The sequence below is a fragment of the Bubalus bubalis genome, chromosome 1 (genome assembly GCF_019923935.1).
Source record: "Bubalus bubalis isolate 160015118507 breed Murrah chromosome 1, NDDB_SH_1, whole genome shotgun sequence".
Taxonomy (NCBI): Eukaryota; Metazoa; Chordata; class Mammalia; order Artiodactyla; family Bovidae; genus Bubalus; species Bubalus bubalis.
The window spans coordinates 131,446,412-131,590,590 of record NC_059157.1 but is presented as its reverse complement, the minus strand read 5'-3'; the positions used below and the strand labels follow the sequence as shown (position 1 = coordinate 131,590,590).

At 38.1% G+C, this 144,179-nt stretch overlaps 2 protein-coding genes and 1 non-coding gene across 7 annotated transcripts; 2 read left to right on the top strand and 1 right to left on the bottom strand.

Annotated features, from left to right (window-relative positions):
* Positions 1-29,346: 29,346 nt before the first annotated feature.
* Positions 29,347-29,418, top strand: TRNAC-ACA. The gene has a single exon. It is a non-coding gene; the product is annotated as a tRNA-Cys (tRNA).
* Positions 29,419-43,325: 13,907 nt separating this feature from the next.
* On the top strand, positions 43,326-112,256 carry FXR1 (FMR1 autosomal homolog 1). 5 transcript variants are annotated; one of them, XM_006050992.4, is made up of 18 exons: positions 43,329-43,465; positions 65,790-65,842; positions 67,358-67,451; positions 83,538-83,609; positions 84,023-84,171; positions 84,404-84,497; positions 85,171-85,287; positions 86,591-86,761; positions 88,245-88,323; positions 91,952-92,061; positions 98,328-98,414; positions 99,673-99,730; positions 99,818-99,880; positions 104,626-104,829; positions 106,540-106,740; positions 107,429-107,509; positions 111,003-111,094; positions 111,835-112,256. In XM_006050992.4, the coding sequence occupies exons 1-18, from the start codon at positions 43,415-43,417 to the stop codon at positions 112,003-112,005; spliced, it is 1,947 nt and encodes a 648-aa protein (XP_006051054.1). In that variant the 5' UTR covers positions 43,329-43,414; the 3' UTR covers positions 112,006-112,256. The 5 variants fall into 5 exon arrangements, with proteins under 5 accessions (XP_006051052.1, XP_006051054.1, XP_006051053.1 ...); XM_006050990.4 differs by having other exon boundaries at positions 43,326-43,465; positions 99,673-99,880; XM_006050993.4 differs by lacking the exon at positions 107,429-107,509 and having other exon boundaries at positions 43,333-43,465.
* Positions 112,257-119,343: 7,087 nt separating this feature from the next.
* Positions 119,344-124,711, bottom strand: DNAJC19 (DnaJ heat shock protein family (Hsp40) member C19). Its single transcript, XM_006050995.4, has 6 exons — positions 124,549-124,711; positions 123,738-123,789; positions 123,585-123,658; positions 121,543-121,622; positions 120,820-120,890; positions 119,344-119,488 (listed from the first exon to the last, which is right to left on the bottom strand). The coding sequence occupies exons 1-6, from the start codon at positions 124,549-124,551 to the stop codon at positions 119,418-119,420; spliced, it is 351 nt and encodes a 116-aa protein (XP_006051057.1). The 5' UTR covers positions 124,552-124,711; the 3' UTR covers positions 119,344-119,417.
* Between the last annotated feature and the right edge of the window lie 19,468 nt (positions 124,712-144,179).

The window sequence follows — 144,179 nt, the reverse complement described above, 5'->3', positions numbered from 1 at the left end:
CCAAAAATAAACTAAGGGCAGAGTTCCCAGATTTTTATTCTAAAACCTTCCTAAGTGAGTTTTTTCTGAGATTGACAGATTTTATTTTCACTGTATTTTGAAAATTAGATGTAATGCCCATGTGTTTTAAGCAGTAACTGTAATATATTTCCCTTAAAAACTGACAAGAAACGAAAAGAACTAGAACAAAGAGCACTAATTTTGTACCCAGCTGCATGCTAAACACACAATGAGCCAATTTGAACCCAAATATAACTGCTATTTTCAGATGTCTGTTTAATTTCATAAGTAACACATGAATGTATTCTATTATGAAAGATTCAAACAATCTCCAAGTTCCTTTCCTTTTTATAACTATTTGCATACATACACACATATAACTTTAAATATTTTATATAAATGTAGTCATCATGAATATACTATTCTGCGGTTTGCATTTTTACTTAATAATTTATTTTGAAAAAATTTCCAAGTCAGTATACAGGGCTTGGGCTTCCCAGGTGGCTCAGTGGTAAAGCATCCATCTGCAGTGAAGGAGACGCAGGTTCGAACCCTGGATTAGGAAGATTCCCTGGAGAAGGAAATGGTAACCCACTACAGTATTCTTGCAGAAAATCCCATAGACAGAGTAGCCTGGCAGGCTGCAGCCCATGGAATCGCAAAAGAGTTGGACACAACTTGACTAAACAATACAGAGCTCATGTTAACAACAACATAATATTCAATAATGGAGTACATATAATTTCCATATCTAGTAACTGATATGGAGAAGGCAATGGCACCCGACTCCAGTACTCTTGCCTAGAAAATCCCATGGATGGAGGAGCCTGGTAGGCTGCAGTCCATGGGGTCACTAAGAGTCAGACATGACTGAGCGACTTCACTTTTACTTTTCACTTTCATTCATTGGAGAAGGAAATGGCAACCCGCTCCAGTGTTCTTGCCTGAAGAATCCCAAGGACGGGGAGCCATCTATGGGGTCTGTGGAGTTGCTGTCTATGGGATCTCACAGAGTTGGACACGACTGAAGCGACTTAGCAGCAGCAGCAGCAGTAACTGATATTTAGATTCCTTCCAATTTTCAATTGTTACTATATTTCAGTGAACCATAAACATTTCTGTATTCATATTTTTCTGTAGCATATTTAAAAAATGGAGACAGTATATACCAGGAACAATAAAATATCCTTTAACTCACTCCCATATGCCTGCATAAAGTTCTTGCTTCAACTGCATGTAAAGAATTATCTAAAACAGGATGTAATGGTATATCATTTGAACAAATAGGTTACTGCCTGTAAGGACATTACCTAAAACAGTATACTTAATAAATGCCTCATGTCTCAAAATGGAACTGCAACAGACAAGTTCATGAGCTGACTAACCTAATTGAGAATGCAAGCTGACTTTTGGCATGGCCTAATAGACCAAATTTCTTTTTTCCTTCTTTTCTTGCCTCCCTCCCTCTCCTTCTCATACTTGTCAATATCACTAGCCATTTATTAAATGTTAGAATACATCTTCCATGTCTTGGTATTTCCATTACCCACTGAGGTATATTTGTGTAATAATTATTACATACAGACAACTATTAATACTAAGAGGTGTTTCTAATTTTCACCATCAGAAGACTAAAAGATCAGTTTTTAAAAAGCGGTCCTCTTTTAAGCAGCTACAGAATTACACTTGTCAAGCTATTTGTTTTTCATTATAAGGAAAGAATTGCATTATATTTTTATTGCCTGAAAGAAACCTGTGCCATGCTTTTCATGTTATCATGTAGTCTATAAATAGATTTTTCTCATTCAGCAGAAAGGAAGCAGAAATTTGATAAGTTTTACATAAGGTATCAAATATTCCTGAGGTTCATGGGTCAACAAACCAACACCAAATGTCCCTCACATATTGCTGTCTGCATTAGCAGTAATTCTTAGTTTAGCAACCTAAGAAGAATATTGTAACAGAATCAAGGTCTGAAGGCATCAGAGGGTATTTTTAGACTTCTGTGGGGTCATGATCTGCTCTTTTTAGGTGTGGATTTCAGGTATTAAAATTCAATAACTAGTTTTCCCAACTTCGTAAAGCCCTTAAGACAAAATGCATGATGAAAAATTCCCTGGGGTCCTAACAGTTACAAAAGACACATTTTAATTTTAATTCCAATATTCTTTTCAGCAGTTCTTCAGCTTGTTTACTGCTGTGTCCTAGGTCTTACCAGGCAGCTGGTTGTAAAAACCTTCTGTGATTTGGTAGTGCAAGAGCCCCACACGAAGTTATTCCAATTAGCACAAAGGCCAGGTAAGATGTCAGTCAAGTGCAGTTAGGACTTCCCAGTTGGCACTAGTGGTAAAGAACCCGCCTGCCAACACAGGAGGCGAGACTCAGGTTCCATCCTTAGGTGGAGGATGCCCTAGAGCAGGGCATGGCAACCCATTCCAGTATTCTTGCTTGGAGAATCCCATGGACAGAAGAGCTTGGTAGGCTGCAATCCATAGGGTTGCAAAGAGTCCAATACTACTGAAGTGACTTTGAACACACAAGTGCAGATTTAGATAATATTCCTTGTATAAGTAAGGAACTTTGCTAAACAAAACATCCAGTCGTGTTGAATTTAATTTAACCGTACTAAAGGACGAAACATTTGGAGACTTTGTAAATAGATTTCTTAGAAAGCTATAAATTTGGATTAAGTCTCTCTTGTTGAGTCTTTTTAGAAATCTTAATTATACTCTCTTAGCACTTTTGTACTAATATCCAGAGCAATCTCTTCAAACTCTGACCAAAGATTTTTTGAAATGTAATGAATTAGATTAAGGTTTGAATTTGTTTCTGCAAAGATGCTTTAAATTAGGAAGAATTTTCAATCCAAAAAAGAATTCATTTTAATTCTGATTCCACTCTAAATAATCTTAGGTAGTTGTCACAAGCATTTCATATCATTTATAAATCATAAATGCTTTCTCAAATTTTGATTGTATGATGACAGGGTTATCGAGATTTTTGTTATCAGTGTTATCAAATTTTTGAAGTATGAGTTTAACATGACTTTATTAATGACAAAGGAAAAAAATAAGTGAGTGCTATTATTGGCTCTTAATTTTGCAGCATATGCAATTTATTGATTCCTGCTCATTCTTGGCATGAAATTGGGACTGTGAGAGATGGAGGTTCCATTCATTATTCATTTTCTTTGACCACAGTTTGCCAAATTTCACCATGAACCTCTTGGCTGCTTCCATTTTGTAGACAAAAGTAAAAGGCAGAGAGATGTTGAATAACTTTCCTAAGCTCGCACAACATTTTAGTAACAAATCAGAATTAGCTTTCCGAAAATTTCTGGGATGTGACTTAATCCACCAAATGATCTTAAAATACCAATGCAGTGACTGAAAATAGAAATACACTGTAGCTGATGCCGTACAGCAATAGTGCAGAGTCTTGTTATTTTTATCATTTTTCCTAATAGGAAAAGAAAGAGCAAAGTATATAAACAGAATAAGAAATATAAATAGCCAATTAACATATAAAAATAGACACCATCACTAAGCTCTGAAAAAAGTAGATAAACATGGAAAAAGTCTACCAGAACACACACCACTTAATAGTAGTTACCTTTGGGAATCAGGATTATGGAAGGAAAGACTTATTTTTTAATTTAAACATTTTTGTATTGTTTGTATGTGTTCTATCCAAAACATATGATAGTCAACAAACATTTATTGAAGTTCTACGGCAAGGTATTTGGAATATACTAGTAAACAAAATAAAAATTCCTGTTGCCATGAAACTTATATTCAGCTTCTGTTACATTATAGTTCAAAAAACAGCTGAGGAATCTTTAAGTTTCATTCAAATAACTGCAGCATAAAAAACTAGAGGGAACTGCTTTCTCAAGCAACGTTAAGTTACATTGAGGTGGATTTGCTTGTTTGTTTTTAATGACTGTGAAAACAAAAGACTTATGTGAAGGTGGAAAAAGGGACAAAACAAAAAATAAAAACAGACCTTGGGGACAGATGATATTACAATATGTAAACTATATTTATCTCCAATACCAGCCATGTATTATGATTTCAAAAAGTATTTAAAGCATGAATCACAAAACAAAGTAAACCAAGAATAAGGGTTAGTGTTTATATTTGTATTTGGATATGGTTTTTGTAGTACTTTTGAGAGACTTTTTATTTTTTATAACGTGAGTATACAGATGACAGAAAGAGGAGGAAGCCTTTAAAGGAAATTAGAGTGTAACAAAAAACAGTCTGAATCAGGGCTTTGAATCTTACGCCTAATAGTCAACTAGTGTTGAAAGGTATTATAAATATTCCAGAGCAGGGGAATTTACTGCACTGCAGCTAAATAAACCAGGGGGTCACATGACTGCTTGAGACTCTCCCTTTAATTAAAAACTGATTCGCTTCTTTCAAGGGTGACTCATATTTCTGACTTAATATCATCCATTATCAAAAAGATAACTTATATTGTTCCATATTTAAAAGGTACTAATCTTTATAAATGTTTCAAATATCTTCCAGACATATATGTGAACAATACACTATTCATGATGTGGTTTAATTCAGGTTTAATTTTTAAATGTTCTTAAGTTTATACTTGAAGATTTTCTTTGCTACATGATACAGTATTTTAAAATTTGATCTTGGATGTTACAACAAAGTTTTCAAAATGCTATATATACATCATACTGAAAAAAACACTAGTTTCCAAGTACTCACCTGAAGCAATCATAGCTATATCCATACTGAATACAGTAAATTATGTTATAAAGAGCTACTGTACTTATGAAGGTAAATTCTATATCATATAGTCATTCAACTTTCATTCTGTTAATTTTAGATTCTGAAATATATACATGTATATATTACATTCATATATACTATATTGCATATACTATATATCACATATGTTCTTTATATATTGTATTACATACTTTTTCTTGATTTATTTAACTAGTGAATAAGGAAACAAACAAAATAACACCAGTGGAGAATGATTTCTTATTAATTTCTTAATGTATTTCATATTGTTATTTTCAAATGTTTTCCTGGGAATGAGATGAATTATATATTATTAAATGAATCAAAATATTCTTGATTCTTTTACACATGATTCTTCTAAAAATTTCTTGGTGAAATCAAATAATCATCCAAGAAATGGTAGATATTTTTTTAAATCTCTATGATCTTTTATTGTTAAGTTGCATTTTTGTTTTCACCTCCTCAATACAGAAGTTCAGTTTTATGAAATATGAACTAAATTGATATTGAATATCATGAACTCCTGCCTAGAATTCTAAATTTATGAAGCACAAATTAATTGGACAGTTTGGAAAGATTATTTATGCTGAGTGTTAGGAATCAGGAAGAGTAGGTGTTAATTCTATTTCAGTATTAAATTAATTCCATGTCAGTGAAAATATACCCAAAGTAGTTGCCTGTTGTTTAGTAGCCTTCAATAAAGGCTAAGGGAAAGTAAACAAGAAATAAGTAAGAATTCAGTTCAGTTCAGTTCAGTCGCTCAGTTGTGTCCGAATCTGCGACCCCATGAATTGCAGCACGCCAGGCCTCCCTGTCCATCACCGACTCCCGGAGTTCACTCAGACTCACGTCCATTGAGTCAGTGATGCCATCCAGCCATCTCATCCTCTGTAGTCCCCTTCTCTTCCTGCCCCCAATCCCTCCCAGCATCAGAGTCTTTTCCAATGAGTCAACTCTTCCCATGAGGTGGCCAAAGTACTGGAGTTTCAGCTTTAGCATCAGTCCCTCCAAAGAAATCCCAGGGCTGATCGCCTTCAGAATGAACTGGTTGGATCTCCTTGCAGTCCAAGGGACTCTCAAGAGTCTTCTCCAACACCACAGTTCAAAAGCATCAATTCTTCAGTGCTCAGCCTTCTTCACAGTCCAACTCTCACATCTATACATGACCACAGGAAAAACCATAGCCTTGACTACACGGACCTTTGTTGGCAAAGTAATGTCTCTGCTTTTCAATATGCTATCTACGTTGGTCATAACTTTCCTTCCAATGGGGTAAGCGTCTTTTAATTTCATGGCTGCAGTCACCATCTGCAGTGATTTTGGAGCCCCCAAAAATAAAGTCTGACACTGTTTCCACTGTTTCCCCATCTATTTCCCATGAAGTGATGGGACCGGATGCCATGATCTTCGTTTTCTGAATGTTGAGCTTTAAGCCAACTTTTTCACTCTCCTCTTTCACTTTCATCAAGAGGCTTTTTAGTTCCTCTTCACTTTCTGCCATAAGGGTGGTGTCATCTGCATATCTGAGGTTATTGATATTTCTCCTGGCAATCTTGATTCCAGCTTGTATTTCTTCCAGCCCAGCGTTTCTCATGATGTACTCTGCATAGAAGTTAAAGAAGCGGGGTGACAATATACAGCCTTAACGAACTCCTTTTCCTATTTGGAACCAGTCTGTTGTTCCATGTCCAGTTCTAACTGTTGCTTCCTGACCTGCATATAGGTTTCTCAAGAGGCAGGTCAGGTGGTCTAGTATTCCCATCTCTTTCAGAATTTTCCACAGTTTATTGTGATCCACACAATCAAAGGCTTTGACATAGTCAATAAAGCAGAAATAGATGTTTTTATGGAAATCTCTTGCTTTTTCCATGATCCAGCGAATGTTGGCAATTTGATCCCTGGTTCCTCTGCCTTTTCTAAAACCAGCTTGAACATCAGGAAGTTCACAGTTCACATATTGCTGAAGCCTGGCTTGGAGAATTTTGAGCATTACTTTACTAGTGTGTGAGATGAGAGCAATTGTGCAATAGTTTGAACATTCTTTGACATTGCCTTTCTTTGGGATTGGAATGAAAACTGACCTTTTCCAGTCCTGTGGCCACTGCTGAGTTTTCCAAATTCGCTGGCATATTGAGTGCAGCACTTTCACAGCATCATCTTTCAGGATTTGAAATAGCTCAACTGGAATTCCATCACCTCCACTAGCTTTGTTCGTAGTGATGCTTTCTTTCTTTTTTTTTTTTTAATTTGCATAGCTATCTCTTTTTTTTTCTTAATTTATTTTATTTTTAAACTTTACATAATTGTATTAGTTTTGCCAAATATCCAAATGAATCTGCCACAGGTATACAAGTAGTGATGCTTTCTAAGGCCCACTTGACTTCACATTCCAAGATGTCTGGCTCTAGGTGAGTGATCACACCATCGTGATTATCTGGGTCGTGAAGATCTTTCTTGGACAGTTCTGTGTATTCTTGCCACCTCTTCTTAATATCTTCTGCTTCTGTTAGGTCCATACCATTTCTGTCCTTTATCGAGCCCATCTTTTCATGAAATGTTCCCTTGGTATCTCTAATTTTCTTGAAGAGATCTCTAGTCTTTCCCATTCTGTTGTTTTCCTCTATTTCTTTGCATTGATCCCTGAGGAAGGCTTTCTTATCTCTTCTTGCTGTTCTTTGGAACTCTGCATTCAGATGCTTATATCTGTCCTTTTCTCCTTTGCTTTTTGCTTCTCTTTGTTTCGCAGCTATTTGTAAGGCCTCCTCAGACAGCCATTTTGCTTTTTTGCATTTCTTTTCCATGGGGATGGTCTTGATCCCTGTCTCCTGTACACCACGAACCTCATTCCATAGTTCATCAGGCACTCTGTCTATCAGATCTAGGCCCTTAAATCTATTTTTCACTTCCACTGTATAATCATAAGGGATTTGATTTAGGTCATACCTGAGTGGTCTAGTGGTTTTCCCTACTTTCTTCAATTTAAGTCTGAAATATTGAAGATGTAAATTTTCCAAGAATTAATACAAATGTTTTCCCTCAATCCTCAAAGCAGTAATTCAATCCTCAGAGCAGTAATATCACGTAGGAAACGTTATTCAATTGCTTAGAGATAAGAGAAATTAACTTTCTCAGTGTCACACAGTTGGTGAGTAGCTGTGTGGTCCAGTCAGTATTGGCGGTTTTAGAACTCAGTGCTTACTGTACTCTGCTACCCATCTGATTGGGCTTAATTTGCTTTTGTTTCTACTGTTAATTTCCAATTTTCATGCTTTTGTTTTTTTTTGCCCCATCTCCCTTCTTCCTTTCGTTTTTCAATATGAATGGAGAAAGACAAGTAAACAATAAATACTGCTTCATTGTATTGGGAAAAATATATCAAGGACATTCTAGATATTTTGCCTTATTTATTTTCAATTCCTTATAGTGACGGTGAATAACAGCTATCCTAAAAGGTTTTATCATTTAGGTACTGGAAGGAAATAGATGGCATTCTCTAATTGGATACCTTGAGGAGACTTTTAAAAAGAGACTATTTCAGAAGTATCATCAGGATATAGGGAAACTATGTGAGATAGTACAATAGGAGTTGAGCTGCTAAGGGTGGAAGGTTTGGGCTGGGGGTGGATTTGTGGCTTCCTTTACCTAGAGATGCAGAAAGCTCTGTGAAGAGGACCATCTGACGGGTACTCTGATCTTTAGTCAATGGATGCAAACAGAAGAGGTAGGATGGTGGAACCAGGTCACATAGCTCTGTGCCCTCTTACCATCTCCTACTGTGTGCTGTGCTTAGTTGCTATATCCGACTCTTTGTGACCCAGTGGAATGTACCCTGCCAGGCTCCACTGTCTGCGGGATTCTCCAGGCATGAATACTGGAGTGGGTTGCCATTTCCTCCTTCAGGGGATCTTCCCAGTCCAGGGATCAAACCGGCATCTGTCACTTCTCCTGGCGTTGGCAGGCAGGTTCTTTTAACACTATGCCACCTGGGAAGCCCAGCCCCCACCCAAAGCTGAAAGGCAAAAAAGCCTGTGATGCGGTCAGTGTAAGCCAGCCTCCTAAGGCACAGAGCTAGCTAAAGAGTGGAGAGAGCCTAGAGAGGCAAACAAAAGACAACCAGCACAAGGTCCAAACTGTGAAAAGAAGCAGGGCATCTACTGGAGCTAAGCGGCACTTCTTTGTCTTCCAAACCCTTTCATTTTTGCTAATATAAGAAATAGCTTTCCATGTATTATCCTGTCAGTATTCATGTAATTCCAATGCACAAATTGCAATTACATTAAATATTTTATCTGTGTGTGATTAATTTATCATTTATTTCATGCATATCATTTCTAAGTTTATGCAGTGTGTATATGTTATATATGCTACTACTGAGTCAAAAAGGGGCAGCCTGGAGCCTCTTAGGTCCGATGGCTAGGCCCTGGTACTATAAAACACAATTTTGAGAGTAGCTATGGTCCCCAGACTACACTAGCGTCAGGCAGACTGTATCACACAAAGCTTAAGAATAAGGGCACTGAGCTCCCTACGTTATGTATAAACTTCATATTGTTGTACAAAGGAAACAGCACAACACTGTAAGGCAATTTCCTTCCAATTAAAAAATATATTAAAAAAAATAAAGGTGCTGAATCCCTGGGATGATTCCACTTGATCAAATGAAAGAGACTTACAGACTTAGAGAATGAACTTATGGTTGCTGGGGGAAGGGGTAGTCAGGGAGTTTGGAATGGATTTCTACACACTGCTCTATATAAACTGGATAACCAACAAGGACTTCCTGTATGGCACATGGAACTCTACTCAATATTATGTGGCAGCCTGGATGGGAGGGGAGTTTGAGGGAGAATGGATACATATATATGTATGTCTGAGTCCCTTCTGTTTACCTGAAATTACCACAACATTGTTAATCAGCTCTCAGTTCAGTTCAGTCCAGCTCAGTCACTCAGTCATGTCCCATTCTTTGCGACCCCACGACGCCAGACCTCCCTTTCCATCACTACCTCCTGGAGTTTACCCAAACTCATGTCCATTGAGTCAGTGATGCCAACCAACCATCTCATCCTCTGTCGTCTCCTTCTCCTCCTGCCTTCAATCTTCACCAGCATCACAGTCTTTTCAAATGAGTCAGTTCTTCACATCAGGTGGCCAAAGTATTGGAGTTTCAGCTTCAACATCAGGCCTTCCAATGAATATTCAGGACTAATATCCTTTAGGATGGACTGGTTGGATCTCCTTGCAGTCCAAGGGAGTCTCAAGAATATTCTCCAATAAGACAGTTCAAAAGCATCAATTCTTTGGCACTCAGCTTTCTTCACAGTCCAACTCTCACATCCATACATGACCACTGGAGAAACCATAGCTTTGACTAGATGGACCTTTGTCGTCAGTGTAATATCTCTGCTTTCTAATGAGCTGTCTAGGTTGGTCAGAACTTTTCTTCCAAGGGGTAAGCGTCTTATAATTTCTTAGCTGCCATCACTATCTTTGGATATTTTAGAGCCCCCCAGATTAAAGTCTGTCACTGTTACCACTGTTTCCCCATCTATTTGCCATGAAGTGATGGGACCAGATGCCATGATCTTCGTTTTCTGAATGTTGAGATTTAAGGCAACTTTTTCACTCTCCTCTTTCACTTTCATCAAGAAGCTTTTTAGTTCTTCTTCACTTTCTGCCATAAGGGTGGTGTCATCTGCATATCTGAGGTTATTGGTATTTCTCCCGGCAATCTTGATTTCAGCCTGTGTTTCTTCTAGCCCAGTGAAGAAGGCTGAGTGCTGAAGAATTGATGCTTTTGAACTGTGGTGTTGGAGAAGAGTCTTGAGAGTCCCTTGGATTGCAAGGAGATCCAACCAGTCCATTCTAAATAAGATCAGCCCTGGGATTTCTTTGGAAGGAATGATGCTAAAGCTAAAGGCCACCTCATGCGAAGAGTTGACTCATTGGAAAAGACTCTGATGCTGGGAGGGATTGGGGGCAGGAGGAGAAGGGACAACAGAGGATGAGATGGCTGGATGGCATCACTGACTCAATGGATGTGAGTTTGAGTGAACTCCGGGAGTTGGTGATTGACAGGGAGGCCTGGCGTGCTGAGATTCATGGGGTCGCAAAGAGTTGGACACGACTGAGTGACTGAACTGAACTGAACTCTGCATACAAGTTAAATAAGCATGGTGACAACATATAGCTTTGACGTACTCCTTTTCCTATTTGGAACCAGTGTGTTGTTCCATGTCCAGTTCTAACTGTTGCTTCCTGACCTGCATACAGATTTCTCAAGAGGCAGGTCAGATGGTCTGGTATTCCCATCTCTTTCAGAATTTTTCACAGTTTATTGTGATCCACACAGTCAAAGGCTTTGACATAGTCAACAAAGCAGAAATAGATGTTTTTCTGGAATTCTCTTGGTTTTTCAATGATCCAGAGAATGTTGGCAATTTGATCTCTGGTTCCTCTGCTTTTCTAAAACCAGCTTGAACATCTGGAAGTTCATGGTTCACATACTGTTGAAGCCTGGCTTGGAGAATATTGAGCATTACTTTGCTAGCGTGTGAGATGAGTGCAATTATGCAGTAGTTTGAGCATTCTTTGGCATTGCCTTTCTTTGGGATTGGAATGAAAACTGACCTTTTCCAGTCCTGTGGCCACTGCTGAGTTTCCCAAACTTGCTGGCATATTGAGTGCAGCACTTTCACAGCATCATCTTTTAGGATTTGAAAGAGCTCAACTGGAATTCCATCACCTCCACCAGCTTTGTTCGTAGTGATACTTCCTAAGGCCCACTTGACTTCACATTCCAGGATATCTGGCTCTAGGTGAGTGATCATACCATCATGATTATCTGGGTCATGAAGATCTTTTTCATATAGTTCTTCTGTGTATTCTTGCCACCTATTCTTAATATCTTCTACTTCTGTTAACTCCATACCATTTCTTTTCTTTATTGAGCCCATCTTTGCATGAAATGGTCCCTTGGTATCTCTACTTATCTTGAAGAGATTTTGTCTTCCTCATTCTATTGTTTGCCTCTATTTCTTTGCCCTGATCACTGAGGAAGGCTTTCTTGTTTTTCCTTGTCATTCTTTGAAACTCTGCATTCAAATGGATGTATTTTTCCTTTTCTCCATTGCTTTTTACTTCTCTTCTTTTCACAGCTATTTGTAAGTCCTCCTCAGTCAGCCATTTTGCTTTTTTGCATTTCTTTTTCTTGGGGATGGTCTTGATTCCTGTCTCCTGTACAATGTCACAAACTTCTGTCCATATTTCTTCAGGCACTCTATCAGATCTAATCCTTTAAATCTATTTCTCACTTCCACTGTATAGACGTAAGGGATTTGATTTAGGTCATACTTGAATGGCCCAGTGGTTTTCCCTACTTTCTTCAATTTAAGCCTGAACTGGCAATAATAATCAGCTATACCCCAATCCCATCACTTCATGGGAAATAGATGGGGAAACAGTGGAAACTGTGTCAGACTTTATTTTCTGGGGCTCCAAAATCACTGTAGATGGTGACTGCAGCCATGAAATTACAAGACGCTTACTCCTTGGAAGGAAAGTTGCGACCAACCTAGATAGCATATTGAAAAGCAGAGACGTTACTTTGCCAACAAAGGTCCGTGTAGTCAACGCTATGGTTTTTCCGGTGGTCATGTATGGATGTGAGAGTTGGACTGTGAAGAAGGCTGAGCACCAAAGAATTGATGCTTTTGAACTGTGGTGTTGGAGAAGGCTCTTGAGAGTCCCTTGGACTGCAAGGAGATCCAACCAGTCCATTCTGAAGTAGATCAGCCCTGGGATTTCTTTGGAAGGAATGATGCTAAAGCTGAAACTCCAGTACATTGGAAAAGATTCTGATGCTGGGAGGGATTGGGGGCAGGAGGAGAAGGGGACAACAGAGGATGAGATGGCTGGATGGCATCACCGACCCAATGGACGTGAGTCTGAGTGAACTCTGGGAGTTGGTGATGGACAGGGAGGCCTGGCGTACTGCGATTCATGAGGTTGCAAAGAGTTGGACACGACTGAGGGACTGAACTGAACTTAACTGAATAAAGAAAAGAAGAAGGGAGCTAAGGCCAAATTCTGCTACTGGCTAACTGTATGAGATTGGGCAGATTATTTCTGTTTATGTTAACCTATTTATAAAATAAGGAGTAATAATACCTTCTATTTCAAAATGGTGCTCCAAGGTTTGGACAAGTGAACATGTGCAAAGTGATTATAGCAATGCCTGACATATAGTAAGCACTGAACAAATGTTTACTTTTATATTATATCAAAAATTAATGTTTTTGGTGTGACACAAACTGGTTGACTACAAGAATATTATGTGTATTAGTAAGGATAGTTTAAAATAAATTAAAATGTAAAAAAGCAACTCACAGTGACTTTGAGATCACACAAGGAAACATCAGAGCAAAAAACACATCTAAATGACTACTTTGCAGTCAAACAACATAATCTCAGAAACCATATTTGTAGTATGGGGTCTTGTATTTAATATGCTTAATGTTTAGGTTGACTATTATATGTCCTTCATTCTAAAATATTTTAGCAAGTATTAGTTTTGAGGTCATTCCAAGTGACCACAAGCAAGTCAAATTGTATTTCTCTTGGCTTATTTTAGCTGATCTCATGTTTCAAATATCTTGAATCAGCCATGTTCCCACTCTGTCTCCAGCTCTGCTCTTGTTTCATTTAATGCCCTTTTATTCAGTATCTTCCCTGCTCCTAGGGACAATGCTTTTGTCACCATTCTTGTTCCCACAGTTATCTAGTTAACTTTGCCTGGTTCACACTTATTGCCCTGGATTATTCTCTCTAGAAACCTGTAGCTTTATCAACTATGTTCTTGTCAAACAATTTTTGCCTCATACAAAATGATTGCCGTTGTGTCATCATTTTATATCTTCTCCATAACTTTTGTGGATTGAAACACTGAAAGCATAGAAGGCATGCTATCATAGATAAATGAAAAATACTCTTGCCTGGCAAATCCCATGGATGGAGGAGCCTGGTAGGCTGCAGTCCATGGGGTCGCTAAGAGTCATACACGACTGAGCGACTTCACTTTCACTTTTCACTTTCATGCATTGGAGAAGGAAATGGCAACCCACTCCAGTGTTCTTGCCTGGAGAATCCCAGGTATGGGGGAGCCTGGTGGGCTGCCATCTATGGGGTCGCACAGAGTTGGACACGACTGAAGTGACTTAGCAGCAGTAGCAGTAATCTAACAAGTTCAATGTTTTCCGAAAGTAGGCCATGACTTAATTTTGGGTCATAAACTAAGCTAAAGTTTAGTTGGCAGATTGCAGAATTTTAAAAATTAAACAGTTCAGTTCAGTTGCTCAGTCGTGTCCGACTCTTTGTGACCCCATGAATCACAGCACGTCAGGCCTCCCTGTCCATCACCAACTCCCAGAGTTCACTCAAACTCACGTCCATCGAGTCAGTGATGCCATCCAGCCATCTCATCCTCTGTCGTCCCCTTCTCCTCCTGCCCCCAATCCCTCCCAACATCAGCGTCTTTTCCAATGAGTCAACTCTTCGCATGAGGTGGCCAAAGTACTGGAGTTTCAGCTTTAGCAAATTAAACAAAGTACAATGAAATATGATAAAATAAAAAACCAGAATGCAACTATAAAAGTACTTATTGTTTTATGAAGCTTTTTTTTTAGTTATTTATATGTATACATGCTTGACCATCTAAAATGTATATCTTACATTTTAATCAAGATATAAAAGATTTGGAAGCCCTCTAATACATCACATTTATTCGTTGTTTTCAAAATTCTCTTAGTCCTTTTTGTAAAGGCATTTGTACATTTTCAATTAGATTGTAATTTCTTGAAGAGAGGTACTCATTTACCTTTTGTGTAACAGCTTCACAATTCAATTGAACCAACATAATTGAAAGCCTCAAAACATACTGTACACTAATATCCAATATATACTGACCATCTTGACATCTATGCAACTAAAGAAAAATGAAAGTAATGATAACTAAAAAGAAGCATTTAAATGAAATATCCAATTATAATAGGTCTCCAACTTGTCTTGTTATTTATGAGACCCGTTACCATTGTTAGTACCATTCAATCAAATGAAAAAAATTGGCTATATACTATATGCCAGGCCAGGCATTTTGCTAGGTGTTTAAATTAGACATTTGATTAATATAAAATTCTTCTCCCAAAGAGTTCATGATGTACAAAGAATATGTATCTTCATGAGATAGGATTGAATTATAATTATTAAGTATTAAGGTGTTTTTGTCTCACAACATTCTCATGAAGTAGTTAGGAGTCTGCACTTCCATTGCACAGGGCATAGATTCCATCCCTTGTGGGGGAACTTAAGAACCTGTAAGCTGTGTGATATGTAAAATAAAATTTTTGCATGGAAGATGCAATAATAATAATAATAACAAAACAGTATCATTAAAATGCCTTTACAGTATTTTTACCTGGAAAACCGGTGTCTTTGAATGAGGGATTATCAAGAAGATGAAAGTCAGAGTTAGTACACTTGTTGAGTTGCTATCAGTTAATTATGTATTATTCCCCCAAAATGTCACCTTACCAAGGACAACCTTTTCCCCAAGAAGATAATTCTTAGTAGAGAAGAAAAAAATGTTTCTATTTTCCTGTCATGGTAGAAGAAAAATTTGCAAAGCAAGATCAGAAGAAGAAATAAAATATATCTGTAAGTGACTTTCAGGAAACAAAATTATAATAAAATATCAAGACTGCTTGGGTATATTAATAATAAGTTCTCAAGCCATTTCCTAAGTGAAGTTATATATTATTTGTTCTTTCTCATTATGAATGCTGAGCCACTCAGCAACAATATGATCTATGAATAACAGTATCACGGTTACTATTTTCATATTAAAGCTATGTACAATGTAGTTAGTAAATACATAGAGAATTCAATGGAAATTGAAGATTCAAGAATTATATCCCTTTTTCACTTTTCTCCCCAGAGGATGGAGAATCCACAGAATTTTAAAGTTTTACTCAACATATGCCCATATGTGTAATTATGGCTGATTTGCATTGTTGTATGGCAGAAACAACACAACATTGTAAACATTTTAAAATGTTTATTGAAATAAAAGTGAGAAAAAAAAGAATATGACATTGAAAGAAATTGACCATATATTTTCTTGCTCTTTACATAGCTAGCACTTAGCAAATAGTTAACATGTTGTATATATTCTAGAAACGTTTAATTGATGAGTGAACAAAAAATTATAAGTATCAGTTACTCTTAATGTCACACTAGAATTTTCAAAAATCCTATATTTTACTCTATACAAATTTATATTTGGTTAGATTATATTAACCAGTATGTCTGATAATGCCTGGCAGTGGGGGGGGGGAACCTACTTATGAATAAAAATCAAGCTTTATTCAGTGGACAGAATCCGTTACACCCTGTACATCCCCTGATTTTAAGACTTCTTAATATCAAGGTACCATTAGTATTACTGCAACTCCTTTTTAAAAGTTGTTAACTTATTCACAGGGAGCAGAATGAATAAGTGAGTTCATAAGAAAAGCAAAAAACGAGAACAGTTAAACCAGACGAAAAATTCATTGAACCTAAGAAAACGAAAAATCTTCTTATCTACCCTCAGTTAAAGTGGATATCTTATTTCCCATTTTGATTCAACTGCATCTACATGTTTATTTAGGAGTATCTTCCTCTTAACATCACCAAGGAAAGATTTGAAGCAAAACAATTTTAATCAAATTCACATGCAGATTATATGGGTTCTAACCAATTCCTCTTATCTTAATTGACCAGAACTCTGATACTGTCATGCTTTATAGAGTTTTAGAATAATTTTCTTTGATGCACATTTCATATCATTAGAAATGATATGGCCTGTTTCAAAAATATTTTATAAAACCAATTCTCTCTCCTGTCTTACTAACTCTTGAGAGTATTGGACAGTAAAATGTTTAAAAGATATGTATTTCCATCTTTTGGACTTCAAAATTTCCTTTATATGGGAAATTGTAAAAAAAAAATTATTAAATTTCACATGTGTTACAAAGTAGTTATATCCCAAACCTTTTCAAAACTAATTCAAAGTATACATCATCTGCAGTTATCTTTCAAAATGCCTTATTATAAATAGTATAGTCAAAATTAACAAAAGTGGTTAAATTCAAAATACAAGGAATTTTACAGTAAAACTGCAAATGCCTATCATGTTTTAAGTTTGCACATCATCTTTAAAAATTTCAGATGTATCATACATTCATAAAGCATGTAAAAATAAGTCAATCTAGAGAATAAAAGTAACAATAGAATGAACACTGAGAAGGCCATTAACCTAAAACATAAAACATCATTAGTGTTTTAGAAGCTCTTTTCTTATCCCTCCCAGGTTGAAAGTTATTCATATGAGAACTGTGAATATCAGCTCCTCTGGGTCCTGCTTACCGCTGACTTTTTTTTGGTCTGGTCAAATCAGTGGTTTGTGTATAGATTTTTTTTTTTTTTTTTTTTAGGGTTAAAAATTTTAAACTGGAAATAATTATAATTTTGAAAACTTTTTTGGAGATTATCACACTTAGTTTATTACATATGCAAGAAAGCTTTTGTCTTGTCTCTTTCTGACAGCTCTGGTAGTTTTCATATTTTGGTCATAGTTTGAGCATTTTAACATGTGAACTATAGGGTTTCATGCTGGTTTCCAGATTTTATTGTTTGACTATGTACAATGGAACTTTAAGTCATATATACATATATATATTATTCTAAGGAGGAAATGTTATATTTTTCTGTTTCTATAAGAGATGAATACAGTGGATACTTTTTCTATTGGTAATGATTGAGTTCACCTCTTTCAGAAGACATTTTCTTTCTCTTCTGAGTAATTCAGATAAAATCTGGCCCCTGTGAAACCCTGGAAATCTTATTACGTCTGTTGAAATACCAGGTTAAACACATTCCAAGAGATCTGTTCAAACTAAATTCTTTTGTATACTTCTGAGGTGCCTGAGAAAAAGACTTCATTATTTATGAGAAAATGTGCTTTATCTTGGAAATTGTGTTCAAACATTTAGCTTACTATTTTGTAGAATGAATGCTTGTAAAGCTGACATGAGACCATCTCAGAAGAACCAGGCTGGTTCCTTTACTTTTTGTTTGCTTTTCTGAACCTTGTGAATATTACACATTTCTTTCTAAATTATTCTAGAGTATACAAATGTCAATGGTATGAAACACCACTGTACTGGAAAAATTAATATATTACTTTAGTAATGTACCGGAGCTAAATGACTGAAGCTTTAGGGGTGCATAGAAGCCACCGTAATTTGTATGACATTTTGAAGTGAATTAAATATTTTTGAACATGCTTCTTTGACAGCCAGTGTTATATTTTTCAGATCAACACAAAGCACAATGGTTACTCTAAACTCAATATTTTCAAATTCACATATTTAAAAGTCATGCGCTAGCTGCAACTTCCCTGTCTAAATTACTGGCTGCCAAATTTATACCTGTTTCTTCAGCTGTACCTTTTGATATTTAGAATTTTTAAATTTCTGTAAAGTAGATTTTGTAGAATGTAATGTGTTCACTGCCTTTGTGAAGCGGTATATAATTGTATAATTTCTGTGTGTAAACTGAATGCTTGGGCTTTCAATACAGTATTCATATAAAGCAATAAATATTAATGTTATAAAAAAAAAAAGAAAATCTTTCTTTCACCCATCCCAAGAACTGCTATCCTGACATCTCTGCTAAATATTTCCTTGCTTTTCCTTACAGTTTATATCACCCATCCCTAAGCAATTTCCTGTTTCTTGTTTAGTTCTGAAAACCCTGAACCTAGATGTATACAGAAAAGGCTGTATTGCCTCTGTTACATATACCTTCCAAGGAAAATAGAAACTGTACAGGGATTGTATGATATGATCTTGCTTCAGCTTCACTGAGAGTGTAAATGAGCCCTTTTTAAAGAAGTCAGTGACCAAGGCCATAAGCAAATAGGTAAAACATCTGTTGGAACAGTAAGGTAGGTTAACTTGAAAGATACAGAGACAATGCAACGTGAACAAACTTACAAAAGATCATTACTTAATAATATATTAATATGGCCAAACATAACAGAAATGTTTATGTTTGCATATATATGTATATTTATCTGAAGAATGTAAAAACATATATATACTATATTACATACATTGCATACATGCCTTGGGGAATGACTAGATCCTGAGAACTAAGCCCTCATGAATGGGATTAATGCTGTTGTAAAAGAGGTCCCAGAATGATTCCATGCCCTTCCCCCCACAAGAGCTTACAGTGAAAAAACAGTTGTCTATGAGAAAGTGGGCCCTCACCAGACACCAAATTCATCAGCACCATGGTCTTGGACACCCTAGCTTCCAGAACAGTGAGAAATAAATTTGTTTCTTATAAGCCACTCAGTCTGTAATATTTTATTATACCACAAATGGGCTAAGGCAATTATATAATTTATTTATTTTAGAAAATTAGAAAGAGCCTCTGAAATTGAAAAGTATGATAGTAAAAATGAAAAACACAATAGAGAAGTTGGAGAAATCTTCCAGAAAATAGAGCAAAAATATTAAGGAATGTGCACTAGGAGACAAAAGATAAGAGAATTAGAATATCAGTTTAGGAGATACCACATCCAAATAGTAAGCATTCTATTAATTCTAAGAGCAAGAACAGAGAAAAGGGAGAGAAAGTGTCATGAATTAATTCAGGAACATGACCTAAAAAGAAAGACACACAATACCTTCTGTGCATCCATAGATATAAATAGAGTCACATCAAAATACATCATCATGAAATTCCAGAATATTTGAGACAAAAATAGTTAAAAGAATTAGTTAAGTTCAGTCGCTCAGTCGTGTCTGACTCTTTGCGACCCCATGAACCACAGCAGACCAGGCCTCGCTGTCCATCACCAACTCCCGGAGTTTACCCAAACTCATGTCCATTGAGTCAGCGATGCATCTAACCATCTCATCCTCTGTTGTCCCCTTCTCCTCCTGCCCTCAATATTTCCCAATATCAGGGTCTTTTCAAATAAGTCAGCTCTTCGCATCAGGTGGCCAAGGTATTGGAGTTTCAGCTTCAACATCAGTCCTTCCAATGAACACTCAGGACTGATCTCCTTTAGGATGCACTGGTTGGATGTCCTTGCAGTCCAAGGGACTCTCAAGAGTCTTCTCCAACACCACAGTTCAAAAGCATCAATTCTTAGGTGCTCAGCTTTCTTTATAGTTCAATCCTCACATCCATACATAACTACTAGAAAAACCAGAGCATTGACTAGATGGACCTTTGTTGACAAAGTAATGTCTCTGTTTTTTAATATGCTGTCTAGGTTGGTCATCGGAGAAGGCAATGGCACCCCACTCCAGTACTCTTGCCTGGAAAATCCCATGGACAGAGGAGCCTGGTAGGCTGCAGTCCATGGGGTCGCTGGGAGTCAGACACGACTGAGTGACTTCACTTTCACTTTTCACTCTCATGCATTGGAGAAGGAAATGGCAACCCACTCCAGTGTTCTTGCCTGGAGAATCCCAGGGATGAGGGAGTCTGGTGGGCTGCCATCTATGGGGTCACACAGAGTCGGACACAAATGAAACAACTTAGCAGCAGCAGCAGCAGCAGCAGGTTGGTCATAAGTTTCCTTCCAAGGAGTAAGCGTCTTTTAATTTCATGGCTGCAGTCACCATCTGCAGTGATTTTGGAGCCCAAAAAAATAAAGTCTGACACTGTTTTCACTGTTTTCCCATCTATCTTCCATGAAGTAATGGGACCAGATGCCATGTTCCTCGTTTTCTGAATGTTGAGCTTTAAGCCAACTTTTTCACTCTCCTTTTTAACTTTCATCAAGAGGCTCTTTAGTTCTTCACTTTCTGCCATAAGTGTGGTGTCATCTGCATATCTGAGGTTATTGATATTTCTCCTGGCAATCTTGATTCCAGCTTGTGCTTCCTCCAGCCCAGTGTTTCTCATGATGTACTCTGCATATAAGTTAAAGAAGCAGGGTGACAATATACAGCCTTGACGTACTCCTTTTCCTATTTGGAACCAGTCTGTTGTTCCATGTCCAGTTCTAACTGTTGCTTCCTGACCTGCATATAGGTTTCTCAAGAGGCAGGTCAGGGGGTTTGGTATTCCCATCTCTCTCAGAATTTTCCAGTTTATTGTGATCCATACAGTCAAGGCTTTGGCATAGTCAATAAGGCAGAAATAGATGTTTTTCTGGAACTCTCTTTCTTTTTCCATGATCCAGCAGATGTTGGCAATTTGATCTCTGGTTCCTCTGCCTGTTCTAAAACCAGCTTGACCGTCTAGAAGTTCATGGTTCACGTGTTGCTGAAGCCTGGTTTGGAGAGTTTTGAGCATTACTTTGCTAGCATGTGAGATGAGTACAATTGTGTGGTAGTTTGAACATTCTTTGGCATTGCCTTTCTTTGGGATTGGACTTTTCCAGTCCTGTGACCACTGCTGTATTTTCCAAATTTGCTGGCATATTGAGTTCAGCACTTTCACAGCATTATCTTTTAGGATTTCAAATAGCTCAACTGGAATTCCATCAACTCCACTTAGCTTTGTTTGTAGTGATACTTCCTAAAGCCCACTTGACTTCACATTCCAGGATGTCTGGCTCTAGGTGAGTGATCACACCACCATGATTACATGGGTCATGAAGATCTTTTTTGTATAGTTCTGTGTATTCTTGCCATCTCTTCTTAATATCTTCTGCTTCTATTAGGTCTATATCATTTCTTTTCTTTATTGAGCCCGTCTTTGCATGAAATGGTCCCTTGGTAGCTCTAATTTTCTTGAAGAGTTCTCTAGTCTTTCCTATTGAATTCTTTTCCTCTATTTCTTTGCATTGATCACTGAGGAAGGCTTTCTTATCTCTCCTTGCTCTTCTTTGGAACTCTGCATTCAAACGGGTATATCTTTCCTTTTTTCCTTTGCGTTCGCTTCTCTTCTTTTCACAGCTATTTGTAAGGCCTCCTCAGACAGGTATTTTGCTTTTTTGCATTTCTTTTTCTTGGGGATGGTCTTTATCCTTGTCTCCTGTACTGTAACACGAACCTCGGTCCATAGTTCATCAGGCAATCTGTCTATCACATCCAGTCCCTTAAATCTATTTCTCACTTCCACTGTATAATCATAAGGAATTTGATTTAGGTCATACCTGAAGGGTCTAGTGATTTTCCCCACTTTCTTCAATTTAAGTCTGAATTGGGCAATAAGGAGTTCATGATCTGAGTCACAGTCAGCTCCTGGTCTTGTTTTTGCTGATTGTATAGAGCTTCTCCATTTTTGCCTGCAAAGAATATAATCAATCTGATTTCGGTGTTGACCATCTCGTGATGTCCATGTATAGAGTCTTCTCTTGTGTTGTTGGATAAGGGTGTTTGCTATGACCAGTGCGTTCTCTTGGCAAACTCTATTAGCCTTTGCCCTGCTTCATTCTGTATCCAAGGTCAAATTTGCCTGTTACTCCAGGTATTTCTTGACTTCCTACTTTTGCATTCCAGTCCTCTATAATGAAAAGGACATCTTTTTTGGGTGTTAGTTCTAAAAGGTCTTGTAAGTCTTCATAGAACCATTCAACTTCAGCTTCTTTGGTGTTACTGGTAGGGGCATAGACTTGGATTACCGTGATATTGAATGGTTTGCCTTGGAAACGAACAGAGATCATTCTGTCGTTTTTGAGATTGCACCCAAGTACTGCATTTTGGACTCTTTTGTTGACCATGATGGCTACTCCATTTCGTCTAAGGGACTCCTGCCCACAGTAGTAGATATAATGGTAATCTGAGTTAAATTCACCTATTCCAGCCCATCTTAGTTCACTGATTCCTAGAATGTCAACATTCACTCTTGCCGTCTCCTGTTTGATCACATCCAATTTGCCCTGATTCACGGACCTAACATTTCGGGTTCCTATGCAATATTGCTCTTACAGCATCAGACCTTGCTTCTGTCACCAGTCATATCCACAACTGGGTATTGTTTTTGCTTTGGCTCCATACCTTCATTCTTTCTGGAGTTATTTCTCCACCAATCTCCAGTAGCATATTGGGACCTACTGACCTGGGGAGTTCATCTTTCAGTGTCCTTCTTTTTGCCTTTTCGTACTCTTCATGGGATTCTCAAGGTAAGAATACTGAAGTGGTTTTCCATTCCCTTCTCCAGTTAAAAGAATGACCCCACACAAAAGATAGGGGGTTAGGGTTTCTTTAGACTTTTCAGTAGCAGCATTGGAAACAGATACTTGAGCAATGCACTTCAAATGTCTGAAAGCAAATGATTTCCAATTTAGAATTTTATAGCCAGCCAAACTGTCATCAGCTATGATGCAGAATAAAAATACTTTAAGTCATAGAAATATTTACTTCCTTGCATCCTTTCTGAGGAAGCAATTGAGGTAAACAAGGAACACTAATACAGAAGAGAGGTGAAATGAATCCCCAGGATGTTGATGAAGGGAGATCTCAGAATGATAGCTGTGTATCTGGCGAAGAGTATAATCAGTCTAGTTTAGAGAAGGTAAAAGCATCTCTGGGAGAGACTTTGGAATTGAATTGCTGATAAGTAGTCAGAATATTAAATTTAAAAAATTGAACTCTAGGAAAAGTATAAAGTCATCCTTAAATCTTCGTTATCTTGTGTCTCAGCTCTGAATATATGAGTAGATAAATAGATAATTGATATAAGCTAAATTTCAACAAGATTAAACTGAAGGAAAAACAACAGAAAGGATGCATGTTATAGGTGAGGCAGGAAAAAGATGAGACCCAAGGCCTCCTCTTCAACAGAGAGAAGTCAAAAGATAATGCCTGCATATGATTTAGAAATATAAAAGATGGCAAAATAATAAGCTAAAAAATTAAAAGCAGTTGTCCACAGGAAAGGGGAAATGATTATAGGTGGAAGTGGAGCACAGCAATTTTCTAAAATTCCTTGAGAACTAATTGATTCTTCAAATTAGATAAAATCTTGGCAAAAAGAAAAGTTTAAGAGGAGATAACTGGGCTTCCTTGGCGGTCCAGTGGTTAAGAATCTGCCTGCCAATGCAAGGCACATGGTTTTGATCCCTGGTCCGGGAAGATTTAACATGCTGCAGGGCAACTAAGCCCATGTGCCACAACTGCTGAAGCCCGTGCACCCTAGAGCCCATGCTCCTCAACAAAAGAAGCCACAGCAATGAGAAGCCTGTGCACCACATTAAAGGGTAACCCCCACTAACCACAACTAGAGAAAGCCTGAGAGCAGCAACAAAGACCAGCACAGCCAAAAATAAAATTAATCAATTTTTTTTAAAAGAGAGGCTATATAATTTTTAAAAAGAAAGAGAAGGTATCCTATGTGTTAAGAGGAGAGTCCAGGACTGAAAGTCTGAGGTCTGGTAGCACCAGTGGTGATTAAGAAAAGTGGAAGAATGTTCAGAAGGTCAATAGACAAGATAGGGTTCTCAAGTTTAGATTCCTATTTTAACCTCAAGTTATCACATCATTTTTCTGCTCATAAGCTGACTTCCATCACCATCTTCTTTAGGCAACTCTTATCATCTAACTCTTATGCACATTCCACCTTAATTGGCTTGCTAATACTACTAAGATGTTGTAATACAGCAGTTAAGGGCATAAACTTTAGAATCAGAAAGACTGATTTTAAAGTCTAACTTGATCCTTCATTTTGTTAGATGGTTTTAATTAACATCTCTGAGCTGTAGTTTTCTGTTTTTTAAAATGAAAAATAATAATTGCCACCTCTAAGGGCTAATGAGAGAATTGAATGAAGCAATATACATAAAGGTGCTGAGTATAGTGTCTGGCATGTAATGAGTGCTCAGCCATTATTAATAAACTCAAGAAGAGTATTACTGTTAGAATCAATATTTTAAATATGAAACTCAATTATTTGAAATCATCATGGGCACTTTGTACTTCTAAAAAATTGCTCAGTATCTGATTCATTGTCAGATCATAGAATCAATTCACCAGATCATTATTAACATTTTTAAAACGATAAAACAAAGTAATAAGGGATAGACTAAAGTACTTTGTACTAAGAAGGATTTATTTAAATGTTAAGAAACTTTAGCCTGTGTTGATGGGAGGGAAGCACACTGTTAGAAGGTAGTTGTGTTTTTCTTCTTTAATAGTTATGGGAAAATAGGTTAAAGTTGATACAAATAATTGCATGTGTTTCTCAAAGTCTTTGCTACAATACTAAGCTACAATGAAAGTCTAAGTTCAAGTCCGTGTTTACAACAAGCTAACTTTTAGTTTTCAGAACTACCAAAGCCGAAAAAGAAACTTTTTGGAGTCCATAGCATCCTAGCTCATCGTTTATACCTAAGAATAAAATCCTGCAGTATTAAAAACAAGTTTAGTCTCTAAAACTATCTTTGATGAAATTTCGTATTTTAAAAGAATTTGGAAATCCTGTGGCAGCCTAGTGTTAAAGACTCTGTGCTTTCACTGCAAGAGGTATGAGTTCAACCACTGGTTGTGGAAATAAGATCCCACAGCCCATGCAAAGCCTCCAAACATACTTATTTTTTTTTTAATAAGAAAGAAAGAAAGCTATGTGCCAAAGAATTGATGTTTTTGAACTCTGGTATTGGAGAAGACTCTTGAGAGTCCCTTGGACTGCAAGGAGATCAAACCAGTCAATCCTAAAGGAAATAATCCTGAATATTCTCTGGAAGGACTGATGCTGAAGCTGAAACTCCAATACTTTGGCCACCTGATGCGAAGAACTGACTCATGAAAAAGACCCTGACTCTGGGGAAGACTGAAGGCAGGAGGATAAGTGGACGACAGAGGATGAGATGGTTGGATGGCATCACCTACACAATGGACATGAGTTTGAGCAAGCTCTGGGAGTTGGCAATGGACAGGGAAGCCTGGCGTGCTGCAGCCCATGGGATCGGAAAGAGTTGGATACGACTGAGCAGCTGAACTGAACTGAAATAAATAAAATGATAAGATATATTTTTACCACCCAGACCTCAGTTTTTAAATGCAATTCCCTAATAAAAGGAGCCAGGGTTCCTTGGAGAAATAGCTGACTCTACCACCACTGGAAAGCATAAAGTGAACCTAGAACAACTTGTGCAAGAAAGTACATTTTGCTCAAACATTGATGAGCCATACTAAAAGAACTCACAAGCCCACTTGAAGAGGTTGTCATTGGCTAAATCTGGGGACAAACAATGAATCAAAAAACATTTTGGAAAATTATTGTTACTCTTAGACAGGGCTATAGGAAAATATAAAATGAACGTGGAACATCATATAGTAATACATTTTGATGAAACTGTGTGCTCTCTAGCCTGAGCTTCTAGTCTTGTGTGAGCCACATCTTTGTTTATTCTACCTTTAATAGGTTCCCATTTTCCTTCATATAAAATTTAAAACCCTTGGTTGTTTGCTTGGGATCTCTAGCAAAGTTCATGTCTTGCCACATCTTCCCTGTAACTCTATGCTCCAGTCATTCTGCCCTTGGGGCCTTCTCACAATCTTTTTTTCTCTGACTAGTATATTGTCCCCTTTACTACTGTCTTCTTTCTACCTGATTAAATCTGGAATCAACTTTTTTGGGTTTCAGCATAGCAGCACTCCCTCAGAGAGGTGAATTGACATCACAATAGAATTGGGCCTGCATGGAGAGTTCTCTTGCCTTCTTTTCCTATATGCTTTCAGTTTACTTATAGAAAGTAAAGTGAAAGTTAAAGCACTCATTGTGTCCGACTCCTTGCGACCACATGAACTGTAGCCTGCCAGGCTCCTCTGTCCATGGAATCCTCCAGGCCAGAATACTGGAGTGGGTAGCCAGTTCCCTTCTCCAGAGGATCTTCCCAACCCAGGAATCGAACCCAAGTCTCCCACACTGCAGGTGAATTCTTTACCATGTGAGCCACCAGGGAATGAATCTAACTCCAATTAAATGCAGAGAAAAAAGCAACATTCCAATCACCCTAACAAACTTTTTTCATTTGTTTAAGCTCATTTTATTCTTATCTATTTGTGCATGTTTTACATAGTTGTAATCACTGTGCAGATCAACTTTTACATCCTACTTTAGTTTTTATTCATATCTTGTTAAGCATTTTCCATGTTGTTACATAGATTAGGTATTTATTGTTATTATTTCTGTTGCATGGCCTACGTGTGAGCATGCTCAGTCTTGTCCCACTCTGCAACCTTATGGACTGTAGCCCGCCAGGCTCTGGTGTCCACGGGATTTCCCGATTAAGAATACTGGAGTGGGTTGCCATTTCCTTCTCCAAGGGATCTTCCCAGAACCAGGAATCAAACCTGTGTGTCCTGCATTGCAGGTGGATTCTTTACTGCTTCAGCCACCGGGGAAGCCCTGTCCTATCGAATGTATTCATTCATATTTAGAGCCCACCCATAATATTTTGAATACTAAGCCTGCTAATGTGCAGAAGCAGAAATAAATCATTGCTGTAGGGGAATCTATGTCTAGTTTATATTAGTCAGACACTTCGTTTCCTATTTCATTGATATTATTAAATACTTGCTGCTGCTTAGTCGCTCAGTTGTGTCTGATTCTTTGTGACCCCATGGACTGTAACCCACCAGGGTCCTCTGTCCATGGGATATTTTTGGCAAGAATACCAGAAAGGGTTGCCATTTTCCTTCTCCAGGGGATCTTCCTGACCCAGGGGTTGAACCCTCATCTCCTGTGTCTCCTGCCTTGCATTGTTTATTCTATATTAATAGGATAATATATTCTCCTGTGGTCTATAGCCTCTTTTCCCAAATAGTCCCATTGATAAATTGCATTTATTCTTATTAAAATTTGTCTTAAAAACCTTACCTAGGAAATCTCATCAGCTTTCCTTAAATGCTAAATATTCACTGGAGTCTCCTGAAACTTAATCTCTACTGTAGACTTCTACTAAAATCTTCACTGAATATTTGAAGACCCCTCCAAAGCAATTATTTCTCCAACAGAACTTCTTATCTCCCTCAGGGATCTTCCCTTATGTTTTAAATTAATGGCATAATTATGTATCCAAATATCTAAGTAAGTTTATCCTGAGTTTCTGCTTATTGCTCATCATCTCTAGCCATTAGTTTCCATTTCTTCAACATTTTAAATATCTCAGTTCTATCTCTTTTTCTCCACTTTCATTGACTTAGTTCAGGCTCTACTTATCTCTCCTCTATGCTTGCAATAGACTTAACTGGTTTCTGCCTTCTGTACTATGATTTTTAAATCTTCCTCTTTACTGATAAAAATTCTCTTTCTAAAACCCAAAGGTAAGTGATGTCCCTACTTCTAAACTTGCAATGGTTTGTTGATTATCTGACACCATCACAATCATTTGTTGAGTACGTGGTATATATTAGACCTAGCACTGGGCATATACTATCAATAATTGTTTAAACCATAAAAAATAAAAATGACAGCAGTCAATACTGTTTACTATGTGCTTGGTTTTCTTGCACATGAATGAATGGATAAATGAATGAATGAATAAATGAGAGAAATAGTCTGGAGAGAGGTTGGCTTGTAAAAACTGCTTCACAGATTCTGAGAGTCACCACTAGGTTCTGCTCTCTTTACTTCGTAGTAGGCAGCATTTGGAGAAGGCAATGGCACCCCACTCCAGTACTCTTGCCTGGAAAATCCATGGACAGAGGAGCCTGGTAGGCTGCAGTCCATGGGGTCGCTAAGAGTCGGGAACGACTGAGCGACTTCACTTTCACTTTTCACTTTCATACATTGGAGAAGGAAATGGCAACCCACTCCAGTGTTCTTGCCTGGAGAATCCCAGGGACGGGGAAGCCTGGTGGGCTGCTGTCTCTGGGGTCGCACAGAGTCGGACACGACTGAAAAGACTTAGCAGCAGCAGCAGCAGCAGGCAGAATTAGGAGCTTCCCGGGTGGTGCTAGTAGTAAAGAATCTGCCTGCCAATGCAGGAGATGCAACAGACATGGGTTCAATCTCTGGATTGGGAAGATCTCCTGGAGAAGGAAATGACAACCCACTTCAGTATTCTTGCCTGGGAAATCCCAAGGATAGAGGAGCCTGGCAGGCCACAGTCCATAGGGTCAAAAAAGAGTCAGACACGACTGAGCATACATACACACACACACACACACACACACACAGGCAGAATTCTAAGATGGCCTTCATAATTCTTGTTCCCTGGTTGTCCATGCTTTTGTGTGGGTTGAACCAATAACTTGCTGCTAACCAATAGAATATGGCAAAGGTAAAGTTTTGAAGATGCAGTTAAGGTTTTGAAGAAATTGACGTCAAAATTAATAAAAAAAAGATTATCCTGGGTGGGCCTAACCTAATCAGGTGAGCCCTTTAAAAGGGAGTCTAAAGGTCAGAGATTATAATGGTTAATTTTATCTGTCAAGTTGGCTAAGCTATTGTGCCCAGTATAAACACAAGTATAGATGTGACTGTGAAAGTATTTTAAAGATGCATTGCTATTGTTCAGTCTCTAAATTTTGTCCAAGTCTTTGCAACCCCAGGGACTTCCCTGGTGGCTCAGATGGTAAAGCGTCTGCCTACAATGCAGGAGACCCAGGTTCAATCCCTGGGTCGGGAAGATTTCCTGGAGAAGGAAACAGCAACCCACTCCAGTATTCTTGCCTGGAAAATCCCACGGGTGGAGGAGCCTGGTAGGCTATAGTCCATGGGGTCAATAGGAGTTGGACATGAGTGAGCAACTTCACTTTCACTTTTGCAACCCAATGGACCTGATTTATTCATTTAAAGATATGATTGACATTTAAATGCTGATAGATTTTTTCGTAAAACATGTTACTCTCTCAGATGTTTTTTCCAATACCAACAATTCTCCAATTCTAAGTGAATAAGGACTGCACGTCCTGCAAATTTAACTCAATTCTGACACTACCTGGAGATAGCATCAGATCCCATAGGTTAAAGACTCAGTGCCACAAGTCTGCCCTCACTTCAGATGCCAGTCCCCAAGTCTAGGTTGTCAGCTGTGCTTCAGATCAGCCTGTAAATTGGAGATTCCAACAGCCTCTTCCTCAAGTTTTATTAATTTACTAGAGCAGCTCACAGAAACATTTACTTATGTTTACCAGTTTGCGAAACCTGTATTCAGGTCAAGAAGCAACAGTTAGAACCAGACATGGAACAACGAACTGGTTCAAAATTGGGAAAGGTGTACATCAAGGCTATATATTGTCACCCTGCTTATTTAACTTATGTGCAGAGTAAATCATGTGAGATGCCATACTGTATGAAGCACAGCTGAAATCAAGATTGTCTGGAGAAATATTAATAACCTCAGATATGCAGATGATACCACCCTAATGGCAGAAAGTGAAGAGGAACTAAAGAGCCTCTTGATGAAGGTCAAAGAAAAGAGTGAAAAGGCTGACTTAAAACTCAACCTTCAAAAAACAAAGATCATGGCATCTGGTCCCATTACTTCATGGCAAATAGCTGGGGAAACGACGGAAATAGTGAGAGACTTTATTTTCTTGGGCTCCAAAATCACTGCAGATGGTGACTGCAGCCATAAAATTAAAAGACACTTGCTCCTTGGAAGAAAAGCTATGACCAATCTAGACAGTATATTAGAAAGCAGAGACATTACTGTGTCAACAAAGGTCTGTCTAGTCAAGGCTATGGTTTTTCCAGTGGTCATGTATGGATGTGAGAGTTGGACCATAAAGAAGGCTGAGCACTGAAGAATGGATGCTTTTGAACTGTGGTGTTGGAGAAGACTCTTGAGAGTCCCTTGGACTGCAAGGAGATCAAACCAGTCAATCCTAAAGGAACTCAATCCTTAATATTCATTGGAAGGACTGATGCTAAAGCCAAAGCCCCGATACTTTGGCCACCTGATGCAAAAAGCTGGATCATCAGAAAAGACCCCGATTCTGGGAAAGACTGAAGGCAGGAAGAAAAGGGGATGACAAAGGAGGAGATGGTTGGATGGCATCACCAACTCACCGGGAGATGGTGAAGGACAGGGAGGGAAGCCTGGCGTGCTGCATTCCATGATGTTACAAAGAGTCAGACATGACTGAGTGACTGAACTACAACCAGTTTCTTATAAAGTATATTACAGATGAATAGCCACATGAAGAGGTAAAAAGTTCTTAGGGAACTAAGACGCTCCCCTCTTCCAGCAGGTGGGATGTGTTCACCAACCAGGATAATCATCAAATGCCCTTGTTCAAGAGTCTTTAAACAGCTTTAATTTCCAGCCTCCCTGTCTGTCCTTTTTCCTTCCCAGAGTTTGAGCTGGGGCTGAAAACCCTAACCCTCTGTTATTGTTCCTTGGTCTTTCTGGAAACCAGCCCTATCCTAAGGCTATCTAGGAGCACCAACTTAAATCACCTCATTAGCATATCAGCTCAGTTCACTTCAGTCCCTCAGTCCCGTCCAACTCTTTTCGACCCATGAATCGCAGCACGCCAGGCCTCCCTGTCCATCACCAACTCCTGGAGTTCACTCAAACTCACGTCCATTGAGTCGGTGATGCCATCCAGTCATCTCATCCTCTGTCATCCCCTCTTCCTCCTGCACCCAATCCCTCCCAGCATCAGAGTCTTTTCCAATGAGTCAACCCTTCTCATGAGGTGGCCAAAGTACTGGAGTTTCAGCTTTAGCATCATTCCTTCCAAAGAACACCCAGGGCTGATCTCCTTTAGAATGGACTGGTTGGATCTCCTTGCAGTCCAAGGGACTCTCAAGAGTCTTCTCCAACACCACAGTTCAAAAGCATCAATTCTTCAGTGCTCAGCTTTCTTCACAGTCCAACTTTCACATCCATACACGACCACTGGAAAAACCATAGCCTTGACTAGACGGACCTTTGTTGGCAAAGTAATGTCTCTGCTTTTTAATATGCTATCTAGGTTGGTGTTGGTGATGGACAGGGAGGTATGGCGTGCTGTGATTCATGGGGTCACAGGAGTCAGACACGACAGAGCAACTGAACTGAACTGATGTTGGTCATAACTTTCCTTGCAAGGAGTAAGCGTCTTTTAATTTCATGGCTGCAGTCACCATCTGCAGCGATTTTGGAGCCCCAAAAAATAAAGCCTGACACTGTTTCCACTGTTTCCCCATCTATTTCCCATGAACTGATGGGACCGGATGCCATGATCTTCCTTTTCTGAATGTTGAGCTTTAGGCCAACTTTTTCACTCTCCTCTTTCACTTTCATCAAGAGGCTTTGGAGTTCCCCTTCACTTTCTGCCATAAGGGTGGTGTCATCTGCATATATGAGGTTATTGATATTTCTCCTGGCAATCTTGATTCCAGCTTGTGCTTCATTCAGCCCAGTGTTTCTCATGATGTACTCTGCATATAAGTTAAATAAGCAGGGTGACAACATACAGTCTTGACGTACTCTTTTTCCTATTTGGAATCAGTCTGCTGTTCCAGGTCCAGTTCTAACTGTTGCTTCCTGACCTGCATATAGGTTTCTCAAGAGGCAGGTCAGGTGGTCTGGTATTCCCATCTCTTTCAGAATTTTCCACAGTTTATTGTGATCCACACAGTCAAAGGCTTTGACATAGTCAATAAAGCAGAAATAGATGTTTTTCTGGAACTCTCTTGCTTTTTCCATGATCCAGCGGATGTTGGCAATTTGATCTCTGGTTCCTCTGCCTTTTCTAAAACCAGCTTGACCATCTGGAAGTTCACAGTTCACATATTGCTGAAGCCTGGCTTGTAGAATTTTGAGCATTTCTTTACTAGCGTGTGAGATGAGTGCAATTGTGGGGTAGTTTGAGCATTCTTTGCCATTGTTTTTCTTTGGGATTTAAATGAAAACTGACCACAGTCCTGTGGCCACTGCTGTGTTTTCCAAATTTGCTGGCATATTGAATGCAGCACTTTCACAGCATCATCTTTCAAGATTTGAAATAACTCAACTGGAATTCCATCATCTCCACTAGCTTTGTTCGTAGTGATGCTTTCTAAGGCCCACTTAACTTCACATTCCAGGATGTTTGACTCTAGGTGAGAGATCACACCATTGTGATTATCTTTGTCATGAAGATCTTTTTTGGACAGTTCTTCTGTGTATTTTTGCCACCTCTTCTTAATATCTTCTGCTTCTGTTAGGTCCATACCATTTCTGCCCTTTTTTGAGCCCATCTTTGCATGAAATGTTCCCTTGGTATCTCTAATTTTCTTGAAGAGACCTCTAGTTTTCCCATTCTGTTGTTTTCCTCTGTTTCTTACATTGATTGCTGAGGAAGGCTTTCTTATCTCTTCTTGCTATTCTTTGGAACTCTGCATTCATATGCTTATATCTGTCCTTTTCTCCTTTGCTTTTCGCTTCTCTTCTTTTCATTTGTAAGGCCTCCTCAGACAGCCATTTTGCTTTTTTGCATTTTTTTTTCCATGGGGATGGTCTTGACCCCTGTCTCCTGTACAATGTCACAAACCTCATTCCATAGTTCATCAGGCACTCTGTCTATCAGATCTAGTCCCTTAATCTATTTCTCACTTCCACTGTATAATCATAAGGGATTTGATTTAGGTCATACTTGAATGGTCTAGTGGTTTTCCCTACATTCTTCAATTTAAGTCTGAATTAAATTGGAATTAAGTCTCCTCACCACCGCCCCCCTGAACTAAATCTCACCACCGCCCCTCCCGACCTTGAACGTGGAGTAGCTCCAAAGGAGCTACTCCACGTTCAAGGTCGGGAGGGGCAGCGGTGAGGAGATATCCCTCATCCAAGGTGAGCAGCGGCTGCACTTTGCTGGAGCAGCCGTGAAGAGATACCCCATGTCCAAGTTAAGAGAAACCCAAGTAAGACAGTAGGTGTTGCAAGAGGGCATCAGAGGGCAGACACACTGAAACCATAATCACAGAAAACTAGTCAATCTAACCACACTAGGACCACAGCCTTGTATAACTCAATGAAACTAAGCCATGCCCGTGGGGCCACCCAAGACTGGTGGGTCATGGCAGAGAGTCTGACAGAATGTGGTCCACTGGAGAAGGGAATGGCAAACCACTTCAGTATTCTTGCCTTGAGAACCTCATGAACAGTATGAAAAGGCAAAATGATAGGATACTGAAAGAGGAACTCCCCAGGTCAGTAGGTGCCCAATATGCTACTGGAGATCAGTGGAGAAATAACTCCAGAAAGAATGAAGGGATGGAGCCAAAGCAAAAAACAATACCCAGTTGTGGATGTGACTTGAGACAGAAGCAAGATCCGATGCTGTAAAAAGCAATATTGCATAGAAACCTGGAATGTCAGGTCCATGAATTAGGGCAAATTGGAAGTGGTCGAACAAGAGATGGCAAGAGTGAACGTCGACATTCTAGGAATCAGCGAACTGAAATGGACTGGAATGTGTGAATTTAACTCCGATGACCATTATATCTACTACTGCGGGCAGGAATCCCTTAGAAGAAATGAGGTAGCCATCATGGTCAACAAAAGAGTCCAAAATGCAGTACTTGGGTGCAATCTCAAACACGACAGAATGATTTCTGTTCGTTTCCAAGGCAAACCATTCAATATCACAGTAATCCAAGTCTATGCCCCAACCAGTAATGCTGAAGAAGCTGAAGTTGAATGGTTCTATGAAGACCTACAAGACCTTTTAGAACTAACACCCAAAAAAGATGTCCTTTTCATTATAGGGGACTGGAATGCAAAAGTAGGAAGTCAAGAAATACCTGGAGTAACAGGCAAATTTGGCCTTGGAATACGGAATGAAGCAGGGCAAAGGCTAATAGGGTTTTGCCAAGAGAATACAGTGGTCATAGCAAACACCCTCTTCCAACAACACAAGAGAAGACTCTACACATGGATATCACCAGATGGTCAACACTGAAATCGGATTGATTATATTCTTTGCAGCCAAACATGGAGAAGCTCTATACAGTCAGCAAAAACAAGATCAGGAGCTGACTGTGGTTCAGATCATGAGCTCCTTATTGCCAAATTCATTAGCATATACTCTGGTGTTAAGTCTTCTTTTGGATAACCAAAGACATTTTCCCACCCCTCAAGCTGGAAGTCTTGACAGTAGTTGATGTGGTAGTCTTGAGTCAGAGGGCAGTCTGGATACAAATTCCTTCCTTTTGGGGAACCCTCAGTCTTTTAAGGCTTCAGTGATGGAGAAGATCTATGCACAGGAGGGAAGGTGTGGTAGAATACATAATCTGACGGGAGAAATAGTGCTGCTTTAAAACTCTAAATCTGTGGTAATTTGTTTTTTATGAAGCAAGAGAAAAATAATACAAATTTGAAATACCTTACCATACCTAAGTAAGGATCTTGGTGATTGATATTTTGATCATTTTTTTGTGGGGGAGGATGTTACTTTATTTTAAAAATAACAATTTAAAAAAATTACAAAAGGTAGTATATGCACATAAAAGTAAAACACAAGAAACCAATTCTCCCCTCTCCCACAAACACACTATTCTGCAGCTTATTTCTCTTAACAATATATGTAAAAGAGCTTTTCATCTTTGCAAACACAGATGTACTCTTTTCTTTTTTTTTTAATTTTATTTTATTTTTAAACTTTACATAATTGTATTAGTTTTGACAAATATCAAAATGAATCCGCCACAGGTATACATGTGTTCCTCATCCTGAACCCTCCTCCCTCCTCCCTCCCCATTCCATCCCTCTGGGTCGTCCCAGTGCACCAGCCCCAAGCATCCAGTATCATGCATCGAACCTGGACTGGCAACTCGTTTCATACATGATATTTTACATGTTTCAATGCCATTCTCCCAAATCTTCCCACCCTCTCCCTCTCTCACAGAGTCCATAAGACTGTTCTATACATCAGTGTATCTTTTGCTGTCTCGTACACAGGGTTACTGTTACCATCTTTCTAAATTCCATATATATGCGTTAGTATACTGTATTGGTGTTTTTCTTTCTGGCTACTGTTTTCCTCAAAACTTTCCAAGCATTCTTGGTTCATAGCATTCTCAGTAACTCAGTGCTCACTACACTGCCTAAATAAATACCTAATGATTCTGTTATTAAGTAGTAAGATGTCAAAACTTAGGAAGCATTTACATCATAACAATTCAATACATAGGTGGAAAATAAAGTGTAAACTAATAGAAAAAATACTTTAACCTCACTCTTGAAAAATCCAATTTCTTGCTAATGGGATATGCATCCACAGTGGTCACTACACACCTCTCCTGGAATCACAGTGGACATTGCCACCCTCATTTCCTGTTCTATATTTATTTTTGCTTTATTGTTACAAGAATTGCTAAAAGCTCATGTTTGAAAGATATAGAATCACCAAATGGAATGTAGCATAACTTAATATTGAAATTGAACTACCTTGGGATAGCAGTGTGCACAAAGTCCAACAGGTGTTAAACATTACTGTGCTTACCCAAAAATGTAATGTATCTTCAGGCACTTCTGTGAATTCACTGTCATGTCCTGGTGTCTGTTGGTGGCACAATTTGGGAACTGTAACTCTATCCTATTCTTTTAATGGGCACATATTAATCAATTTTATGGATAAAGTTGTTTTAATTACTACTCTTTAATTCCAAAGAAAGGCAATGCCAAACAATGCTCAAACTACCACACAATTGCACTCATCTCAGAGGCTAGTAAAGTAATGCTCAAAATTCTACAAGCCAGGCTTCAGCAATACATGAACCGTGAACTTCCTGATGTTCAAGCTGGTTTTAGAAAAGGCAGAGGAACCAGAGATCAAATTGCCAACATCCACTGAGTCATGGAGAAAGCAAGAGAGTTCCAGAAAAACATCTATTTCTGCTTTATTGACTATGCCAAAGCCTTTGACTGTGCGGATCACAATAAACTGTGGAAAATTCTGAAAGAGATGGAAATTCCAGACCACCTGACCTGCTTCTTAAGAAACCTATATGCAGGTCAGGAAACAACAGTTAGAACTGGACATGGAACAACACACTGGTTCCAAATAGGAAAAGGAGTATGTCAAGCCTGTATATTGTCACCCTGCTTATTTAACTTATATGCAGAGTACATCATGAGAAACACTGGGCTGGATGAGCCGGGAAAAATATCAATAACCTCATATATGCAGGTGACACCACCCTTATGGCAGAAAGTGAAGGGGAACTAAAAAGCCTCTTGATGAAAGTGAAAGAGGAGAGTGAAAAAGTTGGCTTAAAGCTCAACATTCAGAAAACGAAGATCATGGCAACTGGTCCCATCACTTCATGGGAAATAGATGGGGAAACAGTGGAAACTGTGTCAGACTTTATTTTTCTGGGCTCCAAAATCACTGCAGATGGTGACTGCAGCCATGAAATTAAAAGACGCTTACTCCCTGGAAGGAAAGTTATAACCAACCTAGACAGCATATTGAAAAGCAGAGACATTACTTTGTCAACAAAGGTCTATCTAGTCAAGGCTATGGTTTTTCCTGTGGTCATGTATGGATGAGAGAGTTGGACTATAAAGAAAGCTGAGAGCCAAAGAATTGATGCTTTTGAACTGTGGTGTTGGAGAAGACTCTTGAGAGTCCCTTGGACTGCAAGGAGATCCAACCAGTCCATCCTAAAGGAAATCAGTCCTGAATATTCATTGGAAGGACTGATGCTGAAGCTGAAACTCCAATCTTTTGGCCACCTGATGCGAAGAGCTTACTCATTTGAAAAGACCCTGATGCTGGGACAGAATGAGGGCAGGAGGAGAAGGGGATGACAGAGGGTGAGATGGTTGGATGGCATCACGGGCTCAGTGGACATGGGTTTGGGTGGACTCTGGTAGTTGGTGATGGGCAGGGAGGCCTGGTGTGCTGTGATTGATGGGGTTGCAAAAAGTTGGACACGACTGAGCGACTGAACTGAACTGATATATGTTTGTATATGTTCTGTGCTATGCTCACTCAGTTGTGTCTGACTCTGTAACACCATGGACCTGAGCCTGCCAGGCTCCTCTGTCCATAGGGAGTCTCCAGGCAAGAATACTGGAGTGGGTTGCCATGTTCTCCTCCAGGGGATCTTCCCAACCCAGGGATTGAACCCAAGTCATATATATATATATATATATATATATATATATATATAGTAGTAAAGAACCCATCTGCCAATGCAGGAGACATGATTTTGGACAGAGGAGCCTCCTGGGGTACAGTACATGGGGTCGCAAAAGAGTTGAACATGACTTATGGACTAAACAGAGCCACTGGGGAAGACCAAAGGATGCCATGCAGGGACAAAAGTGGTAATTAACCAAGTTTTATGAGTAACCTGAGGTCCATTAAAAATGATGGAGAATTTTTATTCATTTTCAGTGTTTTTAACATTATATTTATTTTTACCATGGTTAATTTAAACCTTTCATCAGTGATAAAGAGCTAGGTCATAACTCCTTGAAAGGGGAGTAAATAGGATGAGAGAATATAGTATCAATGTCCTCATTGTGAGATATGACACTTGGTAGTTGATCATTGTATTGTATCAGTTTTTTTATTATGTAACAAATTACCCTACAACTGAGCAACTGAAAACAGCAGTAAATATTTGTTATGCATCACATTTTCTATGGGGCTGGAATCTAGAGAGGATTAATGGGCAGTTTTGGTTTAGGGTCTTTTGTGAGGTTGCAGTCAAGATGTCAGGTAGGACTACAGATATGTGAAAGCTTGGGCTAGAGGATCTGCCTCCATGAGTTACTCAGAGGACTAGAAAGTTCATTCTGGTCGTTGGCAGGGAGACCACGGTTTCTTTATACATGGCCCTCTCCTCAGAACTGTGAGTCCTTATTGTCATGCTCTGAGTGTCCTTACAGCAGGACAGCTGAGTTCCCCAAGAGCAATCAATACAAGAGAAAGGGAGGCAGAAAGCTCAATGTACGTATAATTAAGATTCAGAGGTCATACACTGTCAGCCTGTCAAGTATTTTATTGGGTACAGAGGCCAGGCGTGATTTAATATGGGAGGAGACTGCCAGGCTACAAGTACTAGGAACCAGGAATCCTTGGGTGCCATCTTGGAGGCTGGCTACCATATGTACCATCTTTAAAACATGGAAAAATTAAGTGAATGAAGGACAGGCATAGTATATAAAGTATAAATATGGGAAGGACATGAAGCAAGTAAGCTGATAATCTTTGTGTATAATGTTGTGATCTGCTGCAAAAAAGACGTAGCATCTTAGTTTTATGAAAAATAAGCCTATAGATAGACCTTAGTAATATTCTAGGATATTGTTTTTAGGGTTTTTTTGAATTTTACACATTGACTTTATTATTATTAGTGACTTAATTAGGGGATCAGTAAACAAAGGTACGCATGAATGGAAAGATGCAAAGTTTGAACCAATGCATATCTGAGGTGTGTGTGAATAAATGATTTGGTTAAATCCTGTACCTCTGAGGTCAGAGACCTAGTTAATGCCTATACAACAGAAGTTAATGCTCAGGATTTTGTTCTCAGGCTATTAATATTCATATGTCTGGATGGTATTACTATAAGTGAATTAATGAATGAGTAAGTATATCTATATAGAAGACAAGGAAAGACATATGTGGTCCAATTATGAGTATTTAATATATTTTTGCTATTAATATATTTCTAAAGTGCTCAGTTCCAATGTAAATCTATTTGGATAAATAGCATACAGAGATAAGTACCTGGAAATCAATGTTCTGCATTATTTGAGGAGTGCTGACTACTTATTGAAAAAAAGAAGATATGATCTAATTGGTTATGTCTGGGAGTAATGACAGAGAAGGCAATGGCACCCCACTCCAGTACTCTTGCCTTGAAAATCCCATGGACGGAGGAGCCTGGTAGGCTGCTGTGCAGGGGGTTGCGAAGAGTTGGACATGACTGAGCGACTTCACTTCACTATGGACTAAACAACACAACAGTGCATTTGTTGTTGTTCAGTCACTAAGTTGTGTCTAACTTTTTGCAACCTCATGGACTGCAGCACGCCAGGCTTCCCTGTTCCGCACTAGCTCTTGGAGTTTGCTCAAATTCACGTCTATTGAGCCAATGATGCTATCCAACTATATCATCCTGTATCTCTCCCTTTTCCTCCTGCCCTCAATCTTTTCCAGCATCGAGGTCCTTTCCCAATGAGTTAGCTCTTTGCATCAGGTGGCCATATAGTGGAACTTCACCATCAGTCCTTCCAAAGAATATTCAGAGTTGATTTCCTTTAGGATTGCCTGGTTGATCTCCTTGCAGTCCAAGGGATTTTCAAGGGTCTTCTCCAGCACCATCACTATATATATACACATACACACATGAGCACATTCATTAGGAGAAGGCAATGGCACCCCACTCCAGTACTCTTGCCTGGAAAGTCCCATGGACGGAAGAGCCTGGTAGGCTGCAGTCCATGGGGTCACTAGGAGTCAGACATGACTGAGCGACTTCACTTTCACTTTTCACTTCCATGCATTGGAGAAGGAAATGGCAACCCACTCCAGTGTTCTTGCCTGGAGAATCCCAGGGACGGGGGAGCCTGGTGGGCTGCCCTCTATGGGGTCACACAGAGTCAGACATGACTGAAGTGACTTAGCAGCAGCAGCATGCTTGCTGTTTTCAGAGAAGGCAATGGCAACCCATTCCAGTACTCTTGCCTGGAAAGTCCCGTGGATGGAGGAGCCCAGTGGGCTTCAATCCATGGGGTCGCTGAGTCGGGCAGGACTGAGTGACTTCACTTTCACTTTTCACTTTCATGCATTGGAGAGGGAAATGGCAACCTACTTCAGTGTTCTTGCCTGGAGAATCCCAGGGACGGCGGGCCCTGGTGGGCTGCCGTCTATGGGGTCGCACAGAGTCGGACACAACTGATGTGACTCAGCAGCAGCAACATGCTTGCTGTTTTATGACTTTTCCTTTGTAACAAATTTTTAAAAATTTTACTTATTTCCCAGTTTTATTTAGATGTAATTCTTTTCCTTTTAATAATGATTGTCTTTTCAAAATGATGAATATAGATCTATATCAAAATTTTAAAGCTTGTGTACTATTCCACTATGAACATAACATGCCGACAACAAACAAGAGTCATGATATGAGTTTTGGAAATGGAAAGAGGTGTGACTTAAATTCCAGTTCTGCTAATTTAGATCTTATGTGATCTTAGATATATGACTGGTTGCTATAAATCTCTGTTGTTTAATGAAAGTCATAGTTCTATCTATTAATAGCAGGAGTTAGTGGAGATGGGTTGGGGGTGTCCAAACTCAAAATGTTTTTAGCATACAAGGCCTGAAGAGGAACAATCTTTATTCTTCAAAATTAAAATAACTTGACTTTAGTCCAAATGGAACTTTCATAGCCTTACCCAAAGTGACTGACATTCAGGAACAAATGTGAAGGCCAAGGAAAGAAGAAGGAAGAAAAAAAGGAAGAAAGTAGATTAGTGGTTGCTTAGGGTTTTGGGGATTGGGGTTGAAGGAGGAAACAGAACAGGCTCTCTCTGAAAGCAGGACTCCATCTTGGGCCAGACTGTGGACTTTGAGCTGTATGCCCAGTACCTATGGAAGTGACATACCAACTGGAAAACCAGGCCCCACAAGAAAGAGCCCCAGGGCTCTCCATGCCTAAAAGAATACCCTAATTATCTGTGTAACCAAACAGAATCATACATTCTATTATGCTTACTGGGGTAAGACCACAAGCCTATTGATAATTGTCCACTCTTAACTAACTACCTAGGTTTAAGGCATATGAATCATGGGTTAACTTTGATTGTATCTTTCTTTTTCCTTTGTTCAGACTAGTTTCAGGGAACCTCATACACTTAGGGTATATAAGGCTTTCACAAAGACTGGTTGGGGTCCTTGGCTAAGAGGAGACTCTGGTTTGGGCCTGCAGGTGTAATAAACCGCACTCCACTATCTGCATTGTCCGAGTGAGTTTGTTTACTGGAACGCGTGGCTACAACAGGGTGCAATGGGGAATGTCAACAGATAAGAGGGTTTTGAGGGGGAGGATAGTGAAAATGTTCTAAAATTGATTGTGGTTGATGATTACACAATTATGTAAATGTACTAAAAACTGAATTGTACATTTAATTGTACACCTTAAATGGATGAATTGTACGGTATGTGAATTATACTTCAATAAAGCTGTGGGGGGAAAAAGGAAACTAGGGTATTTTAATTCTGAAGGATCATAGCAAAATGATGATAAAAAGTGTCATACACACATGAAACCCTTAATAAATGGTGGCTGTTACTCATTGATGTATTAGTGTGCTTGTGTTTTCCTCACAATGATGAACATTTTAAAAAGAACATTCCATCCATAGCAATATGGAGCACTTAGAAATGTCCATAAATTTGGAATTTTACGTGCATTTTAAAGGACCCCCTTGCTCACAAAGGCCAGGGCTAGGCCCGTGGGCGTTTCCTTAAGAGCGTAGTGTGCCAGCAAAGCATCCTTTTCTAGGGTTTTCCTGTCAAAACGGTAATACAACACATAGAAAAGAATACTTCCAGTACTATTTCCAAAGGCCTTGCTTTCGGAAAAAGTTTCAGTATTGTTAAATATTCAAAGTATCTCCATTATAACACTTAATGGTATTGCTGTAGGTTCTGGTAGCAAGTAAAGTGAAGTTGCTCAGTCGTGTCCAACTCTTTGCGACCCCATGGACTGTAGCCTACCAGGCTTCTCTGTCCATGGGATTTTCTGGTAGAAAAGCCATACGAATTGGTTCTGCTTTGATCCTGTGTGTGGAAGTTCCCACGCACTGCAGTAGGGGAAAAACGTGCTCTACAGCTCTATTGTTTTCATGATTACTTCTAACAATGGTATTACCTCCCGGGTTATGAATACATCTAAGTTGAACTGGAAATACTTAGTTTAACTTTTTAAACAGCAGAATTGGTGATGGACAAGAGAAGCCTGGCGTGCTGCAGTCCACGGGGTCGTAAAGAGTCGGACTGAATGAACTGAAAGTGGTTAACAGGTGGGGAGAGGGCTGGACTGAATGAACTGTGTGAGGAGGTATGCAACTGAGGAATTGGGAGTCAGGAGGAAGCCACCAATATAAATTTTTTTTTTTTTTAAAGAAAGCGAGGCTACAGAATTTACAGCACATAGTATGTACACTTTTAGGTTCCCTCTTTCCCCTAAAGTTTGTGCTAGTGTGCAACTGAAGCCACAAGAGTTGCTTTTCACCAGATAAGGAAGCTACTCCAGGGCTTCCAGCACCTCAAGAAGTTTCAGGGCAATGCGCCCAGCCTGGCGGAACGCAGAAGCGTGGGGCAAGCTGTGCCGGGGCAGTTCACTCCCTGGCAGCAGGAGGCCCCGACTGGCTGGGGCGGGCAAGCACCCGGCACTTAGGGGCGGAGACGTAGGGCGGGTCACCAAAGGTCGGGCGATTGTGTCGGGAGGCGAACGGGGCGTTGGCGACGGCGGGCGGAGCTGGGGGCTAGTGATGTAAGGAACGGAGGGATCCCACTGGGAGAGCCGGGGCGGCACGGTGAGACCCTAGGGGTGTGGGGCGGGGGATCCCAGTCCCGCCCTGTTTTCCCCGCCCCTCCCCCCGCCTCCTTCACGCCCCTCCCCCCTCCTCCCCTCTGGTTGGAAAGTTTCTAGAATCTCTTCCCAGCGGCCTTTGCGGTTCCAACATGGCGGAGCTGACGGTGGAGGTTCGCGGCTCCAACGGGGCTTTCTACAAGGTACTGACCCTTTTGCTGCTTTGTTGGCTCTTCTGGGGGCTCGGGTCGGTTTGCGGGAGGGTTGGTGGTTCAACATAATGGCGTTTGGGGTCGAAAAAGGCGGCCAGGACAAAGCGTGAGGCCACTGGGTTCATCGCTTCTCCCCCCTCCACCCGCGGTTTAACGGTCTCGGGGGCCCGGGCTCCGTTATGTTTTGAAACAACACGTCGGACATCTCTTGCATATTCCTACTTATGAACCTTTTTCTTGGATGCTAGTGTGGCCGTTCGCGGGCCGGTGAGGAGAAGCCGAGTGGCCGCAGGGAGCTTCCTGGGAGCAGGCCCGAGCGCCGAGAGGTGGGGGGAGTCGTGAAAAGGAGGTGGTGGGATTGTGTGGTCACAGTCACTGCCCCGCCCCTCGGACTGGGCCGAGCGAGAGCGCCTCGGCCCGCGGCGACGACCCCTCCCCACCCCCTTGGGGGGTGCCTTGCGGAATCTTAGGAATTCACCTTTGTACTAGGGTTTTGGGCTAATAAACTTAAGTGTCTGAAGAGAGAGCGAGTGCAGGATTGAAGACGAGGATCGAAGAGAAAACTAGAAAACCTTGAAATGTGGCGGGTAGAAATATTTTATTTTTTTTGCCTGGGAAATTGGGCGGCGCCTTAGCCCCTCTATTACGGAAGAAAAGGCGAGAGTTCTAGGCTTTAAGATTTAAAATGTGAGAGGGATTAAGAAGACACAGGTGGGGAGGTAACTAGTTTGTCTTTCAGTTATCCAGTGTTTTTAGAGGGTGTTGATTCACTCCCTCCCTCCCCCTCACCCCAACACACACACACACGTTTTTTGTTTTTCTTCGGGAAGAAGGAGGTGCATTATTGTGGGATCCAGTCTGGAAAACGGAAGAGGAATTCGAGAGTAGAGGAATTTATTAGGGGCTTCCAGTGTAGGGGTCACATAGTTGAAAATGAAATCCTTACAAGTTTAGTCTTGCCATTATAACAGTCCCTTCTCCCGATTCTCCCTTTCTCCCAAAGTAATGCCGCGATGTTACAAGATCAATACAAAATTCTTCCCAGCTGTTGTCTGTCAGTCAATCTCACTAAGCCAGCATCTCAAATGTTTGAGAGTCCTGGCTATTTTTATGAAGGGCCTTCTCCTAATACAGGAGTAGTATTGTGAGTACGCAGAATGTATTCTGAGTTTAGTTTCAGCGTACCTCGTATCTTCCACGGAATTTTCTCTTACTTGGTGGTCGTAATTCCTATTTTTAGCGTTTTCCTTTTCTAGTTTACTAATTAGCTGTGTGAAATTGGTTTAGCTGTCACGTGGTTATAGCATAGTGGAGAATCACTCACTGTTGGCGTCTAAAGGATCTTTTTAAGCTTTTTACAAGTTTAAATCTCCTTAGGTGGTTAACATAAAGTGAAAACAGTGACTAGTGGAAAGGAGTCATAATTAGTGAGTAGTTCCATTATCAGTCTAGGTTTACAACTTTTTGTCATACAAAAGCCCTGAGTAAAATTTGAGTAGGTACTTCATTAGCCTGTTCTAATGGTTGCCTTCTTTGAAAGACTGCAGATAACAGTTGTGGCATACTGCAGAAAGGGTGGGCTTATCATACTTCACCGTCAAGGGTAGATAAGGTTCATCATTTTTGCATTATTCTCACCATTTGGGTGTTGAATTCTTGTGTAGTGGAGGTACGCATTTTTTCCTGGCATAGCGAAACACAGGAAAGATTGCTTTGCTCTAACAAATTATTTTCAGCATGTCGATAATAGATGATACAACACCATTTCTTTTTATGCAAGTATATTTTATGTTCATCTGCTAAACGTTTACGTTTTTAAAAAAATTTAAAAGGTTCAATAATATCGACAGTTTGCAAGTTTTAGTAAAGATTGTTTACCATCTTACGTTGGTTTTGCATAGTTTTAGTTTAGTTTTTTTTTTTTTTTTTTTTTTGCTTTGGTCCTTGTTTTGGAACTCTAGTTTATCGATGATACCTATCCATACTCTACAAAATCTGCTTGATTCTTAGACTTTTTGAGTCCATTGCACCTATTTTGCTAACAAAGTGTAGTAAGGTGGTTCTTTGGCAGAGGTTGGGAAGGACCCTAGCCACATTTGAATCTACTGAGGTAGCAGTTGAATGTTTTGAATTTTATGTCCTGCAGTAATCCACTTGTACTTTGTGGAAGCTATGGTCCTCAGAACTCTGGAAGAGTAAGGATGATTAAGTGGAAGGAGCCCTACATTTGAAGTTAAACAAATAGGAATTTTAGGTCTCTACATACTTCAGCTTATTTAAGGTTATCTAGCAATGCACTGTTGACCAAATATCCCTGGTCCTATATTGTTTTGTGTAAAATAAGACGTTTGAAGTAGTTCAGTAGTTTGTAATATTTTTATCCCATGAAACTGTCCACTTGGAAAAAACTGGCTCACCGCATAAGCACTTTATTAATTGTAGCTTCATGAATTTTTTTAGATTAATTTGCTTATAGTAAAATGCATGTTTTTAAAAACATCATCTTTGACGATATGTAAGCTTTGATAAATGCTAACAGTTGTGTGAAGTGAAGTGAAGTCGCTCAGTCGTGTCCGACTCTTTGCGACCCCGTGGACTGTAGCCTGCCAGGCTCCTTTGTCCATGGGATTCTCCAGGCAAGAATATTGGAGTGGGTTACCATTTCCTTCTCCAGGGGATCTTCCCGACCCAGGGATTGAACCCGGGTCTCCCGCATTGGAGGCAGATGCTTTAACCTCTGAGCCACAAGGGAAGCCCAGTGTAATCACTGCTGCTAAGTCACTTCAGTCGTGTCCGACTCTGTGCGACCCCATAGACAGGAGCCCACCAGGCTTCCCCGTCCCTGAGATTCTCCAGGCAAGAACACTGTGTAACGTGTAACACTGTGTAGTGTGTAATCACTACCAATAGGTTAAAGGGATAGAATAATTCCATCATCCCCTAAATTTTTATCTTGTCCCTTTGTAGTCATCCTCTCTCCTCACCCCTGGAACCTAGGGTGGTTTCTGTCCCCATAGTTTTCCCTTTTCCATAATGTCCTAAACATAGAATCATACAGAATGCTGTTTTGAGTTTGGGTTCTTTAGTTTAACGTGAAAGTAATTTTTTCAAATTTAGAAAGTAATACATGGTCAGTGAGGGATTTTAGAAACTATCAGAAAAAGCTAGAATAATAGTTAACATTTTGGTGTATTTTTTTTCTTTCAGCGGTGGTTTTCAATATACTGGTGGTTCTGATTTTCCTGTCATTTTCCCCCCTTTGCCCTGCCCTCCCACCACACACTTGACTGTGAATGTGAATTACCACTGAAGAGTTTCAGAGTCATGGGGTTAGTGGCCAGTATCATCATGGTTGAGGCAGTGCTCTGTAGACATTGATTAAAGGTTTTTACTGGAACTGAGACTTCATTTCAGAAATTAGTTGGAACCAGTGAAAAGCTGAAGATGGAATGTAAAATAGGATAGTATTTTTTCCTCCCCTAAATATTTACACAAATACTTTCTTTTGCATCCAGCTCTTTTTACTTAAAAACAGTAGATCTATGGTTGTCAAAGAGATAACTTAACTCTTGTTTGAAGCTAGGTAACTATAGGGATTGAAAAAATAGGAAATATGGTAATTAATCACTTGATAGGGGTTGTAATTTTATATACAAAACTTGTGTTTATAGCCTTTTTTTATCTGGAGCGCAGCATCATAGGGTTTATACTACTGTGCCATTTAAGATGCTTTTATTATTATTTATTTTTTTAAAGCTTTCAGATAGAATTTACATTCTCTGATAGTATTGATAGTATATTTATGGAATTGTGTAACCATTACCACAGTTTTATTTTAGAACATTTTCGTTACCCCCTCAAAAAACCTTGTACCCATTTGGAGTCATTAAAATGCTTTTTAACTGATGTATATGATTTTAAGCTTTGTAATAGCACTGCAACTTGCATAGCCATGGGCAGAATATAATTTTAAATAGAAGTTGAAAGTCAGTCACTCAATTTCTTGCACTTGGAGAGGAAAGTTTCCATGGTATTCCATGGAAATGTGTGGTCTCTAAGATGGCTGAAGGAATTTTCAGTTCATCTCTTTAGAAGATAGAATTATTTTTAAAGCTCTGTAATTTCTGCTTTTGACTATGTAACTGATCAACTACAAAACATTTTAAAGTACCATGATATTTCCAGAGTTCGCTTTTTGCTTTAGCTTAATATTGAAATTTGAGAGTAATTAAATTATACACCGGATTTATCATTGCTAACGATGATGGCCAATAGACTTATAGTAAAAGAGTTGTATTTTGAAAATGTGCTTACTTTTCAAAGTTGGTATAGAAGATTGTTGATTTCTTTGTGGAGATTAGTAATTGAGAAGAAGATGGTTGCTGTACTATATTATGGACACTATTAGGTTAAAAACATAGTTTAAGATATTTTGAAGCTATTTTTAGTTGTACATGTTTTAAAATGAAGTTTTTAAAAAAGAACTAGGATTTAATTAAGTGAAAAGACCACTTAATTTTTAAAAATTAATTTTCCCATGAAGTTTTGTTTTTGTATTACAAGAACAATGTGTAATTAATGAAAAATCTGAAAACACAAAAGCAAAAAAAGTAAGCCTTGATCTTCCCTATCTAAAGACGGTGTCAAGACCTTGGCTTTACTTACAGAAAACATATTTTTCCATATTTTTTTCTATACATCATCAGATATTTGTGGGTATTGTGTAAGTAAAATAATAATTTACTATTGTTTATTACTATTGTCCATTAACCCTTGGACTGCAAGGAGATCCAACCAGTCCATTCCAAAGGAGATCAGTCCTGGGTGTTCTTTGGAGGGAATGATGCTAAAGCTGAAACTCCAATACTTTGGCCACCTCATGCGAAGAGTTGACTCATTGGGAAAGACTCTGATGCTGGGAGGGATTGGGGGCAGGAGGAGAAGGGGACGACAGAGGATGAGATGGCTGGATGGCATCACTGACTCGATGGACATGAGTTTGGGTGCACTCCGGGAGTTAGTGAAGGATAGGGAGGCCTGGCGTGCTGTGATTCATGGGGTCGCAAAGAGTTGGACATGACTGAGCGACTGAACTGAGTAGTAGTAGTAGTGTTAGTTGCTCAGTCGTGTCCAACTCTGTGACCCCATGAACTAGTCCACCAGTTTCCCAGGCAGGAATACTGTAATGGGTAGCCATTCCCTTCTCCAAGGATCTTCCCTACCCAGGGATTGAACGCTGGTCTCCTGCATTGCAGAGTCTTTACAGTCTGAGCCATTAGGGAAGCACTGTTGTTTTTTGTTGTTGTTGTTCAGTCTGCTTAATCGTGTCCAATCTTGGTGACCCCATGGACTGCAGCCTTCCCCGTCCTTCATTATTTCAAGGAGTTTGCTCAAACTCGCATCCATTGAGTCTGCACTGCCATCCAACCATCTCGTCCTCTGTCATCCTTTTTTCCTGCCTTCTATCTTTTCCCATCAGGGTCTTTTTACAGTGAGTTGGCTCTTCGAATCAGGTGGCCAGAGTATTGGAGCTTTAGCTTCAGCATCAGTCCTTCCCATGAATATTCAGTGTTGATTTCTTTTAGGATTGACTGGTTTGATCTCTTTGCTGTCCAAGGGACTCTCTCAAGAGTCTTCTGCACTCGGCCTTTTTTATTTCCCAGCTCTCACATCTGTACACGACTACAGGAAAAACCATAGCTTTGACTATACAAACAAAGTAATGTTCGTTACTTACTGTGTATTCTTTGAGGCTTATACATTTTTACTGGATAATAATTCAGGAACTGAGTTCTCTACCACAATGTTAAGGATGTAGCAAACTTGCTTTTTTGTAGTTGAACTGCAGTATACTTTCTATGATTGACCCCTAAATCTTGTACTGGCTAGTTGTGAAGCCTTAGATTTTTCATCTGCAGTATGAGGCACTTGGATTTTTTTTTTGACAGTTCATCAAGTGGTGGAATCTACTAGGTCTTTAGTTCACTGAGGTTCTATCTAGCTCTAACAATAGCAGCAATTTATTGAGCACTTGTGGCTCAGACAGTAAAGAATTTGCCTGCAATGCTGGAGACCAGGTTCAATCCCTGGGTTGGGAAAAGCCCCTGGAGGAGGGCATGGCGACACTCTTCAGTATTCTTGCCTAGAGAATTTAATGGATAGAAGAGCCTGGCAGGCTACAGTTCATGGGGTTGTAAAGAGTCTGACAAGACTGAGCTTTTTTCAGACTGTTATACTGTGCAGGTACTTTACCTGAATTTATCTTATTTACTCCTCTCAATCACAGTGAAAGAGATGGTGTTACCCCAGTTAAGGAAACTGAGGCTAAGTGAATATATCCATAAAATGAATAGGCTGATTCAAGATTCAGATTGATGTTTCTGACTCCCAGAGAGCCTCATTTCTTTAGCCATTATATGATTTTTAAGTATGAATATATGGCTTACCAAATTATTGTTAAGTTATAAATTATTCTGGTGAATACAGTGGGAGTCAAGAGGACTGCATTGGGAGGATTCTTGGAGAAATGATTTGAACTATGTCTTATTACAAAAATCTGCCCTTCCAATCTGGTACCCACTATCCATGGGGCTGAAATGTAGTCTGAATTGAGATGTGCTTTAATTGGAAAAGTCATACTAATATGAAAAAAAGGAATGCAAGACTCCCATGTGCGTGCGTGCTGAGTTGTTTCAGTCTTGTCTGACGTTGCGACCCCATGGACTGCAGCCTGCCAGGCTCTTCTGTCCATGGGATTCTCCAGGCAAGAGTGCTGGAGTGGGTTGTCATGTCCTTCTCCAGGGGATTATCCTGACCCAAGGATCGAACCTGCATCTCTTTTCTCTCCTGCATTGGCAGGCAGATTCTTTACCGCTTGCACCACCTGGAACTCCATTGTTTTAAAATACTGATTACATTTGAAATAAACATTTTATTTAAATATACTTAGAAGTTTAAAAACTAGATGATGGCTCAGATTATAATTTGTGCTGGATAGTTATGATTTATACATCCTCAGTTGTTAGCTTTATATTATTGGTTATGTTAGGTATTTGGGGAAATGTTTGAAATGCATATATATATATATATATATATAATGAAACTTCCTGTTCAAATTTTGTTAAGATGTGGCACCTCTTGGTAATATTTGCATGGTAGTTATCAAAGGCTTGAAAAAAATTCTTTGGCAAATGTTTAGCTAATAGTAGTAAGTTCTGTTGTGATGTTTGTACGAAGTTTTCTTGAACCAAATCTTCATAAAGAAGAGCTTGAACAAAACAAAATTAAGCAATGCAAAGCATTACTTTTGTTAATCTGAACATATATATTTATATGTACAATAGTCTCTTCAGTTTATTTTTCCTGACATTAAAGAGGCTGAGAAGCCATGAAAAATGGGACCAAAGTTAAATCTAAGTTAAATATCAGTTGTTATAACTTGTCTTCCATATTCTGGCCTCAGCATTTTTTGCTTAGGTTTTTTGGGAGCGTGACTAGAGGTCTCCCCCACTGATAACTAATATTTATAGTTATTGTTGACAAAGCTACATGGCATTTCCCCTGTCAGTATTTCTTCAGAATCAGGAATTTCATCTTTCAGGTTCTTGTCTTTGTGCCTTTCTTATTCTGTTAATTAATAGTAGTAAAACTTCTTGACTTCTTGGCAGTCCAGTGGTTAAGACTACGCTCTCCCAGTGCAAGGGGCAGGGGTTTGATCCCTGGACCAGAAACTAAGATTCCCATAGGCTGCACAGTGCTGCCCGCCACCTCCCCCAGAATAAAACTTCTTTCTTGATTCATTGCTTTTTACTTTAATAGTTTTTCAGGTTATTTTCAAGCCATGTTTTCTAGTGACTTGATATATATATAAATAGTATGTTAGTAGACTGTCAGTAAATATTTGTTGAATGAACAAATGAATCAGTTGTTCTTGGTTTCTGGACACTCTGGCTTTTTAATCTTTATATAAACACAATGAAAAGAAAGTGAAAGTGAAGTCGTGTCCGACTCTTTGCGACCCCATGGACTGTAGCCTACCAGACTTCTCTGTCCATGGGATTTTTCAGGCAAGAATACTGGAGTGGGTTGCCATTTTCTTCTCCAGGAGATCTTCCCGACCCAGGGATTGAACCTGGGTCTCCTGCATTGTAGGCAAACGCTTTACTGTCTGAGCCACCAAGAAAGTCCGTAAACAACATATATACAAAACTAACTTTCTTTATTTCTGAGTTTTGTTTCAAACTGAACTTAAAAAAATTTTTTTTAATGCACTGATTCAAGTTAAGATACTGTCTCAGAACTATGAAGTGTTAGTTGCTCAGTTGTGTCAAAGTCTTTGCAACCCCGTGGACTGGGGCTCACCAGGCTCTTCTGTCTGTGGGACTCTCCAGGCAAGAATGCTGGAGTGGATTGCCATTTCCTTCTCCAGGAGATCTTCCCAACCAAGGGATCGAACCCTGGTCTCCTGCATTGCAGGCAGACTTTACTGTGTGAGCCAACAGGGAAAATATAGGACTAAAATGAACTTCAACTCTTGGCAAAAACAAAGTCATTATAGTTTAGTGTGGCCATTTGAAACCTGCAAGTCTTTCCATTTCAGAAACTGTTGGATATTATAAACTTGTGAAATTAATAAGCTTAGAACCTTACTAGTATGTGAGTATTAGTAGATATTTATGTATTTTTATGAAATCCTCACATTTTCATTGCCATTTTTCATTCAGAACAGTTAAATTAACAGTTAAACAGTTCTAATGGATGCTGAAGGCTTGCTTTGAGTAACTTTTTTCCTTAATAGAACCTGATGCATAATGATGCAATAATTTCTGTAATGCATCATGTAATTAGTAAATCTGTGGACTTTATTTATATAGCATGTGTCCATTGATTTGTAATAATTTTCAGATGTAGAGGTTGTTCATGTTCAGTGGCAAAGTTGTGTCTAACTCTTTGCAAACCCATGTACTATATATAGTATGCCAGGCTTTGTCCTCCACTGTCTCCTGGAGTTTGCTCAGATTTATGTCCATTTAATTGGCAGTGCTGTCTACCATCTCATCATCTGCTGCCCCCTTCTCATGTTACCTTCAGTCTTTCCCAGCATCAGGGTCTTTTCCAGTGAGCTGACTGTTGCGACAGGTGGCCAAAGTACTGGAGGTTCAGCTTCAACATCAGTCCTTGCAGTGAATATTCAGGGTTGGTTTCTTCTAGGATTGACTGATTTGATCTCCTTGAAGTCCAGAGGACTCTCAAGAGTCTTCTCCAGCACCAATTTGAAAGCATCAGTTGAAAGCATCAATTCTTGTGCATTCAGCCTTCTTTGTGGTCCAAGTCACACATCTGTGCATGACTACTGGAAAAACCATAGTTTTAACAGTACTGACCGTTATTGGCAAAGTGATGTCTCTGCTTTTTAATACATTGTTTCTCAAAACTTGTAGATCCTTTAAATAAAAGTATATTGTTTGAAGATAAGAAAATTTTTGATTGCAATTGCACTCTTGAATGTGCTTGTTACTGGGATCAAATTACAACTCAGATCTTTTAGGTGTTGTATGTAAAAATTAAACAAACAAGTTTATTACCTAGAATGTGGATTTGAGGTCTCTTGAGATGGAAAAATTAAAAAGATGTGGGGAGTGGTTATGTATATATATGTGCTGTCTGGAAAAAGTGCTGACTGACAGTATTAAAGCTATATCTCAACTCCTTAAAAAGATTTATTCATGCATATACAAATTTTCATTGAGCATATACAGACTTGTTTTATTATAATTAAATCCCCGCCACTCCCCCCCCCACCCCCACCGCCCCACTCCCACCCCTGCCCTGCATATTTGGATTCCCTTCACTCTGTCCATCCAAAATCCATCATTTAGGTAGCCTGTTCATAGCCGAGTAGACATCATGCCAGATTTGCCTGGAGAATCCCAGGGACAGGGGAGCCTGGTCGGCTTCCGTCTATGGGGTCCCACTGAGTCAGACAGGACTGAAGCGACTTAGCAGCAGCAGCAGAATGTAATAGATACAAATTCAGATACAATTGTAGCTGTTTCTCAGTACTGCTCTATAAAAATAAGATAATCTAACATCTTGGCCATTTTCTCTGGGAATGTAATTTATTTTTTAATGGTTACATGTTTCACATAATGACCATGAAATCCAGCCATCCCTAGTTAATAAACACTTTGTTTCAAACATATATGCCATTCCATGTATGTTTTCTTGGATAGGTTTCAAAGAGTAATAAGATAGCTTGATGGAAGGGAAATTTATCAGTTAACTCTTGTTAACAGATACATTCCAAAAGGCTTTTTTTTTTTTTTTTTTTTTAGTATTTTCTCAGTCAGTGAATCCCAGCCTCTCTACATTCTTGCCAGAAATAGACTTTATTACAGTCTTTCATTTTTGCCAGTTTATTGGGTGTAAAGGGTTATTTGATTGCAACTTTGATTTGCAAATCCATACTTGTGAATTTTAATGTTTGCTGGCCATTTGGATTTGCTTTTCCATGTATTGCTTGTTTTTCTCCCTTTTACTTCTGGGATATCCTTTTTCACTTTTTGAGATTTCCTAGGACTCATTGTCCCCAAGAAAAAGAAATGCAAAAAAGTAAAATGACTGTCTGAGAAGGCCTTACAAATAGCTGTGAAAGAAAAGAGAAGTGAAAAGCAAGGGAGAAAAGGAAAGAAATACCCATTTGAATGCAGAGTTCCAAAGAATAGCAAGGAGAGAGAAAGCCTTCCTCAGGGATGAGTGCAAAGAAATAGAGGAAAAAAATACAATGGGAAAGACTAGAGAGCTCTTCAAGAAAATTAGAGATACCAAGGGAACATTTCATGCAAAGATGGGCTTAGTAAAGGACAGAAATGGTATGGACCTAACAGAAGCAGAAGATATTAAGAAGAGGTGGCAAGAATACGTAGACGAACTGTACAAAAAAGATCTTCACGACCAGATAATCTAGATGGTGTGATCACTCACCTATAGCCAGACATCTTGGAATGTGAAGTCAAATGGGCCTTAGGAAGCATCACTACGAACAAAGCTAGTGGAGATGATGGAATTCCAGTTGAGCTATTTCAAATTCTGAAAGATGATGCTGTGAAAGTGCTGCAGTCAATATGCCAGCAAATTTGAAAAACTCAGCAGTGGCCACAGGACTAGAAAAGGTCAGTTTTCATTCCAATCTCAAAGAAAGGCAATGCCAAAGAATGCTCAAACTACCACACAATTGCACTCATCTCACACGCTAGCAAAGTAATGCTCAAAATTCTCCAAGCCAGGCTTCAGCAGTACATGAACCGTGAACTTCCATATGTTCAAGCTGGTTTTAGAAAAGGCAGAGGAACCAGAGATCAAATTGCCAACATCCGCTGGATCATGGAGAAAGCAAGAGAGTTCCAGAAAAACATCAATTTCTGCTTTATTGACTATGCCAAAGCCTTTGACTGTGTGGCTCACAATCAACTGTGGAAAATTCTGAAAGAGATGGGAATACCAGACCACCTTACCTGCCTCTTGAGAAATCTGTATGCAGGTCAGGAAGCAACAGTTAGAACTGGACATGGAACAACAGACTGGTTCCAAGTTGGGAAAGAAGTACGTCAAGGCTGTATATTGTCACCCTGCTTATTTAACTTCTATGCAGAGTACATCATGAGAAATGCTGGGCTGGAAGAAGCACAAGCTGGAATCAAGAATGCCAGGAGAAATGTCAATAACCTCAGATATGCAGATGACACTACCCTTATGGCAGAAAGTGAAGGGGAACTAAAGAGCCTCTTGATGAAAGTGAAAGAGGAGAGGGACAAAGCTGGCTTAAAGCTCAACATTCAGAAAACGAAGATCATGGCATCTGGTCCCATCACTTCATGGCAAATAGATGGGGAAACAGTGGCAGACTGTATTTTTTGGGGCTCCAGAATCACTGCAGATGGTGACTGCAGCCATGAAATTAAAAGACGCTTACTCCTTGGAAGGAAAGTTATGACCAACCTAGACAGCATATTGAAAAGCAGAGACATTACTTTGCCAGCAAAGGTCTGTCTAGTCAAGGCTATGGTTTTTCCAGTAGTCATGTGTGGATGTGAGAGAGTTGGACTGGGAAGAAAGCTGAGAGCCAAAGAATTGATGCTTTTGAACTGTGGTGTTGGAGAAGACTCTTGCCAGTCCCTTGGACTGCAAGGAGATCCAACTAGTCCATCCTAAAGGAAATCAGTCCTAAATATTCATTGAAAGGACTGATGTTGAAGCTGAAACTCCAATACTTTGGACACCTGATGCGAAGAGCTGACTCATTCCAGACCCTGATGCTGGGAAAGTTGAAGGCAGAAGGAGAAGGGGACAACAGAGGATGAGATGGTTGGATGGCATCACCGACTCAATGGACATGAGTTTGAGTAACTCTGGGAGTTGGTGATGCACAGGGAGGCCTGATGTGCTGCAGTTCATGGGGTCTCAAACAGTCAGATATGACTGAGCGACTGAACTGAACTGAGGACTCATTGTAAGAGTAACCCTTCTTCGTCTGTAATCTGTTAACTTTATGGTATCCCTGTCCATAGAGAAGTTCTATTTTTTATGTACCGAACTATTATTTCCCTGTTAAGGCTTCGATGTGTCCAGCCTGATTAAGACAGCCAGTGTCCAGGTTATACATATAATTCCTTAGGTTTGCTTGTAGTGTTTTATTCATTTATTTCATGTTTACTACATTAAAACTTATTTTGACTATTCATAGGCAGTTGTGCTAGCACCATGTGTTACATAATCTCTGTTTTAAGAAGATTTTTTTCTATTTCTGCACATACGGAAATTAAGTACTATCTGGGATTGGGAGGAGAGGAAGATGTCCAGCATTTCGGAGAGATGGGTCCCATTCAGTGTTGATAGAACCTTCTGAAAACTGTTCCCAAAAGTCTCTAGGGTGCTCTGGGAATACCATAAAAAGTCCATAAAGGAGGATATTGTGACTTGCGTCTGGGCAGATAAAGCCAGTTAGGAGTCTTATTTTCCTTACCTTACTGCTTTGGTCCCTCTCTAGTTTTACCTACCACATAATAATTAATGGATCTGAGACCAATCTTAACAGTAAAACCAGTAATACTGCACACTTAAGTTTTTTTTTCCTTTCTCTAATAAGGAGTTCTCTCTGTATCTGTTACCAGTATACACAGTCCAGAAACATAAAGGTGTTTATTGTAAATTCTTTATAAATTACTTGAATTAAGAATTGTAGAAAGAATATCTGGTATTTTGTTGGGGAGGAGTAGTTTTAAGTACTTCTGGCATGTCTTTGAGTGCTTGGAAATGTCCTTAATTGAAGAAGTTTCGGCTCCTTCAGTTTGCAGATTGAATGAGACCCTTATGTGTAAAATTGTTTAGGTAAATATCACCACCTTGGTTTGGGAGTCCCTAAGTCAATTTTCTCAACCTAATAGAGTTTCTCATCTGAATTATAAAACAGAGAAACGCTGTTTTTTTTCAGTTTTTCCAAGGATTGTGCATAGCTAGTATTTTTCTATATGCCTGGCTGAGGAGTTAGTTCATTACACACAATGAATGCCTTAGTGATTGAACTATATTATATTCTTTTAGAACCCTGATTAAGAAATAGTTTGCTGTATTCACTTTTTTTTTCTTTTAATTCTGTAAAATGGATCATACAAGTGTAAAGTGCAAAAACAGGACAGCAGATGATTCTAACTATTGATATATTTTTAGGTACAAAAGTAAGCCATGGGTGAAGATGTGTGTATAGTTGAAATTTGGGTCTTAGAGTCCAGAGAATGGGTTATTTTTCTGTAAGTAGATTCGGGAAATCAGTGGAAGAGTTATACGATTTCTTTAGAATGGCATCAGTTGTAAGAGGCACTAAGAACAAATGTTGCCAATTGATCTATGAGTAGTCATAGTTTTATCTTTTAGAACTCTTGTATACTTACTGAAAGATTATCTTTGAACACTTGGATTCATAAAAAGGAAAGTACAAGCAAAATAAATTGGCTGTGACATCTTTATGTTCAGATGATCGTGTTTCTTCTTACAATATTTTCCTCAGAGCCACGGAGAGCATTGATGTTGCAAGCATACGTTAAAAGAGCTCTCCTCTATTATCTCCAGGATTTTCTTCCAAGAATTTTCACTCACTCTGCAAGTTTTGATGCTGGTGCTTTCTTGATTTTATCAGAAGGTGTCAACATAACAACCTTCTGGTAAGAAACCTAAATCCTTCCTAAAATGGTACTTCATTGGTTTGCAGATTGAATTATCAAGGGGTTGCAGTCAAGTGCCACAGAAAATTGCAAGCAAACCAAGTTTGAGCATGCTTAACAGTGACATTTATATCCTGGCAGCCATTCAGCTGTTTGCTATTTTAAGATGCCATCAATTCTAGGAAGCATCCTGATTTTAGGGACTCAGAATGTTAGAATTGATGAGCTGGGAAGGTAGACTGGGGCCAGAGAATCACTAAACTGATAATTGATCAAAGACTAACAAGTGATCATCCATTTTGTCAGTTTTTTAAAAACAAAAACCTGAGGTCAAATTTTGCATAAATTATGCTATTAACCTTTTCCTTTCTCAGGGGTTATATTTTTATAATTACATTTATCTGCAGCAGTGAACTTTAACTGTGGAGGTTGGGAAAATGGAGAGTTTACCCAGTCAGAGGAAAGGCCGTATAGGATCTAACAAACTGAAGCCTGTCCACCTTAATATATTGATGATTTATTTTAGTTTATTTTTAAAATATTTTATTGAAGTATAGGTGATTTACAATGTGTTGTGTTTCTGTTGTACAGCTAAGTGTAAGTGATTTGGTTTGCATATATGTTTTTTTCATAGTCTTTCCCTTTATGATTTATTACAGGATATAGAATATAGTTCCCTCTGTTATACTATAAGACCTTGTTGTTTTTCTGTCCTGTATATAATAGTGTGCATAGCTAATGTCAAATTCCTGATCCATCCCTCCTCTACTCTACTCCCCCTTGGCAACCACAGGTCTGTTCTTTGTCAATTTATGTTCAGAAATACATTTATTTATTTAGAAATGGAATATTTTATCACAAATTTGCTTCAGTAATTGAGCCATCAGTTGTAATGTCCTAGTTCAGTTCAGTCCCTCAGTCGTGTCCAACTTTTTGTGACCCCATGAACTGCAGCACTCCAGGCCTCCCTGTCCATCACCAACTCCTGGAGTCCGTGGAAACCCATATCCATTGAGTCGATGATGCCATCCAACCATCTCATCCTCTGTCGTCCCCTTCTCCTCCTGCCCCCAGTCCCTCCCAACATCAGAGTCTTTTCCAATGAGTCAACTCTTCGCATGAGGTGGCCAAAGTACTGGAGTTTCAGCTTTAGCATCACTCCTTCCAAAGAATACCCAGGACTGATCTCCTTCAGAATGGACTGGTTGGATCTCCTTGTAGTCCAAGGGACTCTCAAGAGTCTTCTCCAACACCACAGTTCAAGAGCATCAATTCTTCGGCGCTCAGCTTTCTTCACAGTCCAACTCTAACATCCATACATGACCACTGGAAAAACCATAGCCTTGACTAGACGGACCTTTGTTGGCAAAGTAATGTTTCTGCTTTTGAATATGCTATCTAGGTTGGTCATAACTTTCCTTCCAAGGAGTAAAGGTCTTTTAATTTCATGGCTGCAGTCACCATCTGCAGTGATTTTGGAGCCCCCAAATATAAAGTCTGACACTGTTTCCACTGTTTCCCCATCTATTTCCCATGAAGTGATGGGACAAGATGCCATAATCTTAGTTTTCTGAATGTTGAGCTTTAAGCCAACTTTGTCACTCTCTTTCACTTTATTCAAGAGGCTTTTTAGTTCCTCTTCACTTTCTGCCATAAGGGTGATGTCGTCGGCATATCTGAGGTTATTGACATTTCTCCTGGCATTCTTGATTCCAGCTTGTGCTTCTTCCAGCCCAGCATTTCTCATGATGTACTCTGCATAGAAGTTAAATAAGCAGGGTGACAATATACAGCCTTGATGTACTCCTTTTCCTATTTGGAACCAGTCTGTTGTTCCATGTCCAGTTCTAACTGTTGCTTCCTGACCTGCATACAGATTTCTCAAGAGGCAGGTCAGATGGTCTGGTATTCCCATCTCTTTCAGAATTTTCCACAGTTTATTGTGATCCACACATTCAAAGGGTTTGACATAGTCAATAAAGCAGAAATAGATGTTTTTCTGGAACTCTCTTGCTTTTTCCATGATCCAGCGGATGTTGGCAATTTGATCTCTGGTTCCTCTGCCTTTTCTAAAACCAGCTTGAACATCTGGAAGTTCACGGTTCATGTACTGCTGAAGCCTGGCTTGGAGAATTTTGAGCATTACTTTACTAGCATGTGAGATGAGTGCAATTGTGCGGTAGTTTGAGCATTCTTTGGCATTGCCTTTCTTTGGGATAGGAATGAAAACGGACCTTTTCCAGTCCTGTGGCCACTGCTGAGTTTTTCAAATTTGCTGGCATATTGAGTGCAGCACTTTCACAGCATCATCTTTTAGGATTTGAAATAGCTCAGCTGGAATTCCATCACCTCCACTAACTTTGTCATAGTGATGCTTTCTAAGGCCCATTTGACTTCACATTCCAGGATGTCTGGCTCTAGGTGAGTGATCACACCATCGTGTGTGATTATCTTGGTTGTGAAGATCTTTTTTGTACAGTTCTGTGTATTCTTGCCGTCTCTTCTTAATATCTTCTGCTTCTGTTAGCTCCATACCATTTCTTTCCTTTATCGAGCCCATCTTTGCATGAAATGTTCCCTTGGTATCTCTAATTTTCTTGAAGAGATCTCTTGTCTTTCCCATTCTGTTGTTTTCCTCTATTTCTTTGCATTGATCGCTGAGGAAGGCTTTCTTATCTCTTCTTGCTATTCTTGGGAATTCTGCATTCAGATGCTTATATCTTTCCTTTTCTCCTTTGCTTTTCGCTTCTCTTCTTTTCACAGCTATTTGTAAGGCCTCCTCAGACACTTGGGATTAGAGTCATTAAAAACATAGACTTCTATGGTGGTCTTCTCTGATGGTCCAGTGGCTTAAGACTCTGCACTTGGGGTTCTGTCCCTGGTCAGGGAACCAGATTCCACATGCCACAGCTAACGATTCCAAATGCTATAGTGAAGATCTTGTGTGCTGCCTCAAAGAACTGACCCTGCCAAATAAATATTAAGGAAAAAATATAGTTTCCATTTATGAAGATTATTCTGTTTCTTGATGGCCTTTTTTGCTCAGTAATTGATCATCAATAAATGCTTCTAACAAGAATTTTGAAGTTTAAGAGTTAACAGCTTTAGGGTGTAAGTCTCGGATTTTGGGGTATGGGCTTCCACTTACATCTTGTTTTAAGGATTCAAGCTGTAAGACTTCTGTTAGTAGTTTGCTGAGTATTAAGATTTTTTAAATTTATTGATTGATTGACTTATTTTAGGGGGAGGCTATGCTGAGTCTTCATTGCAGCACATGCTTTCTCTAGTTGTGGCAAGTGGGGGCTACTCTGTATTTGGGCTTCTGATTGTGTTGGTGACTTCTCTTGTGGACTCTGGGACACTTGGGCTTCACTAGTTTCAGCTCCCTGGCTTTAGAGCACAATCTCAGTAGTTGTGGCACACGGGCTTAGTTGCTCCATGGCATGTGGGATCTTCCTGGACCAGGGATCGAACCGGTGTCTCCTGTATTGGCAGGTGGATTCTTTACCACAGAGCCACCAGGGAAGACCCTGAATGCTTTTTTAAGTTTCTGTTTCCCTCCTTATAAGATAAGTGAATTTTGTGTTGTAAAGAATTGCAGTGATAGGAGGTCATTACAGCATTTTTGAGAAACCTAAGTAGCATGTGAATTTGAAATGACACTTTGCAGGCCAAGAAATTTTTTTAGACTAGTATGATGTGTTCCTAATGAATTTAGTGGGAATGTTTTCAAAGGGATTTATGGATCTCTGTAGATTTCTAAGCCATCACTCAAGCGGAGCCTCTGATAAATTAATCATATTTTAAACAAGGTAGCTAAATTAGATTTTGATGTTTTGTTCTGGGACTTTAAATAGGTTTTTTAGGAAAGGTGCCTTATTTCTTCAAAATGGTATTGTTATTAGACTTGACTTTTTGGAGTTTAAAAATATGAATTAGCAAAAGCATTCTGTCATTTAATTTATAAGGATTTAATGGAAAGTGTTCCAGACAGAAGATGAGATTTTTTTTAATACTTATTTTTAAAAATAAATATTTTGTGGAGTCTTTAGTTTCAGCATATGGGATCTAGTTTCCTGACCAGGGATTGAATTCAGGCCCCCTCCACTGGGAGAGCAGAGTCTTAGCCACTGGACCACCAGGAAGTCCAAAGATGAAATTTTAGGTTCAGCATTTATAATCTCCTAGGGAGTAAAACTTGGAGGCTGTATATAGTTTCAGCTTCCCTTTCTCTACAGTGAGAATGAGGCATCTGGAAGGTCTTTAAAAGAAATTGTGGGATGTGGAAGGTCTGCATATTTTCTTGGTGGCTTTCCCATAGCCAGGGTCCGTAATGCCTCTGTTCTGATTTTTGACTATATAACCTCAACCTTTGAATTCCTGAAATTCATTCATACCGTGTTCATTGTTGCTTAAACTATAGGATTTTCCCCCCTATGATTCAGTTCAGTTGCTCAATTGTGTCTGACTGTTTGCGACCCCATGGTCCATAGCACACCAGGCTTCCCTGTCCATCACCAACTCCTGGAGCTTGCTCAAACTCATGTCTATTGAGTCAGTGATGCCATCCAACCATCTCATCCTCTGTTGTCCCCTTCTCCCGCCTTCAGTCTTTTCCAGCATCAGGGTCTTTTCCAATGAGTCAGTTCTTCGCATCAGGTGGCCAAAGTATTGGAGTTTCAGCTTCAGCATCAGTCCTTCCAGTGAATATTCAGGACTGATTTCCTTTAGGATGGACTGGTTGGATCTCCTTGCAGTCCAAGGGACTGGCAAGAGTCTTCTCCAACACCACAGTTTAAAAGCATCTATTCCTCGGCACTCAGCTTTCTTTATGGTTCAACTCTCACATCCATACGTGACTACTGGAAAAACCATAGCTTTGACTAGATGGACCTTTGTTGGCAAGCTCTTCCTTTTAAGATACTGTCTAGGTTGGTCATAGCTTTTCTTCCAAGGAGCAAGTGTCTTTTAATTTCATGGCTATAGTCACCATATGTAGTTATTTTGGAGCCCAAGAAAATAGAAGTCTCTCATGGTTTCCATTGTTTCCCCATCTATTTGCCATGAAGTGATGAGACTGGATGCCATGATCTTTGTTTTCTAAATGTTGCATTTTAAGCCAGCTTTTTCACTCCCCTCTTCAACTTTCATCAAGAGGCTCTTTATTTCCTCTTCGCTTTCTGCTGTAAGGGTGGTGTCACCCTTATGATTACCCTCATTGAATTGAAAAACCTGTTTTTCAGCTGTAGTGTTCTGTAACTTGAAAAATGTGTGTTTCAGTTAGGCAGATATTTGGAGCCCGCACCTTGTTCTTTCTACCGGCTATTTAAGCTCCCACCTAAAAATTACCAAATACCTTGTCTTTTTTTGGTCTTTATTACTGTAGCTTTAAAATAAATTTTAGTATTTGGTATGGATAGTGTTTTCTTGTTTTTCCCTACTGTCATTTAAAAGTTGTCCTTTTGAATGCTTTCTTGTTTGTTATTAAAGTTCAACTTCTTTTTCCCTCAACAGAATTACTGTCCTTAGTGTTTCAGTGGAATTCCATTTAAGTGTACATTGACAAGTTTAAAATATCAAGATGTAAAAATGAGATGTGGTTAACATTTTCCTAAATATTCTAATTCATTAATAATTAAGTTTTACACATGTCAGCACATAGGTTGTGTGCAGTTTTTGTGTTGTTGAGGGTATTTCTAGGACTTTGCTATTGTTAGAAGAGTATTTTTTTTTTGTCTGTTTTATTTTTCAGCTGTTTATTTTTAGCTAGAAAGGAAAATTAATTTTGGTTAACTTGGGACCTTACTGAATCTTTGAGTTGTCTTTTAAATTTTTATTTTAGGTTATTTTATTTTGAATTGCCTTTGAAAAAAACAGTTCTTCAATTAGTTCAAGTGCTCAGATATTCCTCCTATTCCCTCCATCCCTCCCTTACTCCTGGTTTACATAAAATTTTTGGCATTCCTGAGTTTTTACTGTATAATGCTTTTTTCATCAAGTATCAAGTTGATACTTGATCAGGTATCAAGTTTTTATTTTACTGTATAATGCTTTTTTAGGGATGGCTTTCTAAAACGTTTTGATTATACTTTAAATATGTTAAAGTGCCTTGTCACATCCATGATTATTTTAAATTGTAGTTAAGAGATTGAACTGTAAATATATACCCGGCTGTATGAATGAACAAGTTAAGGGATCATTTTATGATGGCTTGGAATCTTCTGCGTTTGTATATACATGAAGAGAAGAAAAGGAAACGTCAGAGTATTCTGAGAAATAGGGTTCTGGGCCAGATGAGTATGAATAGGAAGAGAGACCAAGTTCCCCAAAGGTTGGACTAACAAGGAAGAGAGAAGTTATGGATACTTAGTCATAAAGTCGTGTGCAGGAAAATGTTGCCATTGTTATTTGGCATCTCCTGACTCTCATTTTGGCAGAGACCTAACCTGCCATCTCTTTGAGTATCTAGGGAACACGTTATTCTCGTGAATTGAGAAGTGTTTACTGTGTTCTGTATCAGTGTGTCAATTTTATAGAGATCTGGCCATTAGAAGTTCTTTATCCCAAGAATCTAGGGTATAGGGATTAGAACATGTCCTTTAATTGTTCATTACAGTCCACATACACCTTACTTGGGTATCACGTTTTTAATTTATTTAATCTCATACCCGAAAGATAACTAGCAATAAGAGTAGGTTCCAGAGTTACCCTTTTTCCTGTAAGTGTTAAAAACGTGTGCACTCAAAACTGATGCTGATGTTTGTGGTGTATGTAAAGTAGGAGTGGGGAGAGGTATAAGCACTGATTTTTAGATAGGAAAAGATTTTTATTATAATAGAATTTTCCAATGATTTGGAGCTCTGGTTGAACTTACCCAATATACAAATTATATAGAAATGATAAAGATTAATGGAACATTTCAAACTCTTTTATTTTTGTTCGTTAAGTACTAGAAGGCATTAGTGAAAGTTTGGCTAATCTCCTATGGAGAGATACGTCTTACTCTAATATTCATGAATTTGGTAATTCTCAGTTTTTGAAAATATTCCTTACCTTACAAATTCTGTATCTTACAAATGGCAAGAGTATAATAAAGAGAGATTTGCTGGTGACCAAAATGATTGCTGAAGGTAGACGTGCAGATAAACTAGTAGAAGTAGAGACTGGCCGAGAAGTCATTGTTGTAGTGTGATTACAAAAATCACAGCTTGAACTGAATGGCATCTCTAGCTTTGAGAGGAGAACAGTCTTTAGAATTGCATGTCAGAAGCTACTACTGCACTCTGTAAAGTATCTTTGAGTTTTAGGCTTTGCATGAAGATATATGCATTGAAATACCCCATTGCACTCAATTGATCACAGGCATTTGGAGCTGAAGAGTGATCCAGGCCAAATTACGGAATCATACAATTGAGTAGCAAATGTGGGAGGAGGGCATTGAGAGACTAGATACATGACTTACATATTTTGTGATTGATCATCCTGCATTATTAAAGAAAGTAAAATGATTTTCAGCCTCATCTGTTACTTTCTCCTCTCTTAAGACTTTGTTTAGTTCCAAAGATTTTCCGAGGTGGTAGTGCTGATCTATTTGCTTTTGGTTTCTCCACTGTCAGTTTGTTTCTTAGTCTTTAGTTTGCTGATTTGCTTAAAATAATATCTGACACAGTGTTTAAATATTTTTGGGAATTGATGAGGACATGTTTTAAATAAGTACTACAAGTTTGTGTGTGTATTTATTTAGCTAGTTGATACTGTATATTATGGAGTATAGTGTGATAAAGATATTTTAGAAAAGAATTTAAGTGCCTAGTGGTTCAGAGTGTGTGAGCATTTGGCAAAGGTTGAGAATATTGCAATTCTCATTGACAGTAATACAGTGTCATTTAATATCTGTTGTGATCATGAAAGAGAGGTTAAGTAGTTTGCAGGGTCAACACAACTCATAAATGATGGAGATGGAAAGCAAAACCTGATCAGCCTATTCCAAGCTGAGTTGTTATCAGTATTCCATATTGTCTTTGTATCTCTAATATAGTGGTTTAGAGTTAATGTAACATTTAATTGAATATTTATTTCCTTTTAATTTTTTTTTACAGGGATTTATCAAAGATGTTCATGAAGACTCCCTCACAGTTGTTTTTGAGAACAAGTAAGTTATTTTTTATTGATAGAGATCCTAATTTTGAAGATTGGTAGTACCATACTGCTGCTTTTGGGTATTCCTCTTGCAATCAGAAAATGAATGTGCTTTTGGGTAGGGGGTTCTTTGGTTTGATTATCTTTTTGAGTTAAAATGATTTTTGGTTTTTGATGACTTCACCTGGTTTTTTGCTCACCATTCACTTGTCACTTTTTCCAAGACTCCTTTCTTTGCCAAATCACACATGTGAACATGAATCAGTTTTTGCAAAAAAAGATGGCATGAATGTAATTATAACATGCATACTTCTTAAAACCCAGAATTTTTAAATGACACTGTATAAGGCTTTCCAAATGCCCTTTTAATAAATATATTAGGCTGCCTTAAATTGCTTGATTAGTCTTAAGGAATAATATACAGTTTTATAGATATTGTAAAGGTTAGATAAAGTTGTGCTAAAAATGTCAAAGATGTGTGCTGAGCTTGGTTAGGAAGGATTATAAAGAAGCACTATATAATTGAAAGTCAGAAAAGAATTGGGCAGCTTTCCCTTTTAAGCTGTTTCTGGAACTGCCTGAAGAGCTATCTGCCCAACAGCTGTTTCATGTAGAAACAAGTGTTGAGATGATTCCTGTCTTTGAGCACCTGTTATTTAGACAGTAAAGATGAAAAGAAAGCACTCCAATATCTTTTACTTGTCTCTTTTTTGCCCATCGTTGGCATATAGAAGCCCATCGGTTAAGTTCATTTCAGTTGCTCAGTCATGTCCAACTCTTAGAAGCCGTAGGAGTATATTATGTGCTGTTGTACCTCCCAGGCATATGAATGATTTATTAGAACCTAAAATAGGAAAGCATTTTAATTTTATCAACTTAGTTATAAAATATAGCACACAAAAAGCACAGCTAAAGCAGTAGTTTTAATACATTTGTATTTACTACAAAGATTAAAATACTTTTTTCTAGGTTTTAATTATATGGGTTCATTGTAGAAAAGAAATTGTAAGAAAAATAAATCTTTTTGTAGTTTACTGTTCAGAATAATATTGACTGGATTTCTGTATTTCTGTGAACATGTACACTAAAAAGGAATTATGCAGTTTATATTTTATAATCTTTGGAATTGTGTTCCTTTGACAGGTCATTTAGTTGTAAAAATGTTTGCAGTAAATTGATCACAGTGTAGCAGTGTAGAATGAAATTATTTTAAATCTGAGTCATTACTGTGAGCTTAGCCTTTTTCATTTGCAGAATGATGTATGTGCTGTCACCTTAGGATGAATGATTAGGAAGGTAGTATGTAATTACTATCAATGACGTTAATTACCTATGAACTTTATCAAGAGCTATGCAAAATCTGTTCTAGCTCAACAGTCTGCAGAGGTGGTTTTTTTGAGGGGGGGGAAGCTAAATGATTGATTTGAAAAATTTACAGTGCTAAGCATAGACTATATAGCTTCTATATTAAGGAGTATTAGAATAGTATATATTAAAGTTCATGTTCATTTATTTTCTAATCCTTCAGTTGGCAACCAGAACGCCAGGTTCCATTCAATGAAGTTAGATTACCACCACCACCTGATATAAAAAAAGAAATTAGTGAAGGAGATGAAGTAGAGGTATGTATTTATAAGTTTATTTTCTTGTGTACCTATTTTTTTTGTTTCAAATAGATATTCTTGTAGTAAAATCTGTTAGCTGATAGAGAATAAGTCTAAATTCCTTTTCTCTATTCTTCCTATTGGTAATGGCTGTGTAATGTAGCAGTACTTGAGTTTTGGAAGACGGAACTGGGATTAATGTCTCAATGCTCTTGTTTTTAGCTTTATAGCCCTGGTCAAGTTTGTTTTTTTTAACCACTAGAATAAAAATAATTTGGGAATTAAAGATGATAGTGCATTTGAGTTGTTTTCCACAGAATCTGGTGGAGAGAACTATATGATGTTGGTCATTATTTTCCTTTTTTTTTTTTTGCTAATTATTTTGTCTTCAGCATTTTCCTCATTTTTGTAAAATGTTCGTATTTATCCTTTATTATAGTGGTCATTAATATAGTTCATATGTAACAATGTGAAATGTTATAATAAGCATACTGCCTTTTTGAATATTCTAATATTCAGAAAGATTTAAAAGGGGAAAAAGCAAAAATCACTTCCTAGAGATAAAATCCTATATTTCATGGTTTACATATTCTCAGGCTCTTCCTTTCCTCTCTTTTAAAAAAGAAAAATTGTATTTCTTTGTATCTTGTTTTTGTCACAATTAGTAGCTCCTGAATGTCTTCAGTACATATTTATTTTTGATTAATATGTCTGCTCTTATGTAACAGAAATTTTGAAATAATTGTGAAATAGAAGTATGAATTTGTTGGAGAGAGAAAATTTGATTTTTGATTTTTCAAGAAATTGATACCTCCAAGGAGCTCAAATACGCTAACTGTATTTCTCATAAACAGTTGTCTTGATAGTGTTGAAAGATTTTCAGATGTCATTTGTGCCTAGTTTATGTAGGCTAGGGTGGGAGAACTGGGGACACAGGTCAATCTTTAGTGATGAAACAGCTGTTTAAATGTTTTTATAAACACTTAACGGTACGTACTTTGTGCCACACATTGTTCTGAGTGCTTTGCATATGAGCTAATTTAGTTACTTGCCACTTTTATGCTTCATAATTTTTTAAATGATAAATTTTCTTTTGAGTTAATTGTAGATGTTATGTTGGGAAGTCAGATTGTAGGACTTTTAACCCCTAACTCACATTCTAAAATTCTGCCTAGATTTTAATTACTTGATCTAATTCTTCTGCTCCCCTGGAGTAGGAAATGGCAACCCACTCCAGTATTCTTGCCTGGAGAATCCCATGGCCAGAGGAGCTGGCAGATTACTGCCCATGGGATCGCAAAGAGCTGGACACAACTGAGCGACTAAGCATGCATTCTTCTGCTTTTGCTAAAAGCAAAGTATATTATGGGCTTCCCTCGGTGGCTTAGATGGTAAAGAACTTCCTGCAGTGTGGAAGACCTGGGTTCAATCCCTGGGTCGGGAACACCCCTAGAGAAGGAAATGGCAACCTACTCTAGTATTCTTGCCTGGAAAATCCCATAGACAAAGGAGCCTGGCGGGCTACAATCCATGGAGTTGGACACGATTGAGCGACTAACACTTTTTTCAAAGCAGGTTATAACTTCATTGTGTCAGGGTGCCCCATGTGTGGCCATCAGTTCTGTGAGTAGTGCTTTTCATATTTAAAAAAATTGTTGTTCAGTTATTGGTAGTGTAAAGGCTCAGGTTAAAGAGAAAACTTGACGGAATGCTGAGGGTATTGTTGTTACAGTGTGCTTTCCTCAGTCTTGGAAGATCGTGTCCAGTTGCTGGACCATTTTTATGGCTTGGGCCCCGATACTCCCAGCCAGTTGTATACAAAACTTTATTAAGTGATTTGGAAATTAATGATTACAGGGTGTTTTATTTCACTTTGTTTTATGGTTCAGTCTTGGGAAAATTTGTTCCTTAAAAATATGAGAATGGTGGTCTGGAATTAAGATGTTACTTTAATTTTTGAAAATTCATATAAGGAAAAAGTTTAAAATTAATCTTGCCACCTGTGGATTTATTTATTTATTTTTAGTTTTTGCCACCATGAGTTTAGGAATTTATTCTTAGGATATGAAATGTTTAAGAACTATGGTTATTAGTACTTTATATTTTGAGCCATATAACTTTATGTAAGCTCCGCCTCTTTTAAATTCAGAGTCACAAAGCTTCATATAAAAAGTGAAATGGTACAGAATTCCCTAAGGTTAACAAGTGAACTTCCCTCTTATTGTAGGCATGTTGGTGTGCTTATCTGCCAATCCCAGCTTAAATCTCATTTACCAAAGTTGAGTCTCTTCAAGTTTTTTTCCTTGCATTTATAAAGAATATGTGTTTTTTTTTAAGTTATAAAAATTGGGACTATGCCTTATTTATAAATTTTTGTATTCAGTTAATTAATATATCATAGACATTTTCCTATCTGCACATACAGATTTAACCTTATTTTCCTCATCACCCCATGGTATTGGGTGGTACAGATGTATTATAATTAGAAAACATTGAAATTACTCAGGTTTTTTGCTTTTATTTCCCCCTCCTGCCCCCACCTCAAATCCACATTTAGTGTTCTTATGTAAATCATCTTCTTATGATAGTATTAAATCTTGGTTATTGATAGTACCAAAATGTACAATTTTGTCCTCCAGAAATGATTCTTGAATGACCACTTCATAAGTTTGCTAATGCTCAAGATGTTTGCTCCTCATAGATTGACTGATTGGATTAATATTAATCTCATCTGTAAGATTTCATAAACATGGTAGAAGGAAGTTGTTATCTTGTATATTTTGTGAACCTTGAATGCTAGTGATACGCAGTGTCTTTTAAATTAGTTTTATGACTGTTAGCTGCTTGTTCTGTTTATTGTCTGTTTTTACTTCTTGATCCATGTAGTTTTTTATGTCAAATATGTTTACATTTTATGGGTAAGCTGCTATCTGTTGTATATTGTGTTTTCTCCCAGGCAGTCTGTGCTTAGTGACTTTTGCCATTAAGAACTTATTTCTTCACTTATTCAGGTCTGCCAGTTTCCCCAGTGTGACCTCCAAGATAACCCATTTTAGTAGTTCCACAGATGTGGCCCCTTTTTTTTTCTTTTTTTAAAGAGCATTTAGGGTTGTTTTTTTTTAACTTTTTGTTTTATATTGGAATATAACCAGTTAACACTGTTGTGATAGTTTCAGGTGTACAGAAGAGCAGCTCAGCCTTACATATACATGTATCCATTCTCCCCCAAACTCCCCTCCCATCCAGACTGGCACATAACATTAAGCAGAATTCCCTATGCTATACAGTAGGTTCTTGTTGGTTATCTGTTTTAAATATACTGGTGTATGCCTGTCCATCCCAAATTCTGTAACTACCCCTTCCACCCATTTTCCTTTTCTAAGTCTATGCTTCTGTTTTATAAATAAGCTGATTTGTATCATTTCTTTTGGCCACTATTCTGTTTCTGCTAGTTGTCAGTACGACAGGAGCAGTGAAAACAGCTGACACTGGGCTTCCTTGGTGTCTCAATGGTAAAGAATCTTCCTGCTAATGCAGGAGATATAAGTTCGATCCCTGGGTGGGGCAGAGCCCCTGGAAAAGGAGACAGCAACCTACTCCAGTATTCTTGCCTGGGAAGTCCTATGGACAGAGGACCCTCTGGTGGACTACAGTACATGGGGTCTCAAAAGAGTCAGACACGACTTAGTGACCAAACAACAACAGCTGACACTAACCATGAAATATATAACTAACTGACTTTTTAAACACTTATATCAGTTTCAAATAACAGTTTCTTGAGGGCCTCTTTGAAATTCTATGAATATCTTTCCTAACCTTTCCAAGTTTCCTATAGCTTGATGGTTAGGAAGTTGGTTACCAGGTTAAGTTTTTGTCCTATATGTTATTCTAATATATCGTGCTATATTCGCAGGGTATTGTCAGTTTTGTGCCAAATTACCAACTCTTACTTTTACAGCTCTAGGAACCATTTCTTTTTGAAGAACAGAAAGATGACTTTGATTTGGCCATTATTAATTGACTTAGAACAGAAATGATACAGGAGGGGGTTTTTCATCAGCTATTCAGGCATTTATCTAAAATCTAGCTGTATGACAGAGACCTAAAAAGACATTTCTCCAAAAGACATACCGATGGGCAACATAGAGATACTCACCTCAGCTAATTATTGTTATTGTTGTTCAGTTGCTAAGTTGTGTCTGACTCTTTGTGCACTTGTGGACTGCAGCATGCCAGGCTTCCCTGTCCTTCACTATCTTCCAGAGTTTGCTCAAACTCATGTCCATTGAGTTGGTGATGCCATCAAACCATTTCATCCTCGGTCACCCTCTTCTCCTCTTGCCTTCAGTCTTTCCCGGCATCAGGATCTTCTCCAGTAAGTTGGCTCTTGGCATCAGGTAGCCAAAGTATTAGAGCTTCAAATTCAGCATCAGTCCTTCCAGTGAATATTCAGGGTTCATTTCCTTTAGGATTGACTGGGCTTGATTTATTTGCTTTGCAAGGGACACTCAAGGGTCTTCTCCAGCACCACAGTTTGAAAGACTCAATTCTTCAGTGCTCAGCCTTTGGTCCAACGAGCATATCCGTGTATAACTACTGGAAAAACCATAGCTTTGACTATACTGACCTTTGTCTGCAAAGTGATGTCTCTGCTTTTTAATACACTGTCTAGGTTTGTCATAGCTTTTTTTTCAAGGAGCAAGCATCTTTTAAGTTCATGGCTGCAGTCACCATCTGCAGTGATTTTGGAGTCTTAAGAAAATACAATCGGGCACTGTTTGTGCTTTTCCCCCATCTATTTGCCATTGAAGCGATGAGACCAGATGCCATGATCTTAGTTTTTTGAATGTTGAGTTTTAAGCCAGCTTTTTCACTCTCCTCTTTCACCTCATCAAGAGGCTCTTTATTTCCTCTTCACTTTCTGCCATTAGAATGATGTTGGTGGTTCAGTCGCTAAGTTGTGTCCGACTCTTTGTGACCCCATGGACTGCAGCACACCAGGCTTCCCTGTCCCTCCCCATCTCCCAGAGTTTGCTTAAACTCATGTCCGTTGAGTCAGTGATGCCACCATCTCATCCTCTGTTGTCTCCTTCTCCTGCTGCCTTCAGTCTTTCCAAGCATCAAGGGTCTTTCCCAGTGAGTCAGCCCTTCACATCAGGTGGCCAAAGTATAGGAGGTTCAGCTTCAGCATCAGTCCTTCCAATGAATATTCAGAGTTGATTTCCTTTAGGATTGACTGGTTTGATTGTGTTGCTGTGCAAGGGATTCTCAAGAGTCTTCTTGAAAGGTTATTGCTAAACCACGAAAGACGCCAGGATTCTTGGCCTCTGGAGGAGAAGAATTCAGTCCGGGGCCAGAGATGAGACTTGATCTCTCTGAGCTTTTGTGTAATAAAGTTTTATTAAAGTATAAAAGAGAGAAAGCTTCTGACAAAGACATCAGAACGGGGCAGAAAGAGTACCCCCCTGATAGTCTTTAGCTGGATGTTATATACCTATTAGCAGTCTGCTAATTAAAGAAAGGAAAGGTCTTAAAACTCAGAATGGCACCAGGCCCCTCACCCACAAGATGCATTTTGAGATAATCTTGTCATGCCAGGCCATAAAATGGTTGACATGAATCTTGAAGAAAGGCAGATCCCCATACAAATATATAGTTTCATTAACATAGATTAGGAGAACGTATGAGTATAACATACTGGTTTGTCATGATGGTTCTGAGCCTTTAGTTGGAACCAACTTGAAAACAGAGTCTGAGGTAAATGCATGGTACATTAACATAGTTTAAGACGAAACATTTCCATAAGAAAAATGCATTGGTTAGCTCAAGGTTTGAGAATAGTTAAGTTCAGGTGGAACCAGTTGTCATTATGGCAACACAGAGTTTTAAGGGAAACCTCTTTTTAAATTTGTATAGAGAAGGGGGAAAAAAATGTAACACTAGTTTGTTTCTTCCTGTCGCTTGCTGCTGCTGCTAAGTCGCTTCAGTCGTGTCCGACTCTGTGTGACCCCACACACGGCAGCCCACCAGGCTCACCCGTCCCTGGGATTCTCCAGGCAAGAACACTGGAGTGGGTTGCCATTTCCTTCTCCAATGCATGAAAGTGGAAAGTGAAAGTGAAGTCGCTCAGTCGTGTCCAACTCTTAGCGACCCCATGGACTGCAGCCCACCAGGCTCCTCCATCCATGGGATTTTCCAGGCAAGAGTACTGGAGTGGGGTGCCATCGCCTTCTCCAATTAAAAAAATGTCTGACACTTGCAGCCTATTTTCTCCGTTTGGAGACCCCTGACCTTCCTGCCTGTTACCCTCTCATTCTCTAGCACCACAATTCGAAAGCATCATTTCTTAGGCACTCAGCCTTCTTAATGGTCCAACTCTCATATCCATACATGACTGCTGGAAAAGCCATAGCTTTGACTAGATGGACCTTTGTCAGCAAAGTGATGTCTCTGCTTTTAATATGCTGTGTAGGTTTGTCATAGCATTTCTTCCAAAGAGCAAGTGTCTTTTAATTTCATGGCTGCAGTTGCCATCCACAATGATTTTGGAGTCCGAGAAAATAAAGCCTGTCCCTATTTGCCATGGAGTGGTGGGACTGGATTCATGATCTTAGTTTTTTGAAGGTTGAGTTTTAGGCCAGCTTTTCCTCTCTCCTCCTTCACCCTCATCAAGAGGCTCTTTAGTTCCTCTTTGCTTTGTGCCATTAGGGTGGTATCATCTTCATATCTGAGCTTGTTGATATTTCTCCTGGCAATCTTGATTCTAGCTTGTGATTCATGTAGCCCGGTGTTTCACATGATTTATTTGGCATAGAATTTAAATAACCAGGGTGACCGTATATATACAGCCTTGACGTACTCCTTTCCCAATTTTGAACCAGTCCATTGTTCCATGTCCACTTCTAACTGTTGCTTCTGCATACAGGTTTGTCAGGAGGCAGATAAGGTGTTCTGGTATTCCTGTCTCTTAAGACTTCTCCACAGTTTGTTGTGATGTGCACAGTCAAAGGGTTTAGCATAATCAGTGAAGCAGAAGTAGATGTTTTTCTGGAATTTGCTTGCTTTTTCTATGATTCAGCAGATGTTGGCAGTTTGATTTCTGGTTCCTCTGCCTTTTCTAAATCCATCTGAAAGTTCTCCAGTACATCTGGATGTTCTCATTTCATGTCATTCTGAAGCCTTGCTTGAAGGAATTGAGCAATACCTTGTTAGCATGTTAAATGAGCGTAATTGTACAATAGTTTGAACATTCTTTGACATTTCCTTTCTTTGCGATTGGGATGAAAAGTGACCTCTTCCAGTCCTGTGGCCACTGCTGAGTTTTCCAAATTTGCTGGCATATTGAGTGCATCACTTTTAACAGCATCACCTTTTAAGATTTGAAATACCTCAGCTGGAATTCCATCACCTCCACTAACTGATCATAGTAATACTTCCTAAGGCCCATTTGACTTCACGTTCCAGAGTATTTGGCTCTAGGTGAGTTCCCACACCATCATGTGTGGCTAATTATTAGAGAAATGCAAATCACAATTACAATGAGATATCACCTCATACTGGTGAGAATGACCATCATCAAAAGTTTACAAATAAAAACTGAAGAGGGTATGGGCTTCCCAGGTGGCACTAGTTTTAACCTGCCTGCCAATTCTGGAGACATAAGAACCTTGGGTTCGATCCCTGGGTTGCAATGATTTCCTGGAGAAGGAAATGGCAACTCACTCTAGTATTCTTGCCTGGAGAATCCTGCGGACAGAGGAGCCTGGCCGGTGTAGTCCATGGGATTGCAAAGAGTCTAGCATGACTGAGCACATATCAAGAAGAAATAGAGGGTATGGAGAAAAGGGGACCTTACTGCATGTTGGTGGGAATTCACATTGGTGCAGCCCCTATGGAGGCTCTTTTAAAAATTGAAAATAGAACTACCATATGATACAGCAGTCCCACTCCTGGACTTATATTTGGAGAAAACTAATTTGAAAAGATAATAGGCACTTCATTGTTCATAGCAACACTATAATAGCCATGACGTGGAAGCAGCCTAAGTGTCTATTGATAGGTAAGTAGATAAAGAAGATAATGGAATTATATATATGCGTGTGTATTTGTGCACACTTCAGTATGTATGTACATACAGCTGGGTATTAGTTATAAAAAGGAATGAAATAATGCTATTTGCAGCAACATAGATGAACTTAGACGTTATAGTACTTAGTGCAGTAAGCCAAAGACAAATATTTTATATCACTTAAAAAAATTCTTTTAATTTTTTGGCTGTGCTGCACAGCATGTGGGATCTTAGTTTCCCAACCAGGGATTGAACCCATGCCATCTGAATTGCAAGTGCAGAGTCTTAAACTAGACTACCAGGGAATTCCACATTTGATATCACTTGTATGTGGAATCTAAAATATGCCATAAATGAACTTATTTATGAAACAGACTCACAGACATACAAAACTTAGGGTTACCAATTGGGAAGGAGGACGGGATAAATTAGGAATTTGGGATTAACATATACACACTGCTGCTGCTGCTGCTAAGTCGCTTCAGTTGTGTCCAACTCTGTGCGACCCCATAGATGGCAGCCCACCAGGCTCCCCCGTCCCTAGGATTCTCCAGGCAAGAACACTGGAGTGGGTTGCCATTTCTTTCTCCAATGCATGAAAGTGAAAAGGTGAAAGTGAAGTTGCTCAGTTGTGTCCGACTCTTAGTGACCCCATGGACTGCAGCCCACCAGGCCCCTCCATCCATGGGATTTTCAAGGCAAGAGTATTGGAGTGGGGTGCCATTGCCTTCTCCAATATACACACTACTATGTATAAAATAAACAACTAGGACTTACTGTATAGTATAGGAAACTATATTCAGTATTTTGTAATAACCTATGATGACAAAGAATCTGAAAAAAAAAGTGTGTGTGTATATATATATATACACACACAAAACTGAATCACTGCTGTACATCTGACACACAGTATTGTAAATCAGCTATACTTTTGTTTTAAAAAAATTCAGCCATCTGAACTTTCCATTCTTATTGGTCAAGTCACAATCTCACCTGGCTTACTCTAAAATTTTACCACTTTACAAACGTGTTTGGTTCCTTGAGATTTGCCTTTTCAGCCAGCCTGTGAGATTTACATGATATTATAAAACATAAGTTAGCATGTCTAGGAATGGCCTCAAGAAGACACTATACAGCCTATACTAGAAAGTTGGTTTTGAAAAGTCTTAAGATTCAAAGTTTTTTTTTAAAAAACCTAATTAGTGGCTTTGTATTTGATTTCTTAAACAGTAATGGTGTATATTTTAAAATCTTTTTAGTCTCATAATTAATTTTTTTGATTAAGTATTCACTTAACAGTTGATTTTGCTAACTAAAGATTGCTAAGAAAATTGGTAAATCCCTGGTGGTCCAGTGGTTAAGACTCTGCACTTTCACTGCTGAGGACCTGAGTTTGATTCTTGATCAGGGAGCTGAGATACCCCATAAGCCATGTGGCATGGCAAAAAAAAAAAAAAAGATTGCCAAAAAATAATTCTCAGCTGGTAAAGTTGGAGATGATGGGAAAATGAGGCGTTCCTTAGGTTTTCTTAAGCTGGATATATGGTATAATATTCTGGCATATTGAAAAGCCAGTAGAAAAAATGTTTTCCCAGTGAGTTCACGTGTGAGATGCTTTGTTTTTATTATCTTATTTAGCAAGTTAATGACACATAAACATGTTACGGAGAAGGCGATGGCACCCCACTCCAGTACTCTTGCCTGGAAAAATCCCATGGATGGAGGAGTCTGGTGGGCTGCAGTCTATGGGTCGCTAAGAGTCGGACACGACTGAGTGACTTCACTTGCACTTTTCACTTTCATGCATTGGAGAAAGAAATGGCAACCCACTCCAGTGTTCTTGCCTGGAGAATCCCAGGGACGGGGGAGCCTGGTGGGCTGCTGTCTATGGGGTCACAGAGAGTCAGACATGATTGAAGCTACTTAGCAGCAGCAGCAAACATGTTACATAGGAAGCCTGACATTTCAAGCTAATCTGTAATTTTATAAGACAAGTTTTTCCTCTTGAGTTTAACATATTTGATATTTTAAAACTTTTTTTTCTTTTGAAATTGTGAAATCTGGTTGAAATACAGATTAACAGGTTTTTATTCTTGTGACATATACATTTTCTTCCATCTTTTATGGCAGATAGACATTATGGTTCTACATCTTTATAATTTAGTTATAATCTTATGATAAGTCCCTTGAAAGATTTGGTAAAAGGAATAAGAATAATTTGATAGGATACTCCCTTACCTTACCGTGTGGCATGTGGAGTCTTAGATCCCTAACCAGGGATCCAGCCTACACTGCTGTAGTGTAAGCACTGAGTCATACATAAACCACTGGATTTCCAGGGAAGTCCCTTTACTGTACAATTTTTTAACTGTAATTTTTAAGTTAATATTTTACTTATATAAAAAAGTACAATATACATGTATAATTTACATTTTGCCTTTCTAAAAGTTTTAAAATATATTTCTGTTTTTTATTTTTGTCTGTGTTGGGTCATCGTTGCAGCACGTAGACTTTCTCTAGTTGAAGTAAGCAAGGGCTACTTTCTAGTTGCAGTGTTCGAGCTTCTCATTGCAGTGGTTTCTCTTGTTGAGGTGCACCAGCTCTAGGGCAGGCAGGCTTCTGTAGTTGCACTCTGAGGGCTCTGGAGTGCAGGGCTCAATTGTTTTGGCACACAGGCTCCCAAGGCATGTGGAATCTTCCAGGACTAGGAATCAAACCTGTCCACTTGATTGGCAGGTGGATTCTTAACCACTGGACCACCAGGAGAAGTCCTACATCTTACTTTTAAAAATGTGTCAGTTTGGTTCTTGGAACCACTTCGAAAATTATAGCTGTGTGTAGTTAGAGTCAGTCTTTCTCATAATACCAAGTCAGCATTGTTAGTCCTTGTGGTTGGAAATGCTCATAATGTTAAAGGATGAATGAATATATTCTTTATTACTTACATCTTTTTCTTTGGGGGAAATGATTTGTTAAAGTATCAGCCACGAATGCTAATGAGATAATACTGTTTGTTGTGTAAGTAAATAAAGCACCTTAGTGTTTTCTAGATGTTAAGCTTGCTTTCCTAATGTACATTTTCTATTCATAGATTGTAATGAGATGAAATAGATGTGAACAGTAGTGAACAAATGTTTTTCATGTAGTTGTAAAATAGGTCATTATGATTAAGTATTCAAATTAATGCTTGACATCATTTAGAACTTGATAAAAACTGGTAAAAAATTCTCTACTTTGGTTTTCACATTATTTCTATTTGGTTATAACTTTGAAAGGCCTTGTTGAACATTATTAACTTGAATGAAAAGTTGATCACGTTAGGATCCGGAATGGAATGCTATTTAAGTCATAATTTGGTTATGTGCTAGAATTTGGAGGCAAGTAAGGGTTGACTTGGGGAGAAGGCAATGGCACCCCACTCCAGTACTGTTGCCCGGAAAATCCCATGGACGGAGGAGCCTGGTAGGCTGCAGTCCATGGGGTTGCTAAGAGTCAGACACGACTGAGCGACTTCACTCTCACTTTCCACTTTCATGCATTGGAGAAGGAAATGGCAACCCACTCCAGTGTTCTTGCCTGGAGAATCCCATGGACGGAGAAGCCTGGTAGGCTGCAGTCTATGGTGTCGCACAGAGTCGGACACGACTGAAGTGACTTAGCAGCAGCGGCAAGGGTTGACTTGAATTAATTTGGTAGAAAGAGTACTGAACTGTATAGTATAGACTTCTGGAATTTTATTATTCCATGATACTATAACCTTCTTCAGTGTGGTTACTATTGTGTTTTTATATGTCTCATGGGCACCCCTTAGTCTTCTGCTTTTCTAATGCTCTTTCTTAGATTTGAAGAAACTTAAAATATTAGAGAAATGAGGGCCATTGCCTTAGAGTGTGAAATGTTTCTTTGAGATAGTTTGGAGATTTAAGTGAATTGAAATCTGAAGTAAGGGAATTTCTATGAGGTGCTCTTACTCCAACGACATAGTCATAAATAAATCCAGTAATCAGCATTTTGGGCATAGTATACTGCTGCTAAGTCGCTTCAGTCGTGTCCAACTCTGTGCGACCCCATCGACGGCAGCCAACCAGGCTTCCCGTCCCTGGGATTCTCCAGGCAAGAACACTGGAGTGGGTTGCCATTTCCTTCTCCAATGCATGAAAGTGAAAAGTGAAAGTGAAGTTGCTCAGTCATGTCTGACTCTTAGTGACCCCATGGACTGCAGCCTACCAGGCTCTTTCGTCCATGGAATTTTCCAGGCAAAAGTACTGGAGTGGGGTGCCATTGTACACTAGGACACGTTTTTAATGCTGAGTTTTTAAAATGAGTTTTTATTGTGTTGAGTACAGTGTTCATTTTGTGAAGGATGTGCTTTGACTCACAGTACTAAAATGGAGGCAAATTCATAGCACCTTAATTCAGACCCCAGGAACTTAGTTTCATTTGGCTTTATGAGAGTGGCTTTGTCTTTCAGGGATACAGTTATTATTGAAGTTTACAGAGATGAATAAAATGTAATGAGAAAGCTGCAAGGCAGTCCACAATGATTTATTCTCTTTTTTTTGTAGGTAAAATTACATAGGAAGTCATTCTAGACAGTTATTCTTTGGTGAAAATAGAAATAGAACAGATGTTTTTAAGACCCATTTTTCAACATTCAAGCTTGAGGCAGCCATCTACTATAGACCAACAAGAGAGAAAAAACATTAGTCTGTTTAGCTGAACTGCCTTTCTAAGGTAGTAGTTGGAAAGGGCACTTGTTGTTCTCGAGGTTTTCTTTGTCACTCTCCTCTTTCACTTTCATCAAGAGGCTCTTTAGTTCTTCTCCACTTTCTGCCATAAGGGTAGTATCATCTGCATATCTGAGGTTATTGATATTTCTCCTGGCAATCTTGATTCCAGCTTGTGCTTCCTCCTGCCCAGCGTTTCTCACGATGTATTATGCATACAAGTTAAATAAGCAGGGTGACAATATACAGCCTTGATGTACTCCTTTTCCTATTTGGAACCAGTCTGTTGTTCCATGTCCAGTTCTAACTGTTGCTTCCTGACCTGCATACAGATTTCTCAAGAGGCAGGTCAGGTGGTCTGGTATTCCCATCTCTTTCAGAGTTTTCCACACTTTATTGTGATCCACATAGTCAAAGGCTTTGGCATAGTCAATAAAGCAGAAATAGATGTTTTTCTGGAACTCGCTTGCTTTTTCCATGATCCAGCAGATGTTGGCAATTTGATCTCTAGGTTCGTCTAGTCAAGTCTATGGTTTTTCCTGTGGTCATGTATGGATGTGAGAGTTGGACTCTGAAGAAGGCTGAGTACCAAAGAATTGATGCTTTTGAACTGGGGTGTTGGAGAAGACTCTTGAGAGTCCCTTGGACTGCAAGGAGATCCAACCAGTCCATTCTAAAGGAGATCAGCCCTGGGATTTCTTTGGAAGGAATGATGCTAAAGCTGAAACTCCAGTACTTTGACCACCTCATGTGAAGAGTTAACTCATTGGAAAAGACTCTGATGCTGGGAGGGACTGGGGGCAAGAGGAGAAGGGGACGACAGAGGATGAGATGGCTGGATGGCATCACTGACTCGATGGATGTGAGTCTGGGTGAACTCCGGAGTTGGTGATGGACAGGGAGGCCTGGCGTGCTGCGATTCATGGGGTTGCAAAGAGTCGGACACGACTGAGCAACTGAACTGAACTAATAAACATATATAAGTATTATTATAAAGAAATGTTTCTCACAGACAGTTTCACATAGTGTAAAGCACACGTCTTTAAGCTTATGTCAACACGGTTCATCTTTGAGCATGGCATTCTGATGCTTTACAGATGCTTTACGTATCAGAAGTGAGGATAAGCTAGAACTTTAATAAGATGTATTTTAAATCTGATATCAGTGTTGATAAAATGCTGAAATTAAGAATTGTTTTTAGAAAGTGATAGTATGACAAGGCTGTATATTGTCAACCTGATTTTTAACTTCTATGCAGAGTACCTCATGAGAAACGCTGGGCTGGAGGAAGTACAAGCTGGAATCAGGATTGCCGGGAAAAATATCAATAACCTCAGATATGCAGATGACACCACCCTTAAGGCACAAAGAGAAGAAGAACTAAAAAGCCTCTTGATGAAAGTGAAAGAGGAGAGTGAAAAAGTTGGCTTAAAGCTCAACATTGTGAGCAGGGGGCTACTCTCTAGTTGTGGTGCATGGGCTTCTCATTGCAGTGGCTTCTCTTGTGGAGCACAGGCTCCAGGCACACAGGCCTCAGCAGCTGCAGCAGGTGCACTCAGTAGTTGAAACACACAGGCTTAGTTGCTCCATAGCGTGTGGGGGATCTTCCCAGACCAGGGATCAAACCCTTGTCTCCTGCATTGGCAGGCAGATTCTTTACTGCTGAGCCACCAGGGAAGCCCTAGTATTGTCATCTTTGTGCTATAATTACACCACTTCATATAACCAATTGGATTGACTAATCCATTGCATTTTGTGCATTTCTTTATCATCTTTTCCTTTCTAGTCAAGATAGCAAAGTATTGAATATTTAGGATATAGGAAAAATAAGATTCCTGGACTCTAGCTTAGATTTATGTAAGGGTTCACTGGATACATATAATAACTGCAGTGAGTTTTATCCCATTCTGAAAAAAGGTAAAGTGTCCTTTAAAATTGACTAGTTTGATCTCTTTGCTGTCCACGGGACTCTCAAGAACATCTTCTCCAACACCACAGTTTGAAAGTATCAGTTCTTCAGTGCTCAGCCTTCGGTCCAGCTCTCACATTCATAGATGACGACTGTAAAAACCATGGCCTTGACTAAACAGATCTTTGTCAGCAAAGTGATGTCTCTGCTTTTTTAATATGCTGTCTAGATTTGTCATAGCTTTCCTGTTGCTGCTGCTAAGTCGCTTCAGTCATGTCCGACTCTGTGCAACCCCATAGACGGCAGCCCACCAGGCTGCGCCATCCCTGGGATTCTCCAGGCAAGAAAGAACACTGGAGTGGGTCGCCATTTCCTTCTCCAATGCATGAAAGTGAAAAGGGAAAGTGAAGTCACTCAGTCGTGTCGCAACTCTTCGGGACCCCATGGACTGCAGCCTACCAGGGTCCTGCGTCCATGGGATTTTCCAGGCAAGAGTAGGTTGCCACCAGGCTCCGCCATCCCTGGGATTCTCCAGGCAAGAAAGAACACTGGATTGGGTTGCCATTGCCTTCTCCCTTAGCTTTCCTACCGAGACGCAATTGTCTTGTAATTTCATGGTTGCAGTCACCATCTGCAGTGATTTTAGAGCCCAAGAAGAGGAGATCTGTCACTGCTTCCACCTTTTCCCTTCTATTTGCCATGAAGCGATGGGACTGGATGCCTTGACTTAGTTTCTTTAATATTGAATTTTAAGCTGCCTTTTTCACTCTACTCTTTCACCCTCATCAAGAGGCTCTTTAGCTCCTCCTTGCTTTCTCCCACTAAATTGATATCATCTGCATATCTGAGGTTGTTATTTCTCCTGGCAATCTTGATTTCAGCTTGTAACTCATCCAGCCCAGCATTTTGCATGATGTGCTCTACATATAAGTTAAACAAACAGGGTGACAGTAAACAGCCTTGTTGTACTCCTTCCCCAATTTTGAACCAGTCAGTTCCATAGAAGGTTCTACCTGTTGCTTCTTGACCTACATACAGGTTTCTCAGGAGACAGGTAAGATTGTGTGGTATTCCCATCTCTTGAAGCGTTTTCCACAATTTTTTATGATCCACACAGTCAAAGGCTTTAGCATAGTCAATGAAACAGAGGTAGATGTTTTTCTGGACTCTTGCTGCTTCTGTGATCCAGTGAATATTGGCAATTTGATCTCTGATTCCTCTGCCTTATGCATATATAGTTCTTATTACATTACACTTATGTAGCAGTTTCATCTTTTTCACAGTAACATTTTTTGATTCTTGAATTTAACATAAATTTGCACTTATAAAAAGTCATTATTTACAGTGTTAATCTTTTGGGATAAATGAATAAGCGCACTTTTTTTAAATTTTCCTGTCAGGTATATTCAAGAGCAAATGATCAAGAACCATGTGGATGGTGGTTGGCTAAAGTTCGAATGATGAAAGGAGAAGTAAGTTATGTTAAAACTTGCTTTGTGATTAATTTTCAAGGAAATATGTTGACTCCTGGTTTCTGTAACTGTTACTCCAACTCAGTTTTGTTGTTAAAAAGCCTATTTCAGAAATAATCATGTATTTCAAAAATTCATCAGATCATTAATTTCTGTTTGTGTTCTGGATTTGCAAACACCAAAGCTGCTCTCCAGAGGTATTTTGCAAGCATGTGAGGACCACCAGAGTTCTTGCTTGTAAGAACCTCTAATCTAGTTTAGGCAAATCAGGTTGATGTAACTAAGCTGTGCTTAGTACTTGTGCCACAAGGGGGAGGGTCTACTGCTTAATCCAAGCAAAGTAATTAGAACTTCATTTAAAGCTCATTATTTTTGTTCGGATGGGATTTTTAAAGTGTTTTGTTGTCTTTTAGTTTTATGTCATTGAATATGCTGCTTGTGATGCCACTTACAATGAAATAGTCACATTTGAACGACTTCGGCCTGTCAATCAAAATAAAACTGTCAAAAAAAATACCTTCTTTAAATGCACAGTGGATGTTCCTGAGGATTTGAGAGAGGCGTGAGTAATTTTGTTTACTGTTGAATTGCTTTGTGAATTAAGGGGATTTTTCAGTGCTACAAAAATCTTTTTTTACCCCAAACACCCGATTAAAACTTTGATAGAAGATGTTTTTAACAGACAGAAGTTTTCAGTGGGTGGTGTCAGTATGAAACACAAGACTTTTCATTATAATCGCCCTCTAAATTTAACCTGTTGTTTAGGTCTTACACGTGAATTACTCTCTCCTTAGGTGTGCTAATGAAAATGCACATAAAGATTTTAAGAAAGCCGTAGGAGCATGCAGAATTTTTTACCATCCAGAAACAACACAGCTAATGATACTGGTAAGATAACTCCATATTTTAAGGTATAGAGTGAATATTGTGAATCTGCCTGCAATGCAGGAGACCCAGCATTGGGTGGGGAAGATCCACTGGTGAAGGGAATGGCAACCCACTCCAGTATTCTTGCCTGGAGAAACCCACTCCAATATTCTTGCCTGGAGAATTCCACGGACAGAGGCTCCTGGCAGGCTACAGTCTATGGGGTTTGCAAAGAGTCAGACAGGACTGAGTGACTAACACTTTTCACTTTATTAAACTGTACATTGTACATATTTTATAATTAAATATTTCAAAGATAAAAGATAACTTGTTTTATGGTGACTTTATTAGAATACAGTGTGAGAGAAAAAAATTTTTGCAGTTATAAAATTGTTAATTTGTAAATCTTTCCTGGAGAAAGGAGGAAAAATCTGAATACAGCATTCTTTACATCATAAAATTCTTAACATATGGGATCCGGGATTCTATATCCCTCCTCCCCCCATTATAATTTGAAGAGCAGATCTAAGTAATATGGAAATTAAGAAAGCAAGTAAGATTACTTGTGGGAGGCGGTGCATGTTAGGTGAGGAGAATACAGTAGATGAAAATCAAGGGAGGCTTTATTTGGAAGGTTGTGTTTGTATTAAAAAAAGGGTTTAAGTTTTTGAATGAGTAACTTATTTGTTTATAGTCTGCCAGTGAAGCAACTGTGAAGAGAGTAAATATTTTGAGTGACATGCATTTGCGAAGTATTCGTACAAAATTGATGCTTATGTCCCGAAATGAAGAGGCCACTAAACATTTAGAAGTAAGTGGGTTTACATGTAAAAGATTTTTTGTGCTTCTCATTTAGTTTCCTGAGTATATTATTCAAGTTCTATGGCTGAAACTATATGACTGTTAGGTAAGGCAACTTGGGAGCTGTGTTGTGGCTAATAACTGGAATTATTGTGTCCTTAGAGTTACTTTTCTCTATTACTTTTATCAGACATAACCTTTTAGCTGCTAAATACCTGAATGGTGCCAAAGAGCTTAGAAACTCACTAGGGATTACCAGCAGAACTTTATTGCTAGTTCTTTAGTCTGGTTTTTTTAATTGTCCTGTGAGCTATCAGTCAATGCACTTTCTCAGTAACTAGTTCATTAGTATAACAACTCTTGGGTAGGAAGAGAGGAGGTCACATGGGTTGTAGTTTTAAAAAAGAGCCTGTCATTGCTTCTCTCTGTTCTGTCCTGAGGTACTCCTGTTTTCTTCTACTTTTCACTGCCACATTATTAGGTGATTTGTTGCCCCTACTCCCTCCCACACATACGTGTGCTCCCAACGCACAGTCTTAGGAAAGTTGAGGTTTGTTAATCTTTATAACAAGTACGTGAGTGCCCTTAACTAATTTCAAACTTCCAAACAAGTGATACGTGAATAAGTTTTGAGATAGGAATCATTTGAGTTGGAGAGCTCCCTGTGTGAGTAGTTCTGGAAAATTGTTTTAGAATTACTGTTTTCTGTGACCATGATTAAGTAGAATGATCAGACTTCCCCCTTCCATTACATGACCAAGTGAACTACCTTTTTTCTTTTTTCCCTTTTCTTTTTTCTTTTTTTTAATTGTAGTAGAATAAACATAACATTTACCATCCTGACCATTTTTAAGTGTGCAGTTCATAGTATTGAGCAATATATTCACACTGTTGATCAATCAACCTGCAGAACATTTTCATCTTTGAAAACTGAATCTGTGTGTCCATTTAAACAACTTCCTATTTCCCTTTCCCCCAGCTCCAGGCCACCACCATTCTACTTTGTTTTTACAAATTTGACTACTCTAGATAACCTTTTTGTAAGTGGAATCATATAGTATTTATCTTTTTGTGACTGGCTTATTTCACTAAGCATAATGTTCTCAATGTGTGTCCATGTTGTAGCATGTATCAGAATTTCCTTTTTAGGGCTGAATAATTCTGATTGTGTGCATATATCACATTTTGTTTATCCATTCATCATTCAGTGGACCTTTGGGTTACTTCCTCCTCTTGACTATTGTAAATAATGCTATGAACATGGGTGTACAAAAGTTTTATCTTTTATAATACTAATTTGCCTCTTTTACTAGTGCACAAAGCAACTTGCAGCAGCTTTTCATGAGGAATTTGTTGTGAGAGAAGATTTGATGGGCCTGGCGATAGGAACACATGGTAGTAACATACAGCAAGCTAGAAAGGTTCCTGGAGTTACAGCTATTGAGCTAGATGAAGATACTGGAACATTTAGAATCTACGGAGAGGTATGCTGCTTGTCCCCCACCTTGGGTAATTTTACTATAGCATATTAACGGTTGTCTGGAATTTTAGTTTCTGGGTGGAATAGTTTAAAATTGCAAGTCTAGTATCATTACATGTAGGTTGATTAAAGATACTATATTAGTATATATATTATAATATTATAATATGCTAATATATATAATTACAGGGCCTTGAAAGGTTATTGGATATTTAATGTGTACTGTTTTCCAAAGTTCCTTAATCAACTGCTTCTGAATTTCTCAGCTTTATGTGCATTACAAATAATTTATTCAAGTATTTTTTGAGTGTTTATTATGTCAGGTACTGGCAGCTGTAAATAGTATATAATACCTTTTGTAGACCTTGAATTTTAAATATTTTGTCACTGGTTAATTGTGACAGCTGTGTGGGCATGAACATAATCTGAGAAATAAAACAAGCTTTCCTTCATTAAGACCATCCTTCACATTAGAGTAAAATAGATGAGTTTTTGGGTGTGATAATTTTAAGTCTCGACTTTTCATTTAAGTCATATAGTGAATGTGACTGGAGATGTGATTTTTACTTCTGAAACCTTTAGAAGTAGGCAATATACCAAAGTGATTAAGATGAAAGGCTTTAAGAGCCATGTTACTGGAATTGGAATTTTGTCTCTACCACTTTGAGAAGACTTGGAGAAAGTTAGGCAGTTCCCCTGCATAGTTTTCCACATTGTAAAATGAAAATAATAATAGTGCTTACCATAACAGTTTATGAAGATTGAATATGGATTTTAAATTTTTGCTATGTATGATGTAGTGAGCACACAACATACTTGCTTTATGGTTATTAAAGGACAAACATTAAAAGTGGAAGTTAATTGTTACTGAGAACTATAAATTCCTTCTACAGAACACAACCTGACCTTCCTCCTCCTCCCCCCCTGTCTTCTAGTTTTTTTAAATTTTAACTGTTAGAGCTTAGGAATTTTAATGATCATATTAGTAGGTAATTTTTAAAATGCATCCCTACAAAAACAGCCTTTTAAATCGTTTCTTACATTGAGAAGGAGAAAACAATGCAGACAGCACATACAGTATAAACAGTTCTTTTTTTTTTTTTTAATTCACCTGGAGAATCCAGCATAGAAGTGTGGGCCAGATGTATTTAGGATGGGGTTAAAATTTCGCTAACATAAGTACGTTAAACTCTCTCAGTTTTCTCAGGAGCTTAATGTTTAGACAGTTTTAGACGTCTTAGGGACTGTAAAGATGTCTAACATTTTGATTGTAAAAGCCTTTTTGCCCTAATTCTTTAATGATTACTCTTTTTTTTGGAAAAGTACTTTATGAATACTTGACTTGAAATAGCACTTTGGTCTTCTGAGCAGAATCTTGTACTGGAGCATGACAGTTCAGTGTCTTTTTTCTTTCTTGTATTTTTGTTGTGGATTGTGGGTTTCTTCAAGATTGAATTTCATGTTTGTTCCCCCACCCTACTCCGCAGAGTGCTGATGCTGTAAAAAAGGCTAGAGGTTTCTTGGAATTTGTGGAGGATTTTATTCAGGTTCCTAGGAATCTTGTTGGTAAGTACTTCTACTAAATGTTAAGTTAAATGTTATTTAATTACATATGATGACTTAATTAAAAATTAGCCTTTCCTGATAACGTTTACCTTCTAAGTTATGTGGAAATTTTTTTTTTTAAATAACAGTTTGGCATTACAGTTTTTCTTAAGCTTTTTCATCCCCTTCGCTTCTTTCTTAATATTTTCATTTGCTTGATGTCTTTTTATCTTTCATACATCCATCAAAGTTGTAGTACTTTTTTGAGAAGGTATTTGTGGTAATTGTTTTCTTTTGTTTGGTGCAGAAGAAAAAGTTTGAGTGGACTAACAATAGGGTAATAAACTTCTACACAGTAGGGTTTGAGAAGTGATAGTTGTTGTAAAAACCTCGAATAAGGATAAGAAGTCATAAGAAGTCGTGGGCAGAAGAGAAGGATGGTGATAATATTAGGGGAGGTTTCACTATAAAGTTTTTGACACTTCTGATGAAAACTGCTGTGCCCGTGGGTTGTAAGTTAAGTGACAACAGGTTTTGCTTTGAAGCTGCAGTTAATGAGCATTATAACTTAAGAAATCAGTTGTTTAATAGCTTTGTTAATAATATTCTCTATATCTGTTTGATCTATCCTTTAAGATGCAGTCTGAAACACAGAAATCTTGGTCACATGTTAAATTATACTTAGTGATTCTATATTTAATATAAGCATCAACACAAAGTAATGACATTTTCTAGGGGGATGATTTTTTTTATGACTTTTTGGTCATCTGTTGAGTCTCCTTAGTTTTTTGACTGTAATGAAATTGAGCCCCTTGGGCTCCATTTATATATAAGTACACCTTGTCTACCTTTAGGAAAAGATTCTATATACATTTTACTTGTCAGAGTCTGAAACATTAATAGGTGAAAATTAAAAAACAACAGCACACTTGTGCTATTAAAAATGTTTGTTTTGGCCAATAACAAGTAGTGTATTTGCGATAATAGCGTACACTACAAGAATTTGGACAGTCTGTTGGTATTCAACTATAGAAAAAGCTTTTCACTTCTGCCTAAACATTTGGATGTCTGTGATATACTACTAATTTAGCTCCACTTGTTAACATGTATTGTTAGCAGTCACTGTGTACTGAGTGGCTGGAGATGATGAGTTAAGAGGTTAAAATTAAATATAAGTCTTATGAATTTTATATAATTTAAATAAATGGTAAGATACAAAACGTTACCGAATATTCATTTCTGTCAAGGGAAATCACCTTTGGCAAGAACGATGCTTTTGAAAATGATCCCCTTGATTGTTTATATAATGCTCCCATTATTGACAGCTATCAGTACTAACATTTTGGTTGCTGCTTTCACAGAACATAATTTAACTTAGATTTCTTCACTTGTAAAAATCATTTGGAGGTGAGTGTGTCCAAGGGAGTCATGGTTCTTTCCAATCCAGCAATTCTGTAGAAGATAACATTGGTCTTACAGAGTTTGTGGTAGTGTTAACCTTAAATAAAAATTTCTCATATTTGAGAAATAGGAAATTGGATATATTTATAGTTCTCAGATTCTTCTCTTTGTTTATCTGTTCAGTGATGTGAGAACCTAACATGTCTCTTGTTTTCCTCTACCCTGGCTTGTTTGGCTTTATTTGGGTTATTTGTTTACTATTTAGAAAATAAATATTAGCAGCAACTGTTATACATTGGTTAAATACTCAGAAGTAGTATAAAGACCAGAGTTGAGTGCTGTCTATTTATAGTAGTACTACATCTTTCTCTAAAATGTTTTCTGGGTGAAGCAGTCTTTTGAAAAATAGTACATTCTTAGTCAAAGTGAAAGAGAAAAAGAGGACTGAGAAGTAAAAGGAAATGAGGACTACTTGGTGGGTAAGTTTCAGAGAGAATTCTCACATATATTCAGGTTCCAAGAGTTCTAGACTTGTTGACCATTCCCACCCCTCCCAAATCAAAAGTATTATGTGAACATTGATTTGAAAATGAATTGAAACTTCAGCTCCTGGAAGCCTTCCTTAATCACTTCTCTACTCTGTCCCTTCAGCATTTATGCTCAGTGCTCAAATTATACCACAGGTCTGCTTCAGTTTGTCAATATGATTTGGAATTTAAACTGTGGAAATGATCAGTTAAAATATTGACGGTCTCTGGTGGGACTAAATAAAACTTGCAGGTAGGTCCTTGCCACAGACCCCAGAAGGGTGATGGATATTCACTCACCACTGGTATAGTTCACAAGAAGTAAGGGGCAGAGATTTTGGGGAGGGGGTATGATGTAACAATCTGATTTTTTGTTTTTTTCGAAAAGATATTTGCTTATTTTTAGCAGGGTCAAGGATGGAGTTGCTGCTTGAGCTTCACTGTGTTAACATGAAGGTTGCTTTTATATGCTGCTGCTAGGGCTGCTCTGAGAAGACATGCAACATGTGAATTCCCTGTCCTACTCTATTTTGTTTTTTCTCTTGTTCAGTTGCTGCTGCTTTAAATTTAGGGTTATTGGGCAAGGAGGTTTGAAAATCCTATAATAGCGTCTGTTGTATTGACTGGCTTACTGTTGCCATTATTCCCTTGTTTGTCCCCCTCCCCCCTATCTATTCTTTATTGGAAGCTGTTCTGTCAAGCATACAGTAGGAGGAACTTACATTATAACCTGTTTCAGCCAAAATTAATTTATTGTGGAAATAGATTGCTGGTATAGTGTAACATTTTAACTGAGGATTTGAACTTAATAACAAGTAAGATGTTACTGTTAACTTAGTATACGTCTATTTATAGTAATGGTTACTGGAACATTTACTTCTGTTACCAGGTAACACTACCCAGTATTGCTTTGTTATTTTATGGGTGTATATTAGCTTTATAAAAAGTGAGTTCCCTAGGTGAAGAGCATCTTCATATCCTCCTTTTAGTTTCTCTAATTGTCAGATACTCTGTTATTTGACAGACTTAACAAGTTAAGTGTGGAGAAGGTAAATAATTTGAATTCTGTGTCATTTCACAGTATTTTATATCTAGGAAGACAGCAACCCATATACATTTTGTATGTAGTTGTATAGTTCTAAAGTACTTTAAACACTTATAGGTGTAAAATGTAATACTTGTTAAAGGTAAATATTTTATTTCAGTGAAGAGAATATTCATTTAAAAAGAATCTTCAAGTCACAGTTGTCTTTTAAAAAGCCAGGTTGATGACATTGTTAGTTGTTTTAATAATAATATATGTAATATGTCATAAATGTAAACAAATTGATGTGATTAATACCAAAATAAAAGTTTTCTTTTTGCCTTCATTTCTATAATTCAAGCTTTTGGAATAAATGGGTTGGACTTGATATTTTAAAAATATAAAAATGGTATAGAACATATTAAAAAATAGTTGGACTTTGAAAATATCTTACATGTGAGTAGAGTTTTTGATCTCAGTTAATAGTAGCAACCTTAGCCATACTGAAGAGAAGGAGGTTTCATACCAAGGATATGTTTCTCAGTTGTCGTTAGGGTGAGTTACTTGAGAATAAAAAGATGCAGTTTTGCTTGGTTTTTATAATTTGATAGCAAGTCATAAATTATTTGGGCTGATGTGGAAATGATAGCAGTGTTGGTTTTTAATTTATTATTATATATGTTTTCTCTTATTAAAGGAAAAGTAATTGGGAAAAATGGCAAAGTTATTCAAGAAATAGTAGACAAATCTGGTGTGGTTCGGGTGAGAATTGAAGGAGACAATGAAAATAAACTACCTAGAGAAGATGTAAGTATTTAAAACATAATTTGCCTGTGTCTACCCCCCCCATTCTTTTATATTTTGAAAATTGTTTTAAGAAAGTTATATCCAGTGAACTACTCTGCCTCTGCAGTGAAATTTTTTTTTTCAAGTTCTGTTTCTCAGTGCTTCAGTAAAAAGGCCAATTTTTGATTTAAAAAAGACTCTAGTTTGATAATCTTATCAGTTCTTTTTTTTTTTTTTTTTTTTTGTACTTAGAGTATAAAGAATTTGGTACTCTAAACAAAACAGTTGGCTGTGAAGGAATTCTTAATAAAGGTTTTTGACTTTTTTTTTTTTGTAAGCTCTGACCATTTCTTAAATGAAATCTTTAAGCTTTAACATTGCTGGTCATTCTGATGCCTTTGGAGAAGGAAATGGCAACCCCCTTCAGTATTCTTGCCTAGAGACTCCCGTGGACAGAGGAGCCTGGTGGGCTGCTGTCCATAGGGTCGCACAGAGTCGGACACGACTGAAGTGACTTAGCATGAGTGCATGCATTGGAGAAGGAACTGGGAACCCACTCCAGCAGTCTTGTCTGGAGAATCCCAGGGACAGAGGATCTGGGTGGGCTGCTGTCTGTGGGGTCATACAAAGTCGGACACAACTGAAGCGGCTTAGCAGCAGCAACTGATGCCAACTTTCTGAAATTTGTTTTCAGTCTTTTTGCTACCTGTTAATGTCTTGTCCACTGTACTTCTTTTTTTTTTTAAACTTCTTATCCACCACTTTAAGCATCACTAACCTTTGTGGCTCTAGTGGTCAACTCTATATAGTTACATGTCTGAATATAAGGCAAAGACTTCCCCCTCCCCCACCCCCAAAATTATCTCCCAGAAAACAGTACATTCACAACTTATTCAGTTTTGCACAGTGGGTAACTGGGGAGTTTGTTTGCTTATTGGACAAAGTTTTTTGTTTTTAAAGAGACACATGGAGGAAACTGAAGATATTTGCTAAGATAAACAGCCTCACACCATATATTGGATGTTGTAAAGGTCCCAGTGAAAGATACCATTTCCTTGATTCTTTTAATTAGTTAGAATGTGGTGATAAAAACAAATGACTGTTTTGCAAATGAGTACTTGTAGATTGATTACATCCTGCTGCTGCTGCTGCTAAGTCGCTTCAGTCGTGTCCGATTCTGCGACCCCATAGACGGCAGCCCATTAGGCTTCCCCGTCCTTGGGATTCTCCAGGCAAGAACACTGGAGTGGGTTGCCATTTCCTTCTCCAATGCATGAAAGTGAAAAGTGAAAGTGAAGTCGCTCAGTCGTGTCCGACTCTAGCAACTCCATGGACTGCAGCCCACCAGGCTTCCCCGTCCCTGGGATTGTCCTGGAGTGGGTTGCCATTTCGTTCTCCAGGGCATGAAAGTGAAAAGTGAAAGTGAAGTCGCTCAGTCGTGTCCGACTCTAGTGACCCCATGGACTGCAGCCTACCAGGCTCCTCCGTCCATGGGATTTTCTAGGCAAAAGTATTGGAGTGGGGTGCCATTGCCTTCTCTGTGATTATATCCTACACAGCTTTAAAAATTGATGTAAACCTTAAGTAATTTTAACTTCATATTAAGCAAACAACCATACCCACCTGGAGGGTTGGTGATGACCCCATTAAAATCAAGGGTGTCATACTATTATAATTGACACCATCTCTGTTGATGTATTTAATGTGTAAAATAATGGTGACCCATTTGGCATACAAGGCTTCCCTGGTGATTCAGTTGTAAAGAACCTGCTTGCCAATGCAGGATATGCAGGTTTGATTCCTGGGTTGGGAAAAGCCCCAGAGAAGGAAATGACAACCAATTCCAGTAGTTTTGCCTGGGAAATCCTATGGACAGAGGAGCCCGGTGGACTACAGCCCATGGCGTTGCAAAACAGTTGGACATGACTTAACAACTAAACAACAATAACAGTTTGGCTTATAACTCCTGGATAAAATTGGTCTGAATATTAAGGTGTTTACTGAGCAAGGTCATTAAATGACTCAATTATAAATATCTTAGCTTGATAGTAATATCTAGTCTTCCCTTAGCTTGACTTATTCCTAGCTGCTTTCCAGTATTTACCACCTTGTTGCAAGCTGATTCTTTTAGGATGTCCTTCATAAATTAGTACACTTTACTTTGTAGTTTTGGTCATTTTTACCTCCCATTTCTGTGCCAGAATTAAGAAATTTAAATGCTAAAAGACACCAAGTAGATTATGTAAATTATCAAACAGATTGGGATAAAAAAGAGGAAGGGGAGGGCACACTGTGCCTTTCTATAAAAGAAACCAATGCTGCTCAGTTTTAATCTGGTTGCTGTGTAGGTTTGCATGCATTTGTTTTGCTATATCTTTTAATATTTTAAAGAAAAGTCAAAAGCCTAAATAAACAGAACCTTTTAATTTTCAAAGCATTGAACGTGAAAATAAACCTGAAAGTTGATATAGCTTATGTGGGGTCGGTTCGACTAGTCGCATCTGACTCTTTGCGACCCCATGGACTGCAGCATGCCAGGCTTCCCTGTTCATCCATCACCAACTCCCAGAGCTTGCTCAAACTCATGTCCACTGAGTTGGTGATGCCATCCAACCATCTCATCTTCTGTTCCTCCCCTTCTCCTGCCTTCAGTCTTTTCCAGCATCAGCATATTTTCCGATGAGTCAGTTCTTTGCATCAGGTGGCCAAAATATTGGAGTTTTACATTCAGCATCAATCCTTTCAATGAATATTCAGGGCTGATTTCCTTTAGGATGGACTGATTGGATCTCCTTGCAGTCTAAGGGACTGTCAAGAGTCTTCTCCAACACCACATTTCAAAAGCATCAAGTCTTCAGCGCCAGTTTTGTTTATAGTCCAACTCTCAACATCCATACATGACTACTGGAAAAACCATAGCTTTGACAAGACGGACCTTTGTTGACAAAGTAATGTCTCTGCTTTTTAATATGCTGTCTAGGTTGGTCATAGCTTTTCTTCCAAGGAGCAAGCATCTTTTAATTTCATGGCTGCAGTCACCATCTGCATTGATTTTGCAGCCCAAGAAATAAAGTCTCTTGCTGTTAAAATCGTTTACCCATCTATTTGCCATGAAGTGATGGGACCAGATGCTATGATCTTAGTTTTTTGAATATTGAGTTTTAAGCCAGCTTTTTCACTCTCCTCTTTCACTTTCATCAGGAGGCTCTTCACTTTCTGAAAGTTCCTCTTTCTGCCGTAAGAGTGGTGTTATCTGCATATATGAGGTTATTGATATTTCTCCTGGCAATCTTGATTCCAGCTTGTGCTTCATCCAGCCTGGAATTTCACACGATGTATTCTGCATATAAGTTAAATAAGCAGGGTGACAGTACACAGCCTTGACATATTCCTTTACCAATTTTGAACCAGTCCATTGTTCCATGTCTGGTTCTAACTTGCTTTTTGACCTGCATACAGATTTCTCAGGAGGCAGGTCAGGTGGCCTGGTATTCCCATCTCTTGAAGAATTTTCCACAGTTTATTGTGATCCACACAGTCAAAGGCTTTAGAGTAGTCAGTGAAGCAGTAGATGTTTTTCTGGAATTCTCTTGCTTTTTTAGTGACCCAGTAGATGTTGGCAATTTGATCTCTGGTTCTTCTGCCTTTTTCTAAATCCAGTTTGAACATCTATTTGGTAGTTCTTGGTTTCATGTACTGTTGAAGCCTTGCTTGGAGGATTTCGAGCATTACTTTGCTAATGTGTTCACTTCAGTTCAGTTCAGTCGCTCAGACGTGTCCGACTTTTTGCGACCCCATGAATCGCAGCACGCCAGGCCTCTCTGTCCGTCACCAACTCCCAGAGTTCACTCAGACTCACGTCCATCGAGTCAGTGATGCCATCCAGCCATCTCATCCTCTGTCGCCCCCTTCTCCTCCTGCCCCCCAATCCCTCCCAGCATCAGTCTTTTCCAATGAGTCAACTCTTCGCATGAGGTAGCCAAAGTACTGGAGTTTCAGCTTTAGCATCATTCCTTCCAAAGAAATCCCAGGACTGGTCTTCTTCAGAATGGACTGGTTGGATCTCCTTGCAGTCCAAGGGACTCTCAAGAGTCTTCTTCAACACTACAGTTCAAAAGCATCAATTCTTCTGCGCTCAGCCTTCTTCACAGCCCAACTCACATCCATACATGACCACAGGAAAAACAATAGCCTTGACTAGACGGACCTTTGTTGGCAAAGTAATGTCTCTGCTTTTGAATGTGCTGTCTAGGTTGGTCATAACTTTACTTCCAAGGAGTAAGCGTCTTTTAATTTCATGGCTGCAGTCACCATCTGCAGTGATTTTGGAGCCCAAAAAAATAAAGTCTGACACTGTTTCCCCATCTATTTCCCATGAAGTGATGGGACCGGATGCCATGATCTTCGTTTTCTGAATGTTGAACTTTAAGCCAACTTTTTCACTCTCCTCTTTCACTTTTATCAAGAGGCTCTTTAGTTCTTCTTCACTTTCTGCCATAAGGGTGGTGTCATCTGCATATCTGAGGTTATTGGTATTTCTCCCGGCAATCTTGATTCCAGCTTATGTTTCTTCCAGCCCAGCATTTCTCATGATGTACTCTGCATATAAGTTAAATAAACAGGGTGACAATATACAGCCTTGACATACTCCTTTTCCTATTTGGAACCAGTCTGTTGTTCCATGTCCAGTTCTAACCATTGCTTCCTGACCTGCATGCAATTTCTCAAGGGTATTCCCATCTCTTTCAGAATTTCCCACAGTTTATTGTGATCCACACAGTCAAAGGCTTTGGCATAGTCAATAAGGCAGAAATAGATGTTTTTCTGAAACTCTCTTGCTTTTTCCATGATCCAGCGGATGTTGGCAATTTGATCTCTGGTTCCTCTGCCTTTTCTATTGTGCGATAGTTTGAACATTCTTTGGCATTGCCTCTCTTTGGGATAGAAATGAGAACTGACATTTGCCAGTCCTGTGGCCACTGCTGAGTTTTCCAAATTTTGCTGGCATATTTAACAGCATCATCTTTTAGAATTTGAAATAGCTCAGCTAGAATTCCATCACCTCCACAAATACTTTACAGTGAAATTATTACAGGAGCATTTGGTATCTTTTCTGAGATTGTGATTCCCTTTACCTTTTTCTTTAACATATATTATGGCAGTTAACAAGTGGATATTATTTGGAATTAAGTAACTGGATACGAAATTTGTTGGGTTAATTGCCGATTTTATGACTTTGAGCACATTTTTTTCTCAACTGTAGAATTGGGATATTTCTTTAAAATGACTGTAAGTAATATAGTCCCAGAATTACATTATGGATTAAAACTTTCTAGCTCTTTTTTTTCCCCTCCTATCTTTTGTTCACTTTGCATCCTGTGTTTTCTGCATGTGAATTCTTGAGGATAGCTCAAGGCTTTCTTACTTCCTAAGCTTAAGGTAGAGTCCCTTGTTCATACCTTCCTAGTTGGAATTACTTCTTCTAGAGTCACTGCATCTTTCAGCTCCATGATAGCTGTACTCTGTACTGGAGCTTTAGCACCTGCCCTAGTGCCTTTCTTCTTTTTAATTTCCCATACTAAAATTCACTAATTAAATTTTTTAAAAATTATTTTGAAAATAAGTCACATAGTGATTTCCTATATAGAATAAAAAGTTAAGGCACGCTTATTTCTGTATTTAGAACCCAAAGTTCTTAAGCCAGGTTATTTAAATAACTGTTAGGAATGATTCTATAAAATCAAGAAAGTGAAGGACATTGAAAGTGATTGGGTGAGTTTCCTTAGACTGTTCATTTTCTTTAGCCAATAGGAAGCTGAAAGTTTATTTCTTTAAAGAAAAAAAAAACAAAAACAAATATCATTTAGGTATCTTACTTCCCTTCCTTCTCACTTTTTAAAACCACCTTTTGAAATTCAACTAAGTAAAACAGGTCAGGGTTAATCCTTTCATTTGGTTTAGTAACTTAAGGTGACTATTTGCCCATATCAGTAATTTCTTTATTTTACACTGTGAACGTTTGTACATGATACTTCTGTTAATGGTCACGAAGTACTTCCAACCTACAGATGTTGAAAGTTTTGCTATATGAGCATATATTACAGGGATAACCTGCCCAATGTGTTTTATTATGTTTTTAAGGCAAGCACTACTAAAAATACATCTAATCTGTAAATTCATTCCAGTTTGATGGAAAATTTCTTTGAAAGTTGGTTTATTTACTTTAAAGATTTGCTTGAATTAGAGGACATAAATACTAAATATTGGGATGTTGTGTTTTCTTACAGGGAATGGTTCCATTTGTATTTGTTGGCACTAAAGAAAGCATTGGAAATGTGCAAGTGCTTTTAGAGTATCATATTGCTTATCTAAAGGTTTGTATAGTGTTCATATTTATATCATGTTCCTTCTCACATTAAACTTTAATTTTATATTAGTATTGTAAATTTTTAAATCTTAATTTTTGTTAATTCAGCTTCATATTTCCCTTTTTTTTGCTTTCTGTGTGAGAATATTAAAAGGTCCTTTGCCATTGTAAAATGATTGGCCTCATTCCCTCTGAACGTTTATATTTCTTTCCTTCTGTTTAAGACATGACCACTCTTAACATTTGTTACAAATAGGAGAGAGAATCGGGAATGATGTGGACTTTCTTGGTTACTAATGCTCATCTATAAACGTTCCCTTGAAGGAGATGAGTACATGTCTTTTTTATATTGTATACCTGTAGCACTTAGCAGAGTTGACACCTGATGGTTACTGGTACTCTCTGAATCACATGAACTACCTCCATATATATCATTTGATAACTCTTAACCATTGTTGTTTAGTCTATCTGGGTTAATAAAGAGAAAAGGTTTTGGAAAAGAAATGTCCTATAAATTATTGTAAGTTGGAATTGTCATTTTTTATTCTTCTTATTCCTGCTGTGTTTTTGTTGTTTATGGTACTTGAACTGCTGTCTCTAGTTATGTTTTCCTTTTAGTCACTCAGATCATTGTTATGTTAATATTTTCAAAGCACCCTTGATTAAGTCCTTCCTTTCTTTGAAAAACTTGTCTTTGCAGTACTCTACTGCTTTTTAGCCAAGAGCTTTCTCCATAGACACCTTACTTTCACATTCTGTAATGACCTCAATCTCTGAATGACCAAGTCTACCAGTTCAGCTAGGCCACAACTCAGTTGTCACTATTTTGATAGGAAAGTAGTTTATTAGTAATACCTGTCATAGGTGGTACTTTACCTCATTTAGCAGAGTTTGATACTCCTTAAAGACTAGGTCTGATAATTAGCTATTAAAATAGGTTATTTCAGCAGTTGTCTGTTAACCATCCCCTAGGTTATTTTAATGCTCATCTGTAAACATTCCCCTGAAGGAGAAGAGTCCTTGTCTTTTTTATATGTATACCTGTAGTACTTAGCATGGTTGGCACATGATGCTAAGGCATTTAGTAAATGCTTGTTGAATTGACCTTGTAAATTATGTTCACTAGGAATACAGTCTACATTGCCAAATAACTGCCCAAGATCACAGCTGCGTTCAGTGGTAGGACCAGACTATAGCTCAACTCTAGGCTTTAAGAAGAAAAAAGAAATACATGTAAGATTTATCCTTTTTCATTTTCATTATAGGAAGTAGAACAGCTAAGAATGGAACGACTACAGATTGATGAACAACTTCGACAGATTGGTATGGGTTTCAGACCTTCTTCCACCAGAGGGCCTGAAAAAGAGAAAGGATATGCCACTGATGAAAGTACCGTCTCTTCTGTACAAGGTTCTAGGTCTTATAGTGGAAGAGGCAGAGGTCGTCGGGGCCCTAATTACACCTCCGGTTATGGTAAAAAAATTTTTTCTTTTTGGTAGTAGTTGTAGTTTAGGTGCTCCAGTACATTTTGGTTATTGTTGTTCAGTTCATCAGTTTATCTTGGTTTTGAGGGTAGGAGATAGTTCTAAGGTACACGTTTTAATAGTAGTGACTGTATTTTATATTAATGACTGTACAAGATTTGTAGTGTTCAAGTAGCTATGTAACGAAATGAAACATGTTTTTGTTAAATTTATAGCTCATGATCATGTTTATTCTAAATATTTAAATATATATACAACTGGTTTTCTCAGATACTTACCTTGTACAATTATATACATTTTCCAATAAAAACCTGGTGATGGTGGTGATACTACTAGGATTTACCTTTTGCTTACCCTTTAGGAAAAGGAAAAGTAAAAAATACACTAGTCACTGTGCTGTGTTTATATGTAGCAAATCTGTACTAGTTTTTAAAATATACTATATTGGTTCACTTAGTAGTTTTGAATATTAATATCTCACATCTGCAGTTATTTTGTGAAATACAGGATTTCAATAGTATGAGGGCTTTAAAAGTTAGAACTTAATTAACATAAATGAACATTTTTCTAAAATACATTTCACTTTGAAGATCAGACTTAACCCATGTAGGAAGGGGCCAGTGGATGGTGATGGTCAACAATTTTCTAATCCTAAATTTCTTACTTCTTCTTCAGCTTTGGAGTTGTTCCATTTTTCTGCATTTGGACTTGGATCTTAGCAGTGACCTGATTTTTGTGTTCCCTTCTCTCTCCTCTTCTCTCTTCTCTACTCCCCTATGCTCATCCAAACTGCTTTGGGAAAATATTTCATAAGCGTTTTCCAGAATAGAAGGCATTTAGGGAAGAAATACATGAAAGCTTATAGTGTACAGATTCCACATCCATATTTCATGTTTGAAGGATCATCTAACGATGTCAGAGTCAGTTTGGTACTATATTTCATTTGTTGTAGAGTTGAATGGTAATTTTCCCTTCCTGCTTTTTCATTATTTTAAAGTTAACCTTGTATTGTAACCTGAAAAGAAAAATTCCAGTTAATGTGTTTGGTATGTAAAGGATTGAGAATTGCAGTCCTCAAAACATTTAACACAAAAGATAGTAATTAAATAGAGATTAAGTACAACTGAATGATTTTAGATGTACAGGTTACTAGTGCAAATAATCAGATTTGGTTTTTTGGTTGATGAATTCATCCAAGAATTTTATAAGCCTCTGGGAAGTCAGCTTATTGATGAGAGGTCCCTCTTTGGCAAAATGCTTTTGTTGACAGTAGATAATAAATTTAAATGAGAAGGTAGAGGAATAACATTTGGATTGAAGAACTCTATGCAAACTGTTCAGTAGATGGCACTCTTACCTCTGAGTCTTTTTGAACGAGTAACATTGTATTTTCTGAAATAGCTGTTGAACTTAAATGGGCTCCAGAGAAATAAAAATTATTTGAATTTGGTTACAGATGTTGTTGTCTACTTAATGGCAGAAGATTTTTTAGGTGATGAATATATATATAATCTATATAAGAAACATTTTCTGAATTTAACATCTCTGAACTTACGATGTGTTTTACAATGGATGCTGTCTTAGAACTGTAATTGGCAGGATTTTCTTAAGTGGCACAAAAAATATTGTGACTTACAATGGATGGCATGGCAGATTTGATAAAATGTGGTACTTTAGCTGTTAATGTTAAGTTCAGCATACATGTTCATTTAAAAGAATGTTAACCATCTTCATAAGGTGATTTTAGAAGTTTTAGGGAAATCTGATTTAATATTCTGTTGAAAACAATTTTCATTTGTTGGAGCTATTACAAATTGGATTGGTTTTATGGATCATTATTTCTTGTAGCCCCCTCCCTAATTTCTGGATTCAAGAATTTGTATTTTACAAAATTGAGATTGGAATGATTGTGATGACTTCAACAGATTATTAGTTTTCTGTTGATTATACAGCAAATTAAAAATTCAAAGCCTTTAACAGTACTGTTGTCCTATGGTTTTATAGGTCAGAAATCTGACATGAATGTCACTGGGCTGAAATCTAAGTGTTGGCATGTCTGTATTCCCTTTTGGAGGCTCTAGGAAAAAATCTGTTCCCTTGATACTTCCAGCCTCAGCTTAGGTCCTCCCTCCTCCATCTTAAAAAGCCAATAATTACAGGTAGATGGGCTTTCCTGGTGGCTCAGTGGTGAAGAATTCTCCTGCCAATGCAGGAGACATGGGTTCAATCCCTTGGTCAGGAAGATCCCCTGGAGAAGGAAGTGGCAACTCACTCCAGTGTTCTTGCCTAAGAAATCCCATGGACAGAGGAGCCTGGTGGGCTACAATCCATGGGGTCACAGAAGAACCGGACTTGACTTAACAACTAAACAACAACAGATTACAGAGAGTCCTTATTCAGCCACCTCTCTGGTTCTCCATAGTTGAGAATGGTTCTCTCTTTTTTTAATATTCATGTGATTAAATTGGCCTTACCTGAATAGTCTAGAATAATCCCCAAACCTGTTTCCTTAACCTTAATTGCATTTGCAAAGTTCCTTTTGCCATCTCAGAAATGTTTAATATGAAGAAAATGGAGAACTTAGCAGTTCATTAGCCTTTTTTTTTTTTTTGACATTAATAGTTGTCTTTATCTCCTGAAACCTATTTATGATTTTAGATACCTTCTATAAGCATCTTGAATGCTAGATTTAAATTAAAACTATGAAAATTTTTTGCTCATGATATTGAGTTAAATACTGCACTGTATTTTTAAAGATAATTTGATAGGAACTTTTGTTAAAACCTTTTAAAATGAGATACTCATTTAACCTCAAAATTTGGTAATGTTTTCAGGCAGGGTATGTAGGTTTGTAAATAAATTCAACAGAAGTTTTTATAATTCCCAAGGCTTTTTTGTTTGTTTTGTTTTAAACTACTCATGAAATGATACATTACCCTTATTCCTCCAAACCATGACATCAGTTAACAAAATTCTTTCTTATCTTTTGGAAAAATAAGTGTTTTGATTCATTTTCTAATATGAGACTCATCTTAACAAAGATGCAAATGTCAGTACTAGAAACTTGCTACATTTTTCTTAAATTAATCCATTCATTACTAGCTACATCTATATGGTATATGGAGAAAAAAGAAGAGTCCTCTTTAAAGGAGAAAGGAAGTTGGTAGGCTTTGTTCAACTTTACATTTTAGTCCTTGAAGAGCTCTTGTATTTTGCTTTTATCATTAAATGACTATGGAGTTAAATATAGGGTATTTTTAGTTTATCTTGAAATTGTTCATATTTGAGAGTTTAGCATAAGAACTTCATAATCACGTGGTAAATTAATTCAGGAGAAAATTGATATGTGCATTCCTAGGCTTCCGTGGGCATTTAGAGGTATAAGAGAGCACCCCTTTACTGTAAACCAATGTGGAAGTAAATCCACATTGGAAAAAGAAAACAACACATGGCAATACTTTATTAATTTTACATTAATTTTAAGGAAATGAGGGGAGATGTCTGTTTTCCGTTAAATTGGTCTAAAGCTACAGACATTGAACTGGGCTTTTAATTTTATGGAGATAGATTTGCACATATAGTTTCCCACATTATCAGAAAGTAGTTTTCCTGGAAGACCTTTGTAAGCTGAAATGGCATAAAGTGAAGAAGCAATTACTTTAGGACACATCTTGCTAATAGATGCAGGAAATAAAATAAAGCACAGATGCTCACCAATATGGTTCAAAGATATGTCAGCTTGATGCTGAGATGCTGAGTTTAGTTCTTGAAGCAGGAGCTGGGGGATGCTGCTCTCACTGCTTGCTCTGCTTGCTGCCTCTTTTAATTGCAGTGGCTTGCTGCAAAGCGAATACTGAAGGCTATTTTCTCTTCGTGCCCTTTTTTTTCCCTTAAAAGTGAAAATCCTCTTTGGATTTCTTTTGGTTTGTGAAAACAGATACTAGTGTAAGTCTTTTGTAAAATGAACTTCTGAAAAGCATAGGATATCTCTATGATGAAAGGATAAAAAAGCACCATCCCAGAACTAACAGAGAAGTGGAAATGAGTATGTTAGTGATTGGGTCATATAAATCTGACACATAAATTGTGATATTATATGATATTGTAGGCTTTTATAGAATCTTTGTGGTGTTTACATTTTTTAAAAGTATTAAATTCAGTCATTGGGATGTTAGAAATAGTCTGTAGTTAACTTTCAAAGTTATGCTGAATTTTTCTCTCACTGGTAATGGCTTCATCTCTTATTGTCATGTTGAAATTTTCTTCACCCAGAGCAACCTAAAATTTGTTCAGTGATTTGAAACATTGTGTTGTTCTAACTTAAGACATTATTGTGCAAAAGAGATAAATTTTATGTACAGTCACTAAAAATGCACTCCCAGTTTATGAGATAATCAATTGTAAGAAATATCCTGATTTCAGAGCTGTTAAATGTGGGGAAAAAAATGCTCCTTAGAATCAAGTGATAGAATATACAATACAATTGTTACTCATTTTTCTAAATATCATTAAATTGGCTTTTAAATACTTGGATAGTGTTTTTTTTTTTTAATTATACTAGCAATTTGTTAAAGACATAAAAGTGGGAAAAAATTTTTAAAAATATTTTCTGTATTAAATGCATTTTCATATATCAGTGTTATTTAAACAATGATTTGCAAGAAATTCTTTGAAAAATTTCACTCCTTTTTTAAAATAGAAATATAGTATGCTTATGTTCTCTTCTTTCCCAAGGTACAAACTCTGAGCTGTCTAACCCATCTGAAACTGAATCTGAGCGTAAAGATGAGCTGAGTGATTGGTCACTGGCGGGAGAAGATGACCGAGAGAGTCGGCATCAGCGTGACAGCAGGAGACGCCCAGGAGGAAGAGGCAGAAGTGTTTCAGGGGGTCGAGGTCGTGGTGGACCACGTGGTGGCAAATCTTCCATCAGTTCTGGTAGTCTTTTATATACTCTGTCAGAATCTTTTCTTTGTAAACAGTATAATTTCATAAAAGTTAATTCATTTCCCAGGACTCCCACCCCCCATTTTTGGAAGTTTCTCTTTTTGCTTAACTGTCTCAGGAAAACAGTAGAATATATATATATGCATGCATACACACACACGCAACTACAACATAAGGAAAGGCACTATAGAGTGTCTCTTAGTGAAAGTTTAGCCAGAATATTCAGATCAGAGTAATTTTAGTTGGAGCTGATTTCTCTGTTTCATTGGTCAGATGTTCAGACTTTGGACACTTAGGTAATTAGAATGTTTTTCCCCCTCTAGAATTTTTTGGGTTATATATTTCTGTTTCCCAGAGAGACCCAGATAATTCTAATGTATAGAGAGATCTAAATACCTGTTGTGTACAACTGAAAAGCATTTGTTGCTACTCCACCACTTTGGAACAGGAAAAAACTGTGAAATCACCTTTTTAAAAAATCTTTTATTGTTTGAGGAGTTCACCTGTAAAGAGGAGTGTCTAGAAGACTGAGATTTGAGATACTATAAGAAACCTTTTACTCATTGAAAATTTAAATGCTATAACTTAAGCGGTGGTGTAGGAGTTGACAGAATGTTCTTGCTTAGCATAATGAGTTGGGGAAAGATTGTCAAGGATTAGATTATATCAGGGATATAACCATAACAATTATTGCATAGCATTTGTAGGAAAACCACTCTTAATTTTTTTAAAAAAGTGAATCAAATCACATTTTTTAAAGAACTTTTAAAAAAGTACTCTCTACTTCTAGTGATAATCTTTAAGTCCTAAGTTCATTTTATAGACTTTAGGGAAATAGTTTTTATATTTTAGAACATTGCTCACTGTTACCAAGGTTTAACATTATAGTTTGCTGAATTTCAAAGTAAATGTACTTTACCTAGTGTTTATGATTAATGGATAAACTTAGTGTCTTTTGCAAAGATGCTAGTTTGCTAGCTGTTACCAAAGGAAACTTAGGAAAAATCGTGATTAGGTGAATTTCTTCTATAATTTGATTGCTGGAAGCAATAATGCACATAGGTAAGATGGGTATTTTTTTTCCCGTATAATTTATGTCTTACAAACCTTTCCTTTCCCACTCTTACCCTACCATATCCCACCTGTACTCTTTGTTTCTGGAGATGGGAGTACTAGTCAGCATTCATTCCCACATTTTCCTATAACCAGTTAGAATTTCAAACTTTTTAGTTTGCCTTTTTTTGTATAGACTTTTGCTTGCTTCAGTTTGTAATAATAAATTTCTGTTCTATAGAGTGCAGATGTTGCGTATTATTTGGAAATATATTAGCTGAATATTTGTTTTCATTTTTGTTTCTTTAGCCTCTGTACAGAATTAGCTAGGTATGTGAATGTAAAAAGTAACATGTATATTAGTTCCTAATACGTTTTTAAGACAAGTCAAAGAGAAATGGTAGAAAGCCAAGGTGTTCACTCATTTTCTGTTTTAATTTTTCATCACCGTTTAAAGTTTTTTCATATTTGTTATTTTTCAGGTAAAATAGTGATACAGAAAACATTTTGTCTGAAGACAGAGGATGTATTTTTATTGGGGGAAAATTGAAGTTTATTATTAATTGATATAGTTCAATATAGGTCAAAACATTCCTAATAACTGCAGCTCTCTTAAACAAATATTTCTTGCCTCTGACATGCATTTAGTGCTCAAAGATCCAGACAGCAATCCATACAGCTTACTTGATAATACAGAATCAGATCAGACTGCAGACACTGATGCCAGCGAATCTCATCACAGTACTAACCGTCGTAGGCGGTCTCGTAGACGAAGGACTGATGAAGATGCTGTTCTGATGGATGGGATGACTGAATCCGATACAGCTTCAGTTAATGAAAATGGGCTAGGTATGTAAGCATTTAGGGAAAAGATTTATATTACTGTATACTATTGTTAATATATGATGCCTTTAAAAAAATATGCAATTCACAAATTGAATTTTTCCTAGTGTTCAAGTAGGTAGATGGCTTTGTGTCTGTCTTAAATGTCTAGTTTTCAGATTTGTATAGCCAAACTGTTTGAAACTGGGAGGGTTTATTAAAGTGCCCTTTGATGCCATTAAAACAATACAGATATTCAAACTGCAGGGCACTTAATACTCTCAATCTTCTAAGCCAGAATTGGGCTTTCATCTTGCCTCTTTAAGTATTATTATAAATGACACTAATGAAAGTGTGTATACTTTGTAGGCATTGATTTCCAAAGCGCTAAAATGTCATTAACTTTGGTAAAAACTAAACTCTGTTGGAGAGGAAAATTTTATTCCTGAATGATAAATTAAGTCTTAGAGTTTGTTTATCAAGAGTTAAAAACCCTCTTAATTTCTGGATGATAATTCCATCTGTTAATCTAGTAGGAATGTTTAAAACTACAAAAGTATTTTTCCTGTGAATAGCATGTATTGTTTTATCTTTCCTGTTTAATTAAAAGGTTCTTTCCCCTTAAATCTTTGAAGGCAAGAAATTTTTTTTTTTTTGCTTTGTTTTTTGCATTGTTTTTGTCAGAATAGTTTCATGGTGAACTTTGCAATTACAGATGATAGTGAAAAAAAACCCCAGCGACGCAATCGTAGCCGCAGGCGTCGTTTCAGGGGTCAGGCAGAAGATAGACAGCCAGGTAACTTGAGTGGACCTGTTGACACCACCAGGTCATAAGCATGAAAAAAAAATGTCATGTGTCTGCTTTCTAAATATATTATACTTAACATGTACACATGTGTGTATATACATTCAAGATGTGCATTGCATAAATTGTTTTCTCAACTAATAAGACTACTATTAAGAAAATGCATTCTTCCTTCACACCGTAATGTAACCTGTCTAATTGAACTAATGTTGTGTCTCAATTTTTTTACATGAAAATACTGTTGAAAAGACCATTATTTTGTCCACTTGGCAGATTCTGCACATTTGAGTTGGGACCTGCCATCCCAGGGACTATGTTGTAGCTTGTGATTTTGGATGATTGGCAAAACTGGACAGCTTTTGCATGGTGCCTGCTACTGTATCGGGATTCAGCACCTCATTTTTGTGGGGGTTCTAGTACCCACAGTTTAAAAAGTATAAATGAGAAAAATACTTGAAAGTGTCTTTTTCCTATTAAGAGGAATGCATGTTATGTTTTTGTTTATTGTAGTGTGATGCCTTTTCCCCTACACCTACTAACTATTCAAATTAATAGTACTTACTTAGTTTTAGAATGTTAATTTAAGTAGATATAGTTTTTAGTAACTTAAAAGAAATTTGTTTGCTGTGTCTATACTATCTTGAACATAATTCCATTTCTTGTGTACAGAGAATCACATGTATATTCACAGTGGAGAAATTGTGTGCACCAGAAATAAATCCCTTTTGTTAAACTAATCAATTTTGCATTCTTTCCAAAGCAAATTCTTGTGTTTTCCCCCAAATAAAGAATATAAATTCTAGTATCTTTATTTAGTATTTTAAATTTAGTGGTTGTCGAGACATGTGAGAAAACTGATTAAGGGGATTAGTTCCCATTCTTAGGGGGAAAAAAAAAGTTCATGTTTTAGCGATAGTTGTAAATTTACAAGACATTAAATACTGTCACAATAGGTTTTGAGGAAATGTTTCTTATTTTTTTTTATCTTCTTTTCTCTCTCTTTAGTGTTAGAAATATCTTTGGGATGAAGAGATTGTATTTAGTTTGTGTTTTTGAAGCTGGCATAGCAGTGAATACCAGTTTCTGGCCATACTTTATAAATAAGGAAATTTAAGTTACTAGTATGGGCTTGAGATAGGATAAATTAAAACATAATTTAGTAACTAGGTAGATGGTGGTTCATTACTAAGTCAAAGGACATAGAATAACATAAAAGGCTTTGATAAAGAAGAGGAAGAGATTTCTGCATGGTATTAATCAGAACTTGAGTAATTGGAGTTTTAAATAATTTGACAGTGATTTGTGTTCTCTACTGCATTTATTCCTGTTTTTACTCTGTTTTTTGGAAGTACTGATTTCCTCTTTAGAACTCATTGCCTTTCTCATCCTGCCCCAACACACACACATACCCACACCCCCAGAAGATAGGATAGGTGGAACAAACACATCATTTTCTCCTTTGGCTCTGGCAGCAGTTCTAGGGTATCTAAAAGTTAATGTCAGCATTCTTGGAAATAAATAGTTATTTAATTTGTTCTTATTTACTTAAAATTTCTTGTTGCCTTTAGTATTAAGCAATGAGTACTTACTGTACTTAGCAAAGTGCAACAGTGTACTGGTGTACAACTGATTAATTTTGGATCCCTTAGAGGAAATTCTGGAGACCAAATTATGCCACACAAATTGCTTCAATTTTTTTCCTATATAAGTGCTTATCTGTTTTGAACTTTTAAGTGGCTTGCATTATGAGGCATATAAACAGACTATTATCTGGCTATAAACAGGTTTTTCTCTGAATCAACAGGTTATTTTTAATTTTACCTCTGTTTGGTGGAGGATGGGCACTGGTTTTTACCTTTCCAGCTAAGTGCCTATTAATTGATAAACTGTATCAAAGTTCTATGTCTGTATAGTGGGCGAACGTTCTAAGAATTACCATAAGTTCAGATTTAGCAGTGTGTGCGCCTGTGCATCAAGGTTTCCAGGTAGCTGAGTTCTTCCTGGTGTCACTGAAGCCTGAACCATGGAAACAGTATGAATTCATTATGGTGCTCTCCAAACTACAATACTTTCTAGGATGCTTGTGCTTCCATATATGTAGACATAATAAAGAAGTGGGTTTGATCCCTCTCCCCAGTTTCGGAAACTATTAAATTTATCCATAGATTCATTTACAGTGAATTTAAATAATGATTTATAAAACTCCAAAATGAGCATATTGAGTTTCTTATAGAGGGAAACAGTCTAAGACATGAAACATCTTTTAGTGGTGTTTCTAAAGATGTTTATTAGTTCTGAATTAAGTTGTTTCCTTGAGATTTAAAAAGATTCATATAATAATTCTAGAAATTCGTGAATCTTATAAAGGTGTTAGCATTTTAATGCATAACTAAGAGAAATGTAAATACAGTCCAGTCTTATATTAAAATGATTTATGTAATTTGAACTTAATGGATTAGTTCTCCAGTGTATGTAGTGACATATTAAGTTTATCGAAGTTTTAATTCTTACATAATTTACTTGCTCCCATAATTTATACCATATTTTACATAATCAGGGATTTTTCTTCATCAGTTTCTGAGAGAAAACAAATTCTTTGAAAGGAAGAGACTGATTATTTTGATATTTCTTCAAATCAGTGAATTCTAAGTTGCAAGTCCTTGAAGAGAAAGTTCTGAGGTTTAAAATGAGGCCGGTCCCAGCAGACCAGAGGTAGTTTGTTGCCATTGGGTTGCTGGTAGGGTGTTAGTTTTGTTTAGTCTTTTCCCTTCTTTTCCCCAATCCCTACCACCATTGCAAATAGGTCAGTCCCTTGAAAGATTGGCAAAATGTGAAAAGGGGATAGTTACTGAATTAGGGGTAGACATTTTCCACCATGATCATTGTCCCCATTTTAAGATGGTGGACAAATCTTTAGTTTGCTTGAATTTTTTTATATTACTCAGAACAGTTTCTAGTGTGAAATACTAAAAAGGAACCATAAAACACACTTGGAAATCTTACTATGCTTTAAAAAAAAACAGAACTATTAAATATTACATGTTTGATGAAAATTTCATATTGACGCATGCTACACCATGATCTGCACCCAATTTACCCTTTCCCTCCCCCCCCCCCCCAAATGATAAGTGCAAACACTATCTGGGCTTAGAATGTGGCATTTCCTATTCTTAGTTGTGGAATTTTATATCAAACTTATCCCACAACTGTAGACTAACCAGAAGCAAATGGCTGGATTCTTGTGAAAGAGGACTTTAATCTAGGCATCCTCTATATCCAGCTTGAAGTATTCTATAGTCAGCACCAAACCACAGGCATATTTTTCAAATTTCATTTTTGGTTGGAGGTGGTACCCATCTTAAGAAAATTTTGAAATTGGGTAACCCACCATTAGTCTATTTTAAAAGTAAAATTACTCTTTATCCATAAATAAACTTTAGAAATATTTTTTCAACACCTGTAATTTTTTTCTCATCTTCAACAGTCACAGTTGCAGATTATATTTCTAGAGCTGAGTCTCAGAGCAGACAAAGAAACCTCCCAAGGGAAACTTTGGCTAAAAACAAGAAAGAAATGGTAAGGAGAATTTAACCTGTAGGTTTTGGCTTTTTTGGTTTTGTTTTTGTTATGGTTTAGTTTTATTTTTTACTTCTTAACTTGTATGATCACTTGTTTCCCCAACTAGACCAGTAATGTTTTAGTTAAAGACTACTCTTGATTTTGTTTTTGGCCCCAGGTAACTGAAGATATGCATGCTTGAGCCTGAAATACTTTTCAGTTAGAACTAGAAATAGCATTTGTAAAAGATATTGGGCATAGAGAATGTTAACCTTAATTTGGGGAGCAACAGGCTGAATAGACCCTCTTCAAGTGGTGGATAAAGACCTTTGTTTTAATTCTTTGAAATATTTTAAGGGATTTGATACGTAAATTTGAGTTTCCAAAAAAGGTGAGTAAATAGGTGGTTGTTTGCCTTACTTAGGGTATTAACTGTTTATGTCTTTTTATATGGTGAGTTTTCCAGTGGTTAAAATGAAATTAGGTGCAAGTTTTCAATAAACAGGTACAGATTCTTCCTGTGGCTTATGTACTGCTAGCTACTAGAGATAAAGAGTTGAAAGACCCAGAGAGGTGGAATACATTGGGGTTTGTTTTTTTTTTTTTCTTTTTTAATTTTAAGAATGTTTTAATTCAGATCATTGTGGTATGTGAAACTAAAATTATTTATTAGCTAATTGATGTTTATGTAGTTATTTTCCTCCTCAGTTATAGATTTTATTTATAAAGAAGTTGAAAAAGTTGTCTCCCTTTGGCAGGCAAAAGATGTGATTGAAGAGCATGGTCCTTCAGAAAAGGCAATAAATGGCCCAACTAGTGCTTCTGGCGATGAAATTTCTAAGCTACAGCGTACTCCAGGAGAAGAAAAGATTAATACCTTAAAAGAAGAAAATACTCAAGATGCAGCAGTCCTGAATGGTGTTTCATAAACTGAAGAAGTTCCTAGTTTACAGTTCTTTTACATTACATTTTACAATAGTGCTTGTACAAGCTTGCCAAAGATAGAATATGGATCGCCAGTCTTTCCATCGCACTTTCAGTTCCTCCATTTGGAATTCAGAAAGGGGAGGGATCCTGAAGAAATCATATGTTAAACATACTTTGACACCTACTGTGTTATATATCATCAGATGTGCCTTGAGAATAGTATATGTAACATTAAAAAAAGTTGCTGGCTATAGGAAATGTTATTTTGTTTTCAAAATATGGCAGAGATGGGGGGGAGGTGGGTGGGGTGGGATCCCTAACCTAATATTCTTTATGAAAGCATTAGCTGCTTTTGTTACATTTTTAATAATATGCAACCACTTCTTCACCTGAGGAAAACTAGAATGAAATGCAGTCTAAGATATTTTGCACTGAATTGTAATTTCTTCATTAGTTTTAGTCTGGAAACTGGTCTGTTTTAATGTGTTTTTAAAATGCTGTATTGTAGAGGAAAATCTGCAGACCACTGGAATACATTTGTTAAACACTCATCTGCAGGGACACTGGGTGTTATTGGCAGTGACTGTTCTACATTGAGGCTTTGTTTGGTTTATTTATTAAAGTGTACAGTATTTAAAAAATCAAACATAGCTTTAGTTAAAACACTAAGCTGAATTAGTCATGTCCATTCAGACATAACCTGAACTACTGAAAAGATCAATTTCCAGAAGGTTTATTCTGTATAAACTACATGTTAGTCTTCAGTAGAGTATCTTTTCTTTTTTCTCCCTTTTTTCTTTTTTTTCTTTTTTTTTTCTTTTTGGTTTTGATTGTTTGATGTGCAATATGTTTTTGTATGCAGGTAGTAAATAAACTTTTGATCTTCCATTTGCTGATTTTTAACTTTCTACTTTTTAAACCAAGTGTTGAAAAGTAGTTGGACCTACCTAAAGGCCTAGAGTAGTATTCTGATTGCTTTTTAAGATGCATTTATACTTGTTCATAAATAGTATTAAAATATTAGTTGGTCATTTTGTAATGAATCCTCTGAAGTCTTAGTACTTAAAAATTTAGTATGTTAGAATAGAATGGTTTAGGGAATTGGTCTCAGAGATTTGATATTAGGAAAGTCTTTGTAACAAAATTCTAGTCATAGGCAACTTTTGGAAGGCATTGGGGTAAAATCCAGAGTTTTACTTTTGCCTTTGATTCTTTGTTATTTTTATAAAGTATAATGAACAGTTTTTAAGGAATGTCACTGATTTTTGGCTTTCAAGGTAATAATTTTAAAGGTTCTCATATTAATGATTGTATTTTTTGTAAATATTTTGTCCAGATGGCTTAATGTTAGGACTATACAAACTTTTACACAAAGTAAAAGTTTGCAAGCTGATAATAATTGTGGATTTGTGGGAGGGTTTTGCTCCACAATATTATATAAAGACTACTGAGCAAGAAGAGGGAGCCCTTTTGTTCACTTGGGATCTGAGAAGTATTTTTATGTGCATAACTTGTGTTAATTTGTTATGTGCATAAAAAAACTTCAGTGATTTTACAACTGAAGGATAATTCAGGGTGTAGCTAAAAATATTTGCTAGGTCATTGTATATAAACCTTAGCCCTCAAATCTATTACTGGTGAGGTTAAGCTGTGAAAATATCAAATGCTTTTTCCTAAAACCCTAATAATGGAAAATTTTAAAGTAAGGTGTAGTGTGAACAGTGCAGTCTTTGGACTTTAAAAACAAGTAACATTTTTGGCTTTATTTTTCTTCTCTTTAATAGTAGAATTATAAATTAACTATAAGGTATGGGAATTTTCAGTAATCTCCAAATTGGTAAATATGGCAAAAAGAAAATGATTTTTCATTTTCTTCCAGGTAGTAGAATATATTCATGAAAATCCTCCTTGTTCTGTAAAGACTGGTTCAATGAGAAAGAAAGAAACACAGAATCATCTTAAAAGTGGGGTTAGCCCAAGGAGTTTTTTTAGAACTGACAACCATAATCTAGGATATAAATATTAAGATTTCATTTTTTACAAATGACTAATCCCAGTATCCTTTAAGAATACATACTACAGCATCATGATAGGCTTTTTTTTTTTTTTTTTTTTTTTTAATAGCATATGCTCAGATTTAGAAGTGAAAACCCAGTCCCCAAAGGTAACTATTCTTTATAGAGGTAGCCTTCCAAACTTTGAAAGAGGTGCATCTTTTTTGGCTATTAGTTACATGAAATGTTGCTATGGGAGAACTTGCCAGCTGCCATGACCCCCTCCCATCCCCCCACCAATTCTAAAGGTTCTTTGCAGGTTAAAGACTGTTTTAGCATATATATACAAAATTATATATGATATCTGAACTAAAAATCAAAAGGAGAGATTACATGGGGGGTAAAAATGATCATTTCCTGAAACTTGGGATGCCTTAGGCCTAAAACTGTTTTGCAAAATGGTATTGGAGTTTCTGTTGACAGGTCAGTCATCGTTGGTAAAATTATAGTAGGGATACATAAAACTCTTAAGTAGTTACTGTATTTTGATGTGAAGATGAGAGAAAGAATATTACAGTGAGTTCAAACCACTGAGACACTGCTTAGGACAAGGCTGAGGGAGATTGCTTAAGTAAATACTCTTTAAAAAGCAAGTATAGATATATACAGGTAAGCAAAAAAATTAAACAGGAAAACACTAAGCTGGTGTTTTACTCTTTTTTTCTGGTCAGCCATTCTTTTGTGGCTAGGACCCGTCACCTTGGAAGTATTTTTGTAGCTACTGTTTGCTATGAGTTTGGTGTTTAACCTGAGAATGGTCTGCAAAGTTGGTATGTTAATTTAATATTGCTGTAAACAGATTGACTTTTGAGGTTGAAACCAACTAGTCAGTATTCTTATAGGCTGTGCCTACAGTGACCTTAGTTAACTAAAGACAGGTGGATGGAAAACTAGTTATATAATGCAGTAAGTCCTACGTCAAATGATTGGTTGTTATTGGAAACGAGCAAAGGAAAATTACTTATGTTTTCTAAGTTTCCAGGAACTTTGATTTGAACTGGATCTATGCGTTTAGCAATATTCCAGAAGGTAGCAAGTAGAGTGTTCATTGTAAAGTCTCATTCAGTCTTCCTATCTTTGCTATTTACAGTTTGGATCCCTTGTACCCTTTATAAGGATATCTGATATACTGAATTTTCTGACCCCTTATTTTTAAGTTTTAGTTTCTTATTAAGGATGCTTGAATGTGTAATAGTCATTATAACCCATGATTAACCTATGATAACATTTGGGTTTAATTTCAGAGGACTGTTGGAATAAAGCAATAACTGCAGTCTGCTGTAGTAAAACTTGTTGCAAGTGGTGGTAATTTGAAACTGTATTCAGCTGCTAGTTGAAAATGTCGGTTATGCTGAAACATAGGAAATGGCCAAGAGCTGACCACTTCTGACCCACAAAAGCGACAGTTTCTTATGGTTCAGCCTAATAATACATTTTAAGGTATAATCATTTACTCTGGACATCCAAGCAGTGAATCTTTTCTGAGTCTAATCATCCAGAAAACCCCTAATTACTGGATGAGGGAGGTGCATACTCTATAAAGGAGATACAGTTTTATAAAAAATGGTTTATCAGTGGATCACTTTAGATTCAGATGCATCTGTATCTTCTATATTAATGTTTCAGGTACTGAAGTACAGAATTGGGAGTGACTATCTTAGTTGTACTACCCTTTTCTATATTCTGTTTTATCCAACTAGATCCTATAAGGGCCTTTCTAATATAACTTGGTTCTAGTCATATGTCATATACTGTGTGACACTTAACTATAGTCCTATGTACTCTAAAAGAGTATGCTGAATTAAAATGTGTTTGTTTTTATATATGTATCGATCCCAGGCATTTCTAGCTATGTTGTATGCAATCTAAAAATAAAGGGCAAAATTATTTTTTACTAATATTCTTAATGTCAAAGCTCCACTATTAAGTATACTAGTTAGCAGTTTCTCAAGTTTGTGTTTTAATGAGTGGTATTTTGTGGGGGGTGGAGAGTGAAATTACAGGGGTATTTTCTGGATGTTTTGGTATTTTGTACCTTATTTTACTTGGATTGTCAAATGTAGCTACTCATTTTCTAGGTTAGAGACAATTTTCGTTATAAAAATTATTCCATAGTTTTTCTAGATGAACTAATTTATGCTTCACTGTTGCTGGAGCTCGTACTGCAACATCTTTGAGCTTCATTTTTCACCTTGCTGTTTTCAGGCTGTAAAGAAAGTCACGTTAACACTTCACTTGAAATTCCATTAACTAAAACACCACTAAGGCCACAGCAAGTGTTAACTTGTTCAAGATTATATCTTAATATTGGACTATGTGACCTTGTCATCGGGTCGGGAATAGTAGGTGGAGAGAAGCTCTTCCTATATCCTGTTGCTAAGGCAACAGCTGACTCAGAGCAGATACAAAGCACTGAACAACAGTGCCAACAACAAATAGCAGAGCTTAAGGTTAAGTTTCCTGGTACTGAAGGTTCTCTCAGTCCAGGATTCTTTAACTAAAAACATATTCTAGCATTTTAATTTTAACCTCAGATGTACAGATTTTTTTTTCTTCTATCATGTTATGTCCTTAAGTTTTGGAGCCAGTTGCTTAATTTTCTTTGGAATTAACATGTTTGGGGGGAATCATTTATGCTGAGTAAAATATGACTGCAAGACACACTTCTGAAGTGCAAAAAAAGTTAACAGGTTGTTATCAACAGAAAGATGCCTTATAAATTCTCATTGAAACAGTTAAACTCAGTATTTTAGCCTAAAAATGTTTAAACTTATCTTTTAAATGAAGGCATTCTGTCTGGATTAATCTAAATGACTTCTGATACAAGGTCTTTAAAGTAGGACATAAAATTTCTAGTGTGCTGAATATTATAAAGCTTTATAATGTGTAATAGTCCAACATGTTTAGGTTTTTACCCTTGTGTTAAGATGGTAGTTTCTTCCACTTCTCATTTTACATCTAGTTGCTTTTTACCCTTCTTGTTGTAATTTAGAGCAGAAGAAATTAAGAACTGCAGAGAAAAATATAAAACCAAACATCACAATATATAGATACGGACTTGTGTTCCATCTATTTTCCCACAGGTTATCAATTATTTCTTGAATGGTTTTGGTCTGCATGACTTGTATTAAATGCTTCCATAGGAATTCCCATCATTTGTAAAATACTTGAAAGCAAGAGAATTTGTTTAAAACTCTTATGGGTTGGAATAGATTTAACTTCAGGACCACCCGTTGTTATAGCCTACTTTCATCACCAGCAAGGCAGGTTTATAAAGCTTATGAAGCAGTTAGGACTCATCTTAATACAACCTAGAGGCCCAGTGAAGGCAAAAGGAAAGGGGCTCAGTAGGAAAACTAAACCTGTGGTATGCTAGTTCTAAATATTATGGCTGTAAATAGGCATCTTTTAAGGACTAATACATAGAGAACTAAATTATAAGTAAACATAGTAAGCTGGAGAACATATTCTGGGCTTATAGTTTGAGCAGCTGTGCAACTCAGCATAGTTTCTCATTTTCCCTTTCACAAAATGTGGAGAAATCGTCACAATTTGTCATCCCCTCCCACCCGCCAACACATAAGGAAGCAGAGCTCTAAGCATATAGATTCCTTGCTCAAAGTTGCCTGTATTGATAGCAGAAGTTTTGACTTGAAACCTGTTATCTCCTATTCCCCTAGTCCTATATTCAACCATAATCTTCTCCCTTTTAAGTGTCTACATCTGAAAGGAGCAACCGATAAAAGGCCCCAAGGTGTAAGTGTAATGACAAGTACCAGACCACCAAGGAAAACATCCCTGGGTTATCATATTTGTGAAAGGTACAGTGTAGAGGTTAACAGCGTAGATCTTGGGGTTTGCAAAAGATCAGCTTTCTTGACCCAGCATGTTGCTTTGGGCAAGTTTCTTAACCTCGCTGAACTTGTAAAATGTACGTTAATAGTAACTACTGTGGAGATAGAGGGGAAATGCTTAGCACAGTGCTAGCACATCATAGTCAATAAATAGTAACGATACACAAGTATTTTGTAAAAATTATCATGATCTAGAGCCCTCAAATTCATGACTTCTTTACACAAGAAAAATGGTAAGTCGAACAGCTTTCAATGAATAGATTCTTAAAAGTTAAGCCTAGAGAAAAAGAAACACTGATCATTGTGAAAGAAAAATGTGCTCTGTTGTGCTCCTTAGTAGTATTTTAAAGTGGATTCCATTGTTCTTAATACCTCTCTTAAAACAGGTATGCTATTTTTTGCATTAAACACTCAAGTATACCTACCATATGAACTTTTCCTTTTTAAACTTAATGCGTGATTGCCTTTGGGCGTATTTTCTGTATCTGAAAAATTTGCTTTTTAGTTGATACTAAACTCTTGTTCATAAACAATTTTTGATTAGTCCGGAAGATTGAAATAAAAGGCTAGTAATCTCATTATTAGCAGATTTCTTATTTTCAAGTTCATACCTCCAAAATCACCTGTGATTTCCCAGTAGGCTGTGAAAATGAGTCACCTGGTATCTACAAAGTAGTGCTCTGCCTACTGTGTTTTGACAAATGTTTAACTTGATTATGTAAATAACCAATTAATTTATAAATAGTCTCTTTAAGGGGCTACCTAAATAAAATGCACATACTTCATTAAAAACAAAACATGTACTCAAATCTTTTATCATGCTGTTACGGTTTTTAATATATGAAATCTGAAACAATTCAGATTTATCACTGACAAAGAGGTAAATAACATACCTTACATCAGTTTCTTAGGTTAAAGTTGTGGCTAAACTCACTTTAAAATTCAGGGCTCTAAGTGACTAGAGAGTCCTCTGTACTTTGAACAGCCTTCCCTCCCAGTGAGACGAGTCCCTACTAAAACAACCTGTGCTGCTGCTGCTGCTGCTAAGTCGCTTCAGTCGTGTCCGACTCTGTGCGACCCCATAGACGGCAGCCCACCGGGCTCCCCCCCTCCCTGGGATTCTCCAGGCAAGAACACTGGAGTGGGTTGCTATTTCCTTCTCCAGTAACCTGTGCTAATAATACCATTGTATTTATCACATTTTAATTATCAGTCTTCTATTAGATTGGGGATTCCTTTAGGGCAGAGACTGTTCACTTTGTCTTGAAATAGGTACCAAATTATTTGTAAAATGAGTAGTGAACAACACTTAAATGGTATGCATTTAGCCATAATCTACAAATAATCTATAATCTGATTTAAAATCCTCAAGTATAAACAGATTTATACCAAGGCTTTGATTTAGCTTGTGCTAAATAACTTCTAAAATTTGTAGGTTTGAGGCATTTTATTATAAAAAGCTGGAACGCATTAGAGAATAAGAACTTAAGTCATCATACATTTACTTCATTTTTTAGCTTGACCTTCTAGCAAATCTTTAGCTTCATTGATTTTGGCTGCTATATAAGGAGATCCTCCTATAGAAAGAAAGAAAAAAGGAATAGTTATAATATTGGATTTTTCAGTTTCTGCCTGGTGAAAAGCTATTACCTTGTTTCAAGAACTCCTCTGTTTAAGATGAAATGAGCAGAAATGAAGTTTTGATTTTTTTAAAAAATAGCTATGACACTGGAACCAGATGACTAAAAACAGTTAATATATTTGATCAATGGGAAATGATGAGGGAGATTTATATACACACACAATGGCACCTTTTGAATAAGCTTAAATGAGATTTTTAAAAATTCTCATGTGACTTTGAAATAGTTTGTAAGTTACCTTTTTCATAAATGAACACTGATTTATTGTGTTGTTATAAAATCATGAAATTGTCAGGCTTCTGGGCTTTGTTGGAAGACCTCACTCTAGTTCTTTTTCCAGTTATCAACAGTCCCTTCATGGTATCACCTACAGCTGCTTTCCCACTAAACTGGAGCTGTGATTTGAGTGAGTCTCAAAAAAGTGTGGCCCCAAACCATCAAGCAATCAGTAAGCTTAGTTAAGAGGCAAATATATGGGTTCCACCCTAGACCTAAGGAATCAGAAGCTCTCTGGTGTGCGCTTAGTCACTCAGTCGTGTCTGACTCTGTGATCCCATGGACTGTAGCCCTCCAGGCCCCTCTGTCCATGGGGATTCTCCAGGCAAGAATACAGTTAATACCAGCTAAGTTTTGTAAAAGATGTTATGAAGTCAAATACCAAATATTTACCACCCCAATTGAAGCCAAAACTCTTAATGAGAGACCTCTCACATGAAAGTAAAAGGACTTAAACACTGATTAATGGATTTTGTGGTCTATATTTTGGTATTCCATTTGATCTTTCAACAGAGCCTAGGCTGCTTAGAAGTGTATCGGAAACTAATAAATATATCCTATAATTCTCTAACTAGGTAACCACTAGTTTAAGAAGTCTAAATGGATTGGGTGGGGGGAGGGGTTGTTAGTTTCATTAACTGAAATTCAACATTTTCCCTAAGAATGTAGACATCCCTCACGCCCCACCCCAAAAAGTAATTAGCAGTATTTAAGACACATCACAACTGCCGGTCTGAAAATATGGTTAATGCTTACCACTACTTGCAAATGACAGTAGTTACTAGATCTGCTTATTAGTCTATAAGTAAATTTTCCACTCAGTATTTATTCTTTTAAGATACCAAAACAGCAAGTAGACCCAGCTTGGGAGACTGCTCACAAACAAATCAAAGCATTTTCCTTACAACAACCAAGATTTAGCTATAAAATTATCCCATTAATAACAATTAGTCACCCCAACAAAATGTGTTAACAACTCTAATGATACTTACCCTTGTCTGGGTGATTTAAAAGCATAATTCGTCGATGAGCATCTCTTATTTTGGCTTTATTGGCAGTAGGGCTAATTTAAAAAAGTAAAAGGTATTGTTTACTTCAGACTAGTTCTGGGTCACATTAAAAAACTAAAGGTAAGTTGAAAACTGCAACTGGATTAAGTCAATAAAACAGTATGAAAAGCTACTTAGCCTCTTCTTTATCACAAGGAAGATGACTATTCTGAATCACAGAACTAAACAGAGCTTAGAAAAATAAGGTATTCTCAAAAATTGAGTTCAACTTGAAACTATTTATGACAACAATCCTGTTATTGGAAAGCATGTTTAAGTATCTGGAAATGAAAATTTTCACCACAAAATGTGTCACTCAGTTATAGAGAACAACATTGAGTACTGATGATCTGTTGAAAAACCTACCTCCAGTGAGTTAAAAAGTACTTCTGTGTCAGTGGGCCTTCTCTTTGGACTTTTGTAGGGAATGTTAAGGTTTAAAAAATGTATATAATAGATGGAAGTCCCTGGCAGTCCAGTGTTTAAGACTCCCTGCTTCCACTGCAGGGGGCATGGGTTTGATCCCTAGTTGAGAAACTTAAGATCCCACATGCCACACTGTGGCCAAAAATAATAACTCCTAATAAAAGAGAGATCTTTCTTAGATATTTGCTTACAGCTCTAAATTTGAAAGAAAAATATTAAAAATGTAAGAAATTATTTTACCTTACACCTAGTATTAATGCTGCTTCCCGTTTTGTCATTTTGGGTTCAAACCCACCTCTGTAATAGCCACCACTGAAGGCCTGAAAGAGGAAATGCATTTGTAGGAAAAGATTATCAAACTGAAAGTTGCTAAAAAATGTCTGTAAATGTTCACAGAACCAGCAGAAAACTTTTAAGAGTAATTTCTATGGTATTTTAGCTTATAAGCAGCAACAGGTATTTTAATGATCATTAAACATCCATTTCCAACCTCCCACCTCGCCAGATAACCTAAAAGGTCAAAGATAAGACAAAATAACAGTGCCGCAAACCCAGTTCTTCCAGGAGTGAAGGGAAGATTATTTCAAGCTCAGTTCAGTTCAGTTGCTCAGTCGTGTCCGACTCTGCAACCCCATGAATTAAATTAATTGCAGCACGCCAGGCCTCCCTGTCCATCACCAACTCCCAGAGTTCACCCAAACTCATGTCCATCAAGTCGGTGATGCCATCCAGCCATCTCATCCTCTGTCATCCCCTTCTCCTGCCCCCAATCCCTCCCAGCATCAGGGTCTTTTCAAATGAGTCAACTCTTCACATGAGGTGGCCAAAGTATTGGAGTTTCAGCCCTTCCAATGAACACCCAGAACTGATCTTTAGGATGGACTGGTTGGATCTCCTTGCAGTCCAAGGGACTCTCAAAACAGTCTTCTCCAACACCACAGTTCAAAAGCATCAATTCTTTGGCGCTCAGCTTTCTTCACAGTCCAACTCTCACATCCATACATGACCACGGGAAAAACCATAGCCTTGACTAGACGGACCTTTGTTGGCAAAGTAATGTCTCTGCTTTTTAAATGCTGTCTAGGTTGGTCATAACTTTCCTTCCAAGGAGTAAGCGTCTTTTAATTTCATGGCTGCAGTCACCATCTGCAGTGATTTTGGAGCCCAGAAAAATAAAGTCTGACAGTGTCTCCACTGTTTCCCCATCTATTTGCTATGAAGTGACAGGACCAGATGCCATGATCGTCATTTTCTGAATGTTGAGCTTTAAGCCAACTTTTTCACTCTCCTCTCTCTTTCATCAAGAGGCTTTTTAGTTCCTCTTCACTTTCTGCCATAAGGGTGGTGTTATCTGCATATCTGAGGTTATTGATATTTCTCCTGGCAATCTTGATTCCAGCTTGTGCTGCTTCCAGCCCAGCCTTTCTCATGATGTACTCTGCATATAAGTTAAATAAGCAGGGTGACAATATACAGCCTTGAGGTACTCCTTTTCCTATTTGGAACCAGTCTGTTGTTCCATGTCCAGTTCTAACTGTTGCTTCCTGACCTGCATATAGGTATTCCAAGCTAGCCATGTTCAAATAAAAACCTGATTCAGACTATGACTAAATGTTTTAAAATAAGTGCTTTATAGGATCTGGAGATCTTTTGAGCAAGTTGTTCAAGGATATTTTGAGGTTCAAGGCAGCTACTAAAACAAGACTTTAAGACAGTACTAAGAAAATCAGGCTATTGGGTCCATTGACCTCGATGCATCAGAAATCAGAATCATCAGAAATCATATTGGTAAAGCCTACCCATTATGTAACTCAATCACAACAATAAAAGGCAATTCTCTACAGACTGTCAAAATCATATTCACTCGGAATTTTGACCACAGAGGGTATTATCACATTCAGTCATACCCCAGAGCCCAATTAACTGCTGTGTTATCCAAGTAAGCTGTTATGGAGTGCTAAGGCCACACAGTAACCATGGGTCACTTCAGATCCCTAGATCCTTCTGTGTTTGTGATCAGAGCAGATGATGCTGAAGGTAATCATATATGAACAATAAAGTGACATTACCTTTCATGATACTAGAACTGTTAACATCTCTTCCCCAAATTCATCATATGTAACATTTGATTCTTTAGCCCCATTACAAAGCTCAGAACTTCTAAACCTCTCCTGTAGGAAGCAAGAGAAGGGGTCTAAAGCAATCACTTAGAATGCCATGGATGTCTGGCTCTAGGCTTCATACACAGCAAAGAATTAGCAAAAGTGCTAAATAAGTCTTACAGATTTTGGTAGACTTTGAAAAACTTGTTTTACTTGAGGCTCCATATGCTTCATGGCTTGCAAAGCGTAACGGCCTAAAAACAAAAGCAACAAAATAATTAAAAAGTACTCAACGTCTCCTACTTCAGTTCTATCCCCAAAGCATAAACAAACCTGCAAATCCTGCAGCAGCAATGGTCAGTCCAACTGCTACCACTGTACTGGCCTGGTAAAGAGAAGCAGAGTGAGTATTTCTCTCATTCTCACCCTATCCTATCATGCCCACTCTCCCATTTCAACTCACTACAAGTTTTATTTCAAGGGGACAAACAACTTTGAGGATGAAAATACTCTGCCCAAGGATCCTGCAAATTTTACATCCAATGCATTGTAAAGGTATGGGGCTTTCACTAAGGGAGGAAAAAAAAGCAAGTCGATTTGCTTATTTACTTTTACAACAATGGATGATTTCCTGCCCCTTGAAAACTTCTACTTCACCACAGGGAAAGTGAAGTCACATTTAAATTCAATCAAGAGGAATGGAAATAAAGTTTCTGCCAGAGAAAGAACTTTACAGAGGGTTCCCGTAAATTCTGATTCAACGTTAAACGTGAGCTTAACAAAGAGATTAGCTTTTCATAGCGCCTTCGGCCAAATATGTATAGGAATCGAGAAGTATGTCAGTCAGCAAGAGAAAAGGGGGAAGACAGTGCAATGTAGATAAAGGACTGCGAGGAGATGGACGGGCACAGCAGGTATAATCAAATGCGTTTCCATTTATCTCCGAGCCCTAGGGACGGCAGGCACAAAAGCCCGAGAGCGATGAGCCAACGGCTTTGTGTCCTAGAGAGGGTGACTCCCCCAGGCCCTACACCCCCAGCTCGGAGTCGCATTAGGGAGACAACGGCTCCTCTCCTCCCAGACCTTGAGCAGAGGTTAAGAACTGGGCCTGAGATCGCCCAAGAGGCCGGAAGGCCGAACTCACCATGGCACCTGCTCGGTTCTCCTGCTTCCACCAGGAACGCGGTTCATCCCAGCCCACCAAGTTTATGCCTTTATCACAAAGTGATTCAGCCACTACCAGCACTTACAAACCACCTAGGCAAGGGCGCCCCAGGAAATACGGCAGTGGCGGCCGTAAACTAGGTCGGAAAACTGTCGTAAAAGTGGGCCAGCGGACGGGAAGGAAAAGGTCGCTCATGCAGTGGGCGGTGGAGAACGCGACTTTGGATTGGTTGGTGGGTGGGCGGGTCACCTCCTTATTGGGTTCAAAGGTGGGGCTTCTCGGCGTTTTGTCCTTCAAGTCTGGCCCCGTTTTGTTCTTTGCCCCTGGGTCTAGAGTATTTGGGAATTCCTAAGGGAAGGGTTTTGGTATAGAAGAGCATGAGCAAATACTGTGTAGCTTCACTCTGAACGTTTTTCTTTCTTTACATCTTAGCACCTCCACTTGGCATTTATTTTGTTTGTAACTGTCAAGAGTAATGAATATCCGTATTCCTGCCATTACGATTCCACCATAAAGCCAAATAAATGTGGCGATACAGTATAGCAAAAAGATGTTCTAGAAAATCAAAGGAGCAAGCCATATTGTTTTGGGGGTTGTTCTGTGGCATTCTTTTTTTTTTAAATAATTTTATTTAAATAGTGACTTGACGGGAACTTGTGTGAATGTTTGGGGTTTGGTTTTGTGGAATGGAATTACCACTTAAGGACAGTTAATATTCTGATCATGGGATCTCAGGATCACCTCAACTGAAAAATGCTATTTAAGATTACTCCCTTTTTCAAAATAAAAAGTAATGTTTGGTTTTGCCTTACAGGGTATCATGTATCTATACATAAAGGGAGAAGAGAAAAACAATGGAGACAATAATGAAAATTTTGCAGTGTGTTGTTTGTATAATGAAAATAAATTTGGAATTAATTCTCACTTAGAACTTAGAAAGTATCAGAAGTCTGTTTACATTGCAATAAAATTCTGCTTTGATGAGCTCTTTGGTTATTAGACAAATATGTGAATTTGTTGGCTTTGTTTTCTTCCTCTGTAAAAAGATTCTGTATTTGGATCTCCAAGGCAGCCCTGAGCTGTAATGAAATTTATTGTTAACAAACTATCCAAAACTGAGATCCTAGTGTTAAGTGTACATCTTCCTTTTTGCCTTTTTAAAATCTAGTTCTTAACCCAACAACTACAAAAGTAAGACATAAGACCTTGGGATCAAATTGGCCTGAAAAAAGTTTAAAGTTCCTATGTTTAAAACTTCCTGTTAACATATGGTTTTGGTATATACAAGCTATGATATGTAGCTTGCTTGAGGAACACAAGCCTAGACTTAGGAAACCAGGGGTGGACAACATAGGGAGACACTTGAAGTGCAGATAGCTGTTTTTGGATGCAAATCAAACTAGATGCACAATCTGTTTTCGTCACTTACTATTTATGTGCATTTGGGCTAGTTATTCCTGATTCTTCATTTTCTCATTTGTAAAACAAGAGTATGATGGCTATCTTGCCAAATTTCTGTAAGGATAGAGATGTATATTGTGTATTCTATACATACTTATTGCTCAGTGTGTAGCTATTATTATTACTAAAGAAGGTCAGAGGGAAGTCAGAGTGCAAAGTTCTTCCCAATTCTCATGACACTTCACTCATGAGTGCAAGCACACTAAAGGCATGGGAAGAACCCTTAAAAGCAATTTTTTAAAAAGTCTACTGACTGATAAATAAATGAGTAATCACTCTTTGTTTCTTCTAGCCTGTGGTATCTGCTAGCATACCTTGACTTGTGACTGCATAACTTCAATCTTCAAGAAAGGTCTGTATCTTGAAATCCCTTTCTATTCTGTCTTTATGTTGCCTTTCTCCTCTCTGAATCTTCACAGCCTCCCCTTTAAAGTAGTCTGTATCTTGAAATCCCTTTCTATTCTGTCTTTATGTTGCCTTTCTCCTCTCTGAATCTTCACAGCCTCCCCTTTAAAGTATACATATAATTGCATGTAGGCCCCACCTGTATAAATCCAGGATAATATCCCCATTTTAAGATCCTTAAGTTAATCATAGCTGCAAAGATTTTGTCATATAAGGTAATATTCACAGGTTCCAGGTTTTAGGACTTGGTATCTTTGGGGGTTATTATTTAGGCTACCATAGAGAATAAGAGAAGACAGTAGAGGGGACTTGGAATGACCAGATAGTGAGAAAAGTCTCAAGCACATCTACTCAATTTCTCCTCTCAAATTTTGTCGACCAAGTAAGTCACTTTTGGGGGAGGAATAAGTGAGAGATTAGAGGGAGTATCTAGAAGTAGTCTTGAATTGTGACTTTCAAACACTTTTTGACCATAACTCTTATTAATAGTAAGAAATATATTTTAGCTTGTGACTCTAGGAAACAAATACATATTTGAATGTGCATGTGCACACACACACATTGAATTTAATGTGAATTTAAATTGAACTTAATGGAAATTGATGTTTTTGAGATAGTACTTGCATTTGCTTCCTGAGATGTATGCTCGTCTTTCCTATTCAAAAAAAAAAAAAAAAGTCCAGAAAACCCATTAAGTTTGCAGTCCACTAATTGGTCATAATCTGAAGTTTGGGAAACATCAATCCATGAAAATCCACCTTTGGAAATTAATGCCAGGCATATAAAATTTCTTCTTTCCCAAAATCCATGTGCCAGACATTGTGCTAAATGCTTCATGTTGATTATTTCACTTCATAACAGTAATATTTATTTCTGTTTTGCAGATGAGGATATTTTGCCAAATACATTTGTTCCCCACCCCCCAAGATCCCTCTCTATTGTTTTCCATTCTGCTCTGTTTCCCAGAGGAGCATAAGAGGCTAGGAGGCTGAAGTTAATGAACTACATCAATGGACTCCCTTGTCTTCTAGCTTGGGGTTTAGTTATGTCTGATCAGCAGATCAGAAAGCAGGAGGAGAGTGAGTTCATGGTCTTCATTTCTCCCTCTTCCTTTCTGGTGGTTGCCAAAGGCTGGCTGAGTTTGTCCATTGAAGAGTACAGTTCCTGTTGTGTGTGTCTTTAGGTAATTACTCCCACTCCTTGTTCTTTCAGGTATGTCTAAGGGTAATAATGATTCCATTGGCCCCCAAAGCCATGCTGGACACTAAGCACTTGATCATTATTTGCTAATTTCCCTTAATCCTGTCTGTATCCTGGTTAACAGTCCCTAATTAAAATTTCTTTAGTTACTCCATTGGGGGATGCCATCTCTTTCCAGCATGAATGGTGACTGTTATAAGAGATTGCTACAGTCAAGCAGGAGATGATAGTAGCAGTGGAAGTGGAAGAAAGTGGCTGGACTCCTGCTGTTATTTTGAAGGAAGAACTGATAGGATTTTCTGATGAATGAGATGTAGTATGTGAGAGAAAGAAAGGATTCAAGAATGATTCCCAAGCAGTAGGCTTGGGTTGTTGGAAGGCTGAAGTTGCCACTTAATGGGCCTGGAGACACTTCAGGAAGAGCAAGTAGGGGGTGGGAGATTTTGTTCTGTTAAGTTTGAAATATCAACTAGATATCCAAAAAGTTTTAGGTAGGCATTTGGATATGCAAGTCCTGTGTCAGGAGAGAGATCTGAGAGTCATCAGTCCATAGATGATCTTTAAGACCATGAAACAAACGAAATCATCCATTGGATGAGTGGAGAGAAAAGAAGAGGGATAAGTGCTGTTTTGATATCTTTCATATTTGAAATTTTGGGAGATGAGGAAAAGCCAGAAAATTAGACTGAAAATGGTTAACCAGAAACAGGTGAGTGTGGTGTCCTGGAAGCCTAGTGAAGACATTATTCAGTGGAGGAACTGTATAAAATGCTGTTGCTGCTACTAAGTCACTTCAGTCGTGTCCAACTCTGTGCGACCCCATAGACGGTAGCCCACCAGGCTCCCCCATCTCTGGGATTCTCCAGGCAGGAACACTGGAGTGGGTTGCCATTTCCTTCTCCAATGCATGAAAGTGAAAAGTGAAAGTGAAGCCACTCAGTCGTGTCCAACTCTTAGCGACTCCATGGACTGCAGCCTACGAAGCTCCTCCCATGCGATTTTCCAGGCAAGAGTACTGGAGTGGGTTGCCATTGCAATGCTGCTAATAGCCACAATAAAAAACAACTGAGAATTGACTACTAGACATCATTGGTGATACTTATGAGAAGAGTTTCTGCAACATGATGGGGACAAAAGTCTGACTGGAGTGGATTCAAGAGAGGATGGAAAGAGAAAGAGTGGAGATATGGATCATAAGACATCTCTTCCAAGGATTTTTGCTGAAAAGGGAATTAGAGAAATATGACAGTACTCAGAGAGAGAAGCAGTTTAAGAATGGTTTTTCTGCTTTTGTTTTTTTTTTTCAGATGGAAGAAATAAAAGCATGTTTACCTGCTATAGAAATGATCTTACAGAGGGAAAAAATTGGACCAAATTCATTGAATCATCTAATTTAAGAATGAGAAGAAAATATAGAGATCATTTTCCCCACAACAGCTTTGTTTTATAAATGAAGAAACTGAGCTTCAAAATGGCAGACTAACTTTTCCAAAGCCCTGATAGTGTCCAGTAATTGCATATCCTTATTGTCCACTTTCCAGATGTATATAATATTGGGGTCATAAGAGGGTCATAGAATTGCCTTTCCCTGTATTTCCTTACCACCCTTTAGGAGTTTACTCACATCTGGGTCAATGGAATCCAAGTTCCTGACTCGCAGCCATTTAACCCATGATTCTCTTGTAGATGGGCTTCCCTCGTGGCTCAGCTGGTAAAAAATCCACCTGCAATGTGGGACACCTGGATTCGAACCCTGGGTTGGGCAGATCCCCTGGAGAAGGGAAAGGCTACCTACTCCTGGCCTGGAGAATTCCATGGATGGTATAGTCCATAGGGTCACAAAGAGTAGGATGCGACTGAGAGCCTCACTTTCACTTTCTCTTGTAGACAGCTGCTCATACAATGCTGTATGTAAAACTAAATAGCACTCAGTAAATATTTAGTTCCTTTCCCTTCTTCATTCTATCCCTTTTTATCCTCTTCCTGTTTATCTCCAGTGATCCTACCATGATCTGACAATATACCACTGGGAATTCATCCTGTTTTCCCCTGTTTGGAAGTCAATATTCTTAGTATAATTATCATACTGAGCTGTGATCAACAGACTCCTTCATGAAGTGTTTTAAGAGTCTCTTTTGCTGTTATAACTAGTAAAAGGAATGTTCTAATGCTGGTACAGAATGGATGGAAGAAAGGAGATAATTTAGAGTAAGTGAGATGGAGGACAGGTCTGGGTAGGAATGTGAGGGCCTAGGGCAGTGGGGAAGCGGAGGGGATGCTGGAAAATCAGAAGGCTGAAGTCCAGCAACCCTTTCCTCCTGCTGGATTCATTTGCATCCAAGTCAGGTGATCCCACCCTCCCTTGTGCCTGTTATAAAATAATTTATAACTATTTCTCTTGTGATTTTCTTTCCTTTTTCTTTATCTTGCTTTATTTTTTCCTCACTGCTTCTGTTTTAGTCTGACTTCCTACTTTCCTTTCTAATTACATGAACCATTGTCCTAATTAATAAAGTCCAGAGAATATAAGTGGAGGAGAGGACCGAAGAATTGCAATATGTTTGACTGGAGTAATGGCATGTATTTCTGGATAAAGACTCTGCTATCTTCTCAGGCTGTAGGGAAGAAAATTGAGGCACTCAGGATTTCAGGGGAAAGTTGGAAATTAGGGTAAAGACTAGATAATGGAGATTTCCCAGCCAACCCTCTATTTCATTCCATTGTTGCACATCTTTTTCCATTGCCTTTCTCAGTTCTTTACTCCCTTCCCTATCCAGATTTCCACTTGTATGCAGCAGCTTTATGTGTTGAATAAAGCGAACCCTTCCTGCTGAGCTGTCAGCAAATGGAACTGACCAACAGAACAGTCTGTGTAAGTGTGTCTTGTGCTTGGGCCAGACAGACAAGTGCAATTATTTGATTGCTGGAGATTGCCACTAAATGAGGGTGAAATAGTGGGTCTGAGACTTGTTGGTGAATATTATTAATAATATAGTGTCATGCATTAATAGCATAGTGTCATGTGAAACAAAGCTACACTGGGTCTTTCTGAAATCCCATTTTAAATTACACTTTCAGGGAGCTAGCTGGTGGAGGAGATGAGAAATAATAAAGCAAGGTGTCTTTAAGCAACTAGTTGGGAGTTTCAGTGTGACCTTGGCTATAGTTCAGAGAATATGCATTGCTGTCATGAGTTCTTTGGTAGCTGGAGTGAAAAATGAGATTCCACTCTGGTTAACTGTCATAGAAGTTACATTATGGTAGTGTTCTACTATGAAAAATAATCATTTCCATCATTAAAATTCTTGAAAAGAGGCCATTGCAAAAACTGCATAAAATTCTTTCTGGCTACTGTGCTGTCCTCAGTAAATGAATAGTCAAGTACCAAAGTCCACTCATCACAAACAACCCTTCCAGACTCCTCCACTTCTTCATTTATAAAACTCACAGTCCTGCCAAACGGACTTGTCACCATTATTCTCCAGATATGTCCTGCAGTCCACTGCCCCTTGGACTTGAGTAAAAGTAATTCCCTCCATTCCAAGTGCCCTTCCCCCATCCCAGCTCTGTCTGTCAGTTGAAAGCCCAGACTAAATGTGCCTTCTGTGAAGTCTTCTTTGTTCATTTGTCTGCAATAGGCATCCACAAACTTTTTATGTAAAGTAACGGTAGAATTCTAGGCTTTGTCATATACAGCCTCTGTATTCTTTCCTGTTTTATTGAAATGTGAAAACTATCCTTAGCTCACTGTCCATTTAAAAATAGGCCTCAGGGTAAATTTGGTTCATGGACCATAGTTAGCCAATCTGTGGTCTAGAGTGGTCTCTGCTCTCTCTAAAGTTCTGTACAATTTCATTTGTATTATCTATACCACTTACCATGCCTAGCCTTGTATAAAAATTGTTGGTATACAAGTATCTTCTCTATTGAACTAAAGATTCTTGAGAGTATAAATCATATCTTGTGTACTTTATCCCCTGCAACATCTATTACGGTATCTGAACACAGAAAGTACTCAAACGGTATTTATTAAATGAATGCATAAATTATTTAAATGATCTCCCAGCAAGAACATAACTTATTTCCCAACAACTCTTCCAAGCCCTTAATTTTCTGATAGGTAGGTCTTCTACCTCTACTCAGATCCTGAACCATTAATATGGCCATGAGCACCATAAGTGGAACTGGTAATTAGACATAGAATATTGTTTTCATTAATTAAACATTGTAGCTGGGAGAAATATCAATAACCTCAGATACACAGATGACACCACACTTATGGCAGAAAGCAAAGAAAAACTAAAGAGCCTCTTGATGAAAGTGAAAGAGAAGAGTGAAAAAGTTGGCTTAAAACTCAACATTCAGAAAACGAAGATCATGGCATCCAGTCCCATCACTTCATGGCAAATAGATGGGGAAACAATGGAAACAGTGAGAGACATTATTTTCTTGGGCTCCAAAATCAGTATAGATGGTCTCTGCAGCCATGAAATTAAAAGACGCTTGCTCCTTGGAAGAAAAGCTATGACCAACCTAGGCAGCATTTTAAAAAGCAGAGACATTTCGTTACCAACAAAGGTCCATCTAGTTAAAGCCATGGTTTTTCCAGTAGTCATGTGTGGATGTGAGAGTTGGACTATAAAGAAAGCTGAGCACCGAAGAATCGATGCTTTTGAACTGTGGTGTTGGAGAAGACTCTTGAGAGTCCCTTGGACTGGGAGGATCCAACCAGTCCATCCTAAAGGAAATCAGTCCTGAATATTCATTGCAAGGACTGATGGTGAAGCTGAAACTCCAATATTTTGATCACCTGATGCAAAGAACTGACTCATTGGAAAAGACCCTGATGCTGGGAAAGATTGAAGGGGGAGGAGAAGGAGGCAACAGAGGATGAGATGGTTGGATAGCATCACCGACTCAATGGACATGAGTGTGAGTAAACTCCAGGAGCTGGTGATGGACAGGGAAGCCTGGCATGCTGCAGTCCATGGGGTTGTAAAGAGTAGGACACAACTTAGTGACTGAACTGAACTGAATCACTCAGCACTTTTTACATGCAAATCTCTGAGAAAACATCAGTGGATAAGATAGCTCCTGTGGCACTTTGCAGTCTAGGCTGAGAAGCATGATCTTAATACTAGCTCTTCTCCTGATATATCTCAATTTTACTTTCCTGGTTTTTCAGATCGTTTACTTAATATTATTTTGCTACTTGGTTTGCCAGGGTGCAAGAAACAATAAAATTATAACAGCAGAAGCTGACATTGATTGTTTACCTTAGATAGTTATAGGAATCCATTTTAATATGTACAACCACTTAAGGAAATTAATAAAGCAACTAACTGCAGTTATTTATTTTGTTGTTAATCTGGATAAACTGGTGATCACAGTTGTCAATTAACCAGATAAAAGGACACAAGTCAGTCAACTAGAGGCAATATCTTGATCACAAGCTAAAGTAAGCAACATCATTTAGACTAGGCATATAATGCTGAATAATTGTTTTCTTACAGGTGCTCAGTCACTCAGTCATGTCCAACTCTTTGTGACCCCATGGATTGTAGCCCTCCATATTCCTCTATCCATGGACTTCTCCAGGCAAGAATACTGGAGGGGGTTGCCATGCTCTTCTCCAGGGGATCTTCCTGATCTAGGGATGAAACCTGGGTCTCCTGCATTGCAGGCAGATTCTTTACTATCTGAGCCACCAGGGAAGCTGCCAATAATTGGTCATGGTTTAAAAAAATAACTGACTTAGTAAATAAAGGTAATGGCACCCCACTCCAGTACTTTGCCTGGAAAATCCCATGGATGGAGGAGCCTGGTAGGCTGCAGTCCATGGGGTCGCTAAGAGTCGGGCACGACTGAGCGACTTCCCTTTCACTTTTCACTTTCATGCATTGGAGAAGGAAATGGCAACCCACTCCAGTGTTCTTGCCTGGAGAATCCCGGGGACAGGAGAGCCTGGTGGCTGCCGTCTGTGGGATCACACAGAGTCAGACACGACTGAAGTGACTTAGCAGCAGCAGATTTGACTTAAGTTTTGTTTGTATCTTAAGCCTCATCTTTACAATGTAATCAAAATATTGTTGGATCATGTTGAGTTTCATTCTGAGCATGAATTTGCTTTGAACTGAATGACAGCAAAGCAAAAACTTAAAAATATGTAAGAAAAACAACTGAATGACAGCAAAGCAAAAACTTAAAAATATGTAAGAAAAACAACTTACAAAAAATATGAAAGAAATTAAGATATTTTATGGCAATCTCTAAAGAAAATATCAACAAGCAGAATAAGTTTTTAATAGAAGAAATTCCTTACAGCCCTCTTTCTTTATTGTATCTTTCTGTCTGCCTCACATCAAGTCCATTGCCAGAAAAAACTCTTTACTCTCCAATTCTCCCCTAGTACTGTTTGCCCAGCTCTTTCTCCTCTTTCCTTCACTCCTCAATCAATTCGATCCTCTTGTCCAGTTACTCTCTGCCCATTCAAGTTTTTCCCATTCTTTTATATTCTCTCCCTTTCTGCAGTGTACACTGTGGTAGGTCAGATGCTTAGATAGCTGCCAAGATTCCCAAGCACTAGTGTACACCCCCTGTATGATTTTGTCCCCTCAAGTATGGGCTGGACCTGCGAATATGGTGGGAATATGGCCCTCTCGGTTGATTACATCAAAGTGGCAAAGGTGATGTGATAGTTCACATCTGTTGTTACACTACTTTATGTAAGACACCATTGTAGCAGACTGGAGTGAGAGTCTCCTGCTTGCTTTGAGGAAGTAAGCTGTCATATTTTAAAAAGCCTTGTGGCTAGGACCTAAAGGTGGCCTCTAGGAGCTGACAGCAGACAGCTGATAGCTTTGGTTCTATGACTGCAAGAACTGAATTGTCCCAACTTCAGTGAGATTGGAAGGACCCCGAACCCTCAGATGAGATTGCAGCCCTGCCTGGCACCTTGATTTCAGTCTTGCAAGACCCTGGGACTAGAATTTAGATACAATATACCTAGACTTCTGACCTAGTGAGATAACACATGTTGCAATAATCCAATACATTTGTGATAACTTATTATATTAATACAACAATAGAAAACAAATACTTTAATTTGATTTATGTGATAAAGTCTAAAAATATCATGGGAAAGGGAAATTAGTGTATTTATATATTTATGCTTCATGCATTTATATTTTTATCTTTGTTACATTATTCTTCCAATGATTCTAACCCCTTTCCCCCACTATATATCCATGAACAATACACCTGAAGAATGTGCTCTCTCTCCATCAGAATAGTGGCTCCTATACCTATAAATCTCCAAGGGTGGGGTTAAAGCTTGTGTAGTTTGTCAAAGTCCCCTGGTGGCAGGGAAAATGGTTTGGGTTGAGAACTCCTGCACTATATAATAGTTTCAGTTCAGTTCAGTTGCTCAGTCGTGTCTGACTCTGCAACCCCATGAATCACAGCATGCCAGGCCTCCCTGTCCATCACCAACTCCCGGATTTCACTCAGACTCACGTCCATCGAGTCAGTGATGCCATCCAGCCATCTCATCCTCTGTCGTCCCCTTCTCCTCCTGCCCCCAATCCCTCCCAGCATCAGAGTCTTTTCCAATGAGTCAACTCTTCATATGAGGTGGCCAAAATACTGGAGTTTCAGCTTCAGCATCATTCCTTCCAAAGAAATCCCAGGGCTGATCTCCTTCGGAATGGACTGGTTGGACCTCTTTGCAGTCCAAGGGACTCTCAAGAGTCTTCTCCAACACCACAGTTCAAAAGCATCAATCCTTCAGCGCTCAGCTTTCTTCACAGTCCAACTCTCACATCCATACATGACCACAGTAAAAACCATAGCCTTGACTAGACAGACCTTTGTTGGCAAAGTAATGTCTCTGCTTTTCAATATGCTATCTAGGTTGGTCATAACTTTCCTTCCAAGGAGTAAGCGTCTTTTAATTTCATGGCTGCAGTCACTATCTGCAGTGATTTTGGAGCCCAGAAAAATAAAGTCTGACACTGTCTCCACTGTTTCCCCATCTATTTGCTATGAAGTGACAGGACCAGATGCCATGATCTTTGTTTTCTGAATGTTGAGCTTTAAGCCAACTTTTTCACTCTCCACTTTCACTTTCATCAAGAAGCTTTTTAGTTCCTCTTCACTTTCTGCCATAAGGGTGGTGTCATCTGCATATCTGATGTTATTGATATTTCTCCTGGCTATCTTGATTCTAGCTTGTGCTTCTTCCAGCCCAGATTTCTGCTCATATTTTTTGCTATTTCCTTTCTTTTATTTGAGTTTATTTTTCTCTTCATATTCTAACTTTGTATGATGTTTGCTTAAATTATTAATTTTCAGCCTTTCCTCTTTTGTAATGCATGCATTTCCTCTTAATGCATGCATTTAAGACTATAAATTCCCCTCTAAACAATGCTTTAGCTATATCCCACAAATTTTTATATGTAGAATTTTTATTATCATTCAGTTCCAAATTTTCCTGATTTCTATTGAGATTTTGTCTTTGATCCATTGGTTGTACAGAAGTGAATTTATTCATTTTTAAACTTATGGAGTCTTAAGTTACTTTAAAAAATTGAATTCTTGCTTAATTGCAGTGTGTCAGAAAGTATTCTATATTATTGATCTGTTTGAAATTTCATGAGACTTGCTTTATGGCCCAGGATATTGTCACTTTTAATAAGTATTTCATGTGTATTTGAAAGAGATATCTACTCTGCCATTGCTCAATATATAATCATTAATTTGAACAAGATTAATGTTCAAATCATATATCTTATTATTTGTCTGTTTGTTCTATCACATTCTAAAAGAGGTAGAAAAAAAATTCTACTGTTAACTATGGATTTCACCATTTCAGCTTTTTTTTTTATTTTTGCCTTATGTGTTTAGAGACTATGTAGTATGCAAAGAAATTCAGAATTATTATATCTTCCTGTTGAATTGATCTTTTATCCTTATGAAATATATTTTATTTCCAACAATAATTCTTGCTTTAAAGTTTTATTTTCTAATCTTAGTATGTATACCTATACCAATTTTCTTTCAGTTACCCTTTGCATGCTGGAATGTGGTTTACAGTAAAGTAATTGCAGTAGTTAGATATGGGCTTAGTCTCAATACCAGAATGCATTCACCAAATGAATCAGGATGAACTTGGCCTTGAATGATTTCTGTAGACTTCATTTTCTTTCTCTCCTCAGGTCCCCTTTCAGAAAGTGGGAGTTCACTTCCTGTAGAACAGGAATTCTGCTTCCCTTCTGTTCTCCGTCATTCTACGCAATCCTCCTAGTAGGCTCCTAGCTTGCTCTAGATCTTCACACTCTCCACAGTGAAGACCTATCAGATGCACAAACCTCTCCTGGTGCACAGTTAATGTATTTTTATGGCGAATTATCTCCTTTTCCCCCTGGTGTAAGTATGGGGCAGGATGAAAGAGAGAAAGGAAAGTGAACCCTGTTCCACCCTCCTGGTGAAGATGAGGTGGGACAAAGGTAGGCGGAGAATTCAGGCCTGTCTAAATACATGAATGGTGAAGATATATACTCTCTATGTGGAGATAAAAGTAGTCAAGAAATGGCCATGTATTAGATAAGGCTTTTAAATGTTTCTAATGCTGTTTTAAGATTATCAGAGCTAGGTGTAGTCACTGAAGGGGAAGGTATAGAGATATGGAGAGTTGAAATAGAGAATTTGACACAAATAAAAGTTGGCAAGTCAGTATTTTCGGTGAAAGGTGAAGAATATAATGAAAAATGAGGAAATGGGAAAACAATTCCATTTAGGTTCCTGGAGAATATAAGAATAAGAGCAAAGACAAAATTTCAGAAGTTTGCAGCTCCTCGACCCTTTAAGTGTTTAATGATGCCCATGCATTGCATACCTGCTTTCTTTGAAGATAAGACACATCTGCTCAGGAATGCCCTTCCACCCTGGCATCCAGGACTCTGCCTAAAGTCCAGTGCTTTGGAGTGCTCTAATCTGGCCCTTCTCTGGCTGTGCCTCTCCTGATTGGTGATGAGTTTGTGGGACCCAGGAGATATGCTTGCTTGGAGACTGTATTTCCCTTTCTAGATCACACACTGGGAACACTCAAACTGAGGTCTCTAAAGAAGCAGAAAAACGGGCAATAGTGGAAGAGAAGATGGAAGTGGGTGGGTGCGTCCTGCACAGCTGGGAGCCTCCATTTGCACTTTTGCCCCAGGCCCCACAACAGGTAGGGTTGGGCCTATACTTTGCTGATGTTCCAGAACATTTTCCTTTCCTTCTGCATTCCCTGGCTCCTGCGTTAGATCTATGTTTCATCAAGCAGACTGTGATCTGTTTTTAACCATACGAGTATCCTTAATCAGGAGTTCTCAGCAGGCAAAGGGCCTGTGAACTTGAATGAAAGAAAACTTACATTGTAATTTTCACTAACTTCTTATTGAAATTTATCATTTCCTTCAATTGTGAATGTAGGCAGTGAAACACCACACCATAATATTAGTAGTACCTGTAACTTTGTCATCAGTAGAAATCAGATATTTTTCTAGCACACTGAATTTATAATAAATCTTAAAATATCATTTATACTTACCATACTTAAAGTTGGGGCTTCCCTCGTATCTCAGTCAGTAAAGAATCTACCTGCAATGCAGGAGACCCAGGTTCAATTCCTGTGTTGGGAAGATCCCTTGAAGAAGGAAATGGCAATCCACTCCAGTATTCTTGCCTGGGAAATCCCATGAACAGAGGAGCCTGGCAGGCTACAGTCCATAGGGTTGCAAGAGTTGGACACGATGGAGTGACTAAACCACCACATACTTAAAAGTAGAATACTTTGAAATGACTCTTCTTGTTTAATGGGTTAATAAAGCATACTTATTATTACATACTACAAATTTAAAAATTTTTCAATGGCTTTATTTCATTTATTACATTCAATGTAATTTGTTTCATTTGTAATTCTATGTATTTTATTTTACATATTTAAAAACTTTATTCTGAGGAGTCCATATGATTCAACAGACAGGCAAAAGAGTCTATGGTACAAACAGGGTTAAGAACTTCTGAGGCACTGAAATTTAAATCTCTTTGTTTCTTTTTTCCCCCCATCTCTGCTCACTTCAGAACATCCCTACTAGCTACAGGTCCATAGAATTAAAACATCACCTTGTCATTGGCCAGTGTTTGGTCAGGATAGCTTCTCCTGGGACTTTGACTTCCTTGCTAAGTTTCCGTAGGCTCTATTGTTTAGCATTGGGCTTTGTTTCATGTAGCCCTCACTTTAGGTTGAGTTCATTTCCTTAGTATGTCGTTTAGTCGTATATCTGTCACTGGAAGACACTGTTTAGGAGCTACTCTGGCTTCCACCCCTGCTTAATTCCATAGTCTCCTGGTTTACCTAGGTTAGTCTTCTTTTATCTAAGATTTTCTACTGTCCACTCTGCCAGAAGGACACATCTATGACTAGGTGGTTTAATAAGAACTGTGTCCATTCCTGCCTACCTACCATGAATTTTGAACTTTGAATTCTCGTCTGAACACACGGTAATTTTACCTTATCCTTATTTTGACTTTGTGGTGATAATCTTTTGATAACTAGTCTCTCTGGTCTAAACAGAGCCTCAGTGCTATCAGCTCCTTGTCTTCTCTGTCTTGTTATCTTTCCCCTCAGTTTTCACATTTAATTGGTCATTACATTTTGCTATCTGTAGGTTTGAATTAATGCCTTAGTTTAGGTCCTCATCAACATTTGGCTGGATTATCACAGTAGCTTCCCAATTAGTTGCCAAGGCCAATCTGTGTGTTTGTGTGCATTGAAACAAATCACAGTTCTCTGAGCTACTGTTTGAATGATACACACTCAACACAGCAGTGGAAAGAATATTGGGATTGCAGTTAGGAAACATGGATTCTAGTTTAAAAAGTAGGTAACCTATGGAAATCATGGGCTTCCTGGTGCCTCAGACAGTAAAGAATCTGCCTGCAATGTATGGAAATGATCTGGTGCAGTAAGATGGGGTTTTCTTGAAGGAAATAGATTTTTTCCACTTGAACTGGAGAAAGGACAATTTTTGTTTATTTTCCTTTTCTCCTTTAATTAGGACTGAAGGAGTATTGAACAGAGTCAGAGATAAAGGATTACATAGAGATTCCACTGATGTGAGTGGAATGGTTTTTGTTTCACAAGTGGTTCTTGAAGGAGCCAGGCATTGATTCAAAGTCAAATGGTACCTTCAGACCTCTAAGAGCTAAGCCACATTCTGTGTTGAACTTCCTATCTTTGGGCCTTCCATAAAGTCTTTTTTTTTTTTTTTTTTAATTAACTAATTTATTCCAACCAGTTCATTCTGAAGATCAGCCCTGGGATTTCTTTGGAAGGAATGATGCTAAAGCTGAAACTCCAGTATTTTGGCCACCTCATGCGAAGAGTTGACTCATTGGAAAAGACTGATGCTGGAAGGGATTGAGAGCAGGAGGAGAAGGGGATGACAGAGGATGAGATGGCTGGATGGCATCACTGACTCGATGGACGTGAGTCTGAGTGAACTCCGGGAGTTGGTGATGGACAGGGAGGCCTGGCGTGCTGCGATTCATGGGGTCGCAAAGAGTCGGACATGACTGAGCGACTGAACTGAACTGAACTAATTTATTATTATTATATTTTACTTGGCTGCGTTGGATCGTTGTTGCATTGTGCTGGCTCTTTAGCTGTGGTACGTGGGCTCAGTAGTTGCAGTGTACAGACTTAGTTGCTCTGTGGCATGTGCAATCTGAGTTCCCCAACCAGGACCCCTGCAATGGGAGCCTGAAGTCTCAACCACTGGACCGTCAGGGAAGTCCCTATCTCAGGGAAGTCGCTATCTCAGAAAAGTCCCTATCGGCACTATCTTGTTCCAGAACATATTCATTATCCCAAAAGAAAACCAGCACTAGTTGATCACTCACTTTCCATTCCTCCCTGCCCTCATCCCTGGAAATCACTAATCTGCATTCTTTCTCCATGGATATTTCACATAAATATATGAATAATACAATCATGTGACCTTTTATGTTTGGCTTCTTTCACTTAACATTATGTTTTTAAAATTAATTCATGTTGAGCATGTATGAGTATTTCATTCTGTTTTTATGTCTGAATAATATTTTACTATATCAATATGCCATGTTTTGTTTGTCCTTTCATCAGCTGGTAGCTATTAGAGTTGTTTCTACTTTTAGGTACTATGAATAGAGATGCTAGAGACATTTATATACAAGAATTTGTTTGAATAATTGTTTTCAATTTTAGGGATATATATATATATATATATATATATATATTACCTAGGGGGCTTCCTTGGTGGTTCAGACAGTAGAGAATCTACCTGTATTACCGGAGACCTGGGTTTGATCCCTGGGTGGGGAAGATCCCCTGGAGAAGGGAATGGCAACCCATTCCAGTGTTCTTGCCTGGAAGATTCCATGGACAGAGGAGCCTGGCAGGCCACAGTCCCAGGTGGCCCTAGTGCTAATGCCGGAGATGTAAGAGACATGGGTTTGATCCTTGGGTCAGGAATATCTCCTGGAGGAAGGCATGACAACCCACTCCAGTATTCTTACCTGGAGAATCCCATGGACAGAGGAGCACATCTAGGATATATGATATAGTATATGGTACCTATAAAGACAGGCCTCGGATGCTTGGCAAAAGAATCCAGGTTATTGTCTACTGGTTGAACTGTTCTTGGAGAGGAACTACTATGGGGATGGGTTGACATGGGTAGTCTGTAAGTCTTCAGAGTACTTCAGCAAGAAACCAGAAAATTCTGGTTCGTTTGGGAGCTTAAGTAAATTTAACTGATTAGAATATCCATGAGGAGTCCACAGATTCCAGTGTACTTTGAATCCCATGACTGGTATGAACTTTCTTTTTCAACCTGTTTGCTAAAACATTTTAAGCAAGCTAAATGAATCTTTTTTTTTTTTTTTGATTGTATTTCTAAGTGAATTACCATCTGCTATTTGGAAATCATAATTAGTTTTGAGATTTACATTTAAATATAAATTGTATACTATCACATTGATTGGTCTAAGATGAGGAGAAGAGAATTTTTCTTATAGTTTGGTCTTATTATTCACACAAATACTTCATCTATTATATGGAATCCCAACTGTATCTTAAAAACCCTGATTGGTATATAGAGGCTTCAACTGCTTATTATTCTCAGCTCCTCATTTTTGCAGCATCTCTCATTCATTTAGAATACGATTTTAATTTCCATGGTCACTGAGGCTTTTCTGTGTTCTCTTAAAGGAAAACTGCCAAGGTTGATAGGTTCAAATTTGACTTTTCTTACTAAGTGCATTTATACCCTGCCAAGATCTTCCCGCTTCCTTACATGCTATTCATTTTAATGGTCGATGCACTGCCAGCTGACTCAAGGACCAAGTAATTACACTAATGTCAGCCCTCAAACCTGATTGTATAAATCCAGAACAGTATGCTGCTTTTCACTGTACGTAAAGAATGTAACGAGAACAGTGCCCAGGAATCAATTTAAGAACAATAGGCTGTTGAGTTAAAGCATCATTATCATTAAGAGGTATTTTTACAATGCTTGGCATTTTTTCAGTAGATGCAATGATTAGATCTAGGTTCTCAGCCCACTCTTACCGTAGCTTATTATGTGACCTTGGGCAAGTCATCCTAATACCTCTGGAGGGGTTGGATTCGATATTTTTCCAGGTTATTTCAGATTCTTAACTTTTTGATTAATATAAATATTCTGCTGAATACTTTTCAAGTTAATCCCACTTTTATGAATTAAAAAGGAACCACAAAAAAAAAAAAAAAAAAAAAGGGAACCACAGTGGTGTTTGAAACTCAGGGTTATACAGTAGGTCCTACAAAACTGATTTGAATTCCCAATTCTTGATTTGTTCTATTTTATTGGCTTTAAAACTTGAATAATACAAAGATAATTTTTAGAGGAAAAGATATTTTAGACTCCTGATGTTAACAAATTGTTTATTGGGAATTATGTGAATATTTAAGAATATGAAATCAGGCATATATCTCATGCTTAAGTTTCTACAAAATTGAAGGAAATCAATAAACATAAAAAACCTAGAAATTGAACTCAATAAGCTGGAAGATGTTGTTTTGCTGAAACCAAATCATCTATTGAATATTACATTTGATTTTGTTTGTTATGGGATGGGTGTCTTTGAATTTGGCTCACCTAATTAATAATTCCATGTCATGACTCAACTGTTTAGCCAGTTTCCTTTATTTATTTGCACAGTAAATGGGGATATTATTTGGCCTCGACTAAGTGCAAGCAACAGTTAGAACTGGACATGGAACAACAGACTGGTTCCAAATCGTGAAAAGAGTACCTCAAGGCTGTATATTGTCACCCTGCTTATTTAACTTATATGCAGGGTACATCATGAGAAACGCTAGGCTGGATGAAGCAAAAGCCGGAATCAAGATTGCCAGGAGAAATATCAATAGCCTCAGATACGTAAATGACACCACCCTCATGGCAGAAAGCAAAGAAGAGCTAAAGAGCCTCTTGATAAAAGTGAAGGAGGAGAGTGAAAAATTTGGCTTAAAACTCAACATTCAGAAAACTAAGATCATGGCATCCAGTCCCATCATTTCATGGTAAATAGATGGGGAAACAATGGAAACAGTGAGAGACTTTATTTTTTTGGGCTCCAAAATCACTGCAGACAGTGATTACAGCCATGAAATTAAAAGACGCTTGCTCCTTGGAAGAAAAGCTATGACCAACCTAGACAGCGTTTTAAAAAGCAGAGACATTTCTTTACCAACAAAGGTCTGTCTAGTCAAAGCTATGGTTTTTCCAGTAGTCATGTATGGATGTGAGAGTTGGACTATAAAGAAAGCTGAGCACCGAAGAATTGATGCTTTTCAACTATGGTGTTGGAGAAGACTCTTGAGAGTCCCTTGGACTGCAAGGATCCAATCAGTCAATTCTAAAGGAAATCAGTTCTGAATGTTCATTGGAAGGACTGATGCTGAAGCTGAAACTCCAATACTTTGGCCACTTGATGCGAAGAGCTGACTCATTGGAAAAGACCTGGATGCTGGGAAAGATTGAAGGCAGGGGGAGAAGGAGACAACAGAGGATGAGATGGTTGGATGACATCACTGATGCGATGGACATGAGTTTGAGTAGGCTTCGGGAGTTGGTGATGGACAGGGAGGCCTGGCATGCTGTAGTCCATGGGTCACAAGAGTCAGACACGACCGAGTGACTGAACTGAACTGAACTGAACTGAAGCACAAGCATATCATTTACTTACTTAACCTACCTTCCCCATTTCTTTTTAGCTTTTAATAATTAAAGCTGTACAACTTACTGCCAGTGTAAATATAACACAAGCATTAGCACAGAAGTTATGTGGCAGAAATTAATTATTTATTTGTTCATTAGTAATTCATATACCAGATACTTTTATGTGCTAGGCCCTGTTCTCTGCACTGGGAATACTGCAATGAATAAAAATGAAAAAGGCTCTGTCCTTGCAGAGCT

Excerpts from the sequence above, each read along its gene's own strand:
- FXR1 (XM_006050990.4), top strand. The coding sequence starts at position 43,415 with ATGGCGGAGCTGACGGTGGAGGTTCGCGGCTCCAACGGGGCTTTCTAC. Across the intron at positions 65,843-67,357 it reads ACAGTTGTTTTTGAGAACAA|TTGGCAACCAGAACGCCAGG; the intron begins GTAAGTTATTTT and ends CTAATCCTTCAG. Across the intron at positions 99,881-104,625 it reads TAATTACACCTCCGGTTATG|GTACAAACTCTGAGCTGTCT; the intron begins GTAAAAAAATTT and ends TTCTTTCCCAAG.
- DNAJC19 (XM_006050995.4), bottom strand. Across the intron at positions 123,659-123,737 it reads TGCTGCTGCAGGATTTGCAG|GCCGTTACGCTTTGCAAGCC; the intron begins GTTTGTTTATGC and ends TTTTGTTTTTAG. Across the intron at positions 121,623-123,584 it reads TTCAAAGTCTACCAAAATCT|GCCTTCAGTGGTGGCTATTA; the intron begins GTAAGACTTATT and ends TTCCTCTTTCAG.